Raw genomic sequence first — 132,727 nt, 5'->3', positions numbered from 1 at the left:
CTCTATTCTTGTGGTATTTAATTGTCTTATTAAACCACGGGGGACACCTGCTTCGAGGTCGACACTGCTTGATCGGAACAGATGCAGCAATAGCTAGATTTAATGTATTGTAGAACGATGACAATAAGCTTTCAATACTACCGGTTGAGAAGTCAAGCGTCAAATGTGAAAGACGATGTTTTAGTAATGCAGTATTGATTTTATAAAAATCATAATAATTATTTAAAAAAGTTTGATTTGGCACATTAAGGCATTTCAACAAACCATGATTCATATGATGAAAGGAAATGCATATTGATAGATGATAAGGATCCTCAGGTAAACTAAAAGGTGGACAACGATTTACGTTAATCTCGGGAAAATTGGCAAAGCAGAGATCAAGCAGTCTACCATTACAATTAGGGGTACGATTATATTGACCCAAATTATGATCAAACAATTCACTAAAGAACACAACAGCCCTATCAGACGTTGAAGTAGGAACCAAACAGCTAAAATTATCAGTGTTACACCAATTGACTTGAGGCAAATTGAAGTCACCCAATGCAACGACCAAATCGGTGGGTCTAGACCGCTTGGCCACTTCACAAATGAGGGCAGCGTGTATCTTGTAAATGGAGATATCAGAATTTGGGGGAATATAGGAGCAGCTTATAAATAGATGTTTATCAGGCATATTCGCACGAATAGCGATAAATTCAACGTCAGGAGAAGTGGGAAATTCAATTAAATTGGACGGGACTGACGCAGATATGGCAATTAATACACCACCACCAATGCGATTCACTCGATCATTTCTAAAGACTTCGAAAGAATTATGAAAAAGCTCCGACGAATGAAGATCGGGTTTTAGCCAAGTTTCAGTAAAGGCCAAACAGAAAAACTCCGTGCTCACTGAATTTAGAAAAGTGGAACGAATTTTCGAATTTAGACCCTTAACATTTTGATAAATGAGAGACAGTGGGCCTGAAGAAACAATTAGTTTTTTGAAGGCGACAAGATTATTGCCTTGGTATTACGGGGACGATCTCGAGGGATAAATTCCTTAATTAACGATCCTACTGGGCACAGTGATTTGTTTAACAACATATCACTGTTTTCAGTCGGAATTGATATTTTAAAATAGGAGATTGCCCTAGCTTGAGAAGGAGCCATTTTGAAGATGCTAACGCGCTTTAAGTTGACTGATGGGGCTTTCGTCGCCAGATAATTTTTTATGTTATCCACCGATGTTTCAGGTGCCAGTCTTGACACAAATATTGCTTTTCTGGGAGGACGAAACGTCATTATTTGGAACAGGAGGGGGGTTCACGGTAGGAGACTTTCGAGTTGCCACTTTAGCGTAGCTTAAAACCGACGGACTTGCCGGTTTGTTTGTAACTGTTTTGCTACCAAACGACTCAGCAATATCGGAAACATTATTGTTCATTTTAGAGTTAGAGGGAGCGGTAACTTGCACCAACGAATCAGATGTGGAGAAAGCCAGAGGTGACGTCGCACACGCTACGCTACGAGTAGAAGATGAGTGTCCGATAAAACGACACTAATCAAAACTAGACTTAATGAGCTCAAACTTTGCCCACAAGGAGCCGAGATTTCTACTCAGTTCCGAGAAACCATAACGGGTCTCCGTGAAAAGTTTATAAAAGTCAATGTCCCGCTGTCTACAGTCAGGACATGACCATCTTAAGCCTTTAGACGGGTCAGCGTCTGCGTCAGCAGCACGGCCGAGAATACTGGCACACTTTGCATGACCAAAGCGCTCGCAGAGCCAACAAGAAACGAATCTATCAATTAATCCCTTAACAAAGATTTCATTTTACGATATTTTGCGCGATTTGAACTCAAATACTTGAACTAAATTTTATAAACAGACTGACTTGTTTCTAACATTCTTATAACTCATATACTAATAGAACCAAGTGCTTGCTTGCCCTATGCATGGCCCTTTATCAATCTCTCCCCCAAAAATTATTCGATTCATTTCAGCAACGAGTCGCAGCTGAAAATTCGGTCTAGCAAATTTTTTACTATTAACTCAAATTATAATCAAATAATGACCTCTTTTTTGTATTTAGTCTTATAAGAATGGATCAAAGCTGGCTTTTGGTCAATGCCATAAAATGAAATGTGCTGGTCTTTCCCAACTTGAATGAATGAACAATTTGTGATAAAATATCTTTACCAGAAAAACAACCAATCTTTTCACGAACAAACGGTATAATAAACGCTAAAATTACCATAAAATTTCAAAAATTCAATAAAGTGATTATTTAATTAAACCCAATATACGCAAGTCCATTAAATAATTTTCCAATAGGACCAATTGGCATAACTCTTAAACTGCACAGTCACAGCAGTACTGTTTCATTTGTTTTTTCAATACACGGCAAATTAATGTACCTCAATGGACTTTTTCTCTTGTTGACATTACCGAAGTATTTTCAAGGTAGTTATCTAATGTCGTACCTGAGAGTCTTTCCTAGCCTAAACCCTGCTTGATAAAATTTTATCACTCTTTCAGGATTTTTTTTATGAAGAAGTTTTAAGGTAACCTGGAACCTGAATACATTTAGATAATCTTGTAACTTTCAGTTTATTTATAATTTACTTACTTTTATTTTATAAAGTAAGGAAGCAAATCTAGAAAATTTAACAAATAGCTGGTCCATACTTAACTGGAGGAGCATTTGTCTCAACTTTGTCTTAAATAACTTGATTTTTTCTTCCTGTTTGTAATCAACGAAACACTATTTTTTAAGAAACATGCAGACTGTGATTTTTGGACGAAATGTTTTTACACAGCTCTCTCGGAGGTTTTTCTCAGCAAGGGAAGTATAACTTGTTTTTTTCACTACGACGAAAACTAAGAATTGTTTTGCCTTTTAGGTCTCTTAGCCTGTAGGAATTTTGTTTACAATTAACTATTTTTTGGCTTGTTTCAATTATTGCAATATCGTAATGTACACTTGTTTTCAATAGTATTTTTCTACTTCACTCCCATTCCACCAATTGCTTGCTAGGACACAAAGTTTTTTATTCTTATATTACGGGCAATGAATAATCAGTAAATATAGAATAGAAAGCCTCTCCATAAATTTTTGCTGTGTTTCTTACGTACTTTTCTTTATGAGTGAAATTTTGTTGCTATAATACAGTTTTTTAAAATTTCTGGCAATAACAAATTTTTGGAACCTAAGATTCCGTAGATTGAAGGGTACTTTTGTCGATTTCTTAATCAATCTTTTTTCTAAATATAAGTATGCTATTTATTTTTGAACATTACTTATACCAGTAACTTTGCTAGCATCAAAATAAGTAAACAAACATATATTTTCTAAATTTAAAATGCAATATGAATTGTACCAAGTCATGATCGCATTGAAATCCACAACTTTATTGGACATAGTGACCTACTGAACATGTTTTGTGTTATTTTTTATGATATTTTTTTTTAAATTTTCCCTTCCCTCAACTTTTACTTTTCCCACCACAAATCCTGATAGAGTTTGCTTCACTGTTCAATGTCTACAATATTGAGAATTTTTTTACTTTTTCGCTTCTTTACAAATTCTCATGCAGTGTACAAATTTTCGCCCAACTTTTCGTTTTATGAGAACAAAGATGATGAAAGAAATTCGCTTATTTGCTTTCTCATTTTCCTTATTTTGTCACAAACACCTAAACAATTGTTCTCCTATTAATATTTTTCGTTTTAATCCACAATCCAAAATGCAAGCGTGAAATCAATATCTAATCTGCGGATCGTATATAAGAGAACAATTTTTTATTACATACGAGCAACTTCTGCTTCGAATTGGATTATTTATGAAACTAATGAAACGCCAAAACCATTAAACCAAAGTTTACCTCCTAATTAGCATTAATCTATTATCAAGTTTTTAACCTTCAATTCCAGCAGAAATTTTTACGAATTCCAATTAACAATAACAATACTACGATAGAGTTGCCATATTATGTTACAATATGGTGTCTTAAAGAATAATGTTACCGCAAAATTAGCTGAAATGAAACAGGGACGCATTGAAAATAGCATTGAATTACTTGTTTATAAAACACGAAGTAAAGTTCGGTTAAAAGGCGATTAAAGAGTCAATTTTGTTTTTATCTGACGTATATATTTCCTAATTACGCATTATAAGCCATGAAAAGGTATCGATTCCAAATTTTGATCTCGTTTCATTTTGTTTTCGCTTTAAATGCAAGGCTGCACAAAATGGAGTATAGATAAGGTTTTTTATTTAGAATTCTTATAAGAAGTTGTAAATATCCTATTGAAAATCAGCTGATTTCCATTTTATGTTGCGTATATGAAATAACTTAAAAAGGAAACTAAAAAACATTCTGTATCTACCTTATTTTGCTTCGCTCTAACATTATCTTGCAATAAACTAGAATGAAACATCTGATTCTGTTATTTACGTCATCAATTCAATTAACAATTAGCACTCGTTAGTACATACGTATGTTAAACTGAAACGATCTACTAGAGTTAAGCATATCAAATCGTATGGATATGAAATGCTGCTTTTCGTTGATCACATATATGCTAAAGAGGGCCATTTTGTTGCAACCCAAAGATTTACTACACTTACATTGCTTATACAATCTACTAAATTGACGATTTTCACAAGTGTTTTCGATGTTAACGATATGAAATTATGTGTACAGAGTGAGAAAGTAGAAATAAGGCACATGGAGCAAAATACGAGAAAATCAACAGAAGAAGCTATTAACCTTAGTACGACGTCACGCAATAAAACGAAAATAAATGGCATTTTACAGAATTTTTCTACAGCAACAATTCCAAGCCCGACAATTGCTGGTGAGAGTCATTTGGAAGAAGCGCCCACAACGTCAAACAGTAAAGCGATAGTCGATGCTATTTTAGAAGATTTTTCCACAGCGTCATTTACAAGTTCGAGAAGCACACCAGAAAAGCATTTAAAAGAAATACCTAAACGTTGCTATAGTCGCAAATTTAGGAAAAGGATTCAAGAGAAAAGTGTGGACGCTGAAGTAAATACAGCTCCAGTGGATGATTTTAGCTCATGTTCCTCCATTGGAGATAACGACGATAAATTTAGAATACCCGCAAATGTAACTAAGTTAATAAAAGAAATTTTACGTCTAAGAGCAAGGAGTGTCGAACATATCCGCTTTAAAGGTTTCAAAGGATATCCTGATAGGCGGAAATAAAACTGCAGAATTTATGTCAGAATCTTCGCCAATAGAAGGTAGTAGGTTTTCTAAAATTCTTTACTACTTCATTTTTTTAAACACTTGAATGATTTTAAAGGGAAACCAAAAAAAATCAATTTTTTTTGAAATTTTTTCAGCAATAATTCCATGTAATGCCGTTGAAAAGAAAGTGAGAGTTTCTTGTAACAGCGATAAAATTACGCGATAACGTTCAAAGACAAAGGATAATATCAACAAATATCAAAAATGACAGTCAACTTTTGAAGCTGCTGATGACTGCCAAAATGATGCAATTACCGGTTTTATAATGTTGCAATTTCAAAGAAACTGCCAAAGTGATATCTTAATAACCAAAGGCGAGAATTTAACATACAATGAACTGTGATATGATCAATGAATGTAAATATTTGCTATTGTTTCGGTGTATGTGATTTATTCCTTCAATTGAAATCGGAGCTTTGTATTTTGTTATGCTAAACGGGTCGGTGCACGATTTATTTACTGCAATCTTAACAAGGAATATAACACAGAAGAACTGCCAAAAAAAAAAAAAACGAATGTTTAGTTGAAAGTATTTAAAAGAATCAGTTACCTAAATAACGCATGTTTTTAACAATTTGTATTAAAGGTAATTAAAACATAAATACGATCAAGGGCGAATTATGCCGGCGAATAAACTTCAACTTTTAGTTGGCCAATGGGAAACAATATTTGGAAGAAAAAAGATTCAAAGCAAGGCCTAGCAAAAAGTTTCCACAAATTCGGAAAAATCAAATTATCAATAATTGCAATAAAAATGAAATCAGTACCGCTAATAATGTTCAATTGATCGTCAGTTGTTGCGGAATATCGAGGCAAATTATAAGAAAATCTCAAAGTACTTTGGATCTAATATACTAAATAAATTTATCTGCAGACAATATGGATCTAAGCGCTTTTGTAACTATCGTTACTAGACTATTTACTAGTAATAAGAAATTAAATAACTAAGAAAACTCATTGTAAAGACTTATCAAACGGATCTGGGCTACAATCAACTAGTAGTCGATACTTTTGCTGAGGCCGAAATTCTATAATTTTGTAGTCACCTAAAACTAGTGCCTTAGGATAAAAAATAACATTCTGTTTATAAATCATTCAAAAATTTTTCTAGATGCAAAAATTATACAAGTTTCAAAGGATTGCATTAAACGTGTTGCCTATTCCAGTCATTATCGTGAAAAATTAAAAGGTAACGAATTTTTCTCTTTGTTTTAAAGCTTCAGTCAGCGGAGAATTTAGAAAATTGTTTTTGTCTGTTTTCTATTCATTTTATTCTTAATATAATATGTTAATATATTTTTTTTTGTACGTGCAATTGTTCTATTTATGACAACTATTATTTTTCATTTTCATCATGTGTTTTGTTAACTATATCAATAAATATAAGTTAAACGTTATAAAAGATTGTGTGCGTGTGCTATAGTTTTTCTTAACGTTGTTTTTGAATTCACTTCCAATTCAGCCACCGTAGTGCTAAGTTTATTTTTGGCTTTAGGGAAATTTGAGTAACCGTTATTAATTTTAAAACAATTGATGTAAAAGCAAATCAATTGTTTTTATAAATGAAAATGGTTCGGATTGGTTCGACCCATAGAACGACTTATTTTGCAAAGTCGTTACATGAAAAAAAATTGCAATTCTCAAAATTTCGCGACAAAAGTCGCTGCCTAATGGTAATTAGGTGTTTTAAATTGGTATGATCAAATTTGAAGCACGTTGGTCTATTATTATTATTATTATTATAAACTTAGTCAGAGAATAAATTCTAAGACTAAAGTCTTAAAGCACTAGCATCTAAGGCTTTCGGCTTTATTAAAAACTCTACCGCACTTGAGATTTGAACCCACGACCATTGAGTTGGTAGTCGAGACTCTTGCCTATTCGGCCACTCAGGCGGGTAGCACGTTGGTCTATTTCTGGAACCGGACTCCATATAATATTTTTCATTAACAGTAAGCCCCTCAGAAAAAGACTCCATTATATATTAAGTTAGCGCGAACGTAGGTAACAGGCAGGAAGATAGACCCACCCTTTACTATACCGATCGATCCAGAATCATAATTTGAATTGATCTAAGCCTGTCCGTCTGATGCCTGTCAATGTAAATTTGTGTTCAAGCGGTCCGGTGTCAAAGCGACTAAGTAGTAGTTTTTCGGCATTCTAAATTGTGAAAACTTTGGACCGGCTGGGAAAATTTTATGAATCCTCTCTTAAATAACAAAAATTGAAGTTCATATCAGAAAAAAATATAATTTAACATACAAAAATTAACTGTACCAAATTCGAACTATTTCGATATTATTCTTTGGATCCTTCTCAAATAAGCAAATTCACGAAAATTGATCCTTTGTAGAGTAGAAAAGTCTAAGTTTTGATATGTGGTGATAGAAATGGCCCCATAATATTATGGCAATTTCATGTAAAAACGAATTCGACAAAATTTCGACCATTTACGTCTATTGTTGGATCCTGTGCTATTTAAGGATTAAATTTTTATTACATTACGTTGCGATTTGGACCCGCTTCAAAAATATCCACGTGAAAAATATGCCTGTATATAGAAGTAAGACACAATTTTTATGTGTTATATTAAAAATAAGAATTATGTGAGACAATAGGGTGCAGAGTATTTAACAGTTGGCCTTGCCCAACTATAATGTTCTTACTTGTTTTTATTAGTTTACGTTGAAAATTGGGGTCCATAGTAGCAATCGGGCAAAAAAATTAACGACACGGAATTTGAATCACATAGGTTTTTTTTTTTAGAACCCAATATAAATAGGGATCATCTTTGAAGAAAAGCAAGCCTTTGTACGGACAGAAAATTCAATTTATAGTCTTTTATGGTGCAAACTGAAAAATTATACAATTTTTAGAAAGTAAATTAAGTTTGCTAGATTTGGATCACGCCACGTGATATTTGGGTCAGTCTCCAATATGTCGACTTTCATGAGAAGTTTGCGTTTGCGGAAGCATAGTTCAATGTTGGTCTAATTAAAGACGTACAATGTACGGATCTTCAAATTCTTTTGATCATCGTTTAAGAAAGCTTAATATAGAGCTTTCTTTGTTTATGGACATTTCAATATGTGAACTAAATATCAGTCAAAACTAAATATCAACTATCAATAAACAATGGTACAACAACAATGGTAAACAATGGTATTTCGGTTTATATAAAACAATGAAATGCTTTATTAGAACAAATTCGTTCTCGAGACAATGACAATTTCTTACATTTATTCAAATTTAATAAGCATCATCTAGTTAAACTTTCTCAATTAGGCTGAAGAATTTTGGAATTGAATTCCGAGTTTAAGGAAGTGAACACTTTTAATTCGGAAACATGCATCAAGATGGGGGATGAATTGATCACGTAATTCTTTTTGTTTTTTTTTAGAATCAAATCTCATACCAGAGCTCTGATTATATTTAGGGAAGCCTTGGGGGTAATGTACAGGCATATTAATCCTACCAAATCCTGATTCCTAACTAAAATAGTTTATCAGCATAATTTAATGTCACACGAAAAATTTATGTCAAGAACACAATTTATCCTGAATATGGTTTACTCCACAATTTGTTTGTCGACATATTTGTGCACTGAACTGGGCTGTGTTGGTAATTATACAATGGTTTATTTTATTTTATTTAAAGAAATCTCCGCGTTTGTCATAATAAATAGTCATTCACTTTTGCTTATATTAAACAAATAATTACATTTTTTTTCGATCATTGCCGGGGTGCGTGGAATCGACGTTGCTTTTTCTTAAGCATGCCTTTAGGTAGGCAATTATAAACACTATCAAAACTTGTATAAGTTCGAATCTGGACCTAATTTAAATTATATGGTACGCAAAAAGTATATTTTTTATATATATCCAGGATGTAAATTTCATTTTTGAATTGTTAAAAAGATATACCAAGCCTTATTTACAAAAAAAAAAAATTTCTTTTTCTTCTTTTCAATAGTCATGTTACCAACTACTGTGAAAATATGCATTCGATTTTAACTAGTAAAGACATTTACCAGCTACGTTAACAGAGTTCTGCTCATGAATAAATGCCTTAATTTTTGTAGCTATCATCAAAAAAAAATGATTTGATCGTTTTCATCGTAGAAATTTCATCATTAAAGATTAGTCGAACTGTAAGAAAAGTTGATTTTAATATTGATGAAAAAACAAGCCACCAGTTATTTTCGCTTTACTTTACTTATCGCTTCTGGACTCTTCTATTAATTACTAAAAATTGTGCTTTTATTTTTTTAGGTTTTGTTATTTAAATTTTATATTTGATATATTTTTTATATTTTCATATGAAAGAAAAGAAAATGTACTGGTTTTTAGGATTAAATTCCAAGCTTAGTCCGAAGAACAAAGTTTTACGCCAGTTTGGACGTATGCGCTGCAGCCATGGCGGACGTCCAGAAATCCTAAGGTAGAAATATTGCAAAGTTGTCAGTCCAAATCTTTAACAGTAATCAATTGCTTCTTGGTTTTTGAGCAATCACATTTTATATGTCGAAGAAGACAAAGAAGCGAAAGTGCTCGAACAATTATTTAACAGCTTCCGATTAATGGACATATTTTGACAGCATACAAACAAACAGAGTGACAGTTAAAGTAATCGATATATCGTATTAGCCAGCATTCAAACCATATGAATCCGGGTCACTTTGTTTTACGCAGATAACATGTTCGCAACATATTGTGTGAAGTATGAAATTTGATTAATTATAATATAATTACACCAATTTTTCTCAATAAGTCCTTTTTTCAAGTAAAAAAATGATTAAATTACATGCAAGCACCTAATAGATATATTTTAGCGGATTTAAAAAATAGACAGCCACCGCTGCTGATTATGTTTTTTGCATAACGAGTATTTACTAGATTTCTCGACAATTCGGCAGCGTTCACCTCTCCTCACGGCTCAACATTGACTACCTTTTCAGATAATTGGATGCCGGCGACTTCCACTGATATTTCGATACTGTTTTCTCCTTTTGAATTCGGTTACTGCTTATTACTTCTGACCTCGTATCTCATCACTTTCCATTTCTTAATATTTGCACATGAATTGCCTTTTTTGCAACAATATATCGTTCAATTTGGTGAATTGAGGTTAGCAGACACCTGCACCAACAGGTTCATTCCATTTTAGCAGCTCTACAGCTAATACACGACACCTTGTAGATCCATGAATATTCCGCTTTATCATTATATATATATATACATATAGATATATATATATACATATATTAAAATGGCAATAAGACCTGAACGGATTAAAAAATATATATATGTTTTGTATTTTCTTTTTTAAACGGAAGGGTATCATCTTCTGATAATGTTGTAGGTATTAACTACAAAGTGTAAAATCAAGTTTCTTTTAGCTGATATCAATAAACAAAACGAATTGAGTAAGGAAACTATTTACGAAAAAGAAGTCTTATCTACAAACATTACGCATTGAATTCAACGCTGAGTTAACGGATAACATTAACATTTTGCTTGAAAGGAATTTGCACCAATCAAATAGAAGGGAATTACAAATTTTAATGTCGTATATTATTGATCACTTTTTTTGAACGCGATTTATCGAATTTTGATAACAGACAAGAGAGGGCTATGAAAATTATTATACATTAAATATGCGGGCCAACTGTTTCATAAAAATTTTGATACCTTGTTATTAGCGGTAGTGATGGAAACGTATCACATGGCCGACGATATTGACAGCGGTAAATCTATTGTCCTTGCGAAAAGTGGATTAGTGTTTTAAGGATCTTTGTACGATCATAATATGCTACCTACTCCCCGTATGTTGACTTATAAACGGGTTCATAACAGCGAGTCTATAAGATGTATTGCACCTATAAAACCTCTCTCGCAATCCCTTTTTATTTTGTTTTTATTCTCTACACGTTGGTCCGGATGGGTTAACTGGATTTGATACTTAATGGGTCTTTACTAGCTTTTTCACAGTGCAGTTTTGATGGGTGAAAGTGAACGAAACATTGGGAAAATAACATGATGCCGTGATGATATCGAATCTTACCTTTTAATATAAATTCTTTCAAAGAGAGAAGCGGAAAGAAAACATACAAGAAATTTATTTGAATATCTAATAACTTATTTCATATATTGTTTATCGGCCCCGTTAGGAATTAGTTTAAAATCCATCTACTCCACCTTCCTTACGGTAATCAGCATTGGCTAACACAAATCCCTTAACTCGTTCTATGCCACATGCTGCGGTATTTGTGCGTCGTATACGTTCTGTTTTATGACCTGTGGATTCTAAGAAGTCGATGTCCTGATGCAACATACCGTATTCATACTGTACAACGTTAGGCAATAATTGATGGTGGAAACGAGGCGCATCTATGGCTTGTTTAATAGTTTGATTTAACCATAATATACGTACAAGTATTTCTATTAATGTGGATATTATGCGAGTACCGCCAGCTGCGCCAAGCACCAAACGTACATCGCCAGTGTGACGATCGGTAACTATTAATGGTGTCATCGAGGATGTCGGCTGGGTGCCCGGTTTAATTCGATTACATTCGGGAACATTTGGTAAGTCAAAATAGTTTTCGAATTTATCTACACTAAAATCGGACATAGCATTATTATAAAGTATGCCTGTACGAGAACCCATGCGGCCACTTCCAAAACTGGAACAAATAATAGAATATAAGAATACAAAGGTAAAAGAGAACCGATATTGAACTGAAACTTACTAGAAATTTAAAGAGCTCGTCGCAGAGACAGCATCGCCATTGGGACCTAATAGACTTAATTGGGCCGTACCATAATCAGTCTTAGCCATAAGATCCACGTTAGCTCCGTAAAATTTAATATCATCAAAAGTTTGCAAATCGTTTATACGCTCAGCAAATGATTTCGCATAATGAGCTGATGTCAGATTGTAGAGTACCTGGAAGTGAATGACCCTCAAGCTCCTGAAGCTTAGAATTTTGTGATTTATTTTAATAAATTACCATTTCATCCATTTCCACATCATATTCCCAACGTTTAACAAATCCAAATTTAAAAGCTTCTATTAGACGATGCATGTCCAAAGATCTTAGTTCAGAAGAACGGCTAAATTCATCTTTAAAATTTCCTAAAATATTCATTATAAAAGCCATAACATGCCCACTGCCGGGAGATGGCGGCAAATGTATTGTTACATTATCCAAGTCCACAGTTATAGCATCTCGAACTTTAGCTTTATAAGATTGAAGATCGGCTTTTGTTATTGGTGAACCCATGGCTTCTAAATCTTCTGTAATGCGATAAGATAATGTCCCATTATAAAAACTACTCGGTCCTTCTTCGGCTAGAATTTTCAAAGTATTGCATAATACTTTTGGTATTTTAATGTGCTGACCAATTCGATAAAAATTATTATTGGAAGGATCTACAAACATTCGACTTAATAATTTATCTTGTCGTATCATTTGTTCGTTTAGAAATAAGGCATCGTGCTGATGATGTGTGAGATAATAACCCACATGGCATAGATCTAGACAAGGTTTCACAATATAATACCAAGCTAAGGTTCCGTAACGGCTATGGGCCTCATGGTAAGCGGCCACTTCACCGGGGACCCCTATAGCTAGTGGTGAACGAGCCAACATTGAAGCATTCTCCAATTTAGTTATATCATTTAGCTTAACATTCATAGAAGCTCGTTCTCTTCCGATTATGCTGACGGCCTTACGTTTTTCATATGAATAAAATGTTATTAGTATACCGCCTCCTAAGCCCATGCTTTGCATAGTTAACAGACCATTACATAGTAAGGAACCAATGGCTGCATCGATGGCATTACCGCCTTGTTGCATAAGGACACTGTTCGATTGGATATGCATTTTACCACATTTAAAAGCTTAATAAATTATTAATTAAATATTAATTAGTTACCTTCCTATATTACTGCAAGCACTTTGATCAGAGCATACGGCCGCCTTCTGATAAATATGTAAAGTAGATCGGGATGGTGGTTGAGGTATTTCCACATTTGGTGGTATGAGTCTCTCTCTATTATATTGACGACTTGCAGTCTCTTCTTGGTTATCTTCTATTGAGGTATTTCTTAATTCAGATAAAAACGAAATTATATAAACAATTGCTTTGCTCACTCACTTTGATACCAATGGTATAACCCATAGGCTAAAAATAAACTCGTTAGAAATCTTAACCACATATTTTGAAGATTTTGTTTATGTTATTTAATATTATTCATGTTTTCAATAGATTGCTTCTATTATCCTTTGATTGTCGAAAAGTAGGCATGCGCTGCTCACGTCAATAATAATCATTCGCATAAAAGCTCGAAGCTCACTTAAAATCACATGGTATAATTAATGGCTTTAAGACGCTTTCAAATATTGTACGCGGTAATACGAAACGGTTTCAATATTTTATTACCTCAAGGAGAATATAAGTAAAGACGGAATAAAAATATTAGAACAATTTTCAGTTAAAACGAAAGGCCTTTTGAATGTCTCTTCCAAGTTATAGTCAAAACAATATCATGTGCTCTAACTTTATGTCACACTGATAATCTGTTTAACGGCCAAGTTATTATTCGTTTTTCTGTAGGCAATTTTTGGGTTGCTGACCTGATTTTCGATCTATATAAAACGCGACTCGACAAAGTCAAGCTAATTTCATAGACCAGAGGTCTTTTCTCTTCCTCCTTTCTATACTGTTCCAAAAACCAAACCTTTAAATCACTCGATCTGTTTCTGCCAATTCAATTAGATCACTGCTCCTTAAATGATGTAATCACAATGTTATCAAACTTTTCATGAATGAATGCCCGGTCACTTTCATGAATATCCGAAATAACAAAATTTTTTCAAAATAAACTTCCTCTGCCTCCTGCATCTCTTCAGCTTAATTACTATTATAAAATACTGAATCAAACTATCAAATTTAGCTTGTTACCACTAATAAACTGGGACAGTTAGGATCGCAAGGCTGTCTCAGACTTAATTTTTCTTTTGTAATCAATACCGATGACACGTTTGGATTTCGATTAAGCTTTCAGCAATAACTCACATTGAAGCTGTATGATTATTAAATAAGGTTACTAATATTAAAATAACTTATGGGAAGAGTCTTTTTCGTTTTCTTCTTCTTTTAATTCCTCCAAAAGTTGTCATATACACTTAGCGTTTTTCCGCAAATCATTACGGAAAACTGTATGGTGGGAACATGTGTAGAAACTATTTAAATTTATTGAACAAACAAATAAAAATGTCGTGGTGGGCCACAGACAACCATTAAATTTCCCACATAACTTCCCTTAACACGGTTATTCATACAACGACATTTCAAAGTGAGCCGTTATATTGAAAGTGATTAATAAAAAGAGTCCCACCCGAACCATTGCCAATAGCGTTTCCTCTGGGTCAAACCATATTGTACTCAAAATTCGAAACATGTAGACAGACAGACAAGCTTAGAATCACTTCCTGAATTAATATGTATATAACAAAAGGTGAGTCTATCTCGAGCATTTTCGGCTGTCGTATACATCTATGCAAAGTTAATGTATCCTTGTACCACAAGTGGTGTGGGGTATAATAACGCAATGTAATTTGGGCTACGTTTTAGAGGTTTGGGAGGAAGCTAATATTTGATTAAATGACGCTTATAGCGGTTACGGTTTGGATATGTCAGCTTTCAAATACAAAAATGGTAACGCAGTTACTGTCAATAGAATATATTGGACGATTTGGAGCAAACGTGGTTCCAGGAAGATAGTGCAGCAGTCAGTGCATTCCGTGACAGGCTCAATTTATGAGGAGAAAAGTTTAATGTAATGCTAATGTTAAACTGTTAGATATGTCCACCGGCATCAGACGACAGAGATGGTTCAAAACATTGCTATAGCCGAACCAAAATGTTCATACCAAATAGATTATCGAAATACTATTAATCGGCGACTTTTGTCGACCATTTTTGAAAATTGCAATTTTTTGGCATATAACGACTGCTCGAAATAGGACGTTATATGAGTACTTATCGAAAAGTCGGACCGACCGAAACCATTTTCAATAGCTTTGATCCTTTGGTCAACCCACGTTATTGTACCAAAATTCATCATTATTTTTAAAAAATTCGGAAAATTTCGACCTGTACCTTGAACAGATATTAGACGGACAGATAAGCTTAGCTTAATTCAGAAAATCATTCAGAATCGTCCGGTTTATGTTATATACGCCCACACAAACTTAATATACCCTGTACACACAAAAAACTGAACGAATTGGAGGAGAAGGTGTCTATGCAAGACTTGTTTTCTGATTCTAGAAAGCTATTTTTCGAATTTCTGTTTTATTCCCACGCACTTGACCATTAGTGTCAAGTACATGCTGAGATACATAGAAGAAGTAATTGGAAAAAGGTTATACGAGATCCGTTTATCTACGATATACATAGACAAAAGCTAAGAATACAAATCGGTCACATTCGTTTCTGTTAGGTATTAGTTAGCAAGCTTTAGAATATAAATTTCAAAATATTTCAAATACAAGTTTATTGATGCGATCAATAAAAAATATTTATCAAATAAAGGCGTGTATATCAGTGATTGCATACATTTACTTATAAATATATATTTCAATGATTTATATAACTAATATCGAAACTTGTATGTGATAACGTATTACTTCGAACGAGGATTATAAAAAGTATGTGAAAATGGTAAAGCGGGAAAAACAAAAAAATTTCAAATAATTACATAGACTGCGTATGAGAAACTGACGGGTATAAAAATCGTTGTAAAAAAAGCTACACGTTTAGAAGAAAATTTGTAAAAAAGTTTTATATTAAATTAAAAATAATTTTATATTAATTACAATAAATATATGTATGTATGTATGTATATATGTATGTATGTATGTAGGTGCATATGTATACATTTAGCAAAAAGTTGAAAGTTCTTTGAGTTTTTCTTCCATTTTTTTTTCTTTTGTTTTTTGGTTTTTTTTTTTTTTTTTTTTTTATTTATTTTAAAATATCTTTAAAAATTTTGGTATACCTTATGGATTTCGGACTTTGCATTTAGATTAATTAATACTTTTTGGACTTTTAAGAAGATTGATTACGTTAAGAAAATGTGTTTTAAGAAATGTTTTGTAAAAAGAAAGCCTTGAGATGCTTTTGATATATTATATAATGAATTATTTTACGTAAAGCACATTTAGATAATTGAGTTTGTGTAAAACTTTACATTTTTGGTTTAATTTTCAGTTGACATGAATTGAAGGACTTAAAATCCAGCGGTACCGCCCTGCTTACGAAAATCAGCATTTGCGTAAATTGCTGTTTCGTTGCGTACAATACCACAAACCACTGAACCAATGCCAACATACTGTTCAACTTTATGTCCTTTATTTTGCAATAAATTAAGCAGTTCCTTTTAACAATGATAAGAAAATAAATAAGTAATACTTTTAATGTAATAATTTTGTGAAATGATTGTGCGTAAGCTACATACTTCACTAAAGCGATTCTCTTCATATTGCAAAATATTCGGAACTAGTTGATGATGAAAACGAGGCGCGTCAATCGCTTCTTTGATATCTTGGTTAAACCATAATACGCGAGCCATTACTTCCACAATGGCTGATATGATTTTGGACCCACCTGCAGCTCCTATAATCATACGCACGTTACCCGCGTCGTCAGTTAAAATCATTGGGGACATCGAAGACATGGGCCGTTTCTGAGGATCTATAAAATTGGTGGGCGATGCTGGTAAATCAAAAATATCTTTACGATCTGGCACTGAAAAATCCAACATGCCGCTATTAAACAAAATGCCCGTACGTCTGCCCACATGAACAGAACCAAAACTATTACAAAATTTAATAATTCACGTTAATATAATTTACATTATTTGATAATTTAAAGATTTACTATTCATTAATTGAACTGGTGACTGAAACCGCATCGCCATTCGGTGCCAATACTGACAAATGGCTTGTACCCGCGTCATCCTCACCCGAAAACTGAGCACCATATTCGTAAACGTTTTTCAGCACCGATGAGTTGCTAATCAAAGCCCGCATTTGCATACCCGTTTCCGGATTAGTTAAACGACTTACCAACTATATATATATATGTAATTATAACGTCAAGTGCATTTACTTCTTTATATAATAAATTGCATTTACCTCTCTAACATCATTGAATCGTACATCGCCGAGTTCCCAACGCTTGGCGAAACTAAATTTCATTGCCTCGACCATGCGATGTATGGTGTAGGCTTCGTGTTGTCCATCTCTTAAATCATTTCGGGTAAAATTAAAACCTTCAAGAATGCTTAAAATATTGGCGACTATAGTGCCACTGCTTATCGGTGGTACCGCATACAAAATATCATTGCCCAACTGCATCGTTATCGAGCTCACCATATCTGCTCTATAGGATTCCAAATCGTCTGAAGTAACTATACTGCCTAAATCTTCTAAATCATCTGCAACCATTTTAGCTAAGGTGCCATTATAGAAATCTAATGGACCGTTTTCAGCTAATAATTCATACGTTTTGCATAACTCTTTCAGTGGCTGTAATTTTGTACCTAAAGGATGGATCTCGTCTGCGGTTTCATTAAATAACATTTTTCTAAAATTCAATAAAATTTCTTTTAATATTCTTTTATCTTTTTTACTTTTCATATAATTTACCTCAATATTTCATTCTCTTTAATGATATTTAACCGGTGTTTTGCCGATCGCATCATATGTTTATTCATATAAAAACCTTCTCGGCAAAGTTTTATAGACGGTTCGACAAGTTTCTTCCAGGGTAATTTGCCAAACTTCTCATGGGCTCGATGATAACCCTTTATTTCACCGGGTACCGCTATGACTAAAGCCCCATATTCGGATACATTCTTTTTATCGTTAAACATATCCTGCGATGCTGCGTACGGTGCCACTTCGCGGGCATCCACCGAGAAAGCCTGTTGACGTTCTTTGATATAAATGTTCATAAGCATTCCACCACCAATTCCCATACTGTGCAGGGTCGTGATACCATTACATAGCATAGCGGCTATTGTCGCATCTACCACAGATCCGTCCATCTGTAATATGTGACTGAAGACAACAAATTAAAAACATTTGTTATACATAATTAATTAATCGTTTGCTCTTAATTCCAAGGCCAACGTTGGTTCTTATTCTATCATATAATCTTCTTTACTGAACGATGATTGTCCTACATCCCATAAATATGTTACGTGTCGTTGCACGTTTACACTACCTCAAGATGCGCTTCCAAGGTATCGAAAGCTATACGTGTAGCCTCAGTCAAGGTAACATTGTGAGCTGTTTTAGCGGTGGCTGTTCACCGGTCAATACATCTATCTTTTTGTCTGTTGGCCGCTGCCGCAAAAATTTAAATCGGAAGTTGAAAGTTGGCTTATGTACATGTAATTACCACAGATCAAGACATAAAATAGGTGTAATCAGCTTCACCTTGTAATCCATAACAGAAGCTAACGTAAAACTAATAGCAAATATTTCTCAAGACTTTTCAATCCTTAATTGCATTGATGTGATTTGTTCGCAATAGGCGAAAAGCTTCACCTGCAACGTAAGGTGATGTATACCGGGCACGCAAATATGAAACCGGAATCTGCTGATGGATGACTTTAGCTGCTGTGTACAGAGAACGAACACGTCGAAAGCCATATTGTTTTCCTAGGTTTGACATCTGTCAACATTAGCTAAGCGTAACATTACCATACATCGGAACGCGAATATACTTTTACTAATAATGAAAATATTGGGTTTCGTTTCGTAGCTGGAGATGAAATGATGTGGATCTGTCTTGAAAATTCCAAATCTAAAAATGACTATCCACATCTGCGGACTGTGAGACTGAATCGCTTCGGGAGGAAGATGATAATTTATGTTTGATGGAACAAGAAGTGTCTAGTGAAACGGTTGATACGAAATGCTACTAACATTAATTACTCGATTTGAACCATTGGCTGCACATTTTCTTTTTGCCTATAGCATTTGTGCTACAGGGGCAAACTACTGTTTGTGCGGATGTATACAACGTATAGAAAGACTTGGGATAGACGCATCTTTTATTAAGAAAGTGAATCTGAATTGATTTAAGCTTGTCTGTCCATCTGTCTGGCTGTTTTTTTTTGTGTTCAAGGCACAAATCGCAATTTTTAAGATATCTTGGTGATATTTGGTAAATCGATGTGTTTTATTTCGAGGACACAAATTGCTGCCAAATGATTGAGGTCGTGCCATTCTTTCCTACTTGGTAATTCTCGTATAAAGTTTTATTTTGAAACGTCATTATATGAATCTGTTAAATGTTCTAATTTGTGGCCGCGTGCCTATAGGAGATTACAGTTCGCTAATTAAAAATAGACTGAAATCTTCCTGGCGAATATTGGCTGTCGCGAAACATGAAATGAAATACTAACGACTTTTGGTACTACTGTGAGACCTTGAAGTATGACAACGAACTTTTTAACAATTGACTCTCTGAGTTATATGATCTCATGATGCCTTTTTTGTAGATTGTCTGCGTTGTGTAAATTAAGGTTCCGTTAAGTTGAAGTAAGTAAGTAGTTGTAATAACTGGGAAAAAGAGGAATACTGAACTTGCAACATGAAAAGAAATGAGAACAAAACAAGAAAGAATATTATAGTTGAGCAGGGTCGATCTTTACATACTTTATACCGTTTTTCTCTCCTCTTGTTGCTGATAATACATTGAAAATTATAAATTATTTTTGTGTGAAGGCATATTTTTCATGAAAGACCGCATATTTTAGGATGCCGAGAATATTACATGACGTGACTCCAATTTGGTAAACTTAATTTGCTTCCTAAAAATTTCATTATTTTTCACCTATTTCCGTAATAAAAAAGTACAAAGGGGACTTTCTTGCCATATAAGGGCTTGCCTTTCATGATAAGCCCAGTAAACGATGGTGTCTAAAAAAAAAAACTTTTGTGAACCAAATTCCCTAAGGTTCATTTTTTTTGCTGACTTGCTACTATAGAGCAATTTTCATCATAAAATGTTAAAATTAAACTTTTTTCTAAAGGTCTTAGTATCCATCTATATGGTTAAGATTGCGCCCGCTTACCTTCTATTTCAAGTTACTATTCTGGATTAATTTTCAATAAGGAGTATTGAAAATTAGACATATTTACTACATAAAGATAGAGTTTTCTTAGTATGGGTCATATGGGAGGGAATTCAAAATATTGCACCGTAGAATTCAAAGTATTTCACAGCAATGTGATGTCGATCAAGAAATTTTGAAAATTGCAATTTTTTTCATATAATAAATTGCGCCACATCGGGAGCGGTCGCAGAAGCGGTCCGATTCAGCCATTTGTCCTTTAGCCAAAGCACATCAATTACCAACCTTAATAACAATATCTCCAAAATTGCGACCTGTAAACTGAATACATAACCAAATATCACACGGACAGACGATTCAATTTCAACAATTTTGATTGCTTTAACTTCGCTCTGAGGGGGTAGGGTCCTTCGCTCCCTAGAGAGTAGCATTGGATTTTTAATAAGGCTTTTACCACATTCTAATCATCATTGGGTCTTCCACAACAATCACGGAGTGGAAGAGAACGAGTGTTTAGGCTATCAATGCATTGATTATCAATGCACGCAATATTTCTCGTGTTTATATTAAAACGTTACGAAAAAGGAAAATGCATCAACATGCTTAAACGGAAAGCGTGGATAAAGTTGTAGAAACCGAAAGATAATCGCTATTCGCATAAATCGAAATAAAAAATGAAAGTTAGATTTTTTAAGGAATCATTATTAAATACTTATAAATAACAGCTTAAAAAATAAGTTGCGTTTATTAGGGGTAGCTTTTTGCTCATACTCTTCAGAGTCTAAAAGAATTATTAAATAGACTTAAGAAGACCCCATTTATAACGGTGCCTTGTATATATATATATATATATATTCTTCCATTGTTTATATTTAATGTTGTAAATGCTAAGCAAAGCAAAAATTTTAATACGATTCGAATTGTATTGAATATGAAAATTGCAACATTATGCGATAATTTTCTCAAATTTTATAAAATCTGTATACTAAACTCTACTAATTCGGTAATTTAATAATATTAACATTGTCTGTCAGTTACGTCTATTATGTTAGATGACAGACTTACTTACTGACTTATTTACTTACCTGCCAATTTTACTGCAGATATGCCTATCCGAACAGACAGCAGCATTTTGATATACGCCCAATTTAGAGATGTAATGCTCGTCAGTTATTGGAATGTCTTTGAGGGTGATAGTGGCAGGCGATGATGGGGAAGATGATGTCAATGTATCACTGCCGATTTCTGTTTCTGATACTATTGTAGTCGCCGACGAGGAGATTGATGGCGTTGCTTCGCCGCCGGATGATGTTGAAATGCTTGTTGTGGTGGGTGACGTAGATTGGGTATCGGAGGTTGACTCATTGTTATTATGACTTAAATCAGTTACCGCGGCGACCAATGTACTGTTTATAATATTGCTCGCATTGTTGTTGATATTGCCGCCGCTTTGTAGTGAACTTGTTGACGCAGACGCCGCCTGCTCGCTGCCATCATCTGACGATAAAAGAGTAGAATTAAAGGATAAGGGTAAACTAAAACTAGGAGGCTCAGTGGTTAAAGTGACTATTGTAGGGGGGCTTTGCTTATAATTCTGGGGTGTAGTGATTGTGGTGATGTTTGAGTTTGTGCTAGTGCTTGTGTTTGTTGTTGTCGATTTTGTTGTTGTTTTTGTTACTGTAGATGATGTTGTGCCTGTTGATTTGGGCCAATCTATAAAGAAATTGCAAGAGAATGGAAAACAGCCAAGCACCGCAGAAAGATAAAAAAAAATATATATATATATACATATATGTATCAACAAGAAAGGAAATTGAAAAAAATCAAATTTTATTCAGTTTAATTTGATTTTTTACCAAAAAGCATTAAGCGAACCATAATAATAGAAAATGAGGGGAAAGAAAAAAGAAGAAAAAAAAAAAAAAAACGAAATATATTTAATAAAATTTTTTTTTTTGTTTTGCGAGAAAATTTTTTTTATAATTTCTTTATACTTATATCTAAAAGGATTTTCGGGTATATTTTTTTTTTTTTTTTTTTTTTTTTTCATGCCGGATTTTATTTATTCAACTTACCGCTAAAACATAAACTGATAATCACATAACAAAACAAAGCTATACCAATGAAGCAAATAATGCCAATGGTAAATTTTTTCATCCAATGCAATAACTTAACCCGCCTAAAATAATAATATGACAATAAATGAGATATTTTGAACCTTAAGTGTACAGTCTATAATCTACCTTTCTTCTCGTCTCGCCTCTTCGGCGGTGGCTGTATCTTGTATAAATTCACCACCATTTTTCTCTTCATCATCTGTTACGGATTTTAAAGGAATTTTATTCATCGCATCATCATTGCTGTGGACCATTTTTAAGCCATCAGTATTTCTATGAATTAAAAGTAAGAAAATTAAATATTTTCTCCTAAAACCATGCTTTAATAATGATGAAGAAAAAAAAAAAAAAAAAAAAAAAAAAAAAATTTTTTAAATTATTTGTTCTTCTCTTTTCTGTTTTAAATATACTTAAATACTAAAGAAATTAAATCACAACCACTACCATAAGCGTCGGCATCTAAATACAAACTATTCATGAAATGCAATTGAAACATATTTAACGAACAACATACACCTGAAACACAAGCACAAGTAAATAATAGAAGCTATGTGTATCCCTGTCTGTAATTGTGGGTGGGTGGATGTGTGAGTACACCTAGACGTAGAGCGGTACGTCTGTGTTACGAGGCGACCGAACTCAATGTTTGTATTGTCGGCATTTTTAGTCTCGTTATTGCTCTTGTTGTTGTTGCGTAAAGAGCAGTTAGTGTTATTTCTAGAGTTGCCAAATCCAATGAAACTTGAATCTGTATTAGTATATAAGGTAGGGGTGGTGAGAGTAACATTATAAACTAATTTTTATTCAATCACGATTGTCGACTTCCTTAGTGTTACATTATTTTAGGAAATATTCTTGATTTTAAAATATAATGATAATTTCAGCGCTTTAGCAGATCAACCTTCCAATTAGCTATGTGACTTTTCTTTTCAAATGTGTGCCAAGTTTTTGTCTCTTTATTGCCTTTTGACATTACGTTGCGGTTAATGCTCTATTCTGTTTTAACATATCCATATTTCGTAGCCTGCTGCTTAGTCATAGAGTAGTACATGCAGTAAATTTGTGGTTATGATAGGCCTCAACACTGTCCAGAGTGGACTTATTGAGCCACACACAATAAACATATCTTTTTTGTCCAGCGTAGGTTACGCTCCTAGCTTATTGGAATTGCATAGCTCTCTGGAGGGTGCCGTATACGCAAAATTAATCCGTGTGTCATCGGGCACCGTGGGGTTAAGCCATCAAGGTAGTGTACCTACGTTAAACCACCAAAGATATCTGACCTGCTTTAATATGATTATCATATATCAATTGATCAATCTCTTGGCAGCGGACGAAATAAATTTTTCTCGTTCTATTCTTACACTAAAGCCAACGGTTAGAAAGACAATCTCAAATAGAAAACAAAAATTATAGTAGGAATGCGTCCGTCGCCTTTTCAAAATCTTGAATACTTCATTATAAATGATGTGAGATTGGCCACCAGCCAAATGTGGTACTACATTGTATAAAACAATTGGATCATCTAATTAATATATTGATGGTACTATAGTGGAAAGGGTCTAGTGAATGAGCTTTGAATTGGACCCCAAACCATATCTAATTTCTTTCGAAAATAATACGATATAAAATAATTAAATTGACGCGAGAGGCGATTATTTGTTTAGTGTTTAAGGCATTTAGCGCATTAGCTCCAGATCTAGGGCTTTTCCCCTTAAGAGAGTTTTTTTTTTTGTAATTAACTTCTTTATAAATGGAAATCGATGTTTGTAAGTAGATGCATAATCTGATGCGTTGTCAGAAGCTTCCGTGGCTAAATAATCGATACTGTTCACTTTTTCAATTATGAAAGCAATGTATTGCCCATAAATTCCTACTATTTTGTCTGTATATGTAATAATGGCAGCTCACTTCTCTCTTAGGCCATATACATATAATAAATACATTTACAATATTGCAACAATTGTTTTATTCATTTACTTCACAGACAGGCATTTTACAAACGATACACACACCCACTTATATTAGTAAATAACGAAGGCAATGAGATGACAGTTAGCACTAACAAAGCCGTTTACAAAGCTTACAACATATGAAACTTCATCAAGTCGACGCAAGTCTGTATGCAAATGAATGCTTAATAGGAGTGCATATCTGCATATGTATTTGTGCATGTTTGAATATCTGTCTGTGTATGCATTGCAATAGAAATTGTGACAACTGTTCCTGGGTTATATAGAAAATGAGGACATTTCGCAAGTATTGGCAAGTGGGTCAATTCATACGAGAGTAAAATGGGGGGAAAAAACGTAACAAGGAAGAAGGTTTTTTTCGCCTAACAGTGAATCTTGAGTGCCCGTCATCTGAAGTAAACGCATGAACATGGTTGAGTGCGTTTTTTAATTGCAGCTATCTAAGTTGTTTGATGTAAATATTACTTTAATAGGTATGCTATGTAGTTTACATTGCTTCAATTTTTATTGTTTTATTTATTTTTTTGCATTTTTTTTTTTTGTTTACAGCCACCGCGATAGAATAGGCCGACCGATCGCCATTCGCATGGCTAACTGAAGGTCGAAATGTTGCCGATAATGAATGTTACATAGAACTATATAAAAATTATTAATGCCTATCTCTGTCTTGACGTAATAGACGCAATAGCGAAATCAGTACACCTTCGCTTTCAAGTACTGCAACTATAATAAGAGAGAAAAAATTGAAAATGTAAAAAAGAAAAATTGGAAATAATCAGATTTTTTTATATATATATTTTGTAATTATGTCAAAGGAAGTATGTGAATATATAAAGAACATATTCATATGAAAACATAAAGTAGGCAGAACCTACATATGCTTAGTGTTGACTCTATTATATCGTAAATTTTCTTTTTTCTTTGTATGCGTTTACATGAAAGAGGTTTTACTTTCTCACATGAGTATACAGTTTATAACCAAACTGTTGGAAATTTCCTTAAAAATAAATTTAAAATAATCTCTGTGACTTTTAGTTGCGTACATTTAAGTAAAATTGCTAAGCAGTCTTAATCGACTGCGTGTTAGGACCGCAATAACCAGTAAACCGGAAAGCAGTGATTAATCATTTTCAACATGCTTAAGATCTTTTTGTTTAATTATTTTATGGTTATATCGCTTTTTGAGTTTGCATCCATGATTTCGGATTATTTATCGACTTAAGGTTATATCGCAGCATTTTAGCAGCATTTTTCGAATTTCCAGTTGCAAAAATGTATCAATTAAAGCTGGAATAACGCTTACTTCATATTTAGAACTCATTCAAGATTACATTATATCATCTAAGACTAAATTGCGTTCGTTTAAATTGGCCAAGTTATCGAACGATGACATCTTGTGAAAGAGATTTAATTGGCATGTGGCCTTTGCGGTCGCCCTGTGTGTATAACGTGCGGCAAAGCGAAGGGTGTGAGAGAAGTGTTCCGATTGTACATCCAATATTCGATGAAAAGTTCAATTTGTTGATATTCTTTGTTGTCTGCAATATTGCAACAACACAAACAAAAATGTTCAGGCAATCAGGAAAACGGTGGAAGTCTTCAAACCCATGTCCAATGAGATAAGTCTTTGGTGAAAAAGTCTACAAGTTAGCAAAGCTTAGAACAATAAAAATTCACAGACTCCTTTCCTGTCTTTTATATGTATTAGAGCATATTTCTTTGTAGTCTTTAAATGGAAGATAAAGAGATATATTTCTCATCGCGTCTATTAACAAGAATAGGCTAAATTGTTTCGGGAGAAATTTCATTAACGCCTAACGAAATTTTGAATTAATACGCTTTGAGCAAAGATTTTGATACGCTTAAAAAAAAAAAGTCTCAAAGCCTCTCAAAGTCTCTTCCCTCTCTTATTAATGTACTGTAGATGTAATTGTCAAAGAACATACAATAAATTAAGCGTAAAGAAGCAAATTGCAGCATTGTCCATAACAATTGCTGCGATTATAATCATTAAGACATCACCTATTAAGTTCTTAGAACGATATAGTCATGCTACATCTGTATATTATCCTACGAACTTTTCGAGTGATGCATTATTATGCGTATAGCTGCAGAGCATGATATTAGAAGCGAAACAATTGTTGTGTTTTATTTGCTTATTTATATAAGATTTATGCTTATTACTATTACATTATACAATGTAGAGATTATTGGTATAGAGAATTGTTTCTCTCGCCAGTGTAAGGTTATATATGTAAGCCTGCCTGGCAGCAATTAAATGTTTATTTATGGTAAAGTAATTGAGGCTGCGTGATTTTTTAGACGATACAACACACACTCATATAACTTTAGGACTCCATAAGCCATAGCCGTAGTAGTAGTAGTAGTAGTAGTAGTAGTAGTAGTAGTAGTAGTCGTAGCAGTTAAATGTAAGAATTTTAAATCTTTAAAAAGTTTTGCTTTAATTCAGTTGAAAAGTTTGACCGATAAAATAAGTAAAATTTTCTATTAGATTTAGTTTGAGAGTACTTCTAAAGTACTAAAAGGAATTACGCGCACATAAATAAACAATAAATACATATATATCCATAAGCATTTGACCGACTATCTAATACTAGGAAACGAATTTTAAAAATATTTATATACGATACGTTGCGTTTCTGCAATTGCAAAGAATAGTCTTAACCAGATATGACGAAAACAATAGTAAGTTATAAATAAAAGCCGGTAAAAAGCGGTCTATTCTGTAATATGGATAAGGAAGGATAGGCAAGCTATATTCGTCTTAGTTTGAAGCCAATATAATACATTCGCAATTTCTTTTGTTATATGAGGGCGCATCAATTGGTCCGTTAATCCTATTTTGTGCGTTGTGTTTTTGCTGGCGATAGCAAATATTTTTGATGTGCTTCCTATGATATAGTATAGTTTCTTGTCCATTGTTAGTAAGTTTTTATACGCACGCTGATTATCCAAGACTTTTTTACGAGCTTTGAAAAATATCTGCTTTAAATTGTAGTTTATAACTTTTTAAATATTTCGGACAAGTCACGCCTATTATCAAAGTGACTTTCTAGACTGAAGTTGTACAAAACTTTTATAATTAAATTTTATGTCTTACGATTTTAAGGACTAATTTTGGTCCGATCCAATCAGGTCAAAAAATCTCAATCTGTAGGTTGAACGCGAAAATAATTTGAGAGCATCTAGAGGAGCAGAAGGACAGACAAGGTTAAATCTATTCGGGCAATAATTCTGTATCGTTTGCTTTAACAAAATGTGGATGCGTAGTATGTGAAAGCATTTCTGGTTGTTACATATATCCGCACAAACTTAGTTTACTCTACACCATAAGTGGTGTATAGTATAAAGAGGCAACGAAAAGTTAGGGAAAGTTTGGATTGATGACATGCATTACTATTGGAGGAAATTGTGTTGGCGAACAAAAAACGAATTTTGCGTGAAAATTTACTTGATTGACTGACGCATTATTGTACATATTGGGCGTTCACTCGTAATGTTTTTATTTTCATTACATTAAGTTCTGTGTGTACAATTTCGACTACTCATTATGGCCACTGCTGACGTACGCCGGTATATTTCTCTTACTCAACTTGCCATGAGTAAGAGAGACCAAGCAACGTAAACGTATTGACTTTAGCAATGACCGTCTGTCCGCCTGTCCGCCTTGAATTCCTTTTTTTAGCAAAGGTTGAATATGATGCAAAAAATAGACAATGTTGCTCAAACGAAGTTTACTTAGTTTTGAGTAAACGAAGAAAGTTGAAATAATCTTAGAAAATACGGCGAAAATTCTGTTTGAAAGTTAACTAAAATATTTATTAAAACCATCAGAAAATTGAGCATCGAACTTGTCGCAGCGAAGTTTAACACTAAGTAGGAGTATTCAAGGATTCCGCACTAGATTGAATATTATATGTAGTCGAAAATGCTTTTGGGTTTAATAAATGGATATACGGTTCGTTAATTGCAAAAGTTAATGTATATACATGTGAGTTTACGACATTGAATCGTTTGAAAGCTCACTATTTTTTAGATTGTTTAATAACTTTTTTCATTTATGTTAATATAATTTTAATGTAATTTCATGGATTGATTTTAACATCAACTTTTAACTTATAAAATTACAATGTATTGTACTATGTTCTGTCATTATTAAAAAAATCTTCCACTGTATTAAAAGGTGTTCTATTTAGGTTAACTACTAGTTAGGATAATTGCGTTCTGTTATTTTAACACTCAGCGTATTGCAGACGTTTACTTGAGTGGTAATATTGAAAATAGTAAAATTAAGTTAAGTTATATAAACGAAAACATTGTAGTCAAACGTGCAATGGACTATGTATCATACACATACATATATATGCGCGCGCGTGTGCATAAGACGAAGACTTTTGCACATTTATAAAATTTATATCAATTGTTTACTTAATCGTCTATTATTACAGCTTTTACAAAGTATTTATATGACTGGGGGATTTTTATCACTTGAAGCGACGAGAAGAAAACAAATATGAAAAAACGAGTGAAGAAGATCAATCAAAAGCGGTCTTACATAAATGTAATTGAATGTCTTGAACAAATAGAAAATTTGTCAAATGCATATCTACGCGATTCTTATCTAAATGTTCGTTGATTTCAAGAAAATATAGTTTTTCTTTTCTGACAATATCTTACACAAATTTATGTATTGTATACATGCATACATGCACATATGCACACACGCACACACACACACACGGTCCGGTTATATATATATATATATATATATATATATATATATGTATAAATACATAACCGGACACTCCCACGCTGATAATATTGTTTATATAAAATAATTAATATAATTTAAAGGAAAAAAAAAAAACAAAAAAAACTATCACGCTCATTCATACAATGTATAAACGCGTGTGTGTGTGTGTGTGTGTGTTTGCAAACATATAGTAAATTTGATTTTATTAAACAATTAATTAAATGCAATTTATTTCAAATTATTTTATGTGCAATACTTGGAAACGGAGAATTCTATTACAATGTCATGTCAAGTTGCTCATACGTCTTAGTGTACTAACTGAAAATATTGTTATAGTTTACTCATTGTTCTTGTTATCCGTAAATTAAAGCTTTTCTTACTTTTTTTACACTGCGGCATAAAAAAGTTGTTCTACTTCTAGTTGATTATGCTGACGATGATGATAACGATGATGATGATGATGATCATGGTGATAATGACGATGACGATGCCGTTACCGATAACGGTAGCGCATTATCATTCATGTTGAGTTTATTTGAAAGGAAATCTTGTACAAATTTGGCAGACATTAAACACAATGAGGTCGAAATGGTTTCATTCAGTCTTCGTGATCGTTCCTTAACGTTTGACAAAATTTCTCTTTATAAGCGTAGTCTATTCAATGCGCCATTTTAGCTAAACGTTCAATACAAACACATATGTGTTTGTGCGACTTTCCTAAAAACTTGACAGTAAAATATATTCTTCTTGCTTTATATTCCCAAGTATTTAAGGGCAGACAGAATACGTACTTTCTACTTCGCTTGTAACACCTAAATATAATTTTCGATGAGTTTACAAATTATATCGTACTATGTAAAATATATTATGCCTTGATAACCATAATTAAAAATATATGTCCTGTTAACGAAAATTACATTCATTACGATTTTTGTTCTGTCACGTTATGCTATTATCTTTGTCATTAAAAAAATTTTGTGTTTTCTAGTCAATTAATTCTGGCATATGACTTCTTTGGATCTCTTTCGTTATTGACTTTAGAATTAAATCGAGAACTTCTACAGATACTGCACTAGGCGTTATTTTCCTGCATATTTGATTTATAGCATAAATGCGTTGAAATTGCGCTGGAAAGTTCTCTTAACTACTGATAAGTTGTTAAAAATTTACGCAATCTGGAGTTATCTTGATTTCGTACACGATTGACTTCTATTGATAAGTAGGAGTTGGTAGCGTTGACCGAAATCAGTAGCTCGTGGTGCTGGATGCTTTTCTTTTTATATTACAGTTTTTCGCAACACGATAGTCAATGTAAGCTTCATCGTAATAGGTGTTTTTTTTTTCGATTCAACCGCTACCTCCTTTATATAACGTTGGCGTAGTTTATTCATTTTTGCTCGCTTTCGCTTTCAACGACTTTAGAAATATTTGCAATCGGCTTGGTAGACATTCGCCAACAAAATTTGGTTTGATTGCATTTTTCTTAGTCAGATTTTAGAGTAAAAAATATCCATATATTTGTAGACATCTTCCTTTTAGTAGTATGTTATCGATTAGCGGCAAGAATTACGGTCTTTCGAAGTGCAAAGGCTGTTAAAATATCAGTCTTGCAGCACGATTTTCGCTGGGAGCGAAGCGAACTTTTAATATGCAAATTTATTGAAAGTGTGCTCCTAAGTCATCTCCTTAATTTAAATTTCTACAAAAGCAGGAATTGTTTAATAAATCGGCATCACACATATTAAAAGAAATTTATAAAATGTAGTCCAGCTTTGCGGATCACGTACTCAATCTTCTGATGAAAATTCTTATGTTAATTGTATGCGCCATTCGACCAGTTTTCTTTTGCAAAATTTTTAAAAGTGTAATTTTTTTTTATTTATAAAATAATAAATTTTTAAAATCAAACGTTATATAGAGAGGAGAGGCTGAACAAGTGATCCGTACCATTTTTAAATGGGGTTCATCCTTGGGCCAAAACACGCCAGTACATCCAATTTAATCACAATATTTCAATAGCCGTGGCCTGAAAATTTCACAAACGCACACACGCACAAATAGATCGATTCATAAAATAATTTTTGACGAATCGGTGTAATAACAGATGGGTCTACCTTAAGTTTCCCTGGGTGCTGTATACATACACATTAACTTATCACTCCCTATTCCACACGTTGTGGATGGTATAATAAAGTGAGAAAAAAAAAAAAAAAAAATTAAGAAAAATATAACAAAAAACAGAAACTTCAGTTTAAAGTACAACAGCATCGTCCATAGATGGTGTTTGCAAATACTGAGCCAAAAACTAATTTTTAGTTCATTTTGGGGAACAGGGTTGCTCTTAGTTTACAAGGTACTGTAGGCCGGTTTGACCTATATTCAATATCAACATGCGTGCGCGCGCGAACTTCCAATATTTCTGCCAAATTTCAAGCCGATAGCTTAACTTTTGCGGGCCGAAGATCGCGTGCAACAGACATTGCACAGACGGACATATGGACATGCTTAAATTGATTCCGAATTTGATGTTGGTCAAGAATGTATATAAATTATGAAGCCTTTGAGACTTTCTTCTGGGTGTTAAAAAGGTTCTGAAAAAGTGAATGTCCGTGTCCAAAAACAAAGCATTTTAAAAGCAGAGGCTGCTTCTTATTTTCAAAACATTATTTATAGCGGAAAATATTCCTTCAAAAATCGCTTAAAATATAAAAATGGAGGAGACAATCCGTCGCCTCTCTTTAAAGGGAACAATATATAATTGCATTACTGAATTTCTCTTTTATCATTGATAAAATTGTCTCTCTCTGACAATTTATGTCAAAAATTTGTTATGCACACGATCGAAACTGGCTAGAAGTTGTTTAGTAACTGACAAAAACTCATTTCTTGTGCGAGTTTTTCTTTTCCTTTATTCTGTTCGTGTATTTCTGTTCTTACATACGTTCGGTTTAGTGTGGTTGAAAGGGAAAATTTTTCCCATTTACGCAATTTCATTAATTTATATATCCTAGTACGGTCAGTTGGCTTTTTTTCTAGAACATATCTGTGATACAAAACCAAAATTAGTTGCATAGAGCTTTTCTGCTAATCAAGTTAAGCTAATACACAGATTAAGTTAGTGCATCGCCCTCATAACTCATAACTCATAACTTTGTCTTACGTTCTTCTTGTATGTTTAATACGTTTTACGGAGCATAATTCGTAGAGCTCAATGTTTTCATATTTATAAATAAGTACGTAACTGAAGAATAACTTCAATATTTTGTACTGCGTAGACAATTGATATTCAAAGTTGCAATCGGCTGTTAAGTCTAAATTTGTGGGGTGTTACTAAACTACATTCATTTACATAACTTGTAAGCAATACGACAGACAGATGTGCCAACACTCATATCAACGTTTATGCATTTAAGGTATAAAGCAATAATTTTGTGAAAGCCTTCATGAATTTCTAAGCGATAAATATAAGAATAACGCTTAGCATTTGTCGTTGCGGGGGCAAATAAATATTTAATGCATTAATCATCATTTCATTCCCCGTAATATTGATTTAATGTTTTCAACAATAGACGTAGATAGACGTTGCGGAAATTATTTGCAATGTAAGTGAGTTTGTCAGCTCTTCGTTCGAATTCGCATAAATTCAATTATTATACGATTTTAAAACAATCAAATATGCATAGGTTCCGTTAAAAACAAGAAAGGGTCATATACGTTATTAAAACTAACGAAATCAATAAAATTATTTCTTTCAGCCCTAAAAAATTAAAAGGATACCTCTTCAAGAAGTCAGAAATATTCAATATTATATATGCAATACATATATATCATAACATGGGAAAAATTCGATGGTTACAGAAAATCTTGTGCTTAGGAATTTTTTTTCACTTTTGTATAAAAAATTCACTAATTTATATAAGCATGTATGCTCTTCTTTCTCTGTTTACACGAAAGCGCATGTTCCCAAAAAATTCGTGCAAAAGAAGACTAAATGCAAAAATATTAGATTGGTTCCAGACCTAAAAAAGTAACTGCAACGTCGAGTAAACAATACTAAAAAATTCTCGTTGGAGTTCATTTAATAATTTATTTCGTTCTTACACATACATATTAATTCATTGAATATATTACAACATATATATTGTATTTTGAAAAACCAAACTAAATCGCGTCAAAAATACATCACATCCTTACTGTACGCCTGATTCGGTGAATCCCGCTCATATGCGCATATAATCTAAAAAATAACATAATCTAATTGAATTGTGGAAAATATAATGGGAAGTTAGAAATGCATAGTTATGAGGAGTGAGAATGAAAAAACAAAAAAATAAAAATAATTTATTAAAAAAATTTATAAAAACAATTCATAGAATATTGAAAATCGTGTTAACACAAATAAACTCGTGCAAAACGAGAATTTTTCTTTTTAGCCCGTATTATATCAAATTTCGTGTCACAGGAGAGAATTAGGTGTATATATGTAAAGGCCTTGACGTCGAACTCACCGAATATGGCTCGCTGGGACATTTGTCCTTCTCTCTAACTAAACTCTGATTATTACTTAGTGAAAAGCGACATAAGTCGATAATTCTCATCAACGAAAAGATTATTTTCTTTTTATTGGTTTAACAGATACTTTGAAATTTCTTTGGGAATTGGGAAAAAGCCAAAATCATTAATCATCAAATTTTCTGTCCTTGAAAAGTTCGGGCATTTTTCCAATCACTACAACAAGAATACCTTTGTCAAATGGATCTCTGCTGGAATATTGCAGTCTAATGTCTTGCTTGTTGATCTCTGATGTCGGTCCATGCATTTTGTGTTCAACCTACAGGACACAAGTTTTGAGATGTTTTGATGCGTTGATATGTTTTGACCCGAAGAAGGGCGATATTGAACGCGGATCGATCTGCCTTTCACGATCACAAAAAAAAAAAAATCGTAATTTTCAAAATTTATCGACAAAAGTCGCCGTGTAATACTATTTTGCCATTCCATAGATGGCAACCTTACAAAACTTGGACTAGGTAGGTAAATTTCGTGCTTACCAAGGCATATAAGAATTTTTAGGAAAATATAAATGATAGGGTAACATATGGATCATTTAGGCCTGCTATTTAGACCCTAACGCGTACAAGGGCTACGATGAAAAGCAAACCCTTATACGTAGAGAAAATGTAATTTCCAGTTTCTTATGACAGGAACCTAAAAAATAGTACAAGTAAATTAAGTTTGCCGTGTGATGTTTTGGCCATCGTCCAATATGCGGTCTTTCATGAAAAGTATGTCTTTGCATAAAAACAATGAATAATCGCTATAGGGTATCTAATGACCGGCTTTGCCTGACTGTAATGTTTTCACTTCTTTCTTTTTAAAATTCAAATTTGGAGCAATAACGTTGCGTGCCGTAAAGAGCTTTGAGTAGCAGATGTCTCCGGAGAAAGGCTGCGATGTTGCGATTTTTTTATATTTTTACAACCCATTTTTTTTTTTTTTTTTTTGCTTTTTTTTATATCTTTATGTAAATATACGCCTAATAATCTTTCTGAATTCTCGTATCCTGCTACCTTGCATTCTATGCAGTAGTAATTGTTAAAAGTTGCTTCTTTTGGGCTGTTGCAGGGATATTGTCCTTTAAGGCAAACACGAAAAAAATAAAAAGGTTTCGGCGACCGGATAAATAAAAGTTAGCAACTAATTGAAACCGGGAGTGCGTTAAAGAGGAGTGCAGAGATTGTGACGAATGAAAAAATCCATATTTGTTATCGAAAAATCCGCTCGCATATTTTTGAAAACACGTCTATCAAGTCTTTTGTTTTAATTTTTTCACTGAATGACCTAACTATATATTTTGATCTTTAATCGGATAACAATCTTAATTTAAATTAGCCGCAGAAAATAAGAAGTCAACCTTGAAGGGGCGCTTGCATTCCTCCCGTATGATGCAAATGTATTAATTTATACCAGGCATGTACTTATGAAACCAGAATTTTCCCATAGATGGCATTGTTTCTTTCCTCGAACTATCCAAAGAATATCGTGTTTGCATCGTACCTATGCTAAGGAGACAAGTTGATTGACTTTGAGAATGATACTTTGTGCTTGCTGACCTATTATAAGCTGTTAAAGTTGAATACCTAGTGAAACGGTTAATACCAAATGCTACTAACAACAATCGATTGATTTCAACAGGTCGATGTTTAAAGAAAAAACGGCCAGAACATCAGAAAAAGCAAAACAAGTTATCTTTTCATATGATAACCGTACGGCACAACAGTGTTATAAACACCTTGGATGCACTCAAGTGGTAAAGTGTCAGTCTATGCATCTTACTTGCCAGACTTAACTCCGCCAGATCACTATAGATATATTTGCATCGAGGGGAACCGCAATTACGGAGCAATGCTTCACTCTATCTACGACAACGGCTCGATGAATATCAGACAGTTGATACTGGCTATGGACAATATTTCGAATAAAATATTTTTTATCATGTTCTTGCAATTCCGATTCTATATTTACATGGCTATTACATGAAACCCAAAACTTGACACTACCTACAATTAGAACGGAGTTCGAGATTTTTGGCATTCAATTGTTTTGGCAATAAATTTTGATTCGTATTCTAAAACAATATCAATTCAATATCAAAAAATTTCCGACCTTGAAATCTTTCCAGTATTCTAAGAGTTGTATGTAAGTGTAAGCCTGTTTTCAAACATGATAAGTTGCGCGTTTTAATGCTATGTCTTAATATTTCCGAGAGCGATGAACAGAAACACATAAACGAAATAACAAAACATTTTTTGATGAATGCGTGTATTCAGATTATTCGCGCCATACCTGGCGTTTTCATTCATTTCTTTCTTTTGTTTCACTTCACACTTTCTTTCATTCGATGCTTCGATGATTTCTTCCTCTTTCGCGATCTCAACAAGAATATGATTTGAGAATGACTGTTAGTTCATTTCTGTGTTTTAAAGAAAAGTTTTACTAAAAGTATTCAATAAAGTTTATCGAAAATTCTCGCGGTTAAGAGCGAAAAGCGTCTAAGACATCCGAAAAGTTAACTTGATGGCTAAAACTTAAAAAAAATTATGAGAAAAATTTCGTTGAAGATAGAATTGCAGCGAAGGTAATTTCGGTGGACGATGCATGGGAATAGCATCATCAAAGGAAATTCTTTGTTCTTAAAAAAAATAAATAAAAATGGGAAACCTTATGTTAAACGTTTTAAGCTCGACCATCGGTTAAATGAAAAGCCAACACAATGAAGCCTTCAAGGTTACGACGCTCAATTTGTTGAAATCGATTAGTAATAAATTATTACGAGCTTTGTGCTTAATGAAACAGTCAATACCTAACGGTATAAAAAGTAATTGCCGAAATTGTGACTAGAGTTAACGGCAACTTTTACAGAAAGACAGAGTAAGGTTATGAATATACAATGATACTGCTCAACTACAAGTTACTATATCGGTCAAGGACATCCTCCAATCGCATTGATGGCCGATCTTGCAACACTCAAGCCATCTAGTATAGATGGTAGTTTGTCTGATTTCTGAATTTTAACAAAAACTTTCATCAAATCAAAGTTACCTTAGCGACTGGTGGTCGCTTCGCTAATGCATGCCCGAAAGCCGGTTTGCGATGGACAATACTTGCAATAAGTTCTTAATTATGTTCTCTCTTTAAGAAGCAAAGGCAATTTACCTGAAAGAAAAGACAATTATCCTGCGCAAAAACTGTCAAATGTTGATTGTTGAGGATATGTGGTCCTCATTTATATTGAGAAGTGAGGTTAACAATTGTGAGAAAAATATCTGCTTATGATGAGTGTTCACCCATCGATTTCTTTGTCGCGTTTTTTTTTTGGATATTAAAAATTTTTATTTGAATGACTACAGCCATCTTCTCGCCGGAGAAGCAGTGCAAAAATGTTAAATGACAGCCCTTTAGAGCCCACGGGGTATCGGAATTTCTTGGTTAGTTTTCATCATCTGCTAATATATTGATTGCTTGACACGTTGTGTCGCACGTATCTCACACATCCCCGTTTGATTGTAAGCAAATGCTTTTTAGGTTAATATGTTCCAATTCAGGCCATAACAATATTTTTAATATCGGTTTCGCTAGTGCTCTCAGTTCATGCCAACGAGATAATCATTCTACTTTTTAAAGAAATATGGACTGATTGTGTGGTCAACTTGGCTTGACACCAAAAACAATAATTTTACTTATTCAATGATCCATAAAGATGAAAATGAGCTCCAGCTGAAAAGGTCGCAACCAGAGTTGTAGTATGAAGACTACTGTTTCAATTAAAAACTTCTTCTTAAGGCTTATATTTATATATATATATGTGTATATCTTTTAGGATACTGATCACAATTAATAAAGACAGATCGGTTTTGATATTTTACATGCCATTGCAGTGTCAAGAGGAAATCGTATCAATACTGTTGAAGAAGCCCTTTACAATAGAGAATATAAGTGTATCACTTCTTGCTTAAATAGGGACTTCAAAGATTCGAGATGAAAAACTTAAAATGGACAACAAACTGTTTATCGTTATTAATTCTGCTTTTTTTTTTTTTAGAATCTTCAATTGACTTTACCAAGGACATTAATTGACTTTACCAAGGATTTAAGCAAAATTCGCTTAAGTCCTTTAGATGGCTCATATTTTAAAATTATTTTCTTTTTTTTTTTGTATGCTTTGATTATAACACAATTCCGAAATTTTTCTATACACTGCACACTAAATGCCTACTTGTGAGTGTTGGCAAACCAACGTAATTAACTGCAACTGGGTTAATTGAATTATAACACGTTTCTGCAGGAATTCTCTGAAAACACTTGTATTGTTGTAAGGTTAAAGGCAAACCGAAATATGAAAAGAAAAACAAAAATAAAAAATGAATAAACAAAAAAATGAACCCCTTCTATACATACGCCTTATACACTTATATACTTATATAAGCAATATTAGCTTTAAAGTAGATTAAATAAACTGCTAGCAAATGTAAATTTTTCAATAGATTTATGTGTACATTTGCATCAATGGAAAATAACAAAAGATAACATCACTTACACAGTATGCATATACACACAGATAGTTAAGCATTGGAGATCGCAATTGCAATTGCAATTGCAATTGCAAAGTCTTTCTTGATTAAAGCGTAAAAGCGAAATCTTAATATTATACCCGTTGCATATAGACTATGCTGGCATTATGCAGATAAGAGGATATTAGGATATACTGGGATAAGAGAGAAGCATTTTAATATTTATCTAAGTACAGTAAGCTTTCACTGGAGCAAACAGAAGAAAAATTTTCAAAGTTTCTTATTTTTATACATACATATATATGTACTTATTTTTTTTATTCATTTATTTTTATTTTATATTTTTTTTTTTTTTTACACTAACACTCACATCACATACCATTTATTACAAAAAAAGATAACGTGTTTGGGATAGTAGTATGGTAAACAAATCAATGCTGATGAAGCTACCGGATAAATATGTCAATCAATCACACCGCATATTAAAAAATGAAAAAATGATAAAAATAAATAAACGAAAAATCACGACTTGATTTATGCAGAAACACAGATTTACTCTCACTGATTTAAATCGTTCTACGTTGAATTGTAGATGGGCGCCACACTCGTGTATTGTTGCTTCTTGCTGTTTGATGATGTGATCGATGGAATCACTCTAAGCTGGTCCGCCCAAGAACGTATCACACTACAACGAGTAAAATTATTGTGTAACGCGTTAATATGTGTGCAACTCGTTTGATGGCTGATGGTCAACTGAAATCAAAATCATATACTAGCTACGGGACTAACACAAGAACTCAGCAACGCACTGCATAAGCACAACACAGCACAGTAAACACACACAAGCCAGCTTCAACGTCGTTAACAACATCGCAATATAAACACAGCATAAAATATGCACTAAACTACTTTTGCTACTCAAACTAATCGCACATATGTATATTATATGTTTGCATAATCTAACCAGACTCAATATTAATGCTATAAGCGTGTGCTGATGTATATATATGTATATATATATTTTTTTTTTGTTCTGCACTTTTTTTTTACGTTTTGCCTTTGGTCTTGCGTTTTTGTAAAACTTTTTGGCGAACAACAACACAATGAATAAGAATAAAAAGCAAGAAATAAAAAAAAAAAAAAACATTTAATAATTCTAAACGCTTTTCTTTTACATGGTTATGAGTAAATTCTGATGTGTCTGTCAGTGTTTTTTAGTCACTAAGTAAATGTTTATTTGCATTTTTGTTCTAAGTTATGTGCGGAAATTACTAAAATTATTATTGGGTACAAACTTCCAATCATTTATATGCAAACATGTGTGCACACACATATACACACATACACACACTTATATATATATATATATATATATAACATATATATTCATAAACATCGTAATCATTAGAGACAATGTTCTGGTAGTGCATAGTATTTTATGTGATGATATGGTCTGTGAACACACTTTTGCATATTCACGCGCACGCACGTATACATTTTTAAACTTTATTTCGTTAGATTTATCACAGATTTTTTTTCTCGCTTGTTTTTTAATGACAGTGACATAATTTTCATATTGTTTTCAAAAACACAATATAATGAATATGATGATGATCATCATCATCATCATCATCATCATCATCATCATCATTCTATAATAAGTAATAGTAAAACAGTAGCCGATTACCACTAATATTATTTCTGGTCCCTTAATCTTATAGTTGATCCTAAAAATATCATCAATGTAATCAGTTAAGCGTGTATTTAGAACTTGTAATATGTTTAAGATGAATGAGGGGAAGTAATCAGTGTTATGCTTTTAGTTAAAAATTAATAATAAAAGAATCAGTAAAGCGTGAGGTAAGTGAAATCATCCTTTATATCGAAGGTCTTTTGTTAATTCTGAATTGATATACAAAACAAAATTTTACTTGAGACATCTTCTTTCTATTTATCTGGGGTATAGCGAATATATATTTAATTCATCGTTTCTAACGTTCTTTTAGTAGATATAATGGACGAATAGAAGGAGTTTTATTGTCTTGCAGCCTTAATAACGGTGATATAATTTTTTTTTTCTCTGAATTTATAAACGTTTATAGCCAATAATTAACAGAATATTTATTACTTACTGAAGAAAACGACACACCAAATGATAGGTGCAGTTAAAAATTAAAAAGAAGAAGAAAAAGAAAGGATTGGTTAAAAACGCTTTGATTATTTAAAAAGACAGAAAAAAAAAAAAAAACATGCAGATGCTGTCGTAACTATTACAACGACGAAAGGAGGGGCGAATGAAGGGTAAGTTACGCTCAGCGTATATTCGCCTCTTCGTTTTTTTCATTTACATGAAGACATGCGGGCCAAATGCAGGCTTAAACGGCTTACGACCATATTTTTAAGTGAAAAATACACAATAAAACTAAAGCGTATGGACGTCTCTAACCCGCTTTGCGGTGGTGATAGACTCTCCTTTTATCACACCCATCGCTTAAGAATCACTGCCTGAATCTATTTAACCTTGTCTGTCCGTCTTGTTGGTTTCCTGTGTTCGTAATTTTTGAGATAATTTGATGAAATTTGGTGTATCGATGTGTTTCGGCCAAAGATCGCACCCTATTGCAAATGGCTCGGATCGGACCGCATTTTCGACCACTTCTCAAATCACGTTTTATTTTGAAAAGTCATTACACGAATAGCTGTAACGTAGTGTAAAGTATTTAATAGTGAGCTGCGGTCCGCCAGAGCTTTTTCACTTATTTTTTTCCATTTTTCTTTTTTTAATTCTCTCGTTAAAAAAAGAAAATAAAATGAAAATTATCTTTGGCTTGGATAAAATCGCACCTAACTGAAGTTTGTAGGAAATAATAAAAGGCGTAGATTTAAATGCCTTGATACCCTAGATTATGAGGCCAATTACGAATAACAAGTAAGAAAATTATATTCGGCGGACGACGAGTTTTGCACACTCACCACTATGCTTTTCGCGTTCTACGGTCCAAGGTCTTTCATTTGACACCCATATCGCTGGTATTATTAAGAAAAAATTAATTGCGGTGTCTACCATATTCATTCATGCCAGCTAAGACATCTTCGCTTGAGGAATGTACGAAATAATTTTAAACAGTCTGCCTTGTTCGCGTTATGGGCAAATAAGCATAACACCTCAAAAAAAAAAAAAAATGTAATCAGTTGCAATATTGTATGGGCATGGCCCATTTTTTCCAGTTTTGCAGAGTGCAGAGCAGAGTGTTTCGTTAACTAAATGCGGAAAATTTCATCTTTCTAACGTTAATAACTTCTGAGTCAAAAGCCTACACATTTTTGTTAAGAAAAACGGAGTTGCGGTCTTTCTAACGTTAATAACTTCTGAGTCAAAAGCCTACAAATTTTTGTTAAGAAAAACGGAGTTGCGTTCAGTTTATGCTCCACTGTGGGCTTCTGTCCTGACAAATTTGGTCCGTTGCCAATGCCAACCTGCGCGCAAAAACTTCCGATATTTTTATCTTTGCGACCAGGAGAGTGCCAACAGGAAAAATTACACAAGGACTCGGACGGACAGACATGGTTAAATCAAGTCAGAATTTCACGCTGAAGCCTCGTGTTGGGTGCTACATATATTATGAAAAATAACAAAATGCATATAACCCTTACACCTTACAGCGGTGGATATAAAAAGAGCAATCATCAATCATCAAAGATATCCTAACCATGAAGACTGCGGATTGGGATAATTCTCTTAAAATATTTACTATATCTAATTGGTCAGCAACTAAAGTATTTTCGAACTTATTTATTGTTGCGATTGTGTTATATATATACGAATTATGTTTAGTACAGCAGAGGGCCAAGCTGGTGAAATGCGCTTCATATTAATCTCGTAACGGTAAGATTGAAAACTACTAAGGGCGATCATGCAATTTACAACCATTTCGCTATGTATACAAATTTAAAATAATATGGATTTGTAATCATGGTACGTAATATTAGAAATTTATAATCGAAACTGATTTATGTTCGAAACTTTCGCTTGGCATTGAATATCACCTAACTTTCGCAAATGAAATTTAATCAAAAAGAAAATAACTTCACTGGCCTTTAAGGGAGATAATTATTACCATATTTAAGTTAAAAAAAAATTAAGTTTTTGTTATTTGCTACCACTACTACTACTGCTGCTGCTAGCGCTACCATGCTGAATTAATGTCAAATCTTCTATTCGTCACACGATCGAAGATGGAATTGAGCTTCTAATCATACACTATACTTCAGTAGACCGGCTCCAGGCTAGAGCAGTCCGTTCCTTATACTGATAAAGAACATAACTCTTTCGTAAAATATTCGTACGCTTTATAATTATTTTTCTTTATTTCAAGCCTAATTTAGTCTATAACGAGTACAGGAATGTTAATTAAGTTTATTTTTTCTCTTAACGATTAGCCAATATGTATACAATTGTATATATATATATATGGCTATATATAGAAATTGTTTTACTAAATCATTAACTAGGAGTTTTCTTGATTTCCTTTTGAGAAAGTTTCGACTCCACGTTCAAAGTTGAATGATCATTATGGTGTTTGGTAGGAAGTTGAACCAAACGTATAACTCGATGCTTTACCCTAGAAAAGGCTGGATCGTCAAAATTGTCTGTATTCGTCACACATCGATATCGCACGTTCGTAATCGTTTTCCAACGAACGAAATTATACCGTGACAAGCAATGGTAGGAGGAAAAGAGCGAAACAACATTTCATGGAAAGTGCTGTCCAAATTGCCAATTTTATCTATTGTACGATCATAATGTTCTGTACTATCCTGTACTTTGCAAGATAGTGTAGCGGTTGGTAGGCCTACAATAGTCGGTCAGTGCATGATTTTCCTTCTTCTTTCTATTTAATATTTACATGTTTGTATGTTAATCATTTTTTTTCTTTAAATATTTAATGTGAATGTAAACGTATATGTAAAAAAAAAAAAAACACGCATTCCCACACACGCTTATATATATATATGTATACTTCATATATATGTTTATACGGTAATGTGGACCGGAGAATTTTATAAAATTTCAACTTTAAGTTCATTGCATGTACGAAATTAACAGAAAAAAAAAAAAAAAAAAAATGATTTCTAAAGCATAAATTTTTGTTTACAAACAAACAAAAATTAAAAACATATTTTGAATGCTCTGTTGATTTCGAATGAACATTTGCGTTCACAAAGAAAATTTATTCGAAAATTCGGATTTAAATGAAAATGAGCGAAATAAAATTTTTTTAAATAAATATTCCTTGCCGTCATCTCTATTAGACTCAGGAGACAAAATTTAGTCCGTTTTGTTATAATACTACAACGTAAAGTAACTTGGTGTTTACATTATTTGTTCAAGTTCCTTTTGAAATAAGTTCGTACCGTTGAATTGTGGTTTGTAGGCTTTATTTCTAAAATTAGGAAATCTGTTCGCACTTTTTTTTTCAGGAATTTTGCGTTTGCAACGCTTCCATTCGCTTTGCTATTACGACTCGACTTTCTTGACTCAATTAATTTTGCCTTTTGCAAAGATACCGCTTATGTACCCTTTTGTAAGCAAGCCGCTATTACCTACCACTTTCGTCGCGATCCTTTTAATCCGCTAAATTTCTGCGCAATTGTTGTTAATCTTGCTGCCCCAGTCGTCAGTTGCATGACACGGGTAACGCTCCTTTAATGCGTATTTGGATTGCCCCTTCTTTTCATAATATTTCGAATTCATGATTTGCATATAACGAAAATCGTGAGCTGAAAAGGTGCTGCAAGTTTACTTCATTGGACTCGTGCCGTTCAAATACAGTTAATTTTTACATCAGATAACTATTATCTGTAAATTCTGATCACGAAATGTGCAAAATTAGTGGTAATTTTTCGTTCGAATCCGACCAAAAAGTTGACCCATGTTATCCAAATTCGGTAAGGTTAGCTGTTATGCCGAATTACTATCATGAATCAATTGTTACCATAAAATATCGGAAATCCGACCTTCTTTCCATAGGAAGGTTCAGTTCACGAAGGAATAGTTAGTTATATTGGAAGCGGTTGAAAAAATGTTCCCATCCTGTTCAAGTTTCTCATAATTGTTCAAAGTTGAAATTTTTTCCATGTAATGACTTTTTAAAATAAAGCGTTATATGGGGAGTGATCGAAAAAATGCTCTGATACAGTCCTTAGGTCAAAATACATCAGTATACTAAATTTCATTACTCTATTTCAAAAACTACGCTTCGCAGACTGGGTATAAGAATACTTAGGCAGACATGAGACGGGTAGACGCACAGACAGGCTTCTTTCGATGTAATAACAACAATCCCCTCCCCACTGGATGCTGTACGCGTCCACACAATCTTAGTACATCTTGTTCCACAAGTAGTATAGGATATAAAAATAAACGGCGGCCATGGTGGCCAGCTATAAAAAGTAGCAACATTTGACTGAATACTTACTGGGAAAATGCGATAGCGAACTATCTGTGAATCAGACAAGTTAACTGTGTGGGCAGAAATAGTCCTATAACTTGAATTGACCTGCAATGTTCAAAGGTATGTCGATTTAAAAAAACGCTGCCGGCGGTTGGCGTTAGAATTCATCATGCCCTCTCTCTCTCTCTCTCTCTCTCTCTCTCTTTATACTTTTAAGTCAACTCTTCCGCATAATTTATTGTACATGTTATTTAGTAGATCTTGGCACTCCATTGAAAATTAATTAATATATGAAATGAAATTAAATGTTTTTCATGCCAAAAATGACAAATCTTTTCTTTATAAGTTTTCAAAAGCTTAATAGGAAAATGATTTTCTTCTCTTCTCTTTTTTTTTTTTTTTATTAAATAATTTACTTTATACTAAAGACAGTACGATTGCATTATACTGTTACAGTGTAGTTTCATATGAAATACGTTGCAGTCTTTAAATGAACAAACAGTTATATATATATAATGCTTTCGTATTTCGTAGAATAATTTAAAAATACAAATGGAGTGTTTCCCAAACTGTAACGACATTTATCTAAAAATTCAGCTCAAATTCGTGAGATTTCTTCAAAGTGTTTATAGTCATTATAGCCTTTCATTAATGATATCGAAGCCTAACTCTAATTGTTTCAACAAGAAGCACACAAAAGGAAAATATTAAGCTTTTATTATAACTTAATACGGATTAATTATTGAAATCGTGAGACATGAGAATAAAGAAGAAATTTCTCTGCATGACAGACAACATTTTCCGCTGCTCAGTCGGACAGCATTCATTAAAGGCTTTATCATTCTTGGAATTGGGGGTTCTTTGAAAAGTTTCTCTATAATAAAGCTGTAAACAACAGGGAAAAGAAAAAGCATCAACGATCGATAAATTGTTAATGATAGGTAAACTAAAGAATGTGTTAATTGCTCTTAGATTGTATATATACGTAAGTACATTGTCTGTAAATGGCTTAGTCTATGTACATGTTGTATACAAAATATTTTACTCAAAGATTACCGTAACTCATAAAGTGATTTAATAAAATTTTCGTAAACAAATCGAGTTTTTTTTAAAGTGTACTTTAGACTAAACATACACATAATTCTTAAGTGTTTTATTGAGGTGTTGTTACTTGAATCCATACCGATTTGCTGTATGAACTCACGCATAGGCATATAAGTGCAATGCGCGTACAGGCTCACATATTTAAACACATTTCTATATAAGTCAAGTGTATATATACACATAAGTTGATTTTAAGTACTCTATTAAAACATGACGTTATGTTACTAAAATAATGCTTAAGTGCGTAAATATTGGCTTGTGGCAAAAGCAATAAAACATGGCCCAATTTCATTAGCTGGCAATGATGGCCTTGAGCACTTGTTAGGCTTGCTAGTGGTTTTAGAAATTGAGCCAATTGTTAGCCTAGAACGACCGGACTGGTGTCCCATTACTTCAACTACACTTTCGCCAAAACTTTGCCTTTTACTCGGCTTTCCCAATACAAATTGTTTGCATTAGTATCGCATGTTATGTAAGACACTGTCATGACTTTTCCGTGAGCTGAAGAAGTAAACAAAAATTGCTCGCCTTGATATTCATCAGTCCATAGGAACGAAAGGTGCATATCGTCTCGCTGTGCATTGCAAATGTAATAAATGAGTTGTGAGTTACTTTTGTTTTTATACCTATTGCAGAAGAATGAGAGGTGTATTCATATTGTCAGAACGTTTGCAACCCGCAGATGGAAACGTTAGAGACACTATAAATCATATATTTTCTAAATTGCTTTAAGCATGTCCGTGTGTCCGTCTGTTGTAAAACTTCTCCTAGCCATAAAAATGAAGCAATGAACTTAAAATTTGTCATCAACATAGGAAGTTCTTGCACGCAGTTTAATATTGAAAATTGGCCAAATCGGTCGAAGGATACGCCCATAGGACCAGGTGTACTGGGAATACCTCTGTTTTCCAAAAGGAATACAAAATTGGCTTTTTACTCATTACTCATAAACGATAGCAGGTAACTTTACCAAAATTTGAACTTGTACAAACTCTGTGAGCGATGTTGTACCTGGCACCTATGGAAAAATGGAAAAAATTGAAATTTTCTTTGCAATACCGTAATAAGCTTTAAAAAATCCATAAAGTACATAAATTCTTGGCCAGTTTTAAATTTGGAACGCAACTAAACATGTCCGCCAACTCGTTTGACCACCTGTCTCTCTGCGCAATTGTGTAATATTTGTGGTAGACACTCTCTTGTTAGCGAAAATCCTCTACAAATTTTCAAAAGAATTTAAACGTCACTTAAATTTTTCCCAGGACACGCATATGCGACAAAAACCTGTTCATATTAGAGAGCATGGAAACTTGTTTTTAGGATAACGGTGGCGGGTATAAAAGATTCGGTCACGACGGAATATAGTTTTCTTACTTGTTTTCTTTATTTTTTTTCATGAGAGACGAACACCGATCTTCGCAAGTATATGTTTCCTTTGATGCGTTTCGTTTATTCGAGAATTCATGGAAAGATCATGAACGTAAAATACTTTGGCATTTCATTGCTCCTTTATTGGTTTAATGTATTCTGCAAAATTGGGTCCGTTACCGCAATTAATTTAGGTTTTTTACGGTAAAAGTAAACCAACTTTTTTTATATATATATATATATTTTTTTTATTTGTTCTATATATATTTTTGTGTTTCTTTTTTAAAGAAATCCGCAAAATAACATCTGCTGCTCTGACGTAATTAATCGCATAAATAAGAATAAATGACTTTTTTTCTTTGTATATTAATTTAACAATTTATTTGTGTACATGCACGTTGGTAGCCCACGCGCATTCATAGTATTAATCGTTTAAATAATAAAAGTAAAGATATTTAAGCAAAACAAGTTAAAGCGGCAGAAGCGGCTCTTAGTTATCCTACACAACTTCGTCTAATGTAAGCTTTTAGCTTAGTCTTCGTTCTAAAGGCTCAAAACTACATATTGTGAGAACTCTTATATGCGAAAAGTTTGGAATCGGATCTATATATACATATAGCGAGTCTAATTAATATTGGATTTTTTCATTCGACGAAAAGTAAACGCTTGTTAAACGTACTCCATTGTCCAAACATAAAAATTTATTTTACTATTTTGTACTACTAGGAATTTGCCTGGGAAAACGCCCAGCTCTTAGTGTGAAAAATAAACTTAGAAACGTGTTCTCCCTATATTAACTTCCTATTGCGTTCTTGCATCAACGGCTTACGATGAGCACGGCATGTTGCAGTTTGGTATGCATTGGGCCAATGCAGTTGGAAAATTAGTGTTTATGGATGGCATTGCAAACAAGGAGGGTTTTTTGAGGAGGCGCAAGGAAAACTTGAGAGAAAGAGCGGACAAACTTGGTGACTTTTAAATTCTATCAAGATAACGACTTCAAGCATAAGTCTCACTTAATTCAAGAATGGATCGTATACAACAGCCCTAAAGTACGTCATCCTCTTCCTCATATCACCAGGTATGAGCTCCATCAGAACTATGCAATGAATTGGACCGTCATGTGCTAAAACACTCACTCGCTTTCCTCCAAGACCCGAAAATGCTTATGTACGGACAATGGACTAGGTTTAAGAAGCGTCTATTTTTTGTCGAGTGAAAAGACCCAACGTAGACTCATTGTACGTATATATATATAATTAATATAAATTGTGCATCAATTTTCATCGTGGATACCACAAAATTGGAATATGTTGTCATATAAAGGTTTTTCTTCTTATACCCTACACCGTTTGTGGTAGAAAGGTACATTAGGTTTGTACGGATGTATGCAACAGTGATAAAAATTTGAGACAGACCCGGTTTTTATAATACCGAGCGATTCAGAATCATTTTGTGCGATTAAGTTGATCTAAGTTTGTCCGTCCGGCTGTTCGCGTTTTTGACGCTATTCAAATTAAATAATTATTTAACTTTTTTATTTAATTACTTCTTTTTGAAAAGAGTTTTCGTTCGGAAGAGCGAATACCTTTTCAATAGCATGATGTGACGATACGTAATACCTCGATTCATAGATTGCATTCGATAATATATGGTTATTGATTAATAAACAGAAGGGCAGATATGTTTCAAAATCATTTTCGGAATCAATGGCAGGAAATTATTGATGTGAATGTTTTTTAACTTTTTCAAGTGGTTTCCATTGTTTGACACCTACATCCTCTCGCTATATATACACTGCGCTGCTGCGAGAAAATCTTGAAATGAATATTCATCTATTCGTTGGTGGTGGGTAGAGAGTTTCTAGCCTACACCGAATTGTTTTTTACCTTACCTTAGCGTAGATAATAATTTTCGAAACTAATTGTACAACCATTTGACCGCGTAAATGGAAATTTATTTTCAATGAAAAAAAAGGTAATTCATTTGAAACATATTCTGTTCGCGAAACAAAATATTTCTGAAATTTATCTTCAATAAATTAATTATGATTATTTAAGTAACGTCGATATTATTTCTTTCCTTAACCAAATTTTTCTCATTTAGATGAATATATTGTTACGAATATGCCATATTTAATAATTTGAGTTTTCATGAAAATTATGCAAATTCTCGTCACGAAATTCTGAAGAAAAGGGAGACCTCCCCGTAATCATGGCGCGTTATCTGTGTTATGCGACAAGATTAGCAGCAATCGGCTAAAATTTAGCCAACAAATGGATTAAGGGATTATTGGATTAGGAATGCCGCGATGAATTTAGGTGATGGTAACTTGCTTGTAAAAGGATATGCGCGGAGAATATTTGCAGAAGGCAAGCAGAGTTAAGAGATTGGAATTGCAATATTTCAGCGGACACGACTAGAACGAGGATAAATTTCAGCGAGTAATTTGTAAATAAATTTCCTAATTATGTAAATAAGATGTACACTATTCTAAAAATCACAATTTCGTGGTACGAACATTATTTGGAAAGGAGTTGAATGAATAACGTAAAATGCACAAAAGACAGATTTACGTTATAATACCAGGTAACGGGTCGTAGTACTTCTATCGTTTTACAGTCGAATGCGAACTATTTTGTATATTTAATGTGATTTTAATAAAATTATTTGCAAACTTGTACACCGAACAAGGAATATAATATATTTTGTGATGGTAAGTTTCCCTTTCAAAACGAACTTAACTGAATCGCACCTCAAATCGAAGAGGTATAGATCAGTTTCACTAATAACGATGATGGTTTTTCTACATTAAAAAAATAATTGAACTGAATTGAATTTCTATCCCTTATCACCTTGAACCAAAACACAATTTATAATGGATGAGTATAGTTTGTTGTGTTTACCAAAAGTGCAATCGATTTAGTCCGTTGAACTGTTAAATAAAAGAATTTCAATTTTAATGCAATTACATCTCTATTAGTAGAGCGGTTAGCGATTCTATTAAGCTTATGTATATATCTTTGCTTATACTGTACTGTAATAAATCGTATACTGAAAAAGTACATTAAACATTGTGTGTTTCTTGTTTCGTCTTGTTTTGTTATATAATTTTAAAAACTAAGTATCAGAGGCCGAGACAGAGACCGCAAAATGTATTGTTGATTGGCAGCAAATTCCGAATCGATGTTCGTCTGTGTATGTCCGTGTTTTTATTCTTTAGCTTACCATTCAAATTTTTGAGGACTTAAAATCTGGGATAAAAAGTTCATGGTAAATAATTTTTTTTTTTTTACTTTTTACGGTTAAAAATGAAAAAGTATTTTGATATATTGAAATTTAGAGGCATCTCAGCCGCCCAATGAGGAGGCAGTTTAAACTGTTACTCTCTATCTATACGTAGTCTGGTATTAAATTTCTATCATTTTGTAAAATCGGCACAAATCTCGATAATTAACCGTATATGTCCTACAGATCAGTTTCGAAAATAGTTGTTTTTTTTTTTTTTATAAACAAGTCAACACCAATTGACAATTTGAAGTAATTTCGAAATATTTGATGGAAATTTTTAATGAGACGTACACCTTCCATCAAACTCTGAGGGACTTTCTAGACGTTGCTTATTAACTAAAAATCATTCATATTAAGCAAGATCATTAACATAAACTTTCGTTTCACTTTCCGCTTTCAAAATAATAATAAAGTGAGTTTAAACCATTATACTGGACCGTGGCACATCATTAAATATCCTGCATTACATCCCTTAATGCTATTACTCATACAACGACTTTTCAACATGCGGCATTATATGAGAAGTCGTTGAAAAAGTGCTACAATTCGAACAAAACACGATGGTATACTAAATTCACCAGAATACATGAGAAGACTTAAGCCAAATGGATGGACAGACAGATAGACAAGATATAAGCTACAAGCCTTAATATAGAGAGTATAGGCAGATACCTGTGCCGACATAACTGTCGAATGTCCCACTAAGTTGTATTTGTTATATAATCTTTTAGATATTGTTGTTGTACGGTACGGCCGTACAATTTCATTAAATCGTTTCAAATCTGAAATTAAGATTATATAAAACCGCTATGGGTTTTGTATATCATTTATGTTTTCTGACCAGACAGTTAGTCTAAATATTGAATGCTAGTTACTAAGTAGTAAATCAAACAATTCAATGACGCGTCAATTTCAATGACGCGTGGATTAAAAAGATATCCACACAATTTTGAACTTATATCTGAAATCTTTTGCGAAAACATTACTTTTCGGAAGAAATATAAACGTCTTTAACCTGTTAAGCCTGAAATTAAAACTCGTATTCTGGACTATTTGTGGATTAATGTTATTTCTATTGCATTAGGTTCAATAAATTTATTATCATTGCAAGATTCTGTATCCGCCCATTTATCAGGACGTATGAACATTTACTTAAGCGGTCATTCTTATTTGCTTTTTTTTTTATACGTTTCTTTTAAAATCTCTCTCTCTCTCTCTCTCTCTCTCTCTCTCTCTATTTCTTTCTCACTCCATCTAAAATGCAAAATTTAAATATGTGGCTGTTAGAGACAGCCAACTGGTCGAGTGGTGTGCGTTTTTTTTCTGGAAATGGCAACTTACGCTTGTGTTGTAGTTGTTATTGACAAATTCGTGCTACTGGCACCAACACCACAGGCCGTAGAATGCATTCCCCTATGAATACAGTTTGTCGGCAATGATATGCTCTTTAAGCTTACGGTTCGTTATGATTGCTTTCTTCTCTAAATTTTTTTGTATTTATTTATTTATTTATTATTTTTTTTTTTTAAAACTTAAATTAAATTATGATAAATATGCCGTAAACGCAACGGATTACTTGTCACCACACACGGAAATGCGTACGAATTTCAGAAAGGCACGCGCATTACATACAAACACATATACACGTATACGCTTATTTATATTGCAAATGCTACGTAGTCATGTTTATACTCAGAGTCATTTATTATTATAAATGATGCTGAATAAAATGCATAGTCTAAGACGAAAATATTTTATATATGTATTTTAGCAAACTTGATGAGATCTCAAAAGAAAACTGCCTAAGCTTTGAATTAAATGCACTTTAGTGTATAATCATACAATAGCTTGTAGTTCTATTAGATTTTGCTTCTCTATGAAAATTGCTCCAAAGTATTGTAGTTGATGTTACGTTTAAAACTGAGAACCTCTACATCCGTTTTAGACAAGATCACCCCTGCAAAAGATGTATTCCACGAGATGTTCATAAAGCAACAGTAATTGAGCTTTTTCTTTTTTATTCACAAACAAACACAAACCCATATGCACATGTACATTTATTCGTCCATACATACATACCTATATATATATATAACGCGCACGCATGCTTGTACCCCTTTGCATTACTTACCCAATTGTCTGTCTGGTGATAAAATAAATCCATCAAAAGAAAGAAACAAAAAATTCAAACATTTTATTATACATTTAGATGTACGCGTGAGCGAATATATAGGTGAGTGAATGTGTGCAGTTGGAGTGTAAATTTTAAATGGCCATGTATCGTATATTTGTATTCATTATTATTAGCTTAGTTTACCTTTAGTTTCGTATAAACAAACAAAATTAGAAATTTTATTTCGGCTGCTATTCTGGGCCGTACATTATTTGTTGATGATGTGAAATTATTCGTATTTCGTATATTAAATGATTCATATACGTTTTATGTGCTCTAATGTATGATTTTGCTTACATTTTGAAAATTCAATTTTTATTTCAAAATTCCCGAGCGTTGTGGCTATCGTAGGTATTAATAAGCACTCACCTTTTATTCATAACTAATTTATATAATCACAGCTAACGTAGCGTACCGTTCTAAGCTGCGTTAGAAATTAAAAAAACAAAGAAAAAGAAAAAAAAAAAAAAAACGGAAATTTAACGAATTTTCATTACACACTTCACTCACACACACACAATCACGAGTAAGACAAGCATGTTTGACTAAGATCGAAACCTCTCGTTCATTCTAAAAAACGAGTCAAAACAAAGACAAAACGCAAATTTCATAATCTATAATGTTGGGTGGGCGTGGCTGGTTCTTTCTATTTGTGTAGGATGAAAGTGGAAATTCATGTCGTATGTCTAAAGCAGATATCTTTTGTTTTTACGTTTACCACAGCAGTTAACAGACAGACGAGCAGACGGACTGACAAACACGTCTGGAACGGTTCATGTGTAGACTTCATATGTGCTGAAAACGTTTTGAAAACTGAATATTTTAATGTACTATAATATTAAGTAGGCGTGACCGATATTTTCGATTTTTGTAGATGTGTTGCGGGACCACCTATAGAATATAAATGCAAATTTTTATCGTTTATAAGGGACCAATCAACATATTTTTTATATGTTATACTGTGGGCGTATCTTTAAGACCAATTTCAGTACCAATCTGCGTGAGTAAAAGCTTTCAAATGTTTCCGCCAAATTTGAATTAAATAGTTGCCTTTTTGCGACAAGCGGAATTTTTACTACAGACAGACCGATGAATATGTTTCAATCGGTTTAGCATTTGATGCTGATCGCGAATATATATATATTTTATCGGCTTTCTGAAGACTCCTTCTGGATGCTGCAAACGTTTTGATAAAATGAATGAATGTATCCCTCATCTTATTCTATAAAATGAAATTTTGCAGAGCTATACTCTCAACATATGTACATCGAAATTATATTTTTATGATTAAATACTTTTCTAGCAATTGTCGGTGATTGTGTGCAAATTCTTGAACTGATTTCCAAAATCACACAAACTTGTATAAAAGTTGTTATACAGAAAAAATTAGAATCAAAGTTTGTAGTGCAAAAGAAAAATCTCTTGTTTAACAATAGATCTGCGGCGTCCGTTAGTTTCAAGGGGCTTTGATTCCAAGGTTAAAAATTCTGCATAAGAAAGTCGATGTCTCTACATATTATATAGTGTTTTTTTTATGATATATAACAGAAAGTATATACGTTTACCCTTTTTTTGTTTCTAAAACACGCCTATGTTGTTATTTCTAGACGTTGTATACCTCTTCCTACGAAAGTCCGTCAATTTGACGTAATAATGTATTCACGGAATTGAAAGTGATAGATCAAAATTTAAAAAAATTGTCGGCATTTTTCAATCTTGTTTTAGCTTCTTCCACATTCTGGACTGTGTATGTGTGCAGATTATGCCTATTTTCTAATTTCATATTTTTAATTGATCAAGGAGTGCTTGTCCCAAATTTTAGAAAATTTAGTGATTTTTGCAAAAATAGGTATTGCGAAACATCCGTAAATCCAATATTATGCAAAATATTCGTTCATCTATTTTCGCCATATATTCTTTATAAACGGCCCCATTCTTATTTAATTTAACCGAAATGACTAGACGAAGATTTTAAACGAATTTCTTATTCTAGATAACGTTATCGTCAAATTAAGCAAAAGTCCTAACCAGGTCTGCTATTTACATCAATCGAATAAATTGATCCTTTCTACCGTCTCCGATGCTTGCTTCAAATGCTTCAGATATCTCGTTTCTTTTAATGCGATCCCCTACATATCCATCCCTCCCTCTATTGATATAGCCAATTTGTTCTAAAAATTTTATCGTGAACATCAATTGTAGTTCCAAAACTTTTCTTTTTCTCAGGTCAAGTTAAACTCCTTCCTTTCCAAAAGAGCGAATGTTTAAGATATGGCGTAATTCTCTTTTAAAGAATTACATTCTGAAGCACCTGTAGATATAAGATTTATTTTGAATAAATCAGCTGTCGCGCCAATGACAACCGCATGTTTTAAATATTTGCTGGAACCAGCGAATATCCAAGACCAAGACCACCCAAGCGGAGTATGACTTCCCTTCTTTTTCACTATCTTGTAAATTTTTTTAACAAAATGAATTATGTGAAATTTGCCGAATGACATCAAGGCACACGAGCACAAACTGCAATTAAAAATGTTCTTCGAAAGAAAAGGCGAAATAAAGCAAGAATAACATCTATGAGTAATTACTTAAAAGCATTAAATGAAACTGTACTATGACTCCAAAAAGCATGTTTTTGCTATATGGTTCGCTCGTAATATTTCGAAAATTGACGTCGTGAAAAAACACGAACTAGAACTTTTGCAATAGAGTTAGAATATGCACAGTCGGTTCTCCCAAAAAACTAAAACTAATTATTCTTTCATTTATTTATTTATTTTTTGTCTTTTGGTACAAAACACTTCGTTAATGTGAATTGAAAAGGCCTTCCGAAAAGTACTAAGCTTTTTGGAATTCAAATATTTTACCTTTAAGTATTTACTGCAAAGGTGAAAACTTGAATTTGATGAGACCATAAGATGCTTCCATGAGTCTTGTTCTATATAATAAAAAAAGAATAAAGTGAAAGTTTTAGTATTTTAAACTGAAAATAGGTCCACCAAATAGTGATTGCATTAGTTTTGTGTGATGCGTGACAGGCCTACTTTTTGGAATTACTCCTGCATAAGAACTTTTTTTTTAAAGTCACTTTTAATTTTCATTACATTCTCAGCTTTGAGTTGTAGGAGGTGAAGTACTACATAGAATAGTGAATGCCTATGCGGACTATTACCGAGTAGAAAATCTTAACTTGCTTGAAATTAAGAAGAGTCGAAAGCTTTTGTCTTCTTTCTGGAAACGTTATATTAAACGTCAATAAAATTTAAGTGGTTTTTAGTAGGAAGCTTTAACACCTGACTTTCATAGGCCGGAGGATGTGTTAGATTTTACAGATGTGTGTAATGAATAGAAGCATACATCGGAGATGCCATATAATGTACACATTCGTAATCAGCTTGCTCATCAGAGGCATCAAATTTAGATATATATGAATAAGCAGCTAATTCTCTGGCAGTCTCTCTGTCGTGCATTCATCTATTGAAATGATGAGTTTGTCTCGATACTTGTGGAGGAAAAAACTTACTCTGAAACACTTTCACGCTCATAAGTAATAATTTAAATTTTGAAATTTTCGGGAAGCGCTAGATTAAGTCTTAAATTCCCCTTCCTTTCCAAGCTTTCTTCTCAGTAAACCGTATACAGTGTTCGGCGATTGTTACCAAAAAATTTGTATATAAAGGCATCCGGCAAAGCTTTTTGATTTCATTTGCAATATCAGTCTGTTGGAGGAGTTGGTTGTCGGTCACAGTATAATGTGATGCTTTAACCTGTTAAGTGACATGATAAAGTTCTTCGTAATCTTTAACATATACCACAGACCTATGCCTCGCTGTCCCTCTTTTGTGCGTCGCATTGCATCGCTTGCCTACCAACTTTTCATCACTTTTCAGAAGAGATTTCCCTATGGAAACTGGGACGAGCAAATCTGTTTCATTTTAATTATGTGAATCTTCTCATATCGACATTTAACTTTTTCTGTGATCGGGAGCCCTTTACGATCAATCACATTGAATATCGAAGTTTTGTAAAAGAAATCTCACTGAATTCTTTTATTGTTAATCAATGTCGACATACATTTTTTAAATGATTTTGATTCGAATTTTTGGACAATTGATCTGAACATATAAGGTGAATATAAGAATAATAGAAACTTTTTCCATATCCACTGATATCAGAGGCTAAGTTTTCGAAAACTTTTGCTTGTGAGACTGAAATTTATTTTATAAGCGACAAGCGCAATACTTTTTCAGACTACTCGCTATGAATATAAATTATGAGCATATTTGTGCGGTTGGTTGGTGTACACACCCTCATAGAGTTTAGGAGAATAAAAATTAAGTTTTAAAAATTTGGGTTAGAAATTTTTGTTTATATCCTTATTTGAAAGGCATATAAGAAGAAGTACATATCGAAAGAGAAAACTCGGCGAAATATGCAAAATAATTGCTTATAATGTTTGCTTGTCGTGTTCCATATTTGTAGCTGCCTTGCATATGCATGGAAGTAAATGATAGACGATAATATATTTTTTATTCGTTTTTTTTTATTTTCTATTTTTTTAGAGGGAGCAGGAGGAGCGAATTTGTGCCATCACGTAAGCGAATAGGTAAATATAAGATTTGTAGTCGACATGGCGTCGTTTTCAAAGTGATTGACAACCTATTAGTAATTTATTAATAGTTTTGAGTAATATTTTCTTTTGCTGTGCATGTGTGTGTGCGTGCATTTGTTTATTTATTTGCAATAAGTAACGCCACGATTAATGTTAAAAAGCTTAATCGTTCTCTTTATTAAGTAAAACTGACCAAAATATTTGGCGGGTTTCGTTTTCATTTTCAACTTAGCGTGAATGATGATGAAATTGTATAATTAAATATTACATTGCAGTTTTATCATTACAATGTCGCTTATATTAGCGCTGATCTAATAGAAATTTCAGATTTTATTTCGCAGCATTTAATCAACATTTCTTTGGGTAAATAATTCCTAGTACTTTCTTAGTAATATTTTATATTTATAGTTTATCTAAAAAGTATTGAGCCTTTAATAAGTTATTCATTTAGTTTAGTATTGTAGAAATTTGCAAAACGAAATGAAAGTCATTATTTTAATTTAAAAACACAAAACAATTGATATGCTTCACATATTGCCAATGAATTTGCTATCTCCAATCGAACGGCATACCTTACCTTATCCTCCACCAAATATAGGCAGGCATTCTCGCTTATTACTAAAGTCGCAGAATATATGTATATACATGAAGGCAAGGAGACATTTACATAAAGCGGCAAACTTCAATGAAAGAAAATTTTATCAATAATTTTGCAAAAAAGGCTGCAAAGAAATTTGGCTTTGCTTACATTGGTTACACGCACTCATATATATTTAACTTGAATTTATTATTTTATTTATTATTATTATTATTATTATTAATTTCGCCAGAGAAATAAATTCTAAGACTAAACTCTTAAAAGCACTAGCATCTAAGGCTATCGGCTTTTTATTAAAAACTCTACCGCACTTGAGATTCGAACCCACGACCACTGACTTGCTAGTCGAGATTCCTCCCCTTCGGCTACTCAGGCGGATATTATTTTATTTATTTATCAAGCGCTTGAAGTAATTTATAAAATACACTTGACATGACGTGGCAAGGCCGTCTTTCAAATACCCTAAACTACATTGCCTAATACAATTCTTCATTTGTTTTCGAGATAAAAATCACAAAAATTATATTTTGATTTCAAGACTAAGCGAGCTTTTCATGGGAACTCTTATATGGGAGCGAGCCTAAAATGCGAAACTACATGACGCAAACATAGCAATTTATAATACTTTTCTTGTCAAAATTTTTATTATTTTTTATATATTTTCGTGTGTTTGCCGCTGTTTCCGATGCGATGCGGGGATGTAATCAACCCACTCGTGAAGCGAGACTGGTATACCATTGATTCGCATGAGTATCCGAGTAGGTAAGAATAGGTAAGAATCGCAATTACCAAGTCAGTGGGGTTCGCGGTTTCAAATCTCCGTGCGGTGCTTTAGTGATAGTCGTAATGAGTGCTCAGTCGTTGAGGGCGTAAAACTTATCGATTGGGCACACATCCGTTAGGCTGCGACAACCATCTTCCGTATTTCTTTCTTTCTTTCTCTTTCCTCACTTTTTTGCGACTGCCATCGCGTTAGACAGGGGGACATACTAAAGTACTAAAAACAAGGATTTACTTTTCATGACAATCGTCCATAATTTATTAAAAACTCGACTTTTGCTTCGCGTACAAGGGTTTGTTTTTCGTAGGAAGGACTGCATGAAAAGCGCTCCTATCCAATCCAAATTTTCCAACTTTATTTTATATTGGAAGGTAACAATTTATGCTGATTGGAGGCGAGAAAGACAAGATTGTAGAACAGCTCTGATCCAATCCATTTTCCACAATGCGAAAGCACTTCAAACACATAAAACATTTCGGCAAAATATCTCAAAATTAGCAAACAGTAAGTTGAAAGCAAAAATCTGTGGGCAGACAATAAACTCATATTCGGACAGACAAGCCCAAATCAATTTAGAAAATGATTTTAAATTTCCGTGCAAATTTAAAATGGCCTGCGTCACAAGTGGTATAGGGCGTAATAGTCGTTACTGAAAACATTGTTCATCGCTAGTAAGGAAACTTTCGCATTTTTCATGGATCATGTATTATGGCGAAAGGAGGATTCGTCAATTTTAGGCAATTCACGAATTTCGGTATTTTTCATTTTCTCTTTTCAATAGAAATTTGAACACTGATCCACCAGACCCATTGAGACAATCTATCGGTATTGGTAGGAGCTCTTACACAAACGACTGCAGCATTTTCGCATTTATTTTGTTAATATTCGTTGCATCTTTGCCATACTGGGAATTCACTAAACCGAATATTTCCCAATTTTTGCTCATATACTTGCTATTAACTCGAAAAACGCTACATTCATTTACTCCCGTCATCGTCATTCTGGAGATGTAAATATTGAGTCTCATTCATGGTCGCTACGATAACGTATAGCTAGTTTTACATTAAGTCCTTTGTATATCTTTCACATAAACAGTACACTTTTTATGAGGATCTGAACTCTGTTTCATCACTTCACTTCAATTCATTTAGCATACATCATCCAATATTCTTATTTTTCTGCCATTCTCCACTAATTTTTCAGCTTTTCTTTTCATTGTCTTTCTTCACTTCTACAATATCTTTTACTGTTTTTCGTCTTGAAGCATATTCGAGAGAGACTTGCTTAAACATTCTTTATACATTGAGCGAGAAAGAGTACGCTCCCCTTAGTAGCCAAGAGGTCGCTTTCAAACAAACCAAAGAAAGAACAGCGACAAATGTACAAGCGTCCCCTGCTTAACATTATACGTCTGAAGTCTATTTCGAAGCACGATTTCGATGTTCAATACCACATGATTTCAAAAAATCGAATATCTGTTTTTCACAATTGATATTTGCTCTCATTTTTATTTCACCGTCAATGGGAGGAGTTTCATCTAACTTTGAGAAAAAAAAAAATATATTAAAAATAACTGATTAACTGTTGTCTTTTGTGATCGTCATCATTATTATACCCTACGTCAATTGTGGAGTTGAGATTTCTTCTTTCTTTTTATTATACCGATCGATTCGCAACTATTTTCTGAATCGAACGACGCTCATCCGCCCGTCCGAAGTCGATCCATATGTTATTGCGTTAAGCTTACTGCCCAGAATTTTTGAAATGCTGTGCTGTAATTTGATATACTGATATGTTTCGACCCAGCGAAGAATGCTATTGAAACGGACCACTTTCTCGATCACTCTCCATATGACGCCTTATTCTGAAAACTCATTATGTGAAAAAATATTGCAATATTCAAAATTTGGCGGCAAAAATCGCTTGTTAGTAGTGTTTTTAAAATGATATGAAAAATATGGATCGTATTTTGGAGCCAATTTTTTGAACTCCCTCTCACATAACCGTTCTTCCGAAAACAGAATCTTTATACGCTAAACCGGTGTAACTTTCAATATTGCTTGATGAAAATTTGTCTATAATAATAATAATTTGACCTAAAAATTTACCTTACCGAATTTGAATTGTGAAGATCTACTTTCTGGATTCCATCCCGTTGAGGATTTCCAATGGAAAATCATTCTTTATATGACAAAAATATCAAATTTTTGATATTTTATGATGAAAATTAGTTTGTAAGAGTAATTTGATGTAAAGCACAGCGGTATCGAATTTGGATTAAGTAGGCCTATTCTTGGGACATCATCGCCTACAAGGATAATTGTGTAATATTAAATCCTCTGAGCGAAAAATGTCTAGTTTTGAATGCTTTATAATGAAAATGGGTCCACAGGAGCAACGTACCATACGAATTAAGCGCACTAAAATTATATATCATATAGGCATGCTTTTCTGACACCATCATATAGAGGGACTCTCGCCCTTCTATGACGAAAAAGTCGACTTTGTTGTTTCTTACGACGGAAGCAACTAAAAAATAATAAAATTGTTAACAAGTAAACTGAGTTTGCCGCGATAGTCAATATATTGACCATGCTCAAGGATTAAAAGTGTGCCTTAACATAAATATAATATGTAATTTTGTGTGTGTTACCATCCTAAATGAATGAATGAATATTGCAGGAGAAGTGATGCAGGGTATCTAATAGTCAGCCTTGCCCGGGTATAGTACTGTCTTACTTGTGTTAAATCTTTTATTTCACGCACCATGAACGAGTTAACGATCGTTTGGATTGCCCTTCTAAATGCGCACAATATTTTAATAGGCAAGCTCTACGCTAGATCAGTTAAGCCGATTTCGTTGTTAGTTTTTTGAATATATTTCTAACTTTCGGATTTCATCAAAACTTGACATTAACTTACACTTGGAACAGACATGCATGATAAAATACACATCGTAAAATTTTGCACTAGAAAAGTTGGTTCCGATACCACACGGTACACATTGCACTGATTTGCAATATTTCAAGGTATCGTACAGCAGCATCTGGATACAACACGGTACATATTTTTCAATTTATATTATATCTAAGTTTAAATTATGTTATTCTTTATGATACTTTAGTTTAAACAAAAAAGTTTCGAATAACTTAGTTTCAATGCAGCGCGGTCCGAATTAACAGCGGGGCACGCGGTTGATTCGAACCTTCTATCACAAAGTTTTTGATATTCTTATGCTAGTAACGTTAAGTCGACACATCGCTGAGTTTGATTATTAGGCATTAAATATACGATCAGTTTTACATAAATGACTTTTTTAGATTTCTTAAAGATAAAATAGAAGCGTGGCGACTTTGCTGATGGCCTCCTCTGTCGTACCGTTGAAGGTCAGAAGGTTGAAGATGAGAGGACATATATCTCAAGTCTGGTGTTGTGTGTGTGTGTGTGTGTTTTTTTAAAGTTGGGAAATCTGACAGTCGTAATGGTAACATTGAAAATGGGTAAGAGGACACACCTATGTAAACATTATAAACTAAAGACATTTCTGTTGGGAAGACTTTTAAACTGCGTAAGATCCAATGTCAAATATTTCATGGCACATTCTATGGATGGCCCTACAGTCTCTGTTCAAAAGTGGAAAAAATTGCTCACGTATAGCTAATATTAAAGCAGTATCGAAATTACACTTTTTTTTTTTAAGAAGATGAAGGATTCGGCCACAGAAAAATCTGATTTTCTTACTTACTGCTTATGCTTTCGTTTTAGTTTCAAATACCTCTTTTTTTCAAATCTTTTTCATTTTCATTTATTCAATGTAGGGATATAAAGTATGGTTCAGATTGCTATCATAGTCATTTGAAGTCAATAATATTGAATTTAGATTACTTTTATAAAAGTTCGTCCTTAGTTTTCTTTTTGATTTCCGAAGCCAAGTTTTACTTTTACTTTTATTTCCATTAGTGCGTCTCTGTAAATGATAAAAGACGAAATATGTAACAATGATATGTACTCGATTCGTTGAAAGGTATAAATTAATATCAACTTTTTAAGGCGAAAGCTTTTTAGACAATCCAATATAGAATTTTACGTACGATACGATAGTGTATCCATTATAAAGAAACAAAAACTGCGCAGCTTGCATGTTTAAGTCGGTTTGCCAATAATACGATTGGAATTGGTTTTTTAGACAAAATTCGTAAGATTCTAGGAGGCGAAGGCTTGAATCAGTGTAAGGCACTCATGGAACTAGAATTGGTCGAATTTTCGGTTCTACTGTCATAATTTGAATCCTTTATGTTTCAGCAACTCTGGAGATTACATAATTCACAAATGCCTTAGCAAACAAATAGTAATAATTTCGATTTACATGCAAAGCATACATGATAGTTGGAGAGTCCACGCCAACTTACACTCAGCGAATGTGCACAATCGCTAAGATGGCTAAGTGGCTCCTCAATTAAGTTTATTGCCTTACTCTGGCGTTCATTAAACGTTCGTTAAAGGTTCTGTTTACACATTGCCTTCTTTTGTGTTTTAAACAGAGAACGCCACCAAGTACTCAAGTCAATGAGAATTTTTCATAAATTGCTTATTGTGGGACTCATTTTCAGTCACCGAGTTCCATATTTGAATTTCGCAGAATCTTCAAATCTTATAAGAAATACTATTTTGGTGAAAAGTTTAATTTGAATTTCAAGTTTGGCAGATTATGGAGTATTTTAATAAAGGCATTCAGGCCGTAACACTCGATGGCGATGCTTAGCGAGACCTACTATCCGAATATATGCAAAGTATAATAGAAGAGTTAAATATCTTCGATAACTGGCCTTAATATGAACGGGGAACGGGGAGCTTTTATTAAAAATCGGGACGACTTCTCTTTTATCTTTTGCTATTATCGGAATGTTTGATGAAAAGCCATGCCGTAGATACCTTAGACGATTATCGCCAACGCGTGTTTCTAAATATTATAAACGAATGCGAAAATTATTATTTTCCTAGTATTTCCCATAAACATTGATAAAATTCATGCGACGCTTACAGCTAGTTGTGTATGTCGTAAATAGCAACTGAAAAGTTACATAAATTCTGTCTCTTACCTTGATATCCTCTTGAGAAACAATACGACTCTTTTTATTCGTACGCGCGACACAATAAGGTCTCAAGGTTGCGTAGTAAAAGATTTCAATTACGGAGAATATACTAAAACCCATAAATAGACTTAGGATGCCACCAGTATTAGCTAAAATATGTAATAATTATAAAATTTAAATATATTTTTCTTTTTAGGCCAAGAAATCAAGAAAAATCTTTAAATTACATAAAAATTCTGTGAGACCTATGATTTCCGATTTCGTAGTGCTACGAAATGTGTTTGTAGTATAGAAGAAATGCACTATCGATACATCACGAATTCCAGTGGTACTGTTGAAAATTCCTTCAGGATATCCACCATTGGAATTACCGAAAGTGCCAGCAATCATTGGCGATGTACTCAAACCCGTACGGTATGATAATTCGAAGCAACCTGGCAAGCAACCGTCACATGCTAGTGAATCGTTGGTCGATTCAATTTTCATTAATAAGCGTCTAGTGCATAGATTATCATTAGGACCGCAAATACGAATAGTAGGATCGCTACGTGGTAAGTAATAGAGCACGCAGGAGCATATTTTTTGGAGGAGACGGGCTTCACATTCGTATCGACAGTTTTCGCGGGAATATGATCGATAGTAAGTCAAGTTGCCCTCATCGGAAAATAGACAACGGCGCACTGCTTGCTTATGGGAGTATATTTTAGGTCCAGCATCCTCATAAATTGGATATACAGGTATGAAAGCCTCTCGTCCTGCCGCCAAAAGGATGCCGTAATTCGAAATTTTTGGTAAATTGGCCGGATTGTGAACAAGAAACTGTTGGTTTATTATGTAAACATATCAACAAAATTTTTAATCCTTCTTTTTGCCTTTTTTTTTTTTTTTTGATTTCTTTTTACCTTAAATCCTGCGCTATTTGTTTTACTGCAATAATATTCGTCGGATGACGCATTTAAGATGACCGTTAAACCCATATTCTTACCAATACCACCTGATGTTCGCGGCGAAAACTTTACAGGTAAATTTTTACCATAACCCTTATCGGGAGTCCAATCGATTGCAGTGTATTCCTCATCCTCATGCGATCTTAGAAGATTATCCTCACTAATGCGCATTGTGTCATTGAGTCTAGGAAATAAATTTTCTCATCTATTCACTTTACCTGTAATTCATGAACAGATACTTTGGATCCAAAGCGTTAAATGTACAACAGAGGCCATCATCGGTAAGTATCGTACGAAATATGCTCGAGCAGTTTTCTATGCGTGAGCCAAAACTACAATAGAGTAACATCTCGTTACAGGGCTGAGCTACCTACAAACACGCATTAAATTGTATTTAAAGAGTGTAATTCTTTTTCGTGCAATGAAATTTGCTTTACCTTAGTTAAGATGGCCTTAAAATTTTTCCAAGTTCCCACATAAGTGACATTCAGGTCGTTAGACTCTTGATTACATAAACTTAATATCAGCGAAAAATTTGAACTGCTTCTTAAATAAAAAGGTAGCAACAGACATATTAGGATATTAATATTTACGAAATCGGATGACATTTGTCTATAAAATAGAATCTCTGTAACTATTCCGAGCACTAAAATATTGATTGATTGAAATTTAACAAGTAAAACGCTATAGTGGGCCACGGCTCACCACTAAATACTCCACTCCACTGTAGAGCTGTTCCTATATAACGACTTTTTTCAAAAGGTAGTTATAAGGGAAGCGGTTCGTCGATGGGCTAAAATTCGTCAGTGCATAGAGTTCCATCAACTTTAAGCTTTAAAAAAGCCGGGTCTATTTTAAATCCTTCCGAATGTTATATGCAAGTGCATATATTTAATAAACACTTGCATCGCAAGTAGAGTAAGGTATAACAAAAAGAAATAAATTCATTTGTATAACTTCTACTAGACTTCTGCTAGAATACGATATATCGAGCCCAGTTACTATAGCTAATGGATTGGGATAATCTATATGATTTTTCTTTAATATTATTTAATATTATTATTTCATCATTTTCATTTTTTTTGCCGATGTAAGTTACTTAAGTTTTTATCCGAAAGGGATAGGTTGAAGACTTACTTTCCAATACTCTGAACTTTGCTTTTTCGAGCCTGATTTAAGTTACAAATTGTTATAGCCGGGAATGGTATATCAGTGTCCATAGTTTGTTTAGCACTTAATGTAACAATTATAGGCGATGCCGACCATTTCCCATATATATTTGAAATGAAGAATGATGAAAGCGTGACCACTAATACAAATGACAAACCAAAGAATACCCTGTAATGTGAATTAAATTGAAAGAAATTTGATTTACTCATAGGACTAAACAAATGCCTAATTTCCTTTACCTTTCCGTTACGGTAATTTTATCCTCAGCTAAATACTTTAAGCCGTGCAAGGTAGTATTTTCCAAATAGCATTTCACATTTTTATAAAAACTTTGTTTATTCCGAAAAGCTACTCGCATATCGTCAGCATTCTTTTGGAAATCTTCTAAGTATGTTTTGAAAAAAAGAGAGAGAGAGAGAGAGAGAGAGAGAGAGAGAGAGAGATAGAGTGAGAGAGAGGGAGAGGTGAATAAGAGAAGAAAGAATTTCGCTGCATTATTTAAAATTGAAACTAAATTAATACAAATTGAAAAGAAATGTCATATAAGTTAAATAAAAAACCAAAATATTTCCATCGGCAGGCAATTCTTCCAAACTTTTTTAAGCGGCGGATAACCAAATCTCATTTCTTTTCAAAAAGGTTTTACATATCTTACCGAAATTTATGGCAGTCACGCTATTCCTTTTCGCTCTACTTAAGACCCTCTTACTCATCCTTATAAAGCAGCATTTCCAATACTTTCTAATACAATGTCCCAAGCAACTATAATCACTTGTTATTTGTATTTAAAACTTATATAGTCACAAGTCCTCGAGATCAGTTGGATGCGATAAGTGCACAACAAATAGAAAAATTGTAGTGATTTTCGTTAATAGCCACTGTCATGGATGCGGTTAGTGTTGTAAATTAAAATTTGTGTAAATAAACGTGCGTGTCATGCTAACCTTAAACAGTGTACAGCAAAATGATTTTTTATTATATGTAAGCGTTAAGTAAATGAAAAAAAGGGCCTGTTACTAGCAATTAATAGCATTTGAACATGTTTACACATGATAGGATTTTATAATAAGGTTTAACAAATTTTTATCTACATCTCCGCCACATAGCTTGTTTGTAGGTTAAGTTGGATTGAAGTCACAAATTGTATAGCGATAAGGACGACTAGGCTGACAGCCGCCTCTTTATGCTAGACAGGACTTTTGAAGTGAGATGAAAGAGTGCTGACCACATCTTAAACGATTACGCACAATTCCCACAATTATGTCCGTCGCGTAGATTAGGCCACAAACAAGTTTTGATCAATTATTCATTGTACAAGTAAATTGGTGCAAAGTTTTCCGGAGATCGACGTGGAAAATTATGTCATAAACATAGAAAGGGTATTGTGACACGAAGATCGATGTAGAGAATCACATTACAAGCAGAGCAGAAGCAAAGCATGTGTTTGGCGGTTCTATTTTATCAGTGTCCAGAGAGTTTTCATTAAAATCGTAAGGCAATTTTAAACTAACATCTTTGATCGAGAATTCTTTTTTGCAAATTCCATTACAATCCTTTAGCTTAACAAAAATTATAGCATTTTCTTCAAGTTGTTTTGAAATTTTTGTTAATTTTATTTTCTATAAAATTTAAAAATTTCCTTTTGATAAAATGTTTGCAATGATTTTTTAATCAATTATTAAATTGAAAAAAATCCACCGATAGATCCAGTAAAGGTGTGCTCTGTTGTGTAACAGCCGTTGAAATGTCCTTCATACTAACTGCTTCCACTGCATTATCACTGACATGGTCGATATGGAGTGGCAATAAATTGGCAACAACTGTGGCACCTTTAACCGATGTTGTTTTTGAGTTAGTAACAACTGGCTGTAGCAAGTTGCTTGCATGGATTTTATTAATATCGGTATGCACCAAATCGTCGACAGCTCTAAGCAAGCTTTCCTCTGACGGTGGCAATAGTTTTCCCCCCGCCGAAAGATTTAATTTTTGTGCCGCTTCATCGGTCAGAGTTTCGTCCATAGTAATCGATAGGTTTGTATAATCTAAACTGCGTGTATTTACCTGAGAGGGTCCACTCGGTAAAGCCGGCGGATTGGAATGTTCATAGTGCAGTAATTGTGGCGTCTCGAAATCTTCCATAGCGGTTAAGTCTAAGGCGTATTGTCCTTCCGGAATGCCTAGGATACGTGAGCAGCGGTTATTTACAAAGTGCATACCAGTGGTATTCCGTACAAGACGTGAACTACGCAATTGTAATTGTTCCACGAAATCATTGAGTTCATTAAGAAACAAATCAGCCTTTTGATCTTCATTAAGATGTTGCGATTTTTGCAGTTTTGTTATAAGGAAGCGAAACAATGTAACGTCTTCTACGGTAGATGAGGCGCTTATATTATTATTGTTTGCAATTTTCATGTGATCAGGATGTTGTGCAAAATGTTTTTGTAAACGACGTCCCAAAAATATTTTATAGCAAGTGGGACATATAGCTTCAGGTGGCACTTTACGTTTGGGTGTAGCTTCCGCCTCAGCATCTGTAGTTGGTATTGCTAAAATGGGATCTTTAGTTTGACGAGCATTGGTAGCTCGGTAATTTCCATCACGGAGTTCGTTTAAAAATGCGTTAAAATCGGTTGAAGTATTTAGGGTGGTTTCTTTTGCCCAATCTATCGTTTCTCCTGGCGATTTCACTAAACGACCTGAGCGCGTCCTGAGCTCTAAGTTAGGTGCCTTGATCTTCGGTTGTGTTTTATCCTCAACTTTTTGGACTTGTTTCCTAACTAGTCCTTGCAAATGTTTTGGCGGTCGACCTGCTTTCATTTTACGTTTATTTAAGTTTTTTTCTGTGACTGGCTTGTTACTTTCACAAGAATTCAAATCGCCCATGTTATTTACATTTGCACTATTTCCGCGACGTTGTTCTGCTCTTTGCAAACCCATTGCCTGGGGATCGAGAAAACGGTAAATTGTTTTTTGACCAGTATTGCGTTCTGTTCGCACGACTTCATTACGTTTACGATCAATAACTATATGGTCATGATTAGTTATTTTTAATTTATCGAAAGCGAAATGATTTAAAGCATCCCAGCGTTTGGGTACCCGTTGTGGATCTACCACTTCTATGTCATCCGAGTAATTCGCTTCCATTGACTGCAACAGCAATACTTTTCTTGGTGGAGGTTCACCGCATTCATCGGTTAATGCATATAAATCATGGAAATCTTGACGTTTTATTATTCTACCTTGCGACTCACTAACGAACACACTATCCGATGGTTCAATGACTTGCCTCTTGGACAATTCGTCCACTTCAGCAATACGTTTATAAATGCCAGGTACCAGAAATTTTGAGCTAACCGGTTGTAAAACGTCTTGTTCGACGGTAAACAGTAAAGGATCTTCCCCCAATAGACTTTGACTATCAGAGGCCAATAAAAAATCCTCCGTAGGACAAATGTTATGAAGAAAATTCAAATTCAATTGATTGCTTTCATTGCTTTTCCTTTCAGCGTTATAATCCATATTCTGAAATAGTAACGGTTAGAAATATGTCCTTTAATTACCGTTACTAAAGACACACCCACCTGATTAAACTTAAGCAAATGTTCTATTTCATCGAATATATTGATTTCTGGATCATCTTCCAAAGGAATGTACTCGGAGGAGCTGTTGTTACACATACTTTTATTGAGAAATAAATTTACATCCAGCGTTAAAGACATTTAGTTTTCTATAAAAATTTTGATTTATATTAAAAATGAAGCTTTGCTTTTAATGTCAATAAAACACTTTGTCTCAAAGAAAATCCGCTACCGCTTTTTTGTGGGAATAAACAAATATCAGCTGTTTTTTTTCTAGCATTGCCAACTAAGACTTTAGTGAGAAAAAGAAAAGAAATTTACGTGAATTAAGTTTTTGTACATACGTTATCTAGCATAGACGTCAACCAATTCTTGTTGTACAAAATAACTGCCTTTTCTAATAATTAGTTGGTTGATTAAAAACAATACATATACATACATAAATAAAATGAATCGTTTTTTAAGATTAATTTTTTGTGAAAATTTTATTTAAAATTTATTTCATCTATCAAAATGTCTGTGTTTGTTTTTATTTCTTTGAGGTTTTTAGAGTGTAATGCGAAAAATATGTTTAAGATGATCTCACTAAACTAGATAGAGAATTAAGAGATTTTCTTTAAAATTATTAGTTTACGCGCAGACGGAGGACCTGCGTAAAAAGATCAATTGTTTTCCGCTCTAAAAATTTGTTTAAAAATTTCTTGATCTAAATCGTTAAGGTATAGCAATAGCTAATCAGGATTATTGGTTGATTTTGTTTGGTTCTGAAATGGTCTTCAAATGCTGATCATAATATTTCAAATACCCAGTGAAAACGTTACTCCATCTGTTTTATTATTAACGTTTTTTAGTAAACGTAATTTATACCAGGCAAAGAAATTTTACAACACAAGTTCGGCTCTCTGCTGCAATAATAACACATTTTCACATTTGAATTCTAACGATACTAAAAACAAACTAACGTGAAAGAACTAAATCGGAACTAAATATTTAAAAAACAATAATGATGCAAGCAACGTACTATTTTTACAACATGAACAAAATTTAACTGGAAGGAATTTTAAGTTTTACTGTTTGTTAATGAAGGTGAAGCGTAATTACGAACACATATTTTGAAGTTTTAAGTACATTTTTCTGATTACCATAAAATGTTTTTAAGGTTATAAGATTTTATTTATTAAGATAATGTTTTGAAGCTGGGTTACATAGGTGGTCTAGTTTCTTATTATAGTTTTTGAAAGTAGAAACGAAGGCAGGTTTTGCAAAGAGCTTTTTTCTAAACCGAAAACAACTATTTCGCAAGTAACGTATTAGCGAAAAAATATGGGGCATTTTGGCGGGAAGTTAATTTTAAGTTCCCCATGACAATGCGACGAGAAATAAAACGTAAGACGTTTGCAGACATAATTTCTGCTGTATACAGCCAAAACCAAATGGGATCATGATTTTTGAAGCAAAATTATTGCAAGTGACTCATTCTCATCTCTATTGATATGTAAACAGTTAAAATTTTCGATTCTGGAACTATGAAAGTCCAAGATAAATTGTCGAAAAACCTCTTCAACTATAGTTATGAACAATGTTTATTTTCAGCAGCAAGGGCCAATCTTCCACACACCTCTTTACATAAAGGTTTCATTTCGCAGTCTATTTAAAATGACATTTCCTTCTTAACGGCCTTGACTTTGAGCCCCCGAAAAGATTGACTGCTTAATCTATTAATCCTACTTTCTCTATTCTTTATTTTCTGCACGTCTTTCATATGAATACTTTTAGATCGTGTATCCTGTTTTTGTTATGTGCAAAGTTAAAAAAGGAACGCAGTATATCCTAAGAGAATGTTTTATTTCTCCAGTGGTTCGTTCTCTAGTAATTTTATATACTGGGCCTTATGCTTTTACCTGAATCGATCGCAGTTAAGCACTGGCCTCTTAAATTGTAATAACGGATACTATTATTGATGAAGTGGTTGTTGTCTTTGAACGCCATGAACTTTAGCGTTAATTAATGCTTGTATACACGTTCAGCTTTCGTTCCTTTTTTCATCTATTTACACCCTACACCACTTGTGGTCCAAAGATATATTAAGTTTGCAAGAACGTACGAAACACCCAGGAGGGCTTAAGAGGTCTCTCCTTTTATTATGCCAATGATTGTGAACCGGCTCCAGCTTGTTTTTCCATCCGATGTCTGTCCATTTATTTTTGTGTTCAACCTGCAGTTCGCTACTTCTGAGATATTTTGATGAAATTTGGTATACTGGCCTGTTTCGACTCAAGAATGAATCCTGTCGAAAATGGTTCGGATCGATCTCATTTTTCGGCTACTCCTCATTGTTTTAAGAAAATGTTATATGAGAAAAAATTGCAATTTTCAAAAATTCTCGACAAAACCCGCTGAGTAATTCCAAATTGAGCATTTCGACATTTCAAATTGGTATGAAAAATTTGGTTCGGTTATGGCAATATTTTGTACCACTCCGATTTTGAACGGCTCCTACGGAGACTGAATGTTTATATGATAAAAAGGTTAAATTTTCAATATTTCACGTAAAAATTAGTTTATAGTATTAAACTGACAGACAAATCAATCTTACCGAATATGGAGCACATGGCTCTATATTTTCCTCAGGAATGGTAAGGTACTTAGAAAAATAATATTTTAGGACGAAAATTGGTCCATAGTAGCAATTTAAGAGAAAAACTAACAGTATGAGACTTGGATCACATAGGTCTATTTTTTTGAACCCTAATATATAATATTAGTTTGGGGAAAAAGAAATCCATTATTTTTTCGGTAGATGGCTGCACTGATAGATTTCTCGTAAAGTATCGATCAAACAATTTCCGATACTGTACATTTACATACTGTACATTTCGCAGTAAAAAAAATTCTTTTGCTGTTTTTTGTTTGGTGCATTCAGTTGTGAGTTACAGCGTGTTAAAAATGGAAGTGAACAAAGAGAAAATTCGGTACATTTTACAGTTTTTCTTTGACAAAGGCGAAAATGCAAGCCAGGCGGCTAAAATTGTGAATGGTGTTTATGGTTCCGATACTGTAACAGCCAATTATGTGCAATTTTGGTTTCGTAGATTCCGTTCAGGAATTTTTGATGTTAAAGATGCACCTCGCACAGGTAGGCCGGTCGTCGAAAATGTCGATAAAATCGGAGAAATCATCGAAGTTGACCGGCATGTTAGCAGTCGTAACATCGCCCAGGAGCTAAAAATCGACCATAAAACAGTTTTAAACCATTTACACAAAGCTGGATTCAAAACGAAGCTCGATGTTTGGGTGCCACACCAATTAGCAGAAAAAAACATGATGGATCGAATTTCCATCTGCGAAGCCTTGGCCAAACGGAATGAGATAGACCCAGTTCTTAAACGGATGGTGACTGGAGATGAGAAATGGATCACATACGATAACCCTGTGCGAAAACGATCGTGGTCAAAGAGCGGTGAAGGACCTCAAACGGTGGTCAAACCAGGACTAACGGCCAGGAGGGTTTTGCCATGCATTTGGTGGGACTGGAAGGGGATTATTTATTATGAGTTGCTTCCATATGGCCAAACGCTAAATTCTGATCTCTACTGTCAACAACGGGACCGTTTGAAGATAGCGATTGACCAGAAACGGCCAGAATTGGCCAACAGGAGAGGTGTCATGTTCCACCAGGACAACGCTAGACCACACACATCTACAGTGACTCGCCAGGAACTTCGGGAGCTTGGTTGGGAAGTTTTAATGCATCCGCCATACAGTCCGGACTTGGCACCAAGCGATTATCATCTTTTTCTTGCATCGGAAAATTTCTTTAATGATAACAAATTGGAATCTAGGGAGGATTGTGAAAATCGACTACTAGAGTTTTTTGCAAATGGAGACCAGGACTTCTATGAGAGAGGCATTTTGAAGTTACCTTTAAAATGGCAACAAATCGTGCAACAAAACGGTGCATATTTGACCCAAATCGGACAATCCGAAGCTTGTTAAATAAAGTCCTGAAGTTCATATAAAAGCAAGCCTGTCTGTCTAAATGTGGATGACGTCTCGTGATGTTTTGAGCACCCTCCAATATGCGCGCTTTCATGATAATTATGCCTTTGTATGAAAATAATGTGTAGTTTTTGGTGTATTCTAGGCGAGGTGGTATAGGGTGTCTAACAGCCGGTATTTAGCGACCATAATATTCTTACTTGTGTTTTTTAAAATAAATTTTGAATTTTTTTTCCTTCTTATTTTTAGAAAGACATAGTATATATTTTATAGTTTTATTCGCTCTTCATCGGTTGATGATAGATTCATGTTCTGCTAATAGTCTGTTAGGCTTATTTTTTTTTGCCTGCTAGGCTGCGAAGTTTTTGGATGCGTTAGCATTTGGATTCGAACGGTATACGATTTTGGGTCCGTTAGCATCGTCTTTCCGCCAAATTATCCATCCGTTTGTCGCAGTAACTTGCAGAGGCTCTTTAATTGAGATAAGATATGTTAAAAACTGTATTATCCATAGGCTTGATGTTTGATTGCATTCTGAGTGTATAAAGTTAAAAACTGGGCATCTATTGAACTTTAACTTTACCATCTTCATAAAACTATGGAGTGACAATTCAACAGAGATGTCCTCGACTTTAATGCGAAAAGACTCATTGATTGATTGGTTTATGCAACCAAGACATGACTAAGAAAAAAAAAAATGAATAACAAAATTAAAGACTGCGATTCCCATGCATTTGCTTCTATAGCGATGACAACCTAAAGTCAGAATTAAATCGAACATGTCTTCTTGATTTGTGTCCCATTTCCCTTGTGATGATTGCGATCAAGACTTTTCAGTTTGTCCAGTTTAGCGTTAAGCTGTTATTTATCTATTATCCTTGCACAGACTCAGGCAAACCACATCATATCACATCACGTGACTTTGATTTTAATTTTTATCTATTTTATAATAAAATTTTCTTCTTTATAGGAAAAGCGAAAAAAATGTCAGTACTTGCCGCATGACAGTCCAATTAAATGTCAATTATCTATAATTATGGCTAACGAAATATCATATAGCTTAGTGTGTGTGTGTGTGTCTCAACATATCAGGATAGTAGGATAGAGCGGCACTGTTGGTGCACCAACAAAAGCTTTGGGGCTGTGACAAAAGACTGATGGTATGAATAAAAAAAATTTTTTTATTCCTTCTTTCAAACAAACCACAAACTGACAAGTATAAGCCAAAAAGGAGAGAATTACCAAGCAACTAACTATGAGGTTCGGTTTGCATGTCTATATGTGTATGCGTAATAGATGAAAGCCGTTATATGCGTAGGGATGTGAGGGAGTTTGTTATATATTCGAGTGGCACTTAATGGAGATATTAAGATTGTGAGATCGAAAATCTGTCTTTCAAAATCGAACTTATGATGAAGTCATGCTGAGGAAGCTTGGCTTAACTTGGCTTAAATTTTCCGCATGCATAGCCAAAAGAAAATCATAACCAATCGAATACTTTGAGTACTATTTACCGTTTAGTTTTTGTGTTACGTACACGATTTACTAAAAAAGGAAAAGAAAAAATATTTTTATTAACTGATGGTATTGCTAACGTCTATTCACTAATGTTTTCTTATGGAAGGAACCGATTTACATCTGCATCTGCTTCCTGTGCCGTTTTTTTTTAGGTTTAATTACTTTAAAGACTGTTAACCTTTCCGCTATTGATCGGCTCTTATAGGAGTGGCACGCAAACGCTCATCCGCACCTTGGCTTATATATGGGAACGCAGTGAAAGCACGTTCAAGTGATTGTGTGTGTGTGTGTGTGTGTGTATGTGTATGCCGCAACGTGAAGGAATAAGATGTTGTGTGCTTTTTTTCTAAAGTTGTTTAGCTGTACGGAGGAGGATGTATTTGATGCTTAAGCTAAAGCGCTTCGTGCAGTATGTGTGATGCCTTTAGATATGTTGATGTGGCATTCATGCTTGTCCACTTTTCTGCTGCATTGCAATGACCTGTATACTCGATACTCGATTTGCAAAAAAAATGGAACATTTTCTTTAGCAAAAAACAAAAGGGGAAGGAAAATGGTGAAATTGAATTGAATATTAACCATGCTCATGGAAAGTAGTATGGCCTTCAACTGGGCTTGTAATTTTAAATTGATCAACTATTATTTTATTTCGCCTTATTTCGCGAACTGCCTGCCAGGAAAATAGACCCCGTTTATATTCATAACAACAATTTCATTTGCCATGGTTCGAGAGGTTATTTGCGTTTTGTAAATAGCTTTGATCAGATGCTTTTGTATTATTATATTTCTTGGTATACGTAAGAAAGTTATTGAATCGTGGCTTTTATTTTTTCTTTAATCCTCGGGAGGGGGACCGGTTCAATGTAACAAAGAAATAGATCAAATAGATTGATCCCTAAATGCAATTTCAGCCACGCTAACAATCTAACTGTGAGCATGATTGGGACAATTGTTTTGGCTAAGATAAATTGAATTTCTTTAATTGAAGTTTGCGGTCCACATATAAAGAATGGTGATGAATGCCCGTTGGTAGCGAACATGTTAATAATCGATTGTGTCTTCAATCTACATACTTATGAATCGTATGAATCGAAGCAGAATAAAATGGCAGATAGTGCAAGTGCCAGTGTATGTTTGTAAGTTGTGGCTGAACACAAAAATCAGATAAATGTTTCAAATTTTTAGTAAAACTTCTTTCAAATAGCTGGTAACCATTTAGCTATCTTTTGTTTGTATGCATGTTTGTATGCGTGTATGTATGTATGTATTTGTGTATATGTGTATGATATATATATATATATATATATGTGTATATATATATATGCACTCAATTTATATGCATACATAGCTATGTGTCGAAGTATTATTTTGATTGACTAACTGGCTGCTGCTTTCGACTATTTAACAACAATATTTGTTAAATGATTGCAAAGGCAAATGTTGAAATTTTGTCAACGTTTTCATTGTATAGATAAGTTTTGTGTTAAAAGTCTGCACTTCTGGCCATATATCCGTCCGACTGTCTGTTTGCCTGTTTGCCAAATTTTTGTAGATTGATGCCAAAAAATAGTCATTTGTTCAATTACTGCAACTTATTGAGATAAAGTCTCTTCAAAAGTCTCTTCAGTGTTCTCTTCTTCGTTTCTTTTCCTCGCCTTATTTTTAGGTTTGAGGTCAATTGCTTGCCGTTAGAGTTGAGAGTTAGTTATTCAAGTACTTCATGTGTGCTTCTTTGTGGGTAGGGAATGTGCTTTTACACATACACGCACACACCTAACCTATATATATATATATATATATATATATATATATATATATTTTTTATTTTATATATATATATATAACGTATACATACAGTGTATACATATATATATAACATATATTATATATATATGCATATATACATATTTATATATTTATATATGTACATATAGATGTGTGTGTGTGTGTGTGTGTGTGAATGCGTGTGTACCCGCTTGTGTGGCTGACCATGTGTCAAATCACTAAACTACATTCTTGCACATTCAAGTACGACTGATGTGTGGTAAGATCTCATTTTGATGGTCATTGATGTTGATGTTGATACTTCCTTCCTTTGAGAAATAAAAGGTTCATGTTGTTGCTTTTTTCCTTTCTCAGTTTTTGCCTCTTCAGCCAATAATTGAGTGCGGCTTCACATAGGTTCGTTCGGAACGTTCGAATTTCAGTTAATAACGTAAATTGTTAAGGAAAGAATTTCAACTACGCTTCTGCTTCATGACCAAACAACTGCAACTTTTTGAAAACTTCTCCTCCTCTCGCTTTGTTCAAATTGTAACTCATTTAACATGCTCTGCTCTTAAACGACTATTTAAGCATTTAATTTGATTTTCCACTTTTATAGACTTCTATACATACAAACAAACATACAAATGCTCGCACAAATGCTTGTTATGTGGTTTCAGTTTTCGGTTTATTAGCTTTTTCGTGTTTCCCTTTAATTCATACACTAAGCAAGTAAGATTTTATCTAAAGCATGATTTCCCAACATCAACGAACATTTTCCTAATAATAATGTATTATTATTTTCCTTCTTTCGATTAAGGAAAGAGTAGTTTCTCTAATATTAATATGACTTTGTGTTTTTTAAACAATTTTCTATATAAAGAAGCAATATCTCATATAAAAGCATCTTAAAAAAATTAAAAAAAGAATAAATATATAAAATAAATTTTATTATATTCACTATTGACGCCAATGCAACATTTGCGAGTTATAGACATGATTTATCGGGGAGCGCTTGTAAACAATACAGAGGAGTGTAACTTTCTTGAGGAGTGTAACCTTTTTAGCGCTGTCTGTTTCCATTTGTCTATTAATTGAGATCACAAGACTTTTGTCCAAATTATCGTGTTTGCTTTCTTTCTTTTCTCCTAAGGCTAAGCTCGGAAGTTAGCAGCAGAAAATCAGTCGACTAAAATTTACCAAATTTATTTCTTAATCTTGTTATTGGGCTGACGATAAAGTTCTCTCGTATTTTAAATAATTTTGAACATTTAAATTTGAAAATTTTCGATGTGGTGGACGATGGTTGCGTAGCCCCTTTGCAATCCCAACTTGGTTAGATGAATTACCCACCAACATGGACCGCAAAATGTCATTATTGCGCAGTTTGACGATCTTCTTTGTGACTGAAGTCTACGGAATAAAATTTGGTAAGTCATCTTTGGTAGATTCGAACATTTACAACTTGTCCTTTCTGGAACTCACACCAATTGCAATGTTTTGAGTGTTCACTCAATGTTCACTCTGCACATCGTAACCGACTTACAAAGGGTATTGAAAGCAGTCCTCTTATATCTCGCGATTACATGATTTCACAGCTTGACCAGTGAAATGAGCTGGAAGTAGTGAAGCTCTTATATAACGCAATATCTTTTTCATTCTTTCGGTTTAAAAATTCTTTTCTTAAGCATTTTGCTTTTAGCATTTGATACGCCATGACTGCGAGATATATTCTCTCGGCGAGGTTCGTTCAACTGGGGAGAAATTGTTGTTGTGCAATAAGGAAACCAAACTTAAGTTTACGTTCCACGATATTTTTGATCAGATCAGATATCGCCGTATTTATTAGACCTTACATATGGTATGTTACCTTACGTTGGATACGTTACGTTACGTTATGTTCCCATGTAATTAAAAAAGCCAAAAGTGTTTTCGACACAAATCGTTCTATCGTAATGGAAAAGGAGTCACTAAATCGACGCTTGCTTCTAGCTATCGTAACGTACCGTTTATAGTTTAGGAAAGAACTGTGCGACTTGTCAGTTGTGCATTAAGTCCAACATATAATGGTTTCGTTTATTTCTTATTCGTTTATTTATTGTCTCTGTTACTCACTTGCTTACAAAAAAAGGGGGAAAGCCCACATTCTTCTTACCAGTCGCAGAGTGAACATCCGGTATTAGATGCCGGTGCCCCTCAAAGCAGGATTATAAGATTTGTGTCATTATTAAGATTGAACGCATTCTTCTCATAATTTGCTTTCGTTTGCATTATACTCCGGAAGTCTGTGTAAACTTTTCTAGTGGCTCTTCTGTGAATTGTCCTATTTTCGCTGTTCATATCAGTGGGTGCGGCGTGCCGTCTTTTATGTTATGTTATAGTAACAAAGCAAAAGGCTTATCGTAACATAGTAGATTAAATTAACATTCTTGTTCTATACTTTCTTTCTTTTTTTCTACTCTACACCAGTTGCGTTGAAAGACTATATTAACTCTGTGCGGATATATGCAACATTCCGAATCGCTTTCCCTATCGATCTACGCTTGTTTGCCCGTAATGCCACGGTAAATGTTAAAGGGAGCATTCTAAACTATGCTTTTTACAACGTCATCGTAGAATGGTGCCATACAATCATGTAAATTTCGCGATTTACATTAGCGGGACCATAAAGCGCTATATTTTTATGTTAGTATTATTTTCAGCGATCACTGTCGAAAACATGCAGTTAGAAAATTGCAGTATGACCCATACACTCTTAGTGAATGTTCACAGCTCAACGGCGAAAATGGGCGCGATCACCCAGCAACAAGCAGAAAAGTGTAATTTTTAATCTAAAGAGATTAAAGAGATGATGATCGCACCTAATCTATGATCTAATCTAATCTAAATTTAATCTAATTATTTAATATGAGAATTCGGTCGATACGATAACTGATGCGTTTAATGTCATGTTTACCAATCCTTATACTACCTGTGTTAAGATGGTAAATATCAAAGATTCGCCCACAAGACAATAATTTGAATTTATTTGATTATGTGGCTGTATGATCTAGTTCGCGACCTTCCAGAATTAGGTTATGGCGTGAGATGAATTATGTAAAAGAAAGAATTGAAGCGATTACGTCGCCGCGATCACGTCAACTTAATTTCAGTGTCCACATCTTGAAACTTATCGACGGGAATAACATTTTTCATCGTTAAGCAATGCGGCCAATTTTCTATTCGTTAGGAAGCATTTCTCGATTTGATCACATCAACACATCAAAGAGTTGTGTGGTATGCATGGCCCATACTTATAGAGTACGTCCGCCAGATAATCAATGGAGGCACATGTCGATTGATATATTACAAACCAAAAAAAAATCGAGTTAGTCAAAACGAGTAGTACCTATACCTATACATATCGCCTACGGTGAACCGAAGGATAATTAGTATATCAGTTTCACCGCGCTATACAGCAATGTATCGGCCGTCGTCATTAGAAGTTCGATTCGAGCAAGTTATGATTTTTAGGTTTTTTATTTATTTGTTTATTTTTCTTGGAAATCTTTCTATTGGAAGTTGGGTTTAAGTTGAAACAGGTAAATAGGCGATCGACAATTTTAACAGTCGTTTGGAAATCACTGCTTACAATTTCTTTATATCTTGAGACTTCATTTTCTTAAGGCAATAGGAGAAGGGGAGGAATAAAGTTATTTAACTCAATTTTTATATATATTTCGAATTCTTTCTGATGGCTTTTTTGTGGTCAAATTTTTATTGAAATTGAAGAGTTTTTCTTAAGGAAAAATTATTGTTCTCCGTTTTCCTTAATTAAGTGTTCGTTACGAATATATAAGACGATAGCAATGTCCTTACACCACTAATTAACACAATTGCATAAAAATTGGTAAATTATAGACAATAACGTAGGAACAGGTTTATATATATTGCTAAAATTTGTGCAACTACTGGTTGGTAAAATGAAGAGAGATATCATTAGCGTCTTTGTCCGAGTGTCGCCGGGTGCCGTACAAAAAAAATAAGTAAAGTTAAAGAATCCGATTGGCATTTGTAAAGTTTGCAAAGGTTACGTTTGAAATGCTGCGTAATCAGTTTTTGTAACGAGCACATGTTTTAGGAAAATATTTATTAAGCAGGAAAAAATATTGTAGTTTTCAACTTTCAAGGTTGAAACTGACTAACTATTCAGTGATTATATAAAAAAAAAAAAAACAAGTCAGAACACTATAGTAGGGCAAAGCTGACCATTAGAAACCCTATACCACTTCGCTTAACACAATTAGACATGGAGGAAGCTCAAAATATTACATGACATTACGTTACAAAGCTTAGCCAACTTAATTCCAAAAATTTTATTATATTTCGGTGTCCATCATAAAAAAACTAGAAATCAGACTTTCTTTGCTTGCTGTTCATGACAAACCCAATATGTGTTAGGTTCTAAGAAATAGACCTGTGTGATCCAAATTCTATACTATTGGTTTTTTGTTACATTGCTGCCAAAGAACACTTTTCATCATTAAATATTATATATTGCACCTCTTTCTGAAGGGGTTACAATTTATGAGAAATCCTATAAGGGATTATATCCAAAAAATAGATCTACGGCGTTCAAAATTCGGTAAGGTTGAGTTCTATGTGAATTTATTATGATGAACCAATTTTCACCATGAACTAATGAAAATTATACGTTCTTATCATATAACGGGAGGGAGTTCAAAAAACTAAATTTTTCATAGCGATTGAGAATATCAAACTACTATTGCTCGGCGAGTTTTGTCAAAAAAGTTTGAAAATTGCAAATTTTTTTTCCATATAACATGTTTCCAACTAAGGCGATATATTGGCAGTGGTCGAAAAGTGGAGCGATCCGAACTCTTTTCAGTACCGTTCGTCCTTCGGTCAAAGCACGCCGACCCGACTTGTAGTTTAAACGTGGATAGCCAGACAGGCGGACAAACAAGCTGATATTGATTTCGAAAATGATACCAAATTGATCGGTATACGGGAACAGGGGTCTATCTTAATTCTTCTGAACGTTACATACGTCCAAACAACTTTATATTCTCCGTATCCTGTGGAAATGATGTAGGGTATAAAAAATATTCGGAGGTTTTTCATTCAATTCTTTCGATATATATGCATGTATATGTATATGTATATGTTTATGCAGCTATATACACACATATGTGCATAATCTCTGGCAATTTGGTCTTTATAAGCTTTTTCGAAGACAAACAGAGAACGAAAACAAGAAAACAAACTACCCGGATAAATGTTATAAAATTGGATTTCCATTTAAGGTTCATGTTCAAAGTTATTGTTTTTATTAAGTGTCGCATATTACGAACCCATATAAACACTTCAAGTGCCAACATAATATATATAAACGATAAAAATGTTGATGACGATAATGGTGATAATAATAATAATGATGATAATGTTAATAATGATGATGATTACGTTGCTGAAAATGTTCCTGTTATTTTTTGTTTTTGATAATAACAACAACAACCTGCTAAGGCTTATCGTTTTGTTTTTTGTTTTTTCCTTTTCGTATATATTTGCTTTTTGGGTTTGAATGTCATCTCTAAAGGAAGATCTAATAAAAACACAAATATTAATGAAATTTCAAAAATTTTTCATATTAGTCTCTTAGTATATATATAAATGAAATACATTACAACAGATGCCAGTTGAAATTCCCCATATTAATGACTTCCACCGCCCCACTGCCGTCTCTTGTCAAGCAAAAAAACAAAAAGGCGACCAAGAAGACAAATAGACGGAGAAAAAGGCAGACAAACACAAAACAAACACGAAAACAAACGTTATACATACGCTGAACGACATATGCAGTTTAAAGCTAAATAATTGCCAAATTGTATGTGTAACCCTTCCTTTCTTCCGCTACACGCCTGTACTGTGGGCTATTCCAGTTAAAAAATTCTTCTAATTCTAGAAAGCAAAAAAAAAAAAAATTTGCTTACCTCAATGCTTTCCTTTCAGACTTTGAAGAGTCTGACGCCTGAAGACATCCAATTTTAATTCTTATTTTTCGCTGAAAATGCTGACACGTTTGCAAAATTATATGCTTCTAACGCGTTAGCGTTATCAACCTAATCGATCTTGATATGAAAGCTCATATTGATATTTGTTATAGATTTAAATGTTAAAAGTGTTTCACAAATAAACGTCCAAAACTTTCGCATCTTTTAAAGACAAAAGTGAGGCGTGCTAGGTCTTGTGAAGCAAGTCTACTTTATACCCTACATCACTTGTGGTGCAAGGATATATTAAGTGTATGCCAATGCATGACGCACCAACGAATTCTGCCAAGTTATTCATCCCCAAATTATCTATAACTATAGCTCTACAACTAAAAGTCGAAAATTGAAATTTCCGAAACATTTAAAATTAAATGAATTAAAAATCTGGCCCTGTTATAGATATCTTTGGCCAAGCTGGTATAACTTCTTCCTATATTTTAGTGGTGGTGATGGGAATAGCACGGGTTTAATGTTTATTCCATAAAATTTCTTTTTTAAATTATGAAAAAAAATTTTTTAAATAATCTTGCCCTTAAAGAAAATATTATTATCTCGGATTCGATTTTCATTTTGTTGCTAACTAAGTCGATATCAGGCGATCAAAAATAAACGAGTGATAAAAGAAGAGTTTCTATAGTTTTTACGAAACAGTCACAAATATCACGGAAGGTCCAGATCTGGGATAGGGGATCTAGTCGAGAAAATTCTAGTGCAAGACAGCGAAAATTTGTCCCTGTCCCAAATAAATTCTTCTCATTAAACTAAAGAGTTTGTATATTGTATTCGCAATTTAGATTGGTATAGAAATATCTTTTTAGAAAGGTATATTACCAAATAGGAAAAGAAATCGTAATGTTGACGATATTCTCGGACATGCCTATTTGAATATATTCCTATACAATACTAAAATAATGTGCACTAAGGTTATTATTCTAATCAGTGATCACTGCACATACTAATTCTCAACTCAAGTAATTTTATAAATCTATACCTTATTTCCGGTCAACATAACTAAAATGTTAATTACATATCCGAACTTAGGGAGAAAAACTAAGAAATAAGAATAAGCTAACACGAATATGCTGTTGCTGAGCTAGAACTTGAACTTTTTTTTTATAATCTTGTTCTAGTTATTTTGATTCAGAAGAGCTGTGGAACTTTCAATATCGTTATTTAATTAACAATTTCTATATCGTATTGCAATGTTCATAAGCACTACACACACTAATTGTCAATACAATTAATTTTATAGTTGTATAACTTATTTCCGGACAAAAATAAAATTAAAATGTAAATTACTTTGTCGAACGTAGGCAGCAAAATTAAGAAGAAAAGAAAACAAACTAATATAAATATGGAGCTGTTACTTAAAAGTGCTTCAGAAAATCTGCACAGCCATGATTTTAATATTATTTAGGTTTTTACGATTGATATAAATATGATGAAATTGGAAAAATTTCATCTTTACTTTTCGCTAATTTCAATACTGTGCGTACTTAAAGTTTCAACATAATTTTGAAAGGTTTATTTCAATTTTAACACTGTTTTTGCCTCTTCTTATGTACATTATTATCATTATTATTTTTGTTTTATTTTTTATTTTTTTTTTTATTTTTCTTTGTTAGACTAGTCTGTCACATCGTATAGTTAAAAACGTTTAAGCGCCATCGTAGTCCTTTCGAAACATATTCTCTTTTACGTGAATATAAATGCATGAGCGTACATACGTATTAATACAACTGGATTAGGACTATATCAGTATGTCTGTTTGAGAGTAAACGACATGAAGTTATGTACTTTTATATAATAAAGACTGAAAATAATATGTGATCCTTGCTTAAATGTTAGCTACCCCTTATTAAGTTGCTATTTGATGGATGGATGAAGAGTTTTTTATTTCAGCTGTTCCTGCTGCTACCGCTTTTGCTACTGGTATTTCAACTAGTTTCAGTCTATGGTATGCAATGCAATGAGTGCAAATTAGAGTGAAGAGTTACTTGTGGATTTATTTAGTTAAATGTATTTTCAACATAACATATTTTAAGGACAAAAATTGAATTTGTTTGATAACGACCCTTAAAGCAGTTGAAAACTTGTGAGCAATTCTCCCAGATTAAAATTTAATAAAGTTGAATTGACAAGAAAAAAAAAAAAAAAAACAAAAGAGAAAAACGAAAACAAAAACAAAAAAAGGAACAAAATAATAGGAACGTATCGTATAGTTTAAGTCAAATGATAATTTAAACTTAAGGAAAAGATTCATTTCAATTATTAGACTAAACAATAAGTTTGTTGTTGTTGTGGTAGGTAGAAAAACATCGAGACGCCATACATTTCATTTAGTAGTACTTTACATATCGCCACTCTAGCTCTAAGAGGAACGATTCATACTAAACGTTTGCGCTCGTACGTTGGGGCATTTAAAGAAGAGAGAGCAAAACGAAAACGTAAAAAATACCATGGCATGTAGAGACACATATAATTAAATTGATTGCAAATGATATCTCACTCTTTCCATTGCCGCGAAAAGCAAGAGAGAAATTATATGCGATGTAAGACGAATGGTTTGATACCTGTCATTAATCTTATTCCGTTTACAGTAACTTCTTATCTTCTTCTTGTCGTCGGCTGTATGGGTTTATATTTGCTATTATATAGTCGATGAACTTTAAAATGGATATAAAGTTAACTCTTTACGTATTATTTCGAATAAAATCGTCAACTTTACAGAAAAGTTAAAATATCTTTTGCAAAGTTTCTTACTTCTTGTTCAAACTCTTCTATTGCCCGGATATTAATTTAAAAATAAACAACAAGACTGATGATATCCATCCTATGATGAGGTGTGAGAGTAGATCATCTCGGAATATCACGTGTATATGCTAAAAGGGATTTCCGATCGAGATGTAACATGTATGATAACCAAATTAACAGTTATCGATTTTTTTAACGGCAGATGTAAAGCGTTCAGACACTTTTTACGATTGTATCTACTCGCTCTCCTACTTTGTTCTTAATTCTCATTCTTCCACGTTTGGTTACTTACACGCTCTTTCGCTTTCTCTTACCATTCAATTTTCTTTTTATCGTCTTTTCATTTAAATGCAAAACTAGTTGCTAAGTTGGAATTCTCTTTGGTTAGTGAGACCTAAGAGGCACTTACAAAATGGGATAAAAATTTGTGTTCATTGTTATTTTTAATTAGCAATTCTAAGATATTTTTTGCACAACTTTTAAGTTTAAATACAACGTTTATTACGATGACCGGTAGGCGGTTCATATCCCTTCAGTTGAAGCGGTTGGCTGCATCCCCGGTTCTAATGATCCGAATTGCAGCAAAAAAATGTGTCTCCAAATTCAACTTAGCCAAGTAAAATTGGCATTCACCAATACATAATTATAATCTCTCTCTATGGGTAGAGCACACTTCTGACAAAAGCGAATATACAACACTCTAGCTGTTATCTTTGTAAGATAAAATTTGCATAATATGTATAAGCAAAAAAAAAAAAAAAAAAAAGGACGCTGTAAGGGATAACTGTGATCGCCTTTTTGCAAAAATGTCGAATATTGATTAAGTTAAGTTCCATTCTCTTTCTCTCGATGCAATTCGTAAGGCAAGATGTTTGCATAGCACTACAGGCCGAGAAGAGAATATGAAAGAAAGCCTGTAAGAAGAGCGAAAGGTAAGCAAGTAAAATAATTCAGTAAAAATAACTTAACGTTAGTCCTAATCATTGATTGCAGCTAAATGACCGCTTAATTTACTTACTTTCACGTTTATCATGGATCAGGAAGAGGTTTCTTTTAATACCCATCAGTAAGGAATGAATGTAGAGTCGCAGTTGCGTTTCCATTTCAAGCATTGCAAAAGATATCTATTAGATTGCATATATAGCTTTTATCAGCTTAAGCTTACTTGTTGATTTACGCAAGTCCGTCCATCTTTCATCCAAAGTGCATTTATTTTTACAGTTCACCGTTTATATTGATATCGTTTATATTGATTTCGAAGACAAGCTTTTTTTCATTTTCGTATCAGGTGACTGCATATTTCCACGTCTTCCTTCATTCATTTCGTTAATTTATTTTAAATGCATTTTATAAAACCATATATGTATAATCGATAAATTTTCTGAAATTTCCTAATAAAACGCGTCCCTGTAGAAGCTCTGCGATTCCCAGCTGAAGCAATAAATCCAGTGATATTCGTCGGTGTCTTTTGAAAAGACCTTTAAACCCTTGAGAATGTTTAGCAAGAAGCTAAACACATGATAGGTATATATAGCAATGTCCTTTCTACCTGATGAATGGGTTAACATTTCGTAGCCAAATGCTCTCAATTCTCATCGGGCCATTGAAGGTGTGAATTGTTTGGTGTTACTATGATGTTAAGTGCCGTTTTTCTTATTACACAGTTTTGTACGTTTCGTCTCCATTTTCTGATTTAATGCCATTAATTACTGACAGTACGAAAGGGAATCAATTGTCTGGCCAGATTAGGGCATTCCATGGTGCGCGATTGCCTCCTAATCCTGCCGAAAACAAAAAAGGATTATATGGAATGGCGCCAATATGAACTTTGCCATGGCTTGTGTAGCCGTACCCAACGTTGGCTACGATTTATTTTGCTGGTTTTTGCCGTATATGTCCCACTTTCTCATTGCCCAGTGTTAATGCATTTGAAAACGGCTCAAATTCTCAATTCGCGGATCGAAGTTGGGTCGCGTTCGTATTTAATACTCAACTATCTTAATCTTACGCAAATGACTCTAAACTGTTCCTTTGTCTGAGTTTCGTTCCGTGACGAAGTCATAAAATGAAATGTCTGGGCATTGATCAATTTGTTGGAGAATTTCATCGACTTTTTTAACGATTTGTCGTCGGGATCGATGCGCGTTTTTATATTCTATACAAGTTGCGCTTTGTGCGAATGGCTGTAACACCCAGAATCACCTCAGATAGGTCCATCTTTTATTTATCTAAGTTTGTCTGGCCGTCTGTCGATTTTGTGTCGGTCCATGTGTTCTTATGTTCATCATATAGGTCGGAATCGAGAAATTTTGATGGAACTTTTATCATAAGATATTAAAAATTAGACCGCTTTGCCTTAGAACCGTGGTTAATTTCTACATCGAGTTATTATTGTGACCGAATTTGCAAGAAGCATTGAAAATTAGAACTTTTTACCATACAAAGATTCAGCTTCGTAAGACAGTTACGGGACAAGTGCTTCAAAAACTTGCCCCATACGATGCAAAGCTTTTACACTAATTTAAAATGCCGATATATATATATTATTAAGCGATTTTTGTCCTGAAATTCTAAAAATTTCCATGAGTGTTGTGGTCGAAAAATTGGTCCGATTCAAATAATTTTTAATGGCATTCGTCCTTGGGCCGAAGTACGTCCGTGTACCAAATTACAAAATATCTTCAAAAAATTTCGGCCTGCAGCTTAAATCTAAAAATACATGGACAGACATTAGGCGGAGAAATAGGTTTAGATCGATTTAGAGAATGATTCTGTATCCGATTGGTATAATAAAAGGCGGGTCTGTCTTAAGCCCTTCACGATATTACATACGTTGCCACTAAGCTAATTTACCCTGCACCATAAGCGGTGTAGAGTGTAAAAACGAATTTCTGAAAATTACAACTGCATTAGGAATTTTCATTTTCAAAGTCAAACTTTCTATTTTTTTCAATGCATTAGTGACTCAGCTCTTGCATAGCAGCAGAACGATTTTCGTACAAAAGGCAATGCAGCCCTGTCCCTCTTTTACAGCATAATTAAATGTTTCGATTCTAGATTGAAAAAATTAGAAGAGAAAAAAATATTTATTCGGAATAAATTTGAACGAAATAACTTTTGTTCTCTTTCCTTTTCTTACAAACGGAAAGTCCTTTCATTTCTATTAGTTTTTGTTGAATATAACATAAGTACGTTGATATCTGTCAATACTTTACAACAAATTTTTTTTATAATATTACTGACGTGCTCAACTATTGTCTTCCTTGTTCTTTTCTTCTTCTTCTTCTCTTTACATAGATATAACTAACTCGCGAAGAGCTAGTTATCCTTTCTTTTGTATACAAAATATACAAAAATAAAAAAAAATATATAAAACGTAAACATATATTTTATAGGGTTCATGTATAAAGAAGACAAAAGAAGAGTAATTCTTGAAATTGTTTTCGTGACTTAAATTTTTGTCGAAACATTGAAAACGAATAATGGCTGATTGAACGTGTTTGGAAATTATATGATGTGATTTACAATCAAATTTTTGTGGGAACTCATAACAAGTAGTGACAAGTGATGACAAGTCAATACAAAGGAATGAAAAAATATTTAATTTTTTTTTTCCGAGTTCTAATGTTCTTCCATCGCTCAAACTGTCCGCTACTTAACTATGTTGAATGGATGTAATATATGTATGCTTAATGAAAATAAAACTGTGACTCGATTTAGGTATACTCGTACGCTCGTTCCTACGTAGAATGTGGTTGGGTAATCAAAATTAGCTGAATCTGAATGCTAAAGTTGCCTTTAAGTTATTTATTTTTTCCCCAGCTAAGCTGCACTGGAGATAAAACGCAAGTAATTTAACGACTTTGTTCGAAGCTATTAAAACATTAAGCGCTTTATTATTTTGACAGCAAAGAGAAATATCAAGAAAATTAGGTGAACTCTATGGTGTTGGTATGCTAGTAATGACCAATTTTTGGCTTTCAAGGAGTTAATCGATTTATCTTTTTCATATTCATTGTCGAAAAAAACTTAAAATACGAGCTGGTTAGAAATTTGCTGTCAATAACTTGTGAGGTAATAGAGAGCAATATTGCAAAATTTGTCTGAGGATTTGTCAAACTGTGACTTGTCCATCAAAGTGGAAGTACTATCTTTAAGTTTAACGCAATAACGCAAGTTATGCGGTTGAAGATTCTGCGAAGAAAAAAAGCACTGGACCTTAGCAAGCAATAGTTTTGATGTTTGATTTTAAGAAAACTGTTTAGGAGAGCTAGTCGAATCTAATACATTATTGCCTTGTCCAAGACATTGAATGCATAGCTGAGTTACGTTATCAATAGGGAGTAGGAAATGAGTAGGAAATGCGTTAGTAGCGTCCCTAGTAGAAGCAATTTGATCGGAGCAATTCTTTTCTTATACAGGAACTAGCAAATAATATTAAATAATGTTCTAAGCAACGGTTTTCTTGTGCAGAAGCTTGCAAATTAAACAAAAAACAGAATAGAGGTGTTCTTTGATGAGTCAAAGTGGAGAAAATTTAATGATGCTCGTCGATATTGGACCAGGATAGCGCGCCAGGCTAGGGAATTTATTTGGTAATCTGCTGACTATCGATGAGACTTTGGTCTACTATGAGCGACTGTAGACTCTAAATTTTGCGACTGAATTGTCGCTTCCTGGTCTACTGCCGATAGACGTCGTACGTGCTGCAATGACATTTAAAGAGATGGAGGGGTACTGCGTGCTGGAATAAAAACAGAAACATGCATATTAACATGTTGAATAAACTGTTGAATTAGATAGTTGCGAATACCGGAGCCTGTACTTGGTTTTTGTATTACAAGACCAAAGAAAATAAAGCCGTAAATTTTCTGCAGAATTCGCTTGTTCTTTAACCTGCATATTTGACCATGTTCTTGAAATAAGTGCCTTACCGACATAGTGACATAGTTCTACACAATGTTTTGAACATTTTAATTGGCAATATAAATTAGTTCGGTTCGTGTTGTAATGGTTAGCCCGAAATGAATGATTAAACTGTTGTTCATCGTTTGTTGAAACTTTGCCCTCCTATCAGGCTACTTTCGAGTTCCCGAAAAAATGTTTCGTCTTTTTCATAAGACCCCATATTTGGTACAGTCATAAGAATCGAAGCACTATTTGAGTAAACAGTAAGTCATTGAAAACCGCGTTAATTGAAAAGGATAATAACGCCTGATAATAGCGATGAGGATAAGACATTTCAAGCTAGAAGTGCAAACATTTCTCGAGCGAATTTTGCTATCTGGTGCTGACTTTCTTTGCAACGCAAATCGCAACGCATCTAATGTTCACCACGGGTAAGGGCTCGACAGCGCTATCTTTCAAATTAATCAACAAAAGTAAAGTGTTCCGCAAATTGCGTTTTTTGGCACAGAACGACAACTCTAGCACTAAGCAATTCTGTTGTGTATGCTATTTATTCTTAGTATTACTATGTATACTGTTGCTTTCAGTTAAAACAAAATAGTATAATGTTACTAATCTGAGCAAACTGAAACTAGATATATCATATGCTATGCCTATACCGTCGATACTAGTATAGTATAGTAAGCCGATGCACTAAATCTTGATTCTTAAGCCACGGAAAGCATTAAAATTTAATAAAAGAAAGATTTGTTCGCCGATCAAAGCTCGAAAGTCATATAATACCTTTATTCGAGAATTGTGACTTTTTATATATTATTCCTATTTGGTAAATTTGATACTTTGTTACTTAGCTAAAAATAAGTATTTACAAGATACCATTAAAGCTATTATTGTTGTTGTAAGTGTTGATACTTATTGTTGTTTTATAAAAATTTTTCTTTTGATTGATTGTTGCACACGTTGTGAGTCGCTACAGCACTTTCAAATGAAGAAGTCTCAAGTTTGTTCTACCCCTTACAATGCTACTTTCACACTCTCTTCGAAAATGGACTGAACAGATTTATACTGCTACCGTAGCAGTTGTTGATGAAAAATTCAATGTATGTAATCATTAGAAGTTTTTACAAGTTTGCCAACTGATTCTAGCTTTCCAATATTTGCATACTTCCCGAAGGTTCGATTCGCTCTAAAAGGTAACTTAACGTCCTTACCTTAAGCGCAATCGAATATCCAATCATATTCAAAAGAGCAGAAAAGCGAATGACAGCACACGCTATCTTTTACTAATATTATTTTCCTATTCGCCATCCTATAGTTGTTAGAACCGTCTCCAACCCAATCCATCTCCATTTTTTGTAATCGATTAAAATTTATTTTGTGATCAATCAAAATACATTTCGCTATCTATCGAATATTGCATTAGCTTTCCGTAAAAGCTATTCTGCGACAGAAACAATCCTTTGAAAATGTCCATTTCGTAATATACCCACCAGACTTGGCTTCGTCCGAATGCTACTTGCTACATGCATCGAGAGTACTCGAGTAATGTAATAACTAAAAACTTGGATAGTTTGAATTGGAAATTGAATTTGGGAAATAGTTAACTGAGATACAGTGAAGGACACATCTTAAACTGTTTTGACTAACAGTCCCAATTGGGTAAGCTAAGCGCTAAAAACTTGACACAATCACTTGAATCGTGTGTTAAGAATAAATAATGAAAACCATTAAACTGCTTACATAAGATGTGAAAGGGAAAAAGAGTTGAGTAAACCGAAAAGGAAAGCAATTCCAAGATACTGCTTAGACAGAATAGTAAAATCAAGCTTATTGAGCAAGGATGGTAGCGAAATGTCGCTTTGCGTTTCGTCAGGAAATTTTTGCGTCCAAGACCAAGCAAATTGACGAGAAGTAAACGATGCTCATACACAGGTGATGTTCTGTCAGTATCCTGTCTTAATTCAAGCAAGGCAAACAGATGAAATCAGACAAATATTAAAGTCAGAATCTTACCGCAGATACTTAAAGATTTCTTTACATCGTAGATGTAGAAAAGCGTTTCATTTCAACAATAGCAAGTGAGGATTTAAGCTTATACACAACTGATTTCATAGGGAAATTAAAAAAGTCAATCTACCATAAAAACTATACCAACCTGATAAAAAGGGCGAAATCGACTCGGAAGGCTCTCCATTTAAATTATTATTGATATTAATGGGAAAACTCTACTGAAAAGCATATATTTACTTATTTTTTATATGTAAGCAGATGGTTTTTACTTCGCACTATACAGTCAACAAATGTAGATCAAATTGAGTGGAGATGAAAAGTACGCTGTACGATAAGTACAGCTTAACGTCATCTGCGTACGGTACTACGTGCGAATATTGAATTATATTAGGAAGAGGATTTATAAATGAGCAAAAAATGATCTACGGCCTAGATGGCTCCTCTGATAAAGTCTGGATTTGACCAATCCATACTCAGGAAGATATGATTTAAACAAAATTTTTCGCCTACAGTCCGTAAGAGTTAAGCGCTTACAAGTCAAACCATTTTTTTTTATCTTACAACTCTGTGGTTGATGAGTAGCTTTCTCAAATGCCTTACCAAGGTCCATCCAAATAATGACCGTTTGCATACTATTTTTAAATGAATCAAAGACATGACAAACGAATTCCAAAGGATTAGTGATAACAGAGTTGCCATTCCCAAAGTTAAGCTGGTGTGGAAAGACCTGACTTAGTAGAATCAACCGGTCTATCAATAACCTTTTCGAAGAGTGTCCAAAATTCTCAATAGATTGTCTACCGCCAGGCTTCTGTAACGATAAAATATAGCAAAACTTCTAGATATGCGGGACAATTTTATTATTAAAAAGGGAAAAAACAAAAATATCCGTAAATGACTTATTCCAATGTATTCGTCAGGACCAGAGAGCCAGAAAAAACTAAGCTCGCAAAGGCCATTAATTGGATACATAATTCAAACTGTATATTCGAGAGAATTTTATAATTCTTTATGTGATGGCGATATTCTTATCCGTACGAGTTTGGTCAGATATGACTGTTCAAGAAACTACGCCAACAAGATAGCCAACGTCCGCAACGCACATGCTTCAATATCATTAAACAATTATCGTAAAATTGCATATGTAAAGTTTACTCCTTTATATCCTTTACATCATATAACATTTCATTATTCCATTACTATATTTTTGGGGTGATTCCAGGCTGAAAATATCAACCAAGTAGGGGCGTCTGTTTGTAATAAGATGTCAAACATTTGTAATGGAGCGGGTTCGAAGGGTAGCGGCATTGCCGTTTGCTTTTAAATTATGTAAAGTAATGAATGTGTGGTCTTTCTTTATGCTGATCGTATAACTTGGCAGAGGTATTATTAAAAACTATGGTAAGTCTTTATTATAAATGGTATTTTTTTTTTCAAGAAATCCTTTTCCCACAGATATAAGTTTTAGTCATTATTTCAAACTTAAACTTATTTTTTGTAATTCGTTTTTGATTTTATTGGCTTGGAATTATCGATTAATACTTGGCTGTCATATAGTGCAGTGATTAGGATCGCAGGTAATTGCCTTGAAGACCGATGTTCGATCCAGGGCGCGTTAAACCATAAATTGTATTTTACTAATAAGCGTCTCTTTAAAGTGTTCTTTAGAAGTGCTGCTATCAGGCAGCACGATTTATTAAACTTCTGAAAATGCCCTGTAGTTTACGCATTGATTTCATCATCATTTGATGCAAGCCTTTTGCGACAATTGCCGCTTTAAGCCAAATTTGGGAAATACAGTGCGTGCGTTCATTTTTAAACAGGCAATGAATAGCATACCAAGCAGCCATGCATGGCTTTCACCAAGTCTATTCCACCCAGACGGCTACCGATTCGATTCAGTAATTTAATGTTGAATATGTGTTTCCTCTCTTATCACATAGCATTTGCAAAAGAGGCTTTTATTGTGTTTAAGAAACTTTAAACAACACTCCGCTGATGTTATTATTCCAGTGTAAAGGTAAAAAATATCGGTTTCGGAACAATCTCTCTTTTATGACTTAGTTTTTAACGCGAAGACTGCTTCTTGACATGATTACGACGTCAGCTATCTCTTTTTACTTCAATTCCCGTTTACCGAGAATAACTTTGAGGATTTTACAATGCATTCTGATATAATCGGTTGTTTTGGGCGTCCACTGCGCCTTGTATCATCGGTATGTGGTAACGCTTTTCGATCCAATGTTGAGTTATTTCAAAGGCACAGTTTATCCAACACACGAAACTCAGATTTCTCCATTGCCTTAAAAACAGGAAATGCAACGCTAGTGAAAGGAGGATAGCTCGTAAACAAAGAATAATAACATGAAATTTTAAGTTCGAATCCGGGAATTATTGCCTGTTGCGCTATTTTCGAAAAATGGATTCTTTTACTGTTTAAAATTGTTGATTATTTCGCACAATTTCTATATATGAATGGATGTATACATGTCAAATATTTCAATTTACGCATTCTAGCCTTTGTGAGTTTGAAAATACGGATCACGGGTTGCTGGTCAGGTTCAAGATCCTATACTCCCACATTGACATGTTTTGTGGGATTTCTTGTTCTTATTTAGGGATGTAACAAATGTAATGTCTAATTTAATATATGTCATTGCTTCAATGATGGGTAGAACGAAAACACATTACCTTTAAGTTTAGCGACAAATCCATAGTTGAATGTTCGTGCGGTTCGTGTGCTAAAATTGTATCTGTTAAGAAGTACAATTCCCATTACACATTCACATTCATGTTGTCTTGTTTTGTGTAAATTGCTTGCTGTTACTATTTAAATAATAGACTTCTTCAAATATAATGGACCCACAAAGTTACAGACAACAGACAACAGACAACAGCAACAGTAATAGCAACAAAGACAATAATAATAATAACTCAACAATGATTTAGCCAAATAATGTGTTTTCTATAAGCCTGTGTATACGTTTGTTTGTTAGTTAGTTAGTATTCCCTCTCCTTCGGATTGTAACCAAAAATCTATATTTTATCTACTGTTGTGTGTATATATGTGTGTGTGCATATCCTCATACTTTTGCTTTACGTGAATTTTCTCTCTAATGTTTCTTCGTTCGCAAGTTCAGAGTTGAAAAAAGAACATTTAGGCATCAGGCTCACAGGTCATCACAAGTCTTTGTAAATATTTAGCAACTAAACATGAAAACATTGTTTTGGGTTAAATTAATTTTATCTAATGTTTAATTTTTACCCTTAAAACATTTAAAATTATGCTTCTGGCTTTTGAAGCGTGTGCTTGGGTTTGCGTCCGTTTGTGATGTTATCCTTCCTTATACAGGTAGCTTTATTTAAATCTCTTAACTTCATTTTTGTATAATTTTGGTTTGTTAGTTAATTAATGTGAGAATTTAATCAGACCTTTGAACAGTTCATAGAAAATTTAATTAAGATTAATTTGAACTGTGAATGAAGTGAGTGTCAGTTAATGATTTAATTAAATTTATATATTAATTGGAACGTTTTATTAATGAATGCTAACGACATCATTACGTAAACAAGTGAACTGTACTTTAAGTCTAACTACATTGAAGGTATGCAAGTACGACTTTTTGATAACAGGTATTAACTGCCTGTATTATATTCTTACCTCTGATAAAGGTAAATATACTGAAATTAAAAATACATATCTAAAAGCAGGTTTTCATAGTCATAACAGAACATTTTTACGGATGAATAAATACGATTACCCGTGAGATTAGATAAACGCAAGTATTTGTAAGCATCGGTACGTTTTTAAGTGATTGCTTATAGATTTGGAGCACATTTAAAGAGCTTGTCATAGAATCAAGTCCTACGAAGGATCATAGTGCTTTACTAATGCAAAAGTTGGAAAACAAAGTCGGTTCAAGAGTTTGAAGCTCTGACGACACGGGCTCTAAGCATTTGCAGAAGTGCTATTCTAACTTTAATCATAAGCCTTCGTTTATTTCATAAGTTGGCAAAGTCCTACCTTTTATGAAGTAGTTGGCAAATCTTCGAATTATCATTACAAACTGCTCTTTGCAGCAAGTTGGCGATATTAACTTGAGATTCTTACTATCAAGTTGAATAGAACAAGTTAAGCTTGCTCTGGTTTCCTACAGTGAATTTTTTTTAGTTGAGATTTTTCTAGGTTTCGAGCTGTTGACTAGAGAAAGGCATTGAAAAAGGAACGGCATATCTTCGGACGTTTTGAGCTTCTTCCAAGCTTTTGAGTTGTGAGTAAAAAGGAGAGCGCTATGGGCAAAAATATGTGTTTCTTGTTATTAGCATCTTTAAAAGCAAACTCATTGCCAGAGGTAACAGTAATAGAGATGTATCGAAATATTGATGACGTCTAGTAAACAATATCCCATTTCTATCTTGCAGCAGATGGCCTGATTTGTTTTCTGTCCTTTAAAGTCTAATGATATCTATAGCTTTTAAAAGCAGCACAGTGAGCAGTCGACATGAAGCCAATTTGTAAGTCTAATAACGTTCTACACGGATATAACCTCACAATTGATATTTGATTGCTTTAATGTAAGAGAGGAAAACCGTCAAGAAACTGCTATCTAGAACGTGTACGCACAATCTCTACCCATAAATATTAGTAAAAGAAAAAAAAAAAACAAATAAAAAAATGCACAAATAAACGAGCAATAAGTGCGAACGCAACATAACAATCTAATGCTTTATTGTGAATTGGTAGATATTCATTTTTAGGTAAGATAAGCAGCACATTCACCCATAGACCAGTAATGGGTCATATTGAGAAGTCTTCGAGCTCCATTTTTGACATCGAAATTTTCGAACAAGAACAGAGGAAATCACTCCTGGCTGCTTCGTTCACTCATAGCATCCTCACCGTAAACTTTACAATTTTTTTTTTTTTGTAACGTTTTTATCTCTTTTTATAATATTATTATTATTATTATTATTATTATTATATTATTAATTTCGCCAGAAAAATAAAATCTAAGACTAAACTCTTAAAGCACTATCATGCATCTAAGGCTATCGCCTTTTATTAAAAATTCTACCGTACTTGAGATTCGAACCCACGACCATTGAGTTGCTAGTCGAGATTCCTCACCTTCGGCCGCTCAGGCGGATCTTTTTATAATAACGAATCATCACATAGCGTACTTCTTTAGATATTTCACCCATTTTAAAATCGATATAACTTTTTGCACGAGCAAAGATTTAAAAAATCATCTACACGTCACCTGTTAAGAACACGTTCGTTTGAGACTATCAGATGAGTGTTGCCCGCCACATAAGCATCAACATGCCGCAGAAAAATTCGCGAAGAATTTGCACGATAGCCTAATATATTTATTATTTATTTATTGAATAGTATCTAAAAGCCACAATTTAACAATAAAATGATTATTTGGCTTCCCAACTGTTATCACTAACCCATTTTTTTTTTTAAACTTGGCTTAAAAATGACGATTTAGCGCATCGACGACCTATCTTCTGATTCTGAGGCTATACGCCAGATTATACCTCAAATATCTTAATTTGGACAGGCTAACAGGGTAAACTTCAAGGTCGCCAAAATTCGAAGATGTTTTCTAACGCGCACTAAAAGTGACGGTAAAATCTTCCCCTTTCTTTTGATGGTATCAATGCAGAAGAATCCACAATTGTTGATGTTCTGGGCATGAGAATACAAAACGACGTTCGTTGGATAGAACATGTGTTCGAGGCCGATATGCCGCTAATATCCAAGGGAAATTAGAGCATCACCCACATGTGTGGGCGGGAGCTTCCGAATTTTGCTCGGTGGCCTTTAGTCGCATAAAGCGGAAGTCTCTGAAGCTCATGGATGACGAAAGTGTGTCCAAAACTCTCGATAATATTAAACATTGGAGTGATGTGGGCCGTGTTGTGCTTATGTACAGTGACATCCAGCGCCAGTGTTTTACAAAGATGAAAGTGATCTTTCCCCCAAGTAAGTCCTCCCAAGCAAGTCCGCCCATTCGTTTTGAAGTTACGTGCATATCGCACTATACACTACCGCAAGTCGTCGATATTTAACCATACTCCTCGCTTTTAGAACAACTTATCTGCACTCATCTTCCCCGCCATGCGTGATGTCACCATTCTCACGTCAAACGATCACAAACACTATTCCCTCTCTCTACTACTCTCTTCTTATAACATTTTCTGATCAGTACCGTACTTGTACATATAGGGGATATCCCCTGAGTGGCTGGTCATAGAAAAAAGAATGTCCTTGACATCACACGGTGGTTTGGCCAAATTCAGAACATAGCACTATATTCGTTTTTATAGAACAGAATGAAAGCAAGAAGTGCATGAATGAGGAGCAAGATACCCTCAAGCTCTTGGCAGCTTCTTTACGTGGTCATATGTAGCACTTCTAATGTTTTGCTGTGTTGCCAGAAGTGCGGAATTTTGAATTAGTGGTTATGTGTTTTTAGCCTTCCTCTCTTCGTCTGTCATAAGCTACATTCTACAATCCTGCAAGTTCCACAATAGATTTAATGATCTTCCCAAAAATTTGTCTTACTAAGAAGCAGTATGCGTGGATCAAATATAATTTCGTTGCCTGGAAAATGAGTGTTCAAATGAATTACTTAGTTTACCTTCTGGAAATACTACAATATTCTGGCAGATTGCACAAAGTCGTCATTCGCAAACTGGCTTCAAATTCGTGAAGTTTGTAGGTTTTTTACGCTCACCACCGCAGAATGGGAACATATTGAATTTGTCGAAACGTTAGCAACACCCAGAAGAAGGCTTGAGAAAACTTGTAAAGTGCAGTGAATGCATACTTGACTAGTAACGAATTATGAATCGCTCTAGATATGCCTGTCAATACAATATCCATCTGCTCATTCGTCTGTGTGGTAAGTACTGCCCTCGATGCAAAAATTAAGAGATTGGTTTCAAATTTTGCGAAGACATTGCGTGTAACTTGATATTGAAAATAGACTAAGGACATGCCCACAGAAAACTAAGAAATTCTGTGCTTTCAAAAGGAAAAAAAGAATTGGGGTTTTTGCTCATTGTTTTTAAATTATAACGGTCAAGAATTTCACGTATGCGTTATGGGTTCAATCATTCAATTCACTCGTTTATCGAAATTTTATTTTTTTTCATTTTGGCAAAATGTTTACAAGGCCTAAGAGGAAGCTTCAGAGAGCCCACAAAGTATTAATATTCTTAATCGATTTAAGCATGTCCGCCTGTCCGTCTGCCCGTCTGACTGTCCGCCCGCCCATGCGATGTCTGTTGTAAACATTCTCCTGGCCGCAAAAATTAAAATGCGGACTTCACATTTGGCAGAAAAATTCGAAGCTTACAAGCAATTTATTATCGAAAGCGGTCCAAATCAGTTCGAGAACACGTTTACAGTACCATGTACACTGAGGATACCTTTGTTTTCCAAAAAGAATAAAAATGGAGTTTTTCATCATTACTCATAAACTAGGATAGATCAATAAACTTGTAAAAATTTAATCGTATATTCTATAGGCGATGCTGTTGTACCTCTACGGAAATGTATAAATTTTTCGATTATAACCGTTCAACTTCTTGATAGAACGACTACAGTTTTCTAGGCCGAGGAGGAGTCCTTCCATTATAATACCGTGTATATCTCTTCATTTCTCTATCTTCTGCCTTTCTACCTTATATTATCATAGACTTGGAAGACCTTTGATAACTCCTTGAGTGCTGTTTTTAAACGGGAAACTTTCCTCATTCTTAAGCTTAAATTTCTGGTTATGAGAGAGTATTCAGTTCTCTCCCATCATATTTTTTGTAGCTAACCTAACTACTGTATGTGCGTTGCGCTATGATATTATAGTTGCAAAAAAATTAGAAAAAAAAATGTTCTTTAAACTATTGGAAAATTGCAAAAAATTTTGAAAAAATGTTGAAAATCTCTTCATTGAAGAATTTACGACTGGGCTCTATTTCCTAATTAGCAATTCGTTTTCGCTATCAAATCTTATATTTCTTCATTTTAGCATCGAATTCTAAAAGAAAGATCCACTGTTACAAACCTTTTCTGGTTTACTAGCCGTGCTTTCAAGCCTTTTGCCAGTGACTCTTGCATGGGTGTCGCCTTTAGTAAAGCTTCTGACTTAATTAACTATGAATTATTGATCTTTAAACTCCAAGCCTCTGGCTTTCATTTACACTTGTTAACAGCTCTTATCTTCACAACAAATCATTCAGGGTTCTCTTTAACCTCACTATTTCGGATGAATTCACCGCGACGTCGGGTCCCTTTTTATTCATTCTATAGGTCTTCTGTGATTAAAACCGGTTATATCTTAGTGAACGCTTAAATAGTTTCTTTACAGGGTGCTCATTATATTTTTTAAAATTAAATGTAAAAAAATGCAAGAAGCTTTCTTTCTCAAGGAGGAATTCATTCACTAACTATTTCGTTTGTATAATCGTTCATGAGTGTAGTGTAGTGTTCTACTCGACCAACTGACTACGTTTTCATCTGCGCAGTGAGCATTCTCCAAGTAAAGGCTATAAATGAGCCTAGTTAGACCAATAGTTGAGTAGGCCCCTGTTGTCTGGTCTCTTTCCTCTGTGTGGTATATAGATTGAATAGAATTCGTTCAAAACAAATTCCTGTTCTTTATTCTTATAGCTAGCCTAACCGTCACTTGAGAAACATGGGCTTATTCTTAGTGTTTCCTTCCTAACTAAGTTCATAAATTGTACTATCGATTCGCCGACATTACTTGGTGAAATAAACTTCAATATCCCCAACCATTTCTCGACCAACATTACCTGCTGAGTCAATGCAGATATAATTGCGAGTTTTTCAATCCGTTTAGAGTCCTTTGCAATAATCTAAATGATATCTTTTACTTGCTCTCAATATCGGATTCTTTAAATCCCTTCAAGTCAACTCACCTTAATATGCGCGATTCGCGCTTCATATTTTAGTATGGTTCGAAGATTAACTGAAGTAGTTTACTGTTATTGGCTGCCAAGATTTTGCTTATATGCAACTTAGGCTTACGGGTTCACTCATAACTCGGATCTATAGTGGCCGTGAATGTGCCTCTGTGCCTTCTTCGGAATAATAGAGCGTACGTATTACGCTAAGCGCAATGAAAATACTTGACTTTATTTGATTCCATTTCAATTTTAGGCAAAATTTAATACCATTATTAATTTTTTTTTAAAAAAGGTTTTGCTTTTTTATCATTTTTCCAGTTAATTTAATTTTAATTTTTAGACTTTGCATAATTTTTTTTATATACGAAGATATTTTTTTTTTTAAGAAAAAAAAAAAAAACGAAGAAAAACCGTGAAGTCCACACAATTATTCAAGTCAAAGGATGCACAAACTGAATTAAATAATATTTAAGAAGAAAAGAAAGGAAAAACATTTTTCTAACAATAGACTTTGGCAAGAATAATATTACTTTCTTCTTTTTTTCAGCTATTATTAAAAAAATAGATTAATTTTGTTGCTGGGTTCGTAATGCGATTATGCATAAGAAATGTTTTTTACACAACGATTACAGATTCAATTAAGTCAATCTATCCGTCGAAATCAAACCAATCTCTCAGCCACAACTTTATTATCAGACTGTCTTATAGATTAGCAATTAGTTTTCTTTACTGGATTTCAGTATATTTCTATTGATTAGTAGCCAACTAAAGCAATCCCAAAGCTGTGAGGTTAATGATTTTTGCGAAAACTATTCGACATGATAGGCGAAAGTACTGAAAACCTTTGACTGAACTTACTCCTTATTAAGTTCGAGAAAAACTCAGCATACCTGAGATCTGTCACCGACTTACTTTGACCCAGGAAGCAAGTCTGTCTCAAAGACCAAACGCACACTCCACGAAGGAATCGTTGTTACTTCGGTTATTACTTAAAGTCTAAAGATAATGAATGTTCTTCTCGTAAATGTGTTCTTGTACAATTTTTTTTGGAAAGATCTAAGGAGGACAAGAAGAGTATAGCAAGCACGTTCTATTTCTGAAAAGTATGTTACGCATTCAACGCATTTCATTCATCTCTGGGTACAATTACATTACATTCAGTCGTGTTAAGCAAACATTACCAAAAGGCCTTAAAGGGCTTAAATTGCAGTATTATAGAGAATATCATTAAAGCGCAGCAAAGTTAATAGTTTTCAGTTTTCAAAATGGACAAGTGTTTGCTTACAATATATTTAGGCTTAAAGTGTTGGCGAAGTGAGCTTAAGTCTAAGCGTTAAAACTAGGACATAAGATATCAAAGAATATCGAACAGAGAAGCAAGGAAACAGTATAAAATATTGTGGACATTAAGATATTAAAGGCAAACATAAGTCTATGTTACTTGCTATGTTATACACTTGCTTACAAGGTATCGTCTACCGCACTGACTTTCGAACCCATGATCACTTACTTAGCAGCGGCGACTTTATCCGCTGCATTATACGTTAGCTTGCAATCGCTAAAAGGCGCTTTATAGGTTGGACTTCTTTCGAAATGAATCGGTTCCAAACAAAAAATTAATGATGAAAGGTTTGGTTTACAATGAATAAAAAAACTTGAGCTTACTGTTTAGATATTATTTTAAATATCCTCAGTATTTATTTCTAATTAAGCGCTTGCAATTATGGCAACTAATCTTGGTCAGTTTAATTGACAGGGAAAATTGCCATAAACAAGGAAGAAATGCAAGACAGATCTGTATCTACGTACTTTAACTCGAAACTTCGAAAAGTGGCGCGGTACGGGTATTAATACGAGTGGCGTCTATTCCAATGTTAGTCAAGATTGTTTCGAAGAAGTTGTCTTAACTCAGAGATTACGTTGATACTATTCTTCTTCGTTTTATTAGATCGTTGTAACGACCAATAAAATTTTTCTACAATAATAAATTGAGAAATGCAAATGTAAAGCATATTCCCGAACAAGAAAGTAGGAATAAAGTTATGAATAAAGCGAATAAAACTTTTTCTCCATATTAATGCTAAAGATTACAAACTTAAAAATCGTAATTAATGATTTATAGAATTTTTTGAATTCTTACGTAGGGATCACCAAAAGAAATTATCTCTTTGTATTCCTATGTTAGGGCCTCACCAAAGTAATGCTAATGCATTAACTTTATGATATTGTGTCCATTGAGCGCCAGAATTTTTTATTTATGACAAATTTATTGCCATGGCTGTAAAACTGTAATCGATCGCTTTAAAAAAACAATAAAAAAAGGTGAATAAATCAAAAATTGATTGTCAACAGCTCGTAGTATAGCATAGAGACCAATTCAAAATTCCTGCTTTTTGTTGATAAGTCCATAATAAACAAGCATTTTTTTACATTTTTGTTTAAATTTATTTCACATGATAGGTATTTTATATTCGCTTTAAGACGAGTAAAACTGATCTGTTCTTTTTTTTTTTTCATTGCTTTTGATTTTTTGGCATTTAGATGACATTTCCGGTAGGAAAAAAGGCAAAAATTAAAAAACAGAGGAAAAAAATAGAAAAGTTTGCGGTTAGATATAATCATTGTTCGAAGGATAGCACATTCTGGCAATAGCGAAGCATTAGAAGTTTTGAATGAAAAATTAAGAAAAGTGTAGTAGAAGTAAAATTACTGAATTGAAAAGGATAACAAAGAGAAATGTGTTAATATAAGAAAACGAAAAAAAAGGAGAAGAAAAAAGGTTTTAAAATTTTGCAAAAGGAAACGAGCAGAAGTTTTCTACCGTCGTTAGTTTTTAAGGCATTTCTTTATAATTCCTTCTTAAGATGACTGCAACTACAACAGTTACTATTTTATATTTTTTTGTCGTTGTTTCATCTCACGATTTTAGTTATATCCTAAATAACTATTTATTAAAATTTCTTTTCCATAGATAACTTTATGTCTTATCATATTTGATCTGTAAATAAACAGTAGTGAGAAAAATTTCATTCAAACTTATTTTGACTATGTACGAACTAATTCAGCTCGCTTCATTATTCCTTTCTTTTACAATTTTTCCGTTGTAAATATTTACGCACTTAGCGCTATGAAAGCAACATTTTTAAAAAAATTCTTAGTAAGAAAATTATATTCGTCTGTAACTTAACATTTTATACCCATTACCGTATTCTAGTAAATCGCAGTCAAGAGTAGTACAAAAGGAAAAAACTAAATTTCTACACTCTTTATATTGGGGTGGGCATAGCTGATATTTGTATAGGCCATGTATGATCTCCCGTAAAATATTCGAGCTCGCAGAAACTTTTACTTCTTTACACAATAATTCATAAGCAATGAGGAAAAAAAAAATCCAAATTTTTGTTGATTTTAAAATTGAGAGTGTTCTTAGTTTATGTTGCAGAGTGGGCGTGTCATTTGATTGATTCGGAGCATTTTCTGCCTGAAAAATCTTCTAATGTATCGGTCAAGTTTGAAGGTGATATCTTAATTTCTGCGATCGGGAATTTGTTTATCACAGACAGACATGCAGACGGTTGAACAGACCGACATAGACACGGATAGATATTCTAAGATTGATTTGTTAATTATTGACCCCTATAGGGTCCCTTAAGCTCTGTCTGTTGCTTGTTGGAAACGTGCTGATAAACTATAATATTGCAATTGTCAATATATTGGGCGGCCATCGTCGATTTATTGCATTTTTATACATGAACCAAAGGATTTTTATCGTTTTATTTATTGCAATTTATGTACATGGCAAGTGAAAAGCAACTTTTTCCTTGGTATTGCAAACATGGGTGCTCTTACTTTATAATACATTGGGCCTACCTTTCGATCATATTCAATACTAAGCTGCGCGCAAGAACTTTCAATGTTTTTGGCAAATTTAAGCCCGAAACCTCAACTTTTGCGATCGTGAAAAAGTCTTACGCATATTTTAAACAAAGTTAGACATGCTTAGATGGATTGCAAATTGTGCATTAATCAAGAATCTATATGCTCTTGTGTAGGATCTCTGAATTCGGCCTCTGTATATCTCTCTATAAATTGCAAGCTTACAACAGGGATAAACAAGAGATCATTAAATATACTCAACCAATAGTTTATTGATACCATTTTCTTTTTTATTTGTTTATTTATTTATTTATTTTAGATTTCAATTCAATTACAAATCCTCATCTGAGTTAAGCCATTTATTGCTGATAACGTAGGACGACGCTGAACATTATGAAATTAGATCATATCGACACAACTGAAATACGATACAGAAATAGGATGCAAAACATATTTAAGGGTTTTTGTGTTTACACTCAGGAACACAACGCTTAACTTTAAAGCACAATTAATGGTGCGGTGTCCAGCTAAAGCGAGGTTTACACGTTTAGACTTGGTAATTGAAAAGACTCGTACTGCGAATTTTTGTAGATTGTTTTACTTTAGCGATGACATTGTCAACCTACGAGCGTTGAAAGGAATTGATTTTATGATACAAGTGGAGTCGGCGAAAGAGGTTAATCTCTCCATATTACTCAGATCGGTATAGTTAGAAACTGCGTGGATTAATAATTCGTAATTGATATTACCTTGAGGGACGAATTGGGACATTAAAGTTGATTTCATTTAATATAGCTTGCGAATCAATCATATCCATTTTTACTAGATTTTACTAAAGTTGAAATTGCTAAGGTAAACTGATGTTTCTCCAGCCAGGATAATACCATAAGTAATTATTTATATTCATATAGTGGTAATGTTTCTTTAATGTCTAACGGCAAATTCCTTAAGGCGATTATTTTTTGACCTATTAAAAATAAGAATACAAAAATATTATACAATAAAATGTAAAAATAATAATAATAATCTAAATTATAAAATATTTGCAATGATAGCTAGTATTATTTCACATCACTGTATATGTATGTATACAATATATATATATATATATATATATATATATATATATGTGTATGTAAGTGTTTGAATGCATGCATATATAGAAATCTTTATCAATAATTCTATATTAGCGTTTGCAGTTCGTTGACAATTCATTTTTCATATAAATTGAAACTTATCCAACTGCCGCATTCGCAACTGCTACTTCTGTTGCTGTTGCTACTGCTGCTGCTGCTGCTGCTGCTGCTGCTGCTGTATGCATATATCTTATTTCAATATTGCTGATGATTTGTTATAAATTCGCAAGAGCAATATTATAAAAGGGGGCAGAGTGTCAATGCAGCAGATTTTATTCATTTATTAATAGTCAATATTTTGTATGTATGCCGTTGGCTAATACTGATGCCACTTCTGCATTTTAGTATGAATGCAATTGAATTGTATATGCATTTATATGTGCTTGTCATCTGAAGGATAAATGGTACAATTGCAGGAAAACTGTAATAACATTTCTTTTATTCTTTTTTTTTTCTTTTTATTTATTTATTTCTTTTTTTTTTTTCTTTTTGATTTTTTCGTAAAATGAAAATCGTTATGAAAAATAGTATATTTGCTAAGCTCTCATTGCAGATGAATTCAAATGCCTAATACGGTGGGCAAATGAAGCGAAAAATTTATTTTGTCCTTCTCTTAGAGAACTCCGTTGGTCCATTACGATATGTACCTTTAAGAATTGCCAGCTTGTAAAACAGCATATATAACAGTGTTGATGAAGATAACTATTGAAAACAATAGATGTGCGCAGTCACAACTTTGGCTCTGACGGAGATGACCGTATGTTGTTTTAAAATGTGTCTACAAAATTATCGATATTTTCAATTTGATGTCCGTAATAATTAGAAAAAAATTGACTTTGTTAACTTAATAAAATACAAATGCGTTCAGTATATTTTTTCTTTTTATCAAAACCTTGTTGATCTGAAAATCGCGTAAAAGTGTAGACAGCCAAAAAAGCAGATCATTTAAATCGCGAAATAAACACACATTAAAATATTACTTCTCTAAGATTACTTTGCTCAAAAGAATACAACTCGCTCTGCTTTTATATTTGTTTTGGGAAATTGCAGCCTGTAAGAGAAAGTATTGTTATGAAATTCGCTTTTTACAAGATACAGTCCGTATCAGTAGATCGTGGATATATTGATCAAGAGAAATACACTTCAAAGTTCTTTTATTTTACTACTTTGTCTTTCACAACAGTAGGAATATTTATTTACAATTTATTTTGGCCGTACTCTCAACTTCTACGTTCTTGCCAGACTAACTCTACTTTTCACAAATATTCTACTTATATACAAATTTACAAGCATCTTACTATACCTAATTTTATGGTTTTATTTCTAATCCCAGCCTGCTTTTCCGCTATTCGTTTTCATCGGCCTGCAGCTTCATGAGGCGCCTGCGAATGCTCATTTGGTTTTTCCTTCTTTAGGAAATTTGTTATTACGAAAATTACTTAGCTGACATTAACTGGATTTGGGATTTTCGTAACAGTATTATTTTTAATCATCTACTCAAAGTCGGACGCAATAGTTGTGCAATAGAGTAATATATTATATTAATATAGCCAAAAGGGCAGACGGTCCAAAGTTGCAGCGGATAAAGGACACTTTACGCACGACCACTCTCAAGAAACGCATTGGAAAAAACCCGAGTAAAACGCCAAAAAGAAACTGTTGTCAACTAACGTGAAATTAGAAACACTAAACTTTATCACGGTTGAAAAAAAAGTAAATGTTACAAGCTTGAGTCTTATGTTTCTACTCTAATAAAGGCAAACGAAAGCAAACCGGAACATGGGCAAACGGACTGAACATGAAATATCGTTTGATACTGTTTAGGGATGAGATAAACTCGGAATGCCCTCTAAAAAGTCGACTAATTAATCTAGAAGTTTACCTTCCTTTTGAATCCGAGATGTATCCACAGTGGTAGCAAAAAGTAAAAATGTACAAAGAAATTTTTATTTTTCCATTGATATACAACATTTTTTATCTCCCAAAATTTATACATTTTCATATCGTGCAACTGGCAATGCCCATTTGGTGGACATGAAATTTAAAAAAATGAATATTTAACCGATTGTACAGAGATTTGAAATTCACTTGGCTTATATCTGCTGTTAATTCACTGTGGGCAATCTCGTCGATTATGAAGGAGGCGAAAGTTTTACTTAAGGGTAAAAATAAAATTTTCCTATTTTCTATGTAGCTGCCTTATACCTACGTATTGTCCGTAAATATTTCCATTAAGCGTGATCTTCACATTTTCTATTCAATAATATTATTTTTTTTTTTTAGGCCCCAACACTTTTCGAAGCTCAAATATCGTAAACAGCTCAAAATTATTTAATATAACAGATGTTTTGTGTAGATTCATGATATCGATAAGCTTTTATGTAACTTGCTTTCGTACCAAAGTGGAAGTGATAATTTTGTTTGCTTTTTTCTAATCTTGAGCCCACTGTAAGTTTAAGTATTTAATAAAAGTTCACCACAATATTTATTAACACCATTTGTGCAGATTTTAATCTGTATGAGCGTGTGTGCGTGTAACTAATATAACACATCAAAATCTCAATAGTGTAATAAAATGACTGAAAATAGATTTCAATGTAAATGAAACTTCAAAGCGAATGAATAAAAGTAAAATAGTGCAATAATTATGAGTATAGCGATTAAATTCCACTACATTTGCAGTAATAACTCCGGCGAGATTTAAAATAGATAAAAAAAGAAATCATTTTTTCGTATCAATCATCGGTCGGGTATATCTACTTTATGAGTCCATTTGCCAACAAAATGTTCTATGCATTATATTCTATCGATTCTAGTTTTATGTGAAAGATCATGAAAATCACTTTCAAGACTTGAATACATTTTTACGTAACATTTCGTATAAGAAGGTAAAACTACAAATTAGTTTAACTTATGTATGTATATTTTGTAATCATCTTTCCCGCAACACCACATCGAGTAACCAAGTAAGAAAGTTTTGGGCCAGCCTTTGGGCTTCCATCTCTATCTGAAATGGATTTCATCAATAATAGGTAATAGGCCGATTGATCGTGTGCACACATAGTGCACACATAGTAGACATTCACAGCTAAACTTAAATTTACAGATTTTAATTTTTTTTTCCTCCTAATTTCTTTTTTCTATGGAGTCTATTCATCATTACATTTTGTTTCCTATTTGCTAAGGTTATATCACTACATTTGCTCTTATATTTTCTTTTCCAACAAACGATCTTGCCAGAGTCGATCGTTCAATCATGAAAGCATTGACTTTAATAAATTGAACATGTTGTGGAGAAGTCCTAATCAGTATATAAATTTCGTAAGGTTGCCGTGGCGATAGAGCACAAATAATACAAAGAATGAAGAGAATAATTTTGCAAAGTCGGAGAATATCGAAGATGCCTAAAATATAGCGCTAGTGTATAACGTTTTTTGCTTAGACTTGAATGGGTGGTGTTGGCGGAACTTGACTAGTAAACATATTCGACTTTTGGCTCGTATGCTTCGGTATGCAGTCCGTGAATATATTACTTTATCGAAATTGAAGTACAACTAAGATATTCTTCACATTATTAAAATTTCTTAGGCTTTGCCTTTTGGCGACTATTGCGGTTGCAAGAGTAAGAAGTTATGACTAAAGCGATACAGACTCTCGAGATAATTAAAAATGTGCCCACAGTATGGTTGTTTAGTCTCTGATATATTTTATTTCGAAAAATTATGCGAGGTGTATGCTCTCGAGCAGTGGGTGTAAACTGCTCACACGAATCTCAAAGCAAAAATTACATATGAACAGAGGCTTTCCAACAATCCCTCTATTCATTGAAATTCGTTTTGAAATTTTTCGTTTAAATGCCTTTCAAAAGACGCTATGAAGTAGGTGAGGCTCTTAACTCCAATCCTTAAGCAGCGTATCGACATGCCTGGCTGTAGACCAGCTGATCTATTTCCAAAAAATTTCAAAAACTTTAATTTATTTTAAAATTAATTATAATAGTATATAAGTCGTAGATGATATTGGTTATAAAATTCACAGGTACCTTTGCTACGACCATTTTATATAAAAATACCTTCGAATCGAATCAAAACGCATAATTACATCGGCTTTGGATTTTACACCCAGTTAGAAAGCTCTTGCAAAGTTAATGTAAGGTCATTTTTATGCAACGGGCGATGAACTTCTAAAGAGCTCTAACCAGCTGTGCTCGGTTTAAAGTTCGACTCTTAGATATCACTGTTATGCAAAAGAAAATTGCGAATCTATCCACGAGCAACGTCAGCTTTTAGGTAGACAAACATTTATAGAGGTATTTATTTAGCTTCACTGTCAATCACTTATTCAAAGTTGTTTGAGGTCAGTGTCTCCTTTAGACGACTTTGATAAGTTTGAGTTACGGAAAAAGATTAAACTTCCATTTATTGTATCGAATTTATGGGTTTCTTTAGTTTAAAAAAAAGGGAACTTTCTAGCAAAGGTTATACGCAAGGACATGCGGGTATAAGGACCTACGGACAGACGAAGAGGTACACCTAGATTGGTTTCTTGCACTATTTAAATATAAATAAATGTAAATCGCCTATAGAGTCTCCGATCCGATGAATGTTTGTTGTAAAAGGATTTTCTTTAAAGCATTTTTTACGGTTATTCTTACACGATTTTATTAGTAATATCGATACGAAGTATATAAATTCAAAAGGAAAAACAAAAAAAAAAAAACGGAAAAGTTCAAAATATTTTCCGCAATTACTTTCAGTGGAAAAAAATTCATAATTAATTATTGCTAAAGTGAAAATTGGCTTCCGGTTGATGTGCTGGCATAAAATTCAAATAAATGTTTAATATAAGACAAATTAAATTTTTTAGTTTCAAATTCGAAATCACATTAAATTCGCATCAAAGCTGAAGAACGTAATTAAAAGATTTTGATTTGTATGAGAAGGTGAAGACGTAGTAGGTATCAAACAAGTTCACCTTAACCGAATAGGCGAAATTTCTTTGTGATTTTTATTTATTCTAATATAGTTTTATTTGTGGAATTAATTTGATAATAAATTCATTCAATATTTATTAAATACTGTAATTAATATATGGTTCGTTATGTGGTGTTTTATAAAAGATAAATTATGAAAACAAATAATTATTAGAATTTGCATTTTATGCACTCAAGGGAAGGCTGAATTGGCTGTTGTAGCCGCCGGAAAAACGTTTATATATCTGCATATATATATATATATATATATATATATATATATATGTAAATATAATGAATTATGTCTTTGAAAGTCTTTTAAAACGAAATTCATTAAGGACCAAATGTTTTTAATGAATCGAAGAGGACGAGGAGAGAAAAAATATTTTCTTTTTTGAGAAATTTTAATCAATTTAAAGTTTGTGGCACGAAAAAAAGAAAACATATGTTTTTAAAAAGTTTTCTATTTTAAATGAATAAAATTCTTCTTTTTTTTTTTTGCTTTATGTTTGTTTTTGTTCTAATAATTGATTTTTTTTAAAGAAAACTGAACATTTATCTTGTAAAAAGGATGAGGAAAGAAGTGGTGGGGAATGCGAAAGCGGTGATAAAGCCTTTTGTAAATACATTCCGTTGGGAATGTACCGGGAATCGCTTTACTGCATATCGAAAAGGTTAATAAATACTTGAGGTGGAGGACAATGTTCGAGATTTAATTTTTTTTTTTTTAACAGCGGTTTATATCATGTGCACTTAAATACGTTTTTGGATTTACTGCAGATGAAATTGTCGGAGCAAAGATTAGTTTAAAAGTTTACCTTACAAGGGGGGTATTTCCCAAGTGAAGTGCAGTCTTTGAAACGTGTACGGTAATGATGTTTTAACACAAACAGAGGCATATGAGTGAGGGAAAGTACCCAAGGGGGCCGACAAAACGATGGGGAACTTGGCGCATTCGGTTCGGGCAGAACGTAGCATAAGAGAGAGCATAGAAAATAATTTGCAAATTTCACGAGATAAAGTAAAGCGGTAATTTTGAGTTTCCGTTTTGTGATTCGTGGCATTCATGGAAAGAACATGTTTCGCTTTTCATTTGTTTTGTGAAGGTTTTTGGTCGAAAGTTGGACTAGCGTCACATAAGCTTGTGCGATTTACTTTGTTTTTTGTCTCTATTGTTTTTTTTTTTTTTTTTTTTTAATATGACCCATTGGTCAGAGTATGTGCCCTGCTCGTGTAATAGCATAACGGGTGAAAGAAAGAGAGAAAACAGAAGAAAATGGGGAAGGTGATGGCACCCAATATAGCTACGATCAAACTTAGAACGTGGGTGCGTAAACGCACTGACTTCATATTAGCGATTAGCGATAAGCTACTCAGCCGCGTTGTGAAAATCTTAAATATCTATCACTATGATGTGGAAAGTTTATTTTTTTCATATCACTAAAGGCAAATTCATTGAAATATGCAAATCAAGACAAGTCCAAAAAACACCTATAAAGAGTATAACAAGTTAAAATTTCAAATAAATATAATTGTATTTTGCAAGAAACTATATTTGAAAAATTTGGTGATTAATAACTAAAGAGTAGTGATTGGTTTATTAGCGATTCTCGGTAATTTGTTGACGGCATATATGTACGCGTGTCATTTAGAGTAAGATATTTAAGTACTCTGTACCTATAAGTAGAAGTGGTAATTTTTGTCAAAGAAGGCGGTGAAGCCTTAAGGGCTAACATGCAAAGAATAAAACAAAAAAGACAAAGAAAAAAACTCAAACCCGCACAATTCACTTTAATTACAAACATATGCTGCCACAAGAGAAAAAAGAAAAATGAAAGAAGATGACTAAGAGCAAAGTTAACCTACACAACACACGTACAATACATTGGCCAAATTTTGAGAATTGCAGTTTATGTTAGATATCTACACATACGGGCATACATAAATGCATTCATATGTATATATATATATATATGTATATACGTATATACGTATATATATATATATATATATACATACGTATATATACATACCTACAGAATTACTCCTGGCACTGATGAGGACATTGATGCACGTGCAATAGCAACATAAATTATGGCTTACTGGCTACATAGCAGAAATGATAAAAAGCACTATGGCGAAGGGGATGCAAAACACAAATAGTCACTCTCTCCTTATAGATGTAAATATGAATATGCGTGTGCATATATATATATATATATATATATATATATATATGTGTGTATATGAGGTGGTATTCTATTCTTTTAAATTGCAACACGTTTCTTTTCATAAGCACATACACGCATATCCTAAAATTAATATCGTATGGGTGCATGTGCATGTGGCCTATGTTCGTCGTCAGTCTATTGCTTGCTGTTGTTGAGCTTAACAATGCATTGTAATTTTGCAAATTTTAGATTAAGCCCCAAAAACATTTTGTGGATTTTTCAATCTGGTTACATGTGACTTGAATTACAAAAAAGTCTCTCACAGAACGTAGTTATGACAATATATACAATAACATCTCATACGCACATTCAACAACATTTCCTCTTATAAGTGCTTCAGTTTTGAGTTTATTTGTGCGGTTGCCTTTAAAAGAAACTAAACTAATATATATATGTGTATATTTGGAAACTATGGAAACTTATCTAAAGGCACAAATTTGAAAACAACTCAATTGATGAAGACAGCAGTTCAGTAAAGTGTTTGTAAAGTGGATGAATGGTCAGTCATTTGTTGCATATGTGGTTTGAATTTTATTTTGCAATACAAAATAAAAGAAAAAGCAAAAAAATAACGTATTACACTTATTTAGGATAAGTATATGTTAAGCTTTCTAGTTTTGCAATTTTCAACATTGGAATTCGATGCTTGATTCCTGGCTATTAATTTAAGATCAATCAGAGTCTTCTCCCTAGAAAAATGTTTAAGCAAAGTGCCGGTACGGTTAGGAGCGATTTTAATATGATCCTCTAATCCGGCAGAAAGAGAAACATTTTTCAATGAAATGATTTCTCTTTAATTTATTAATAATTTTATCATTTGTTCATCAGGCTTTGCTTTATGCTTGGGGGATTATTATAAGTTTTTTCCTTCGGCTATAGCAACAGTCTGCTAAGTATCAAGTTATCAGAAGGTCAAATTTCATTTGCAAGCAAGATTTTTCAATCTAACGGACAAGTAAGAAGCTCCCAAAAAAAAAAGAACATTACAACTTTATTTCCCCACCCACCTCCTTAAACGAGTACATTTGTATTTTCTTGAAAGGAAGCGTCTCATTTGATCAACCGGATCTTTCTGAAAGTAATAAGAAATAGGCATTTCCTGTAGATTGTAATGTTCGGGCGTTCATTGTCTTTAAGGTTCTGCTTATAATCGAACCATAACTACCATTAAACTTGAATAATCAATTAAGAATGTCGTACTTGAGTCATTTATTTCAATTTTCGTGAGATGAGCTCTTTGAATAACAAATATTGGATGGAAAAATGGATAGACAGATAGACGACCTGGAGTCCTACACAAATTAAGAATTTATATATTTTCCGCAACTGAGTATAGTTATTGTCTCTGAAGTAGTAAAATCGGAAGGACAAATCTGGTTAACATCCATCTTAGGCTTTGTTCGCAATGCATCGTGAAAATGTACGGAAAATATTACTAATTATGCAAGAACATTTGTCACTCAATGTGCAGGTTTTTTTTTGTTCACCAATCACAGCAGAATGAGCTCATTTCAGTGCCATAGTACTGTTTGAAAGAACTAAAAAATCAAAACATTCTGTCTGTCGACGAGTAAGCCATTGAAAGTCACAAGACTGGAAGAGCTTTAAAGAACTAAAGCATAAGGTCATTAAAACATAGTAAAGTAACTTAGAATTCGCGAACAAAATTTCAAAGCTTTTGTGATTACTTTTACGCACTCGAACGGTTGAGAAAAAAACTATACAAGATGTGTTAAAGGTAGGCACTCAAACAATTTGTACAACAAGAGCTTGGAGCCGATATTGGACTCGGCTCATAACGCTCTCACTATTTGGAAAAAGTTCGGCGCCGTTAATATATATATATATAAACATATAACTTAGAAATGCTTTATCGCGAAAATAGATGGAGAGTTGTTTGTATTAGGCCAAGTGGTATTCGGGATTTAATTGCGATCTTGCGTGGCTTTATTCAGGTATTCCATCCAGTTTAACCTAACTTTACTTATATATGTCGAGGTCTTGTTCAGGTATTCCATCCAGTTTAACCTAACTGTTACGGTAATTTCCGTTCAAGTATCTACGATAGAGTCTCGCATTTGACAAGGTTATACAATTTCGAAGATAAAAGAGCTGTCATCGTGCGCTAGCACGTATGTATGTTTCTCTTTCCTTATTATAAATATCTTCATTTTTTGTAGCTACAGTTTTATTCTCTTCGAAAATTTATCAATTTAAGGGTTAAGTTGGTTGCCCTGTGTGTTTTGCTACGAATATATAAAAATGGGGTTAGCCGACTACGTTTATAACAATCACTTTTTTCTGCTCTAATTTCTCGTTTTCTTCTATTATTGTTCTTAATACGAATTTGATAAATGTGTCAACATTCTTTAATAAAAGGCGTGTCTCTTGTAAATTCTGTAAGGTAATGCTGATAGTCTCGATAACATGTTCTGCTTTATAACTCTCGTTTACTTGCTTACAGTGATGTCAAGATGAACTTTTTTTCTTTTTTGTTTTTGTAAGCTTTCACGTCACCGTAAACGTTCACAACCGATATTTCGGATATTTTTGTATGTCCGATTATGATGAGCTTTTTCACATACCTTTGGTTCCAATGACAATAAAACCTCGCATAGTTAATTTTTTTTCTAAATTTAAAATTAAGAATTGTCTCTTTCTTAACAATCCTTTTGGCAAAAGGACTTACGGGGTAGCATGCTATAAGCTAAGTGTATCAATCTTTTTTTTTTGGAGAACAGAACACGAATCGCAACAGACTAAAAAGTATAAAATAAGTTATACTACATTAAAATTTGTTTTTAAAACAAAGTTTTTTCTTATACTCACACCACAAGCTTATACATATTAAATAGCAGTATAAAACATCACCCAATAAGTTTCCGGTCTGGTACGGACATGGCAAGGCTGTTGACAGACCAATATGATCCCGGCATGGTATCAACCTTCAAGCTTACAATTTACAGTTGCTCTAGTGACGTTACTTTCGTAATTTTCAGAACAATGAAATTTCTGAATGCCGTGCCCAGCATTGATTTGAAACGTATAAGGACAACTCTTCTCAGTTGAAAACAACAATTTATCTGTGGTTAGCGGATCTGAAACGACAGCGCACGAGCTCCGATAATGTGAAATGCTTTGGTCGCCCGAAATCGCCAGTTGTTTCAGAAAATACAAGGGAACTGCATAAAATCATTTCGGAAGACCGGAAAATGAAGTCACGTGACACAGCTGGCACTTTGAACATGTCAGAAGACTGTGTGTTCACTATTTTGCATGAACATTTTCTCGTGAAAAAGATTTGTGCGAAACGGGTGTCACGTTTAGTCTATTTTGACAAGAACGCATTGATGATTCAGAAGGCTGTTCGGCGCTGTTAAGGCGTTATCTGACGATAGATGAAACATGCATTCATCACTACACTCGATAGTCATCTCGGCGGTTAGCGGAGGACTAACTTATTAACTAATCATCATTGACGGTATATACTATTTAGAAACCTTATGGTTGACTCATGTGGTTCCACATATGTGTCAGACAGGAAACTTATTGAGTAGTATTATGAGCGTGATTCTGCTTTTTCACTTTTTAGTTCACTATAAGAAATTTTTGTTTAGAACTTTTTTTTTTTTAATATTGCCTGAGCCGGTAGTCTCAAATCTCGGTTGAAAATCAAAACGACCTAAGAACTCGATAGCTGAATTCTACGCTATTTCCGTTCATTGTAATTTTTACCTTTGTTATCATCATTATGTCCATCGTCAGCGATTATAAAAAGCAAGCGATCAAAAACGAGTGAAAATGCCGTTGGGGTGCACTGCGGTCAACAACAAGACAAGAGGAGAAAATTTGCGTACAATCTTTGGTTATGTGTTTTTTCAAGTGTTTTGCATTTAATTTCATTCATTGAATTTCTTTATAAATTCCTTTTTTTCTCCGACAACAACAACAACAACAACAACAGTGGCATATCCTGCTTTCCAGCAACAAGACGAGCGATTATGGCTGTTCGTGTGCACGTTAATGGAGGTTATACAAAACGTTTATCTGTGTTCCGTACAGTTTTTTTACTCTCATTTTTTTTCTTCTTCTTTTTTTCGGAATGCAAACAGTTGGGGTTTGCGCCCACTTTCAACATGGTATAGTGCTTTCTTTCGATTCTTCACATTGTGATGGTAGTGCAGTGCAGTTGTCATGCCTTGATGTTTGATGTTTGTTTGCTTGTTTTTTTTATTTTTTATTTTTTTTTTTTTGTTTTGCTTCGTATTTATTTAACAATAGCCATAAACTTAATTTCTATATTTTTTAGAGAGATTTAAGTAAAATTGAATTTCATTTAAATACATTTTCGAAAAATTTATATTCTTCATAGAAACAGGCGAAGAGATCATTAACACTGTTTAACGCTACTTAGCTAACTTGGCAGAAATATACAAAAATAATGAAAAATAAATTTTTTTTTGGCAAAAATGAATGCTTTAATGCTGTACTGAAGATATAATTTTGGATTAAATCCAAATTCATTGCGCTTCACTATCTCTACCTACATATCACCCATACATATCTGTACCTGGGAGCAGCGACTTTGCACGCAAAAATTGCATTGAAATCAAAGGAATAAAAAAAAAAAAATGAAAAAAAGAAGAACAAAATAATAATGAGAGTGAAATGAGGGAATTAATGACTACGAACAAATGATCTGCCGTTACACAATCAAATTAACAAGTTGAATAGCGAAACGCAGAACTAAATGAGTTGTCGCTGCGAAGCTATTGAATTTTAGTTTTCGAAAAGTAAAGAGCAAAAAAAGTGAATGTTAAAGCATTCACTGTTATTAATCAATCATTTGCAGAAACAAATTCGAAGAAGAGCGGAAAAAAAAGGGGGAAAAAAAATGGAAAAAAAAACCGATTTACAAAAATCAGTGATAAATTAGCTGGCATCATGACCATAATAACAACTACCACGACCGTCACCAACACCATCAACATTTACGCTACCATTATCATAATCATGATTGTGCAGTCATCTATACCGTATGCATATTAACCACTCATGTGTTCAAATGGTTTTTTCTTTCCTTTACTTTTTTCATGCTTTCGTTCTCAACAGATTATAATTACCGTTTATTCTTTCGATTAGAGTATCTATTTCTTTTTAACTAACGCATAACTCTTTCTTTCTTCTTCTTGTTCTTTTTTTTCTCATTCCCTTTCAATGAATTATTTTGAAATCAGTTATCAGCACCATTAGAGTTATTAATGCAAGTCACATCGCTCCTTTTAAATCGTCCTTTAAAGAGTGGCGCTTACCTAAACAAGATCTAGAACGAATCTAAGGCACCTATCGTCGAATTTCAATTTAAAATACATAAATGCGTATGACTTCAATCACGAAAGTAGTTAGCAAAAAGAATGCATCTTGGATATCTTAACGAGATGGAGAAACGCAGAAAGCATTAAGAGAAAGTATTAGGGGATCTTTGGAAGACCAAGAACCTAAATACGAGTTCCACTTTTAAATACCCCTGCCGGTCTATGAATGGCTTGTAAAACAAAGAGTGTTCCAACAATGGAATACCAAAAATAGTTTTGTACGCATGAGAAGTAGTTTCGATTTTATATTATGTCTTCCCATAAGACCGTTTCATTTTCGGTTGTTACTTTCCTCTAGTGTCCTAGCTACAAAGGAAGTCTGAATTTATCAAAGTCTTTTAATTTAATCAAGGAACCCTTGACTATCATCAACGAACTCGCAATGCAGGTAAAGCAAAATAATTGATTTGCTAGAGATAAAGTTCGACTGTACGGACTGCTACTGAGAAAGTCCTTAAGACTATCATGTATTGGATTGAATGGCCGCAAATTAGCTTTCGTCAAATTGCATTTTGTTTACATACGATATCCCAGATCTACTACCACCCTATGGTATGTGAAAGAAAGTAAGGTTAGATGCGTTATCTTTTTATTATTCAATAAAACGAAATTCGAATGACAACAAATTTGCAAAGTTTTTTCGTTGCATTTTAAACCCTTTTAGAAATGAAATGGCTTATACAAGTGTTTCAGTCCGTGAATATAAAATAACCGAAATGTTACACTTTCTATTTATAAAGAAAAGAAAAAGAGCATATAATTCCTCGCAACTCCTTCAGAGCACAATTATTCGGCTTGATATGATCGCAAAGATACTATCAGAAATAGAGCTAAGGTTTATTCGTTTCGAAAATCATATGCACTTAATACATTGTAAGTGGTTGTGGATTTGAGCTTCTCGATATTTTTTGGCTATAAAAAGTAGAATATCAATTTTGTTATACCGCCGTTGGCTTGCGATGGGTGTACAAAACAATGGGCACTTATCCTCTCACAATTGACCAAAAAATTTAAATCAAGCAAGCATATCCTTTGCACATTATTCGCACACGTGTACATACTCATCATATTCCTTTTTCTTTCCTTTAGGTAAGTCGGTGTGTGCAATCGACATTAGGAGCATTTGAAATGCTTTATTAACTTGTGATTTTCGAGACTGAAAAGTTTTACTAATGACTTGGGCGGATGTGTTTAAAAAGCATTATATGCCACTCACTACCAATTTTCGTCCCTTTTGGCTGTTGGTTGGTACGTAAAATTTTTTCGAAGTTTTCATGTCCTCCACCATAGAACGGAGATATACTAGATTTGCCTTTGCTTTTGTAACACATTGAAGTGCCCATATAAATGTATATAAAACTAATAAAAATATCGCCGTCCGTTTGGATATGGCCTGCAATGCTCGCGTGCATAGAAATAGGGAGAAAACATTGAAATTTGTTGCCTGTGAGTTTGTTGAAAATTGTCATTATCTCTCAATAATGCGTAACTAATAGTAGATGTCATTCTCAAACTTATTATAAACATTGATAGAAATCGTGGAAACTTTCTGTAAGAAAATGGCACGGAACCCTTCAAAAGGAAAAAACTGTAACTTGCAGCTTATAAAAAATACTTATCTGAAACTTGTATAAGCAATAAATAATTTCTACGGCTGCCTAATATGGCAATGTAAGTATTGCTCTAACTTGTTAACCGATACGCGCAAATCGGAGAAAGTATTTCCTAATTGTTAATAAGTACATTTATAGCGGCGGTTATCGAAGGTTCGTTCTGTGCTGAATGTAATGCTTTTACTTGTTTTTTTGATATATAATTTTTCTCTTTTGGTTCTGATCACATTCGAATTTGTGCCATGAATCAATTATCTCTCCCACTAAGCGGCTGCTGCATGTCTGAATATGATTGCATCGGCACGAATGCTGAAAAGAATGTGTGCGCGTGTGTATATGTGTGTATGCCCTTTAAGGATATACTAATTGGTAGAGTTAAAAAAGTTAAATTAGCTAACGAGTGGGAAGGTTGATAAAAAGAAAAAAAAAGAAAAGAACAGGATGAAAGAAATCAAATTTCATTTATCGCTCAAATACTCAAGTGACGAATGATGTCAAGTGATTCGAATTAATAGAGAGATAATCATAAAAAAGTGACAAATAAGGGTAAGTTATAATTATAAATTAATTTTAAATATTTTCAATTTAAAGAGTTTCAGAACTCAATTTATCAATCAATAAATTCCGGTAATAATAAGGAAGTATTATTATTATTATTATTATTATTATTTTAATTTTAGACTAATGAATTGAATTCTTAGACTAAAAAAAAAAAGACATTGAGCACTAGCAACACAGGCTATCGGCTCTAATTTAAATAAATGGATATTAGATAATAAGCTTAGTAGTATTAATAAAGTAAAATATTGAATTGATTTTCTGTTCTGAAGCTGATTTTAGAATGTTCAAAGGGTTAATCGTTCCAAATGCAATACTTCTAGCCAAGGAAAAGTTGAGGCAGTCGCAGAGAATGTGCTTTATAGTAAGAGTTTGTCCACAACAGCAGATTGGGGGAGAAGACTTTTTCAGGATCCATTGGTGAGTTGCAATTGTATGACCAAGGCGAATTCCCGAAAATGTTTGGATCTTGGTTTTCTCAACACTTGTTGGATATAGAGGTGGAGTTAATTGAGGGTTAATGCAAGAGTAGTGTTGATGATGGTATTGCAAATTTCCTTCTGCAATTTTCTCTTTAACTTTTCTTCCAATGTATCTTTGAAGATCCAACTTTTCCATGACATCATCCATAATTAGGGGAGCAGAAGCAGCATACTTTGCCGCTCGATCAGCCTGCTCATTTCCCAGTAAACCGATGTGACTTGGTACCCATAACATTTTAATTTTTCCGTCGGGGGTAGTAATTATATTCCTTAATTTGTTGATGGTGCTCCATCTCGAAGTCGAAGGGTTCCGGGTAGCTTGTAATACAGACAAACTGTCAGTAACAATGACGGTTTTGAGTTTGTTTTTATGGGCAAGGTTGGCAGCGTGAAGGATAGCTCTGGCTTCGGTTATGAAAGTTGAAGTGCTTTCGTCAAATATGTGGTTGAGAAGAACCCGTCCTGTAGCATCTACCACAGCACAAGGCAGGAGGCAGACCAGGAGATTTTGAGCCGTCTGTGTACAAAAGATTCCAACCAGTATTGTCCAATACTTGGGTTTTCTCAGCTATTAGATTCCTGAAGACGTAATTTGGAGTATCTTCTTTCTTGTGCATAGACAGCGAGATGTCAAAACAGCAGTCTTTCAAAATCCAGGGAGGTTTAACACCAAAAGAGCGGGAAATTTTTAAGGGAATGTTCAATTCCTTTGCGATGCACAAACAATGGTCAATTGCAGATGGTGACTTTGGAACTTTCTTCGCAATAATAATCTTTCTTACGTCATCACCGAGAATGGATTTGTTTAAATTAAGAAGCTTTTAGCTTTTAACTCATACAGTCTATTTTCTAAAGTTGGGAGACCAGTTTCAATTATAATATTATTTATGGGCGTCGTCCGAAAAGCATAACAACTTGCTCTAACGGCTTGGTGATAGACCGGTTTAAGGATGTTGATATTAGATTTGCAGCTATTGCCATAAATTATCAAAGCATAGTCAATCTTGCTTAACACAAGCATTTTGGTAAGATAAGCGATAGTGTTAATATGCGCATGGCTTCTCCAAGCAACGTACTGTATGAAATTTACCCTTGTTAAAAGGGAGTTTTTTAACCGAAGGCAGTGTGCTTTCCAACGATATTTGTTGGAAAAAGTGAGCCCGAGAATAAGCAGCGTCTGCACGTTTAGTACTGGTCAGTCATTAATATGCATCAGTAGATTTCATGCATCGCATATCTGCTTTCGACAAATGTGTATTTTTTTAGATTTTTATATGGAAATTTTAGCCCCTGACGAGTTTGCCCATGCGGAGATCTCTCGTCCAATAGATTGGAGGATGTTGATTGCCTTCGTGCTATCTTTTTTTTTTGTAAAAATGTATACATCGTCCGCGTAGAGACAATGTTCCACTCTTGGTACACGGCAAAGAATTTTGCTAATTTCGTTGAAGGCGATCTGGAAAAGCGTGACAGAAAGCGGAGATCCTTGCGGAATGCCATTAATTAGCGGAAAGAAATCAGAGAGATGATTGTTGATTCTAACTTTGAACCGCCGATGCGACATGAGTGATTTAATGTAGTTAATGAATTTGGATCCAGCATTCCATGATTTCAAGAGTCTTAAAATAACGTGAAGACCAACTCTGTCAAATGCTTTTTCGAAATCAATAGAAAGAATTGTTACATGATTCCGTTCGGAAATTGCTTTGCTCGTGAAAAAATCAATATGTATAAGGCCGTCTATGCACTTTCTACCCCGCTTGAACCCAACTTGTTGCTTTGTAATCATGTTCTTTGTCCAAAGAAACCAAGAAAATCTAGATGCCATAATCTTCTCTAATACCTTTGAGAGAATTGGAACAACTGTTGCCAGTTTCCACATGTAGGGTATATGGCCAGTCATAAATACCGTATTATGTAGGTCCAGTAATTTCTTTTTATTAGACTTAGACATAGCACTGACCATTTGGTATGAGATGCGGTCTAGACCAGGTGTCCTTCCCTTCAAATTGGAGAGACAACTTTCAAGTTCTAAGGTAGATATGTAATTTTCCAGGGAGGTGGCACATCTGTCAATATAATTTGAAAGAGAAATTGGAGTCCTTTTATTTTCGATGAAAGCACTCGAGAAGTTGCTGTCAGAGGAGTATTTGCAACACACTTTTCCAAAGTAATTAGAAATCGCATCTGCGTCAGTTAAAGTTTTATTGGAAGTGCAGATGGCAGAGATTTCGTTCAGATTTGAAGTCCCATTAAGTCTGTTGATTTTGTTCCAGACAACTTTCATTGATCTATTTTTGTGAATTCGTCTCGAGAAAAGTTCGAAACTAAGTGCCTTTGATTTCCGTAATTCCTTCCTGAAAAGAGCATTGGCCTTTTTGTATAATAACAAGTGATTCTGATCAGGACATCTCTTAAAGCGGTGCCATAGATTAATTTTATTTCTTCTCAAAAACGAAAGCGTGTTGTTCCACCATGGAACCCTAGCTCGTTTAAAAGAGGTGTTGGATTGAGGAATAGAAAGATGAGCAGCCGTGCGAATCGCTTTACACATAATAGCAGCATCATGGTTGCAGTCTCCGTTAAATGGCTTTGAGTTCAAAAATGACTCCACCTGTTTGGAGTAATTGATCCAATCCGCTTTATCTAAGAGGAATTTGGCCTGTTTTGCTGGAGTAGCAGAGGACGTTGAAAGTTTAAGATCGATTATGATTGGAAAGTGATCACTATTATGTAGATCATCAGAAATAGACCAGGACACCAAAGGAAGAAGTGATGGAGAGCAACATGTTAAATCAATATGTGAAAAAGTATGATGAGTTGAGAAGTGCGTTGGTTTTCCATCATTTAAAACGCAAAGGTTGCTTTGAAAAAAGGCCTTTTCTAAAACAGTACCGCGAGTGTTGTTCACTGTTGAGCCCCAGATGGTATTCCAGCTGTTGAAATCGCCGCATATAATTAATGGGGGGGAAAGTACGGAGAATAAACTGTAGAGTTCTTGGTGAGAAAACGATTGCGAAGGTGGAATATAGAGCGAAAGCACTGTAAATTTTATACTTAACATTATTTGTATCGCTACGGCTTGTATACTTAAGCTTAAATTTATGCGTTTGTGAGGTATACTTGATTTTATAAAAATACCTACTCCTTGTTTGGAATATGAGTTTTGATCAGCATTCGTGAAGTATCCAGTATATGATTTGGGTGGAATAGGATTAAAAGAGCTTCTACACTGGGTTTCTTGAAGCGATAAAAAGGTTGGATTAAAATCACTTATGAGTGTACGGAGTTCATCAAAATTATTAATAAGTCCCTTAATGTTCCATTGTAGAATTTTAAAAACTTTATTTAATTGTAATGACATGTAAGCAGAGTGGAGGGAGAGTTAAGTTGACATGTCAGCGTCTCCGTCGAGAAGGTCGCTATAGGAATTTTTCGTGAATGATTTATTCTTACCAGCAGAATAATCTGTATTTAGGTGATTTGGTACATTTGAAGCGCAACGGGTTGGCGCACGTGAATAATTTGAAATTGAAGGTTGATTAGTGGATGAAAGAATGGATTCATTAACACTTGTGATTTGTTGAGTAAAGTTGAGAGCTGGAGATTCTGGAGAATTTGGTATATTAGATTTTAGCAAATGTGTTGTTGTTTTAATTTTTTCAATATTTGCAGTTGCTTTGGTTTTCGAAGGTTGATTAATGGATGAAAGAATGGATTGATTACCACTTGTGATATGTTGAGTAAAGTTGAGAGCTGGAGATTCTGGAGAAGTAATAATTTGCCTTTTATTTGTTTTCAAAATTTGATTTTATTTATTAACATAGTCTCTTTCAATGGTTATACGATGAGTTCAATATTGCTCGAGCATTTCGATGCCTTTTTTGATATCACAAACCGACCCCAAAAGAGGCTTCTAATTTTGCAATGATTTCATCATTTCACTTTGACATTTTTCCCTTGGCGCCCTTTCGAAGATTCGCAAGCAGACAATAGTCGCTGGGAGCCAAACTTGGAAAATATACTTGTGGGGGTGAGAACAATTCGTACTTCAAAGCATAAAAATATGCAATCGCGCAGCACCCATCTGGAAAGCAGCTCTTTCGTCCCTAAATTTCGAGGCCACGTAGTAAATGAACCGCTCTTTGATGTCTTTAGAATGTCAGCTATCTTTTTGACAATCAAGGATAATTTTCAGAGTGTTTTTGCTGTTTTCTAGTGCAACCGCCTCTACTTCTGGTAGACTGTTCCAAAAGCGGACAGTATAATTAAAAAACGCGACCCACGGTCCCTTTAAAGGACTTAATTGGTCGACAAATCTGTTTTATCTCTGTAGAACACTTGCCCTGAATGTACCTGTACATAAGCACGACACAACCCTGATTACGCCGGTGCTTCAGGGCATCGAGAGTTTTGGAGACACTTTCGTCACCCATGAGCATCTGGACATTTCGCTATATGCGGCTGAGAGGCTCCGGTCCGTACATGGGAGTTATAATCTAATTTTCGACTGATGTAGGTGGTGTAAGGGATATGGATATCGGCTGCCATGAAATATTTTTTAGACCGCTTTAAAAACCTAAGCCATTGGTTGCGTCTTTCGACACTTCGAACACATGTATTGTTCAAACGAACATCGTTTTGTGTTCTCATACTCAGAACATCAAGGGCTGCCGCTTCTTCTTTGCTGACGCTACCAAAAGAAAGTGGTTGTTCATCACTTTTCCCGTATGTTGGGAGACAGCTTTGAGCTTTGACGGCGTTGAAACTTATCCTATCAACCTGACCCGATTTAGTGTTTCATTCATGCATTGTCTGTTGCTAAAGGAAAATGAGTGACAGAAAGCGCTGCCGTCTGCAAAGGAGTAGATAGGGTTTTCTGTTACGCATAAGAGCACATTTATGAATACTAGAAGGAGGGAAAAAGAGGGAGAGAGGCAAAGAACCTAGCCTCTGTAAGGCATTTATTGCGTTTAGTATTATCGGTGCTCGTACAACATTGTCAGCGGTTTTTTCTCTATGCAAAACGAATGACCAGTTCAATTTTTCCTGTTTTAAATCTTTTTATTATTCCAAATCTATTTCGTTGCATTCCCCAGTAATCCCCAAACTCAAATAATATTTCTTTTTGACAGTTAGGTTCGGCGAAAGGCACTCATAGTTTACGATATTACGGTAATCGACGAAAGCTGTTAACATCTCCTTAATTTTTGAACGACTTTGGTGCGGTTTGTTCGGTCTTAGTTCACTCCTTGCACGATATTCGTTCGATTAAGCGACTATTTCCAAATCGTGTGTGTAGATCCAAGTCTAATCTCCTGCAATAATGCATTTCTAGGCCGATCGATAGTCAGAAATCATCTATCTCCTCGCACAAATTGTAAAATTCAAACGAAATCGAAAAATACTAATGACGGTTACGACGTAAAATTTGACGCAGTTTGACTGTTACATTGCTACTAATTTAGAAGAAATATATTTCTGACATTCGCTATACTCCTGCAATTTAACTTGAACATTGGGCCTACTTTTTCGTCAAAGTGTCATATATATAACCGAAGGGACATTCATATCGGATATAAGTCACGACGGTTAAATAACCTGCGTTTTTAAAAGCATAAAAATTGGCTTTTTTACTGGCTATTTACATACTATAATACATACAAAAGTAAAACAGGTAAAAATACTATGGTGGGCTATCGCCTACTATTACACCACTTTGTTTAATACACTCATTCATATAACGATTTTTAAAAATGCGGGTGTCACATGGGAAGTGATCGAAAAAGTGATCTGATCCGATTTTCATCTTTTAGGAAAATGAAATTTTTTTTTCTAAAGGTAAATGTTATTGCAAATGGCTCCAGGAGCTGTATAATGCAAAGCTTGTATCTGCCGTTCGGCGCGGGTTTCGCTTTTATGGCCCTGAAACTTTATTCACTATATTTGAGGGCAGACCACAGCAAACTGTCGGTTTGATTCAGCAATACAACGATCGTCCATCCGAATCACTAACATGCTGACGTTTTTGTTTTACTGTGAACAAACATGATACTCATTTGGACAATAGCCCCACTTATGCCCAATTGTCATGAAAAATAGCGAACAGACTGCCCTTTGGTGCCTGTGGAATGTCAGCTATTTGTGGTAATTTGACTTTTCGGTTATGGAGATTAATTTTCAAAATGTGTTTTGATATTTTGTGGCTTAGAGTGTTCACTGCATCACACGACCAGCCTATGAGCTCGTTTAAAATCAGAAAATCACCGAGAAATCGTTGGTTTTGGCCAACAAGGAACTGCTATAATACTCTTTAAGCCAATGCTTAACTTGCAATGCTAACTTATTTTCATCAAAAATCGTCGAACGGCGAGACTCCGATTTTTGCATTGACTTGAAAATAATTAAAACCGATGTAACTCGTTAAGAAATGATAAAAATGACCCATGAGTTTTCGAACTTTTGAAAAATAATTTGTGTATTTTTTTCTTTTAGAGACGAGCTTGTGTATCACTCCCGGATCTTATTATTGTTATATAACTTAGATATTATTTGAAATGAGGAACTTCTAAATCTATTTTCAAGTTTGTGCTTTTCATCGCCCTTCTTTGTCTAATAAACATAGTCACTCTACAATAATAACAATTTGATTGTTATTCAAAATACTGCTTATCCGTTACTGAAAAATACCATTTTCGACAAAAATTCCTGACGAAATGACCAATCATATTTTAGGATAAATTGGCAACCAAACCATGTTTTGATATATTCGGAGAAACTATAGCCATGACCAGCGTCGAACGAAATGAAGAGCAATTAGAAGGGATAATAATATATAATATTTATAGAGGACGCCGTATCATCCAAGCTATTTTAAGGTCGATTAAGATATGTTTCTCTTCAATTCGAGCAACAACTGATAAAAATTCTTTGTGCCATGTGTTGCATGAAGCCGCTCCCGGCATATTGTAAATTTCAAGTGCGTTGCTCCATGTCTTGTGCCGCGTTCCCTTAAGAATAGCACAAATAAAGTCACCGACTAAATCCTATACGTAGCGGATACGGTGTCGGATCATTGTTTTCTTTTTCTAGATTTAAATTAATCATATCGTGGATATTGTTGGTGTGCCATGAAAATAATAAGATCATTCTCACAAGTGTTTGTGAACATTACCTTGTGACCAGGTTCCACAACTAAAGGTAGGTTGCTTCAAATGGAATATTTTTTAAAATAAAATGTGTATAAATTTAATGCCTAAAGTAAAAACAAATGAGTTCGTAACAAAAATTTCCTAATCTCCTCTAGATCGTAATGCTCAGGGTATCCTTACGAAATTTCCGTAGTTACAAAATGTTGGCCGTAATATCAATTGCAACAAATCGAACAGAGAGAATACTACTGCAACGATCAAAATCATCCGAAATGATATTTTGTAAATTCCTTTTTACAGACACCGCTGCTTATCGCACACTTTTTCTATTGTATGCCGCAGACCTTCTTTCTTGAAGTATATCGAAATTGCGTTTTCTTTTTTCTTCAACACGTTCACTATATTATTAAGTCGTACTTAAGATATATATATAGCACTTAAAATTTGTACATGAAAAGCAAGTATAAAGAATATCTCCGCAATTTTGTCATTCTGGTGTCAGTTAATAGAATTCTACTGAGATACAAAATGCTTCCAAACGTATTCGGCTTTTTATCATATGATGTTGAAGACTCTATACCGCAACCATGATTTAAATATTGTTTCGTTATAGTTAAAAACTTTTCAGTTTTAATCTTTCAGCTGAAAGCAGGCGTCACTCTCATAATGAAATTAAACCATACTTAAGATTATAAATTGTTCAACACTGTCGTAAAGCTAATCATTAAGTAAATATTGTCAATTAGTCAATTTTCAAAGTCTTCATAAAACTAGACGTACGAATAGTAAATACGTTTATCACTTAAACCTCGTTTGCAGCAAGCAAGCAGTAGATTTTTGCAGTTACAAGCACGCACAAATAAACCACAAAAATAAAATGTTTAGAGAAAGTAAAAAAAAAAAAAAAAAAAAAAATTTTTTTTTACTTTTTCTTTAGTTCATATTTACGAATAGAATTTGTTGTTGTTTTCATAGTCGCAATAACAAAGTCAGGCTATATCGTCTTTTTTCCGTTCCCTTTGCTAGAATCAACAATCATATATGTATAATATATAAACAGTTGGTTAGAAGAAGACGCCGAGCCGATTTAAGTATGTCCGCCTTTAAGTTAATTTGTCTTTCTACTTTGAGAATCTTAAGGCGGCTGCGACTATTGGGTAGTCTTTTTAGTCTCTATAGATCAACTTTTATTATAGATGGGATGGATTCACCTACAATTCACCTGAGAGACTGATACAATCGTAAGAAGAAAAGGGGAGAGGAAGAAGAATGTAACTAAAAAATGTATAATGTTTTCATACAAGATATAGTGCTTTCCTGTATAATATTATGCCTTTGGGTTTCTATTTTGATTTTATTATCCAATATTATCAAGTATTATTAGATTTGTGGCAAAGTTTATGTTGTTACCATAAACTTGGGCTTAAAAAGAGAATAAGTTTTTCTCAAAAGAAACCACTGTATGTAAGATAATGATATACAAAAACTTTAAAAACAATGGCAGCTATGACAGCGCAGTTAAGTAAAACATTGAAACTATATTAAAAGTCTGAGTTATAGAGTAAAAAGAAGAAGGAAAGAAACAAAAAAAAATTCTATACATAAATAAGTAAAGCATTTTGAAGCGAATATCAGACATGCACTATATCGGGCAAATCGCTGTAATATCAACATTTTGCCGTTTACATCCCGATCACTGACTTCGCAAAACACAAGTACCAAATGTTAGGTTAATTTTTAAAAACCTTCGTTTTTTTAGGAATTTTAACGTTTTCAGGTTTCGTAAGCGTGTTCGCTAACGAAACATGGGTGTTTTGAAACTTGCTTTGTAGGATGGGTGAGGAAAAAAGTATACAGTGCGCAGTTTTCTGAAAAAATCCATGAGCGTAATGGGCGTGCAGACAATCGTAATGCACTCAATTTTTAAATCGTTTTAAAGGATTGAGAAAAGCCCAACCATTCCAAATGTTTTCACTTAGAAACCGCCGATAACTTTTCCTAATCATAAGCGTCGCCACATAATAAAATTTCTTAATTATTGAGATCTATACGATCATCATCTTTAAAACTAACTCTAGCACTGTTAAAGCTTTGAGTTCCCCGTCATTAATCGCCGTTATTCGTTCTCGACGAAGGAGTATTTAGTAAATTGCGAGAAAACGAGAAATTAACGAGAAGTTTTATTGAACAAAAATTATTTCTTGGTCGGGAACTTTGGTTGAATTTTTAGAAATCAATCTGTAGAAAGATGGATAATATGAATCAAAAGTTGTCTTTTTTACGGTCACTTAAGTCTAAAGTTCTTCGGCAAGAATTCAGCTCAGACAATACCCGGATATTTAGATGAAATGATAAGTCTGTTTAGTTTCTTCTTACAGACCCTTTACGGTTTTGAAATTGAACGTCAAAGCCAACCGCCTTATGATAAGCTACAATGGATTACAAAAACGTTAAAATATAATTCGCTTTTTTCAATCATATATAATATCATCAGCGGTAAAGTTTGTTAAGTTTCTCCGAAACAAAACGAACGCATAACTACGGTTTTCACATCGAAAATTTCAACTAAAAAAATGCAAACGATTCCATAAGACATCTGGAGTTTTTCTATAAGCCAGTTTACTTAAACTTGAACGAAAATTTTGTGAGTACTGCTCTTCTCCGGCCATGTTAATTGATGATCGTTTGCAACGAGTTAAATTTTTCATATTTATTATTTTCATATTTCTTTCATTTCCGTGACCGAATTCTTTGTTAGGCCATTGAAATCGTAACATTTTTTAACGGAGAGCTTTGTGTGCATATTGTGTGCTTTGCAAAATTGCACTACAAATCCAAATTGAATTCTCGTTGTTGTAAATCATGATGATTTTCGTCTTCGCAGAAGGTCAAATTCCTAAGCACTCGAAAAATAATTATGATTGGCTACATGCATCAAGCGGGAATTTCGAAGAGACAATTGCTGATGTTTTAGTATGTACTGTTGCAAAGAAAATGAGAAAAATTTGTATATACCTATGGTACGGTGATAAGTTTAAAGGAATGAATGAAATAAGATGTAATCGCTTTGTACCAAATCATGGATACCTTAAGTAAAACTCAAATCGAAAATTGACAAATGTTGTAATAACTGGAACTGCAACAATTCGTTAATCAAATTTCCAGGTAATCTTGGCATATCTTCATGTTAAACTTGTCGTTGAAATATGTTATAGAAATGTATTCTATGGTATAACTTTTGTTTTGACCTTTACGGCCATCTCGACTGAACTCGTTAGAATGTAGATTACGTTCCTCTTTAAATATCAGACCGAATCATATTTAATTTTAGAATGGTTGATTGGACGGACATGGCTAGACGCAATTTATAGTCTCATGTCAATTAAGTGTTCGAATGTAATATAAAAAGTTACTAGTATGTATGTACGTACGTATGTATATATGGATGTTACAAACCATATAAAGAACTTAATATACACTTGACAATTGAGACGATTGGTATATAAAACGGAAATATATTTGTGCAAATTGCTTTATGGTTAATTTAAATCAATGACTGAATGAACAAATGAACGAGTGCGCAAACGAACAAGCGAACGAATCAGTGAATGAATAATGACAAGTAGGGAATTTTAGATTCAATTTATTACAATGCGCGGAGTGAGGTTAAAAATAATCTCTGAAAAATAGTTTTTTCAAAGAACAAAAGAATTTGGATATAATATAAGATATCTATCTAATGAACTAAAATGAAGAAGAATTAAAAACAAAAAATATAAGAAAAACTTTCTAAAACAAAATATTTGACAGCCAACTAACTGACTCTTATATGAGAAGCAAATATGTTATTAAAAA

At 33.7% G+C, this 132,727-nt stretch overlaps 5 protein-coding genes across 12 annotated transcripts; 1 reads left to right on the top strand and 4 right to left on the bottom strand.

Annotated features, from left to right (window-relative positions):
• The first annotated feature begins 4,374 nt into the window (after positions 1-4,374).
• Positions 4,375-6,437, top strand: LOC119637355. The gene is made up of 2 exons (XM_038033327.1): positions 4,375-5,258; positions 5,361-6,437. Exon 1 carries the CDS (start codon positions 4,543-4,545, stop codon positions 5,218-5,220), a length of 678 nt encoding a protein of 225 aa, XP_037889255.1. The 5' UTR covers positions 4,375-4,542; the 3' UTR covers positions 5,221-5,258; positions 5,361-6,437.
• Positions 6,438-11,135: 4,698 nt separating this feature from the next.
• On the bottom strand, positions 11,136-14,808 carry LOC119637277 (glutathione hydrolase 1 proenzyme). 2 transcript variants are annotated; one of them, XM_038033189.1, is made up of 5 exons: positions 13,428-14,808; positions 13,206-13,362; positions 12,278-13,133; positions 12,017-12,213; positions 11,136-11,950 (listed from the first exon to the last, which is right to left on the bottom strand). In XM_038033189.1, the coding sequence occupies exons 1-5, from the start codon at positions 13,486-13,488 to the stop codon at positions 11,443-11,445; spliced, it is 1,779 nt and encodes a 592-aa protein (XP_037889117.1). In that variant the 5' UTR covers positions 13,489-14,808; the 3' UTR covers positions 11,136-11,442. The 2 variants fall into 2 exon arrangements, with proteins under 2 accessions (XP_037889117.1, XP_037889118.1); XM_038033190.1 differs by having other exon boundaries at positions 13,206-13,359.
• Positions 14,809-16,374: 1,566 nt separating this feature from the next.
• Positions 16,375-52,111, bottom strand: LOC119637275 (glutathione hydrolase 1 proenzyme). 7 transcript variants are annotated; one of them, XM_038033185.1, is made up of 10 exons: positions 38,919-39,154; positions 38,742-38,808; positions 22,671-22,817; positions 22,503-22,606; positions 21,513-21,924; positions 17,987-18,400; positions 17,474-17,924; positions 17,217-17,407; positions 16,795-17,152; positions 16,375-16,713 (listed from the first exon to the last, which is right to left on the bottom strand). In XM_038033185.1, the coding sequence occupies exons 3-10, from the start codon at positions 22,796-22,798 to the stop codon at positions 16,567-16,569; spliced, it is 2,205 nt and encodes a 734-aa protein (XP_037889113.1). In that variant the 5' UTR covers positions 22,799-22,817; positions 38,742-38,808; positions 38,919-39,154; the 3' UTR covers positions 16,375-16,566. The 7 variants fall into 7 exon arrangements, with proteins under 7 accessions (XP_037889113.1, XP_037889111.1, XP_037889112.1 ...); XM_038033183.1 differs by having other exon boundaries at positions 38,733-38,808; positions 38,925-39,154; XM_038033184.1 differs by having other exon boundaries at positions 38,925-39,154.
• Positions 52,112-60,162: 8,051 nt separating this feature from the next.
• Positions 60,163-66,312, bottom strand: LOC119637438 (pickpocket protein 28-like). The gene is made up of 8 exons (XM_038033458.1): positions 66,194-66,312; positions 65,922-66,122; positions 65,222-65,330; positions 65,003-65,154; positions 64,740-64,944; positions 64,065-64,656; positions 63,844-63,986; positions 60,163-60,285 (listed from the first exon to the last, which is right to left on the bottom strand). Exons 1-8 carry the CDS (start codon positions 66,310-66,312, stop codon positions 60,163-60,165), a joined length of 1,644 nt encoding a protein of 547 aa, XP_037889386.1.
• Positions 66,313-67,579: 1,267 nt separating this feature from the next.
• On the bottom strand, positions 67,580-69,740 carry LOC119637332. Its single transcript, XM_038033293.1, has 2 exons — positions 69,539-69,740; positions 67,580-69,479 (listed from the first exon to the last, which is right to left on the bottom strand). Exons 1-2 carry the CDS (start codon positions 69,674-69,676, stop codon positions 67,626-67,628), a joined length of 1,992 nt encoding a protein of 663 aa, XP_037889221.1. The 5' UTR covers positions 69,677-69,740; the 3' UTR covers positions 67,580-67,625.
• Between the last annotated feature and the right edge of the window lie 62,987 nt (positions 69,741-132,727).

The sequence above is a fragment of the Glossina fuscipes genome, unplaced genomic scaffold (genome assembly GCF_014805625.2).
Source record: "Glossina fuscipes isolate IAEA_lab_2018 unplaced genomic scaffold, Yale_Gfus_2 59, whole genome shotgun sequence".
Lineage (NCBI taxonomy): Eukaryota > Metazoa > Arthropoda > Insecta > Diptera > Glossinidae > Glossina > Glossina fuscipes.
The sequence above is the reverse complement of the archived record's forward strand: the minus strand, read 5'-3'. Positions and strand labels throughout refer to the sequence as shown.

What these genes read in the sequence shown, in the direction of transcription:
- LOC119637355 (XM_038033327.1), top strand. Translation starts at nt 4,543, where the DNA reads ATGCTGCTTTTCGTTGATCACATATATGCTAAAGAGGGCCATTTTGTT.
- LOC119637277 (XM_038033189.1), bottom strand. Translation starts at nt 13,488, where the DNA reads ATGTGGTTAAGATTTCTAACGAGTTTATTTTTAGCCTATGGGTTATAC. An exon ending in GCTTGCAGTAATATAGGAAG is followed by an intron (nt 13,134 to 13,205) that starts GTAACTAATTAA and finishes CCAATCGAACAG; the next exon opens with TGTCCTTATGCAACAAGGCG. An exon ending in ACGAGCTCTTTAAATTTCTA is followed by an intron (nt 11,951 to 12,016) that starts GTAAGTTTCAGT and finishes TATTTGTTCCAG; the next exon opens with TTTTGGAAGTGGCCGCATGG.
- LOC119637275 (XM_038033181.1), bottom strand. Translation starts at nt 51,989, where the DNA reads ATGCATTCTACGGCCTGTGGTGTTGGTGCCAGTAGCACGAATTTGTCA. An exon ending in ACCAGTTCAATTAATGAATA is followed by an intron (nt 17,153 to 17,216) that starts GTAAATCTTTAA and finishes ATTTTGTAATAG; the next exon opens with TTTTGGTTCTGTTCATGTGG. An exon ending in AAGAGAATCGCTTTAGTGAA is followed by an intron (nt 16,714 to 16,794) that starts GTATGTAGCTTA and finishes CATTGTTAAAAG; the next exon opens with GAACTGCTTAATTTATTGCA.
- LOC119637438 (XM_038033458.1), bottom strand. Translation starts at nt 66,312, where the DNA reads ATGCGAGTAGCTTTTCGGAATAAACAAAGTTTTTATAAAAATGTGAAA. An exon ending in TTAAGGCCATCTTAACTAAG is followed by an intron (nt 65,155 to 65,221) that starts GTAAAGCAAATT and finishes GCGTGTTTGTAG; the next exon opens with GTAGCTCAGCCCTGTAACGA. An exon ending in AGGTCTCACAGAATTTTTAT is followed by an intron (nt 63,987 to 64,064) that starts GTAATTTAAAGA and finishes TACATATTTTAG; the next exon opens with CTAATACTGGTGGCATCCTA.
- LOC119637332 (XM_038033293.1), bottom strand. Translation starts at nt 69,676, where the DNA reads ATGTCTTTAACGCTGGATGTAAATTTATTTCTCAATAAAAGTATGTGT. An exon ending in ATTTGCTTAAGTTTAATCAG is followed by an intron (nt 69,480 to 69,538) that starts GTGGGTGTGTCT and finishes TTACTATTTCAG; the next exon opens with AATATGGATTATAACGCTGA.